This window comes from Diabrotica virgifera, chromosome 1 (genome assembly GCF_917563875.1).
Source record: "Diabrotica virgifera virgifera chromosome 1, PGI_DIABVI_V3a".
Taxonomy (NCBI): Eukaryota; Metazoa; Arthropoda; class Insecta; order Coleoptera; family Chrysomelidae; genus Diabrotica; species Diabrotica virgifera.
In genome coordinates, this window is record NC_065443.1 from 157,002,956 (window position 1) to 157,112,984 (window position 110,029).

A 110,029-nucleotide genomic window follows, 5' to 3' on the forward strand; every position below is an offset into this window, starting at 1 on the left:
CTCAAACTGTTTGATCAAATTATTTTATGGTGAGACGCGGCCTTTACAGTTAAAGAAAACTTTAAATTTAAAGTCCACTTTAACTTTATTAATATAAAATCGTGCGTAAGAAATTTTGTTTGACCCCTCAGTGGCTCAGTGGTAAGAGCGCCTGCCTTTGGATCGAAAAAATCCGAAAGGTTGTGGGTTCGAATCTCACCAGGGTCAGAAATTTTTCATTTATTATAAATTAATGAATGAATATAGTTTCTGTCCTTGTGGGATCGGTACTCACCGGAGGGACCGCAGACGTTCGGATACAATTAGCGTCTCTTTGCAAAGACAATGACGTCGACTTTGCAAAGTAACAAGACACTTACTCAACATACACACTACACATGACACTAATACTCATGTTGTGACTGGCCGAATGACATAAAGTCCATGCCAATATAAACAAAAAAAAAAAAGAACTTTGGAAAATAGCATTTCAAAAAAAGTACTGTAAGTATGCTGTATTTTTTATTTTTTCTCAAAAAATAAAACAATTTTATTTTAAAAAAATATATTTTATATTGACACATAAAAAATAAATTATTTTTGAATCAAAACTTTTGCAGTCATCATATCGGCTTCTTCTGAGGACGGCTTTTGAAATTTTGACCTTTTCTTTCCCTTTTTAATTTTTTTCGTTGGAAAAAATTTCCTCTGAGGGATAATTTTTTTATTGGAGGGTATTCTGGATGTGGATGGAAAACCCAAATTGATATCTTTTTGATTTCTTATAGCATCTATGGTGGGTTTTATCGGGACTACAATTTTTTGTACAGCCTTTAATTCTTCGAAAGAAACTAAACACTTAGTACAACGATTCATTTTCTACTTACAACAAAAGGAACACTGAAAATAAAACAAAAGTTTAACCACACTTAAAAGTTTTAGAACTTCACACCACAGAATCAAGTTACTCAAATTTTCAAACACCTCACCTGACACAGTGTCTCAAGTACGATTGCGCGAAGTCGTGCAATTTACGAGACGCGCCCGGTCTTGAAGTCTTTGTTTGAATTTCGAACGAGACAGTCGATATTAACAGTCTGTTTATCTTTAGTTAAATATAAATACAAAAATAAAAATCTAGTTTTTGTGGTGAAACAAATTAAACGATTGTTAATGGGACCCAAAAAACGAAAATGGATTCCGCTTCGACGGCGATAAATCAGAATATTCTGCAATCTACCGAACCGATGCAATACAACGCAATGGGTTCTATCCAGCAGCCAGTGGCGTACGCTCCAAAATACCAAATGTGCACTGATCAACAATTACAAGGTAATATGCAAATTTCTCAACCATTAAACACACCTTACTCTCAACCCTTACAGCAACCCCAATATACTAACCCACCTTCCACCTCATTAAATCAAACCGAATGGAAAACAGTCGAAAACTCCAACAAAAGGCATCGAACTAGTCCAGACAAAAGAATTGTAAAGCAAACAAAAATAAACGATTACTGGCTGAACTCGCCGACTATTACTTCTAACAGATTCGAGGCACTAAATAGCGAGTCAAAAGATGATGAAATAAATGACAATGAAAGCACAAGTGAAAAAGAGAAAATAACCAAACCGCCTCCAATATTTATTAAGGGGGTTAAACACATACCCCCACTTATCGAATTACTAAACCAAATTGCTGAAAATAATTACGAATTAAAAGTTCTTAGCTCCGATCAAGTTAAACTTCAGCCAAAATCTGCTGACTACTTCTTCTTCAGGTGCCATCTCCGCTACGGAGGTTGGCAATCATCATAGCTATTTTAATTTTTGAGGCAGTAGCTCTAAATAGTTGTTTCGAGCTGCATCCAAACCACTCTCTTAGGTTCTTCAACCATGAAATTCGTCTTCTTCCGATGCTGACTACTATAGTACAATAACAAAAGCCCTATCGGAAAAAAAGACAGAGTTTCATACTTATCAAATAAAAAACGAGCGCAGTTTCAGGGTTGTTCTTAAGAACATGCATTACTCGATGGACAAAAATATTATAAAAAAGGAAATAGAAGAGAAAGGCCACACTGTTAGAAACATTTGGAACATCAAACACCCTAAAACCAAAGATCAGCTATCACTATTTTTTGTCGACCTGGAACCTTCTGATAATAATAGAAATATATATGACATCGAGTTCCTATTAAACCATAACATTAAAATTGAACCACCGTACCAAAAAAGAGAGATACCACAATGCTCTAGATGTCAACGATACGGACATACCAAGTCATACTGCCACCTTAGACCACGATGTGTAAAGTGTACAGGGGATCATGCAACAGAGCAATGTACTAATAAAGAAAGAAGTGCCAACGTCAAGTGTGTACTCTGCGAGGGAGACCACCCCGCAAACTACAAAGGTTGCAGGGTATACAAGGAGCTGCAAACGAAAAGATTCCCAACGATCAGACCCAGGCCTAGCATGCCAATTAATCATGCACAACATGTCCAAGCAGGAGTTACCTACGCCCAAATCGTTAATAACTCACAACAAATTACGAATAGTAATACAAATCAAACAGAAGTAACTACTACCAATACTCCCGCCTCAAATGACATGGCTGAACTAAAGAATATGTTAAAAGTCCTGATGGAACAAATGGGTACACTGTTAAATCTTCTCACCACCGTCGTCACTAAATTAACAAAATTATCAAATTCTTAAAAATAGCTATTTGGAATGCCAACGGGCTAACAAATCATGCTCAAGAGGTTAAAGCTTTTATAGTAATACACAACATTGACATAATGTTAATATCTGAAACACACTTTACAAATAGAAGCTATCTGAGAATTCCCAACTATGCAATATATAACACCAAACATCCAGATGGCACTGCACATGGAGGAACTGCAATCATAATTAAGTCATCGATAAAACACCACGAGTTAAATAAGTTTAAAAGAGACTATATACAAGCAACAAGTATTAGCATAGAAGACTGGAACGGTCCCTTAATAGTAACTGCAATATATAGTCCACCACGACATACTATAGCCAAAAATCAATACCAAGAATTCTTCAACACACTTGGAAACAGGTTTCTAGCAGGCGGCGATTATAACGCAAAACACACTCACTGGGGATCCAGGCTAATAACCCCGAAAGGTAGGCAATTATACATGGCAATGGAAACCAACAACCTTAAATACATATCTACTGGCGAACCCACATATTGGCCCACAGACACAAACAAAATTCCAGATTTGGTTGATTTCTGTGTGACGAAAGGAATACCACTCGAATCCCAGACAGCACAATCTTGTTTCGATCTTTCATCCGACCACTCTCCTGTCTTGCTCATGATATCCACGAATATCATCGAAACAGAACCTCTACCATATCTGAGTAGTAAATATACCAATTGGATTAAATTCCGGGCTATCCTTGATGAGAGACTGGATCTAAACATCCCACTAAAATCGGATGGCGAAATTGACGAAGCAGTAAATCAATTAAATAGGATAATTCAGGAAGCTGGCTGGCAGTCAACACCTACACAACCAAGAACAATCATACACAAAGATTTACCCAACGAAATAAAAGAAAAAATCGCAGAAAAAAGAAGACTAAGGAAAGTATGGCAAAGGACCCGCGCACCCCAGGATAAAAATAGATTAAACCAAGCTACAGCGCGGCTAAAAACTTTGTTAAACAACAATAAAAACAATGACATAAAACGATATCTACAAAATCTATCTGCTACGGAAACCTCCGAATACTCGCTATGGAAGGCAACACGAAAGATTAACAGACCACAACTCTCTAATCCGCCTATCCGGGCCAGTAACGGACGATGGGCTAAAAGTAACAACGAAAAAGCTACAGTCTTTGCCAAATACCTGGAGGAAGTGTTCCAACCACATGCCCAAAACAACAACTCTGATGCAGAAGATAATATTCAATTGTATTTAGAATATCCATACCAACTAGAAGCACCGTTGGAGAAATTCACAGCCAAACAAGTTTTCAACAAAATCCAAACAGATATGAATCCGAAAAAGTCCCCAGGGTTCGACTTAATCACTGCAAGAATTTTAAAAGAACTTCCTAAGAAAGGAGTGCAATATTTGACACAGATTTTTAACGCAATCTTAAGAATTGGTTACTATCCCCTTTTATGGAAAGTGGCACAAATCATCTTAATACCCAAGCCAGGCAAGCCTGTAGAAGAAATTAAGTCCTATAGACCTATCAGTCTACTTTCGATGTCAAAGGTTTTTGAAAAACTCTTACTAGACAGATTACAGCCAATCCTCGTGGAAAAGCAGCTAATACCCAACCACCAGTTTGGATTTAGACAACAACATGCTACCACCGAGAAAATTCATCGAGTTTGCAATTCCATAAACAAAGCCTTAGAAGAGAAGCAATACTGCTCTGCAGCCTTTTTGGATGTCTCGCAGGCTTTTGATAAAGTCTGGCACACTGGTCTGCTATACAAAATAAGAAAAGTCCTTCCTCTCAACTACTTTCTAATCCTCAAGTCATATCTCTCCGACCGCCATTTCCTTGTAAAAGTTAAAGATCAGTGCACTAACTTATATCCAATCAAAGCTGGAGTACCTCAGGGTAGTGTCCTTGGACCAGTTCTCTACCTACTCTACACAGCAGATCTTCCTACAAGCCAAAACATCATCACAGCCACATATGCAGATGACACAGCGATCATTGCAGCTCACTCAAACCCGTACATCGCTTCGCAACTGCTCCAGACAAATCTCGACAGAATAAATATCTGGTTACAAACATGGCGAATTAAAGTAAACGAAAGCAAGTCAGTACATATAACGTTCACTAATCGAAAAGATACGTGCCCAACCGTCTCATTAAATAATCAAGTACTACAACAAAAGGATGATGTAAAATACCTAGGTATGCACTTGGACCGCAGATTAACGTGGAAGAAACACATATTCACTAAAAGAAAACAGTTGGGTCTAAAACTCAATAAAATGTACTGGCTGATAGGAAAAAGGTCACAACTGAGTTTGTACAATAAACTTTTAGTATACAAGGCAGTGATTAAGCCAATATGGAGCTATGATATCCAACTGTGGGGATCTGCGTCGAGATCCAATATCGACATCCTGGAGAGATTCCAATCGAAAACCTTGCGCATTATCACAAATGCACCGTGGTACATGCCCAATGAACATATCAATCGTGATCTCCAAATGAAGACAGTCAAAGAAGAAATTGCCAGTTACGCCCAAAAATACGACATCCGACTACAAAACCACCCCAACAGGCTAGCGAAGAACCTCATGAGACCCCAGGCAAACAGAAGGCTAAAGCGCCACACTCCAAGCGATCTACGAACAAGATTTTAAATTTTCAAAAATATTTTATTTATTAGAGTTTTATTTATAGGGTTTTATTTATTAGTCACAAATAATTTTGTTAAGTACTAAAATTATGATTTCATAGCTTATTGTCACTGGACAGTCTCCTGCAAGTCTCTTTTAATTGTTAAACAATTTACTTATTGTAATCATTATTACAGATTGTAAATAAATGGGATGTTAAAAAAAAAGTCCACTTTAACTTTATTAATATAAAACCGAGCGTAAGAAATTTTATTTGACCCCTCCGTGGCTCAGTGGTAAGAGCGCCTGCCTTTGGATCGAAAAAATCCGAAAGCGTCAGAAATTTTTCATTTATTATAAATTGTTGAATGAATATAGTTTCTGTCCTTGTGGGATCGGTACTCACCGGAGGGACCGCAGACGTTCGGATACAATTAGCGTCTCTTTGCAAAGACAATGACGTCGACTTTGCAAAGTGACAAGACACTTACTCAACATACACACTACACATGACACGAATACTCATGTTGTGACTGGCCGAATGACATAAAGTCCATGCCAATATAAACAAAAAAAAAAAGAAATTTTATAAACTTTGGAAAATAGCATTTCAAAAAAAGTACTGTAAGTATGCTGTATTTTTTATTTTTTCTCAAAAAATAAAACAATTTTATTTTAAAATATATATTTTATATTGACACATAAAAAAATTAATTATTTTTGAATCAAAACTTTTGCAGCCATCATATCGGCTTCTTCTGAGGACGGCTTTTGAAATTTTGACCTTTTCTTTCCCTTTTTAATTTTTTTCGTTGGAAAAAATTTCCTCTGAGGGATAATTTTTTTATTGGAGGGTATTCTGGATGTGGATGGAAAACCCAAATTGATATCTTTTTGATTTCTTATAGCATCTATGGTGGGTTTTATCGGGACTACAATTTTTTGTACAGCCTTTAATTCTTCGAAAGAAACTAAACACTTAGTACAACGATTCATTTTCTACTTACAACAAAAAGAACACTGAAAATAAAACAAAAGTTTAACCACACTTAAAAGTTTTAGAACTTCACACCACAGAATCAAGTTACTCAAATTTTCAAACACCTCACCTGACACAGTTGCCCGATTTCACCAACGATACCTAAATATTTAAGAATTACCTAGTTTAGGTACTTCCTAACTGATTTCACCATACGATAAGAATTGCCTAAACCGCTTAAGCATTACCTTACGTTAGGATACGGATTTCGATCTCCCTAATCTTTAGGTATTACTTATCGTTGACAGTCAGGTTATATTTTTACAATTTTGACTAATGTACTTGTGACGTTTGTCAATAATTTGCTTCTTACCTTAATTGTTCTGTTATTCTGTAATATTAGGTGTATTAGTATATCTGTGGCAAACTGGGTTTATCTAATGCCATCCCCTCTTTGTGAACACACACACAGGTGTATTAGTTGTAATTTTGTATTTTCTTTTATACTATTAGGGCCGGTTGTTCGAACGCTAATCAACAATGATCACTATCAAATATTTAATTACTGTCACAACTGTCAATGTCAACTTTGGTTGGGTTGCTGAAAACGTAATTGCTTATAATTATGAGATTAGTTAATCAATTAACATACCAATTATTAACATAATTGATTAACTAATTTCATAATTTTAATCAATAATTATGTTTTCAGCAACCCAATCAAAGTTGACATTGACAGTTGTGACAGTAATTAAATATTTGATAATGATCATTTTTGATGAGCGTTCGAACAACCGGCCCTTAATATAATATGTGTTGGGAAGTATAGAAAATCCTTTGGAGTTTTTACAGGTCTGTTGACAAAATTATGTAGTCTACCTACTACCTAACAAACTAGTGTTTGTTGTGTTTCAAAAACCCATTCATGATATAACTAAAAGTGTGTCATTAAAAAATTAATAATAGAAAGGAATTTTCAACCTATTATTGATTTTAAAATTATTTCATGATTTGCTAAAAATCACCAGATTGTTATGAGTATGCGCAGTAACGAAAAATATGTTACTGCGCATAATTTTGCGCATGCGCATACGCGTAACCATTCGAGAACGGCTTGAACGGTAATAATATGAAGGGTTGGAACAAACCTAATAAAACAATTAGAATAAAAGTAAAACGATTTTTTTTGTAAAATATAATGTAAAATGTAGGTGTTCATTTTTATGAGAGGTACTGAAAATCCCGACAACAATGTAGATTATTTAAAACTTAACGTTTTATGTCTTAAACTTGGCCTGACAGATCACCCTCGTCGAGCGGGGTGTTATACAAAATTCGTTTGTTGAAAACCTAGTAATTTTGCTCATGCTACCAAAATTTTAATACAAATTAAAATTGAAAAAATAGTTCCTAATAACCTTTAAGATTTTAGATGATCAAACCAACACAAAACGTGACAAAACACAAAATACAAAGAACAGTAATCACTTAAAACTCTACAGCTGACTAGCTGACACAAGAAAGATAAAACTGATAAATTTAAAATTGATATGTTCATATCACGATTGTTAATATTAACAACTGAACTGGTTTGTTATAAAACCAAGACATAAATTATTGGAAGTGCATGAACACCCGCAAGAGTAGTGTAAACTTCGGGAAATCCCCGGTTCGGGTTGAACACCACATGCAGAGGCGGATCATTTTATATTACAAATTAGACTTTTTGTATGATATGAATATTAGGCAATTCTTAATAACGAATAACAAACATATAATCGTACTTTTTAAATAAAAAAAAATTATAATATAGATAAGGTAAAAAAATCACCAGATATTAAGCTTTTTAAAAAAGTTTTCACTATATCACCAAATGGGTTAAAAAATCACCAAATCTGGTGAATTTTCACCAGACCTGGCAACATTGTACGGAGGCCTCCGTGAGGTTAAGGAGGCTCAGGAGGCTGTGCTTTATGCCATAAAATCAAAGAGAAGAAGAACAAAACCTTCTTTTAGCTTAACCTTAACCTAAAATTTTGCTTTTATTTTGACTAAATGAGATTCTAAAAATATTGCTTTTATGAAAAAGCTGCTATATAATTATAATATAGAATATAATTATTAAACGAACATGGATGCCTGGAATTCAAAATTTTTACCATATCCAGCAATTTCTACATTTAAAGCTGTGAATCTTGATCTAGGTATGATACTATATTTATATTTGTTATTAACAATGTATAATAGTTTGCATAAAAATATGGAATATGTTTTTTTATTGTTAAAAATTTATTTATTTATTGACGGGATACTACCCAATTTAAATATATACATAAAATATTACAATATTTATTATCTAGTGATACATTAAACATAAATAATTATAGTGAATATGACAAAAATTGGCGATGCAGCCATATAGAAAAAACAAATATTAAATAAGATAAAGCACATAACAATATAAATCACCTAAATTACAAACATTTTTTACAAATTGTCTACAATTGTGTTCAGAAGCGCACAGCAACAAATCGAAGTCAGAATGATTTCCATTCAGAATGATTCTACTCAGTGGAGAATGCCTACCAAAGTTGCAGTGATGAAATTTATTTGCAAAATTCTTTTTAATGTACCTAGTTATACTTACCAAGTACAGGGTGTTTGGTAAAGAATGGGCCATAACTTAACCTCAGGTTACTGAGGTTAAAATATGCTGATTTAAGCTAACTTACCTTAGTACAAAGTTTATAATAACCGAAATACAGGGTGTCAAAGTTAAACTTTTTTTTTATTATTGAATATTTCCTGACAGGTATGAGATAACAACATGCAATTTGGTATGTGGGGGTTTTTGGGTCGAGAAAACTAAATTCCCTACCAAAAATTATGTATTGCCTAGAGGGTGCCACGTATGCCATTCAGCACTCATTTATTACGTTCAATTTTTTTTATCCCTCACTCTGTATAATTTTGACATTAGAATGTTTATTCTCCTATTAGTTTTACTTAAAAAAGGTATACTTCTTTCATCTCCCTAAAATCAACCGTTTTCGAGATAAACGCATTTTAAATCTGCAATACACCATCATTTTTAGCATAATATCATTGTAGTTACACCCGAAAAATAACTTAAAACCATAAAATTATCCAAAAATGTATCACAAATTTCTTCAAATGGAATTTGCTATGGAATGACATACATTTGAGAACAGGCACAATTATTATGGTTTTAAGTTATCTTCCGGGTGGAACTACAATGATATTATGCTAAAAATGATGGTGTATCGCAGATTTAAAATGCATTTATCTCGAAAACGGTTGAGTTTAGGGAGATGAAAGAAGTATACCTTTTTTAAGTAAAACTAATAGTAGAATAATAATTTAAATGTCAAAATTACACCGAGTGAGGGATAAAAAAAAATTGAATGTAATAAATGAGTGCCGAAAGGCGTATGTGGCGCCCTCTGGGCAATACATAATTTTTGGTAGGCAATTTAGTTTTCTCTTTTCTCGACCCAAAAAACCCCCACATACCAAATTTCATGTTGTTATCTCATACCTGTCAGGAAATATTCAATAATAAATAAAAAAAAGTTTAACTTTGACACCCTGTATCTCGGTTATTACAAACTTTGTACTAAGGTAAGTAAGCTTAAATCGGCCTATTTTAACCTCAGGAACCTGAGGTTAAGCTATGGCCCATTCTTTACCAAACACCCTAGCCTTTTCTACCTTGATTATTTTTTTCCTTTATGTATGCAACTATATTTCTATTATGTTTACATAATCCTTTACATTAATTATTCATTTATGATTCAAGGTGTTATTGATAACACTTTGACTGTGTCACGTATCCCCAAGGGCATGTGTGTAATTGTTCAACTATGCTGCAGCAAAATTTGTCAAAAACGTCACATCGTGCGGTAGTAATAAAAAGGATATTTGTATGACATGAACACATGCCATAAATATGCAGCATGTGACGCATTGACAGAATACACTATAAATTATCTCTGGGGGCATGTGAAGCAAGAACTAGTATATTAATAGGCCTGGATCCTGTGTACCAAAAAAAGTTTATTAACTGTCATCTGTGAACCATCTGTGATATAGATGCCAATCAAGTTCATTTATTTATTTTTTTCATCAGCGAACCCATTTTACAAAATAATTAGGTATAATTTAAAACATACAATTGAAGACCCCGGTGCAAACATCGGCTACGTGCAGTTCTTATAGTTTTGAGAAAAATGAAAAAAAACGTTTCACATAGTTTTATAACATTTAATAATTTTATATTTTCTGTGGAAAACAGAAATCAAAGGCTTTTATATGTAGTACTTTTTAAATTTGAATTTTTGAAAATAAAGTTAAAATTTTTTTTTTAAATTTCCATGTGGACGGTTTTTGCTCCCACAATCTAAAAAAACTGAAAATTTAAGGAAAAGACTAAAATATCAAGTAGGTAAATACAAAAAATAGTAGTACAGTAGAACCCCGAAAATCCGAACTAATTGGGAGGGACAGCCTGTTCGGATTCCGAAAAGTTCGGATTATCCGAAAGTTAGCCTAACTAGTAATTCAAAGCTTTCATTGTCGTTCATTTTAAGTCGCAAAAGGTTCTCGCAAGAGTTTGGACAATATTTTTGGACTCAAGTTGACTACGAGAAGACCGAGGTAAATTTATGTTTAACCTTTATAAGCACTACATATAAAGTACGTACAGTAGAGCGTCGATAATCCGAACTAATTGGTACAGGGGTAGTTCGGATTATCAAATTGTTCGGATTATCGAACATATGTTCAAAATACATACAAAGCTCATAAACATAGTACATAATATGTACATACGTTTTAGTTACAAGGAATAAAACACCTGCATAATAAACAGATATATTGTATGTATTTCTGCATAAACAAAACAAAAATCCGCGGTCATATTTTGCCCATATTATCATATATTAACTCCAAAAATTCGGTCCGTGATCATATTTTTTAATTTTATAATTTTTTTTTGCGTTCGGATTAGCGATCGTTCGGATTACCAGGGTTCGGATTATCGACGCTCTACTGTATTTATTTTTAAGAAATTTTAAATGTCGAAGTCCCACTAATCCTACATTGTTCAATTTTCTGGTTATACTCTGTATAATAAACATGTTCTTAAGTTTTTGTCTTGAATTTTTTAATTTTTTTCACCTTCGTTTGGTTCAGATTAGCGGGGTTTGGATTTTCGGGGTTCTACTGTATATTTTAAAGTAACACATTACAAAAATTATGTGATTTTTACATAAAATACAAAATGGTGGGTAAATATAGTGTATTTTAGTCATAATCACTATCTGCATCAATTTGTTCTCGTGTAATAGCGTCGAAAAAGGGAAGATAAGCAGGAGGTACATATTTTTTTACTATTGGTATAATACTGTTGTATTTCTTTGATTTAAGTGCGAGTTTTTCTTTATATGCCAATGGATTATCCAAGTATTTAGGTCTATGAATGTACCTGGGTTTTTAAATAAAGGGTAACAGGTTACACTAGTAGATGGTGTAAAAGATAAATATAGAACTGTAATAAATAAATTTTAAAAAAAGTCACAACAACAAAGTTACTATTGTTAAGAAGGTTTAATATTACCCAAGGTTGAGAAATACGAAACTATCGAGGGAAATACAAATTTTCCACAAATTGAGTTATCAACACTATGACACTGATATCGAGGGGTTCGAGCGAAAACCCGATAGCTAACAAAACCATTGTTAATCGCGATTAAAGATTTTTGGAAGTTTGAAGAAGATTTAAAATCGTCATAGGAAGTTTTATCAAATATTTGTTATATCCAAATGGTAGAGAATTTAATATTTAGTTAGAATGATTTATTTAAGTTTAATTTATAAAAACGTCTTTACAAAAAAAAAATAAAACGTGATATTTATCGGGTTTTACCTCGTTGGATGAGTATAACATTTGACTTTATTGGTTTTTATTTTTAATTTTTTTAATTATAAAATAAAAGTTAAATATATATTATTCCAACAAAAATAAATAAATCTGCATTCTTTTTAGAAAATTAAAAGGTAAAATGTGTTTTCTTCCGATTCTTCTCACATCATTACGTCTGGAACTCGATCTACGATATAATTACCGGTTATAAAATTTGTTATTCAAGCATGCAACTCTTCCGGAAAATATTTTCTTGACACATCTTTATCAAGTCGGTTTTTTTTTGCTTCACTTATTGGAAAGATACTTTTATACAACTTTGGTAAATTGCCCGGAGTTGGTAAGTGTATGGTTGCTTTTTGGGATGAAATTTGTTTTAGCCTTTTAGGCCGTAGAGTAGGAGTTTTTTTTTTTAATTAAAACCAATATCTTCTGACATTTTTATTAATTGGTTTCCGTTTTCCGCTATTGTCCTCTTTGTAATATCATCCAGTATAGAATCACTGTTAGCTACAGCATTTATTATATCATTTGAGAATATACACAGCGTTTTTTAAAAAACTTTTGTCACACTGAAATTCATTCATGGTAAGTTAGTGGAAAGAAACATTTCTTACTAAATGTTCGTTCCTTTCTTTGGGAAGTTTTAGGGACAAGTCTTGTCCTAATTAGTTTAACAGTTACCTATATTGTACAAAATAAAAAATTTTCTAGACTAAACTACTACTACTAGATTCCAGTAATTTCTACAGAGTTTCAATAGTCTTCAGACAACTTTTCAGTATTTGCTGTGGTACCTTGATTTGCTGTGGTACCTTGGAAGCTCCGAGTTTGTTTTTCATTATAAATATAGCCCCATTCTAACCGCTTTTTTTTTTTGTTTTCGTGATATTCAATTGTCAATTTACGCCATCTTTTACTGGGTTTTCGCAGGAAAAAAGTGTGCTGAAATTTAATAAACTATCATATTCTAAAATTCTTTATCGGATTTTCGCTTGAATATATTTTGTCAAAATGAACAATTTTGTAATCTTCATCTCCGATAAAATTAATTACCAGTTTTTAACTTAAAAAATATTTCTAATAAAGTTGGTAACTTTACACAGGAAAAATAAGATAAATGATTCTAGCGGATTCTCATATTATGAATAAATATGTACAACAAAGTATTTTTATCAGTAAAGGTATACCGGATGGTGAATTGGAACATGGGCCATAGGAAACTCAATGTAAAATTCTAAACTGTTGAATTCCTGCTTCCCTAATTATTTTACATCAAAAGTCATAAGAAACTATTTGTAAAGAATTGAAATCTGTATTGAAAACAACTGTTAATATTGTTCTACGAACAATAATTATTTAAAATTTTGTAAAAATATAATACAATTTTCAGAGAAATACGCCAAAGTAACGCCACACACAGTGCAATAATGTGTATAGGATTGCATTCGGTGACAATGAATTTATTATACAGTGCGTCCATAAAGTAACGCATAAATTCATTATTTCGTAAACCGGCTACTTTAAGGAAAAATCCCAACACAGGTCGATTTTTATTTTTAATTTCCGATTTTTTGGCATATATTTCATACTAGTGATGTCATCCATCTGGGCGCGATGACGTAATCGATAATTTTTTTAATGAGAATAGGGGTCATGTGATAGCTCATTTAAAAGGGTATTCAATTCTCTATTCCATAATATAAACATTAACATAATTATTTATACATGGTGTTCAAAAAAACATTTTTTTAATTAAAATAATTGAGACAAAAAGAAGAATGTATGTAATTTATCTAATTTATAATACGTTTTAATATTGTCAGAAAACAGGAAAAAAGTGTTTATTTGACAAATAATTATTGTTTTTCGCTTAAATTCAATGTTAAAGCTGTCCCGCACTTGCCTCTTGCCAGTTTGAACATTTCGTTTAAGCGAAAATCAATGTTTATTTGTCAAATAATTTTTTTTTCTGTTTTCTGACAGTAGTAAAACGCATTTTGAATTAAATAAATTACATACATTCTTCTTTTTGTCTCAATTATTTTAATTTAAAAAATGTTTTTTGAACACTCTGTATAAATAATTATGTTAATGTTTACATTATTGAATGGAGAATTGAATACACTTTCAAATGAGCTATCACATGACCCCTATTCTTATTTAAAAAAAATCATCGATTACGTCATCACGCCCAGACGGATGGCGTCACTAGTATGATATATATTCCAAAAAAACATAATTTAAAAATAAAAATCGACCTGTTTCGGGATTTTTCATTAAAGTCGTCGGTTTACGAAATAACGAATTTATGCATTACTTTATGGACGCACTGTATTAACAATTTGAACTGTCAATTTCTATATTTATTTTATCATTTATTGTTTAAAACACAATAAAGTTGATCAGATACCCTCAGTTAAGGAGAAAGTATTAATAATAAAGATATTTTCTTCAGCCAATAGTGTGCTCGACTGTCAGTTAAATAGTAACGTGTGGCCTAACATGCCCACACATACCTACTGCGGTAAATACATTATATTTTTCAAAATTTTGGAATGTGTTTAAATCGTAGAACAATTGTAACTTCTGTTTTTAATCCAGATTTCAATCCTCTACAAATAACTTCTCATGACTTTTGATGTAACATAATTAGGAAAGCAGGAATTCAACAGTTTAAACTTTACATTGAGTTTCCTATGGCCCGTTTTCCGATTCACCACCCTGTATTTCGGGTTGGTGTTATTTGAAAATATGAGCTAACGGTTTTTACCATGTTTGGTTTTTATTAGTTATTGTGCTTAAAAATGTTAATATCAAATAATAGCATTTACCAGTGGTAGGAGACGTGTTTTTACTACAGCAGAAATAAAAATACCGGATTTCATAATTTTGGTATTTATGGGGTTTTCGCTCGAACCCCTCGATATATTTGTCTTTGTCTGGGGACCCAAAAGTCAGTATAATAACTGTTCTTTATTTAACTGAAATATTATATATATTTTTAAAATCTTTTTATATACTTGGCTTGGTTGGTGTCACGGACTCCGCAAATTTTGTAATCCATTTTAAAAATAGTTCTAGGCTACCTAGACACCTGAAATTTTCAGGATAGCTTAGAACTAGCTAACAATGCAATATTTAACTGCTATTATACAGGGTGATTAATTATTAGTGGGGTGAAGCTCCGTAGATTCGTTATAGTAATAGATAGCGATAATACTTAATAACAAAAATTGTAGCGAACTTTGAGCTCCACATTACAAAATTAGCTAGAATGTTACAGGGTGTTCGATAAAATAGTGGCAGACCAAACTTATGTTTTTTTTTTTTTAAATAGAACACCCTGTATTTTATTTTATATTCGTAATCCTCATAACTTTTCGATTACAAAAATATAAAGGTTTGGTATGTTATACGGGATATTTATAAAGTTATAACCAATTTTATATGAAAATCGTAACAAGTTTAACTACCTGTATAAATAAAAGCAAGCACAAGGTCAATGGTTTATTGACGTCATATTTTTTTATTTATTGTCAAAATTTTCGTAAATGTTTGTTTTGCTAATTTTGTTTATATTTAATACAGGGTGAGACAAAACGCAAGTACATTATTTTCTCAGTAATTTTAAATATAGGTCTGGATCCCGCGTATGAAAAAAAAGTTGATTAATAGCAAGCTGAAAATTTGTTAATAGCTTAAGGGTGTCTAGTCGGATAAACTTTGATATATGGGAACACTGGAACAGGGGCAGTTTTAATTGTGGAACAGGTTAAAAATTTGGAACGGTCACACCACGAAAACGGCACATTTATTTTGTCCGACAGAACAGACTTAAACTCTCCAAACAGAGATTAAACTCTCATGCAAAAATCAGACTGCTATTTATCACCTGTCATAATTTCTGTCATTTGACATATTCTAAATGTTCCACTCATTAAAACGCCCATTTGGTGATAAATAGCAGTCTGATTTTTACATGAGAGTTTAATCTCTGTTCGGAGAGTTTAAGTCTGTTCTGTCGGACAAAATAAATGTGCCGTTTTTGTGGTGTGACCGTTCCAAATGTTTAACCTGTTCCACAATTAAAACTGCCCCTGTTCCAGTGTTCCCATATATCAAAGTTTATCCATCTAGACGCCCTTAAGCTATTAACAAATTTTCAGCTTGCTATTAATCAACTTTTTTTTCATACGCGGGATCCAGACCTAATAGAATACCCTGTATTTTATATCATTATCGAAAAGTACCATTACCATACTATAATTTTTGCATAATATTCCCTATGTGTAAATTTATTAGTTTTCGAGATATTTTCATTTTTCAGAGCAAAATTATTAATAATTACGGGTCTAAATCTTTCCAAATTTTAAGTAAGCCATGACTGAATAATTGTCTAAAACTTACAATTTACGATTATTGATTATCAATATGTAATCAAAGTTGGCTACAATTTTTGTTATTAACTTTTATTACTATCTATTACTTATAATGGATCTACAAAGCTTTACTGACCAATCACGCTGTATGGATAAATCATTTTTTTTTTAATTTCAAACTATTTTAAAAATGTGACTACTGCAATGATATTTTAAAGTACGTTAATAAATCGATATCTACAAGTTGATGGTGCCTAAGTGGCATTAGACTGCAGATCGAGAGGTCCCCAGTTGGAACCCGGCTGTTGCGTATCTTTTTTTACTTGTTTTAATAAATAATTAAAACTTTATATACTTAAAATTATATATCCCATTTTAAACAACAGTGGTATTTGGTATTTTAAAAAATACTATTTTATACTAGTGTAATTTTTGGAAACATAATTATAAATAACAGTTAATACATCTACTAAAAATTTATATTTTATATGTTAATTATTCTTTTCAAATATGTTGTGCCCTACATAAATATGTACATGTACAATAACAAAACCGTGATATTATAAAAAGTACTTTTTCTACTCTATGTCATATTATGTATAAGTTTTTAGTTTGTGAAAACTGTCATTATAGATAGCAGTGCGTGAAGGATTTAAAGTGTGCGTGAAGTAACAATGTATTTTAAATGGGATTTACTTTTTCGCACTGTTTTTAACTTTCGCGTTGTCATGGTCGCAATCCTTATCTTTCGCGTTGTCATGGTGATGACAGTATGACCAATGAATTACAACAAAAGTTTTGACAGTTTTGTGGTTTGAAAGTAGTTAGAATTTTTAAATGTCAAAGTTCTAAAAATTGTAGAATAGAAATGAATTCCAGTGACGAAGAGTTACAGTTTTTATATTTGTTTATCGTAGATAAAATATTGTATGAAACTGTACGTGAAGTACTTTTTGCGAACTTACGCGATTTATAGCACTCACTCCGTTGTCGCTCGTACTCTAAATATCGCGTGCGTTCGCAAAAAGCATACTTAACGAACTGTTTCATAAAATAACTATTTTTATTAGAGTATAATTTTTGGAATTTTAAGCATTTTATCGTTAAATCGTTTATCGTTAAATAATTTTATATTCTTGTAAATAATAAAAAGGTTTTATTATAAAAAAGTTCTTTTTTATAAAAGTGTAATTATTTATAAATATAAAACCAAATAAACTTTATTGATAGATAAATAAAACTTTATTGATTTATAAAACCAAATAAACAATAAAAGCAAATAAATCAAAAAACTGTTCATTGAAAAAGTTATAAACGTCAAAATTCATAAGCTATCAAAGACATTGTCTTTTACATTCAATATTGTTTATCCTTGTTATTGTGATTTCTATGGAGAAGCGGCTTAATTTTGCGATACGAATTTCTGTGAGTTAAAAAGAGAACCAGTATAAAAAGTAGTTCGTGAATAATTCTGTGCATGGGAAAAGTTAGAGTGAACGTACTATATAAAAGTAGTACCTAGACCTCCCAGTGATTTATTGGCAATTTTTTTTTCAGATTTAGATGGTTTAACCAATATATGCCATGAGTTCAAGGGATTTTTTAAGAAGGATAGACACATGGAAGCAGAATATTTGGTGTTATCAAGAATAGTTTATCGAATGAAACAGAAGTTTCGTACATCCAAGGATTTTAAATATTTAGAAAGAATTTACAAGTGTCTTAAAGTCTATTTTAATATGAATCTTGCACAATACGTAGACAGATTTTCAGAACTTATTCCAAGAAGATATAAACCAGATACTCGTTTACCATCCAGAAATTTGCTAGATTATATACTTATTCGAGTACAGGGTGCTACAAAATTACTAGAAAAAATGGTGGATTTATGTAAGGAGGCTGCAGACCTTTTACTTGTTAGAATTAAAATTGGACAATTTTGGAAACTTGCCTTGATTGTGTATAGTATTGTCTCGAGGATATATATTTTAGCCAAATTTACAGTAAATCAGCTATGTGAATTCTACAAAAAGTTGATAGGGTTCTCCAAAATGCTTTTACCGTCAAAGAAGTGGTTGCCGCAAGGTTATATACTACCAGATGATCTCAAAGAATGGTTGAATATCAGTTGGCTGGATGATGATATTCAGATAATCGAGCATTCCCTACCAACTTCGGAGATCATGAAATTTTTCGATTTGGTAGATGATGATAGCGATATAGAGTTTTGTGATGAATATATTTTAATACAAGAAAAGGACGATAAAGATCTAGAAGTAATAACACCAGTTACTACATTTAAAATAGAGGATGATGATGATGATCCAGGAGTTGTCATAGAAATAGATGATATTGCGCCTCCCGTTAAAAAAAGAAAAAGGATAATGTCCAAAACCAATCGAAACGACAAGAAAGGACGATTTAAAACAAAGAAGCAGAAACGGAAGCGTAAATCAGGATATTTTGATGATAGTACCTAATTAATTATTCAAGATACTTTGATGTTATTAAATGAATTATTAAAATTATGTACGTTTTAAAGCATTGATTAACCATTGACGAATCTGACACAAAATCTCTTTTAGAAAGTAATCCTATACAATAAAGAAGCAGGAATTATCAAATCCATTTAGAACATTTTACAAATAACTCTTGTCAGTGACAGAATCTTCGGTTTAGATTTTCCTCGAAAAATTTACGACGAGTTCTTACATCAAACAATATTAAACTTTTTCAATTAAATTTTTTACAAATTTCAAGAAAACGGCGAATAAAACTTTTGAAATGTTTTTTAGGGTCAAAGAAAAATATGTAAAAATATAAATGTTTAAATAAAAAAAAGAGCGTAGTACTTGCTTGGCAGTGCCGACAGAAGTGAATACTTCTTTGGATTTGATTCGATTTTATTTATTTGATTTAATTTTAGTTAATGTTATATAGTTTTATTTCATTTAATTTTATATAATCCTATTTAATTTTATTGAGTTTTATTTAATTTTACTTATTTCATATAATTTTATTTAATTTAATTAAATTTTTTTAATTTCATTTAATCTTACAGTGGGTGATCATATTATTAGAGCCACCTCAGAAAATTTTACTTTTGTTTAATAATGGTATGTACGTTTTTTCTTTATACAGTCCACGTTGCCTTTGAAACTTTAGAAATGGATGCTATGTTTCTGTTGGAGTGATTAGTATTGAATATTAAAGTTTGTATTTCTGCTATTTTCCTTGGTGAGATGTCTTTGGATTTCCCATGATGTTCTGGTACAACTACTGTAACGAACGCGCAATTTTTACTAAATTCACAAAATATAGTATAGGACTGTCAGAATATCACTAGAGAGCAATGGAAACTCACAAAGTTTATTATAACTCTAAACACCAAGAATACAAAATAATAGACACACGAGTTGCAAGCTAGGCTGGGCAGCACTGACAAGCAATGGCATCTGAGTCATGTTGCCACAGTTTATTAGCTGGCTCTAATAATACAGTGCGGTGGAATAAGTGTTGCCCCCTCCCCCTGTTAACTTGTTTATTTTAAGAATATAAGCAAAACGCTCGGACAAGTCGATTTTTAAACTAATCGTAGTATATCATAGCATCAACGTTTCGAACTTTACGCAATCCCTCTTCAGGTGACAGGCATAACTTTGATTTTTTTAAATGGTAAAGTACATCATGTGACACCTCATTTAACAGCTTTTAAAATACTGATTTCAAAAATGTATAATACTTTAATCCTTTTTGAGATCGCAGGCCCAAAATTTCGGTCGAACTCTTTTTAAACGCATTTATTTTTTTCGAATTCTGAGAAAACTAATAAGTATTTTTGAAAAATTTAAACGCAGAATGAAAGATTAGATTATTACCGAGGGCTGAAAGTCCCTTAGAATAAACAAAAAGGTTCTTTTGAATGATATATTTGAAATTAAAAATCACACTAAATTTTCTCTTTTTTCCACCAGTGCGACTTATTAAAATAAACATTATAGGAGTTCTCAGGGACTTTGGACCATCGAAAATACTGTAATATTTCATTCTGCGTTTAAATTTTTCAAAAATATTTATTAGTTTTTTCAGGATTCGAAAAAAACGATTGCATTTAGAAAGAATTCGACCGAAATTTTGCGCCTACGCTCCAAACAGTATTAAAGTGTTATACATTTTTGAACTCAGTATTTTAAGAGCTTTTAAATGAGGTGTCACATGATGTACTTTCCCATTAAAAAAAATCAAAGTTATGGGTGTCACCTGAAGAGGGATCGCGTAAAGTTCGAAACGTTGATGCTATAATATACTATGGTTAGTTTAAAAATCGACCTGTCCGAGGGTTTTGCTTATATTCTTAAAATAAACAAGTTAACAGGGGGGGGGGGGGCAACACTTATTCCACCGCACTGTATGATCACCCACTGTATATCATTTTATTCAATTTGTTTTATTCTATTTCATACAAATATTTTAAAATCAAAATTAACCAAATCAATCCGGTCGTCTCAAGTTGTTATATAAAAAAATATATTATATAAAATTATAATAAGTCTATATGTATGTATATTAGGAACAGTATACCGCAAGGTTATTGCACGCATCTTGATTTTTCTAATGACGCCAAATAGGATTTCATTCCTGAGCAAAAACATCACAACAAGCGATAAGAAGTATTCACTTCAAAACCACGTGTGTCGCATATTTTTTGAAAAAATAAATCCACACCGAAGGGTTGAAACAGCCCCGAACCCTACCAAGTATACACTTCGCCAAGAAATTATAAAATTCTTTATTATTCTTTAACAATATTCCTGTAATAATATTGTTGCTAGAGAGGTAAATTGTCTCGTATGCCGAGCGTACCAATAAACTGTATTTGACTAATTGCGGGCAAATTCCTGTAGCGCGTTGCATTTCCACCAAACAACATAGTGTAGGAAACAGAGGTTGAACCTTGCAAAATGGACACAAGTCCGGTTTTATTTTTTTTTTCTGTTATATCAAGAGGTGCTTATTATAGGACTAACTTTTTCTGAAAAAATTTCGCCCCGGAACCCCCCTTTTTACCCCTTTATAGGGGGTAATTTGTGGTTTTTGCGAAACGTAGCCCTTCCTGTACCTTTTACAAAAAATTTTTTTTATAGAAATATGAAGAGGACTATATTTGCTACGATTTATTTCCCGACAGTATATGTCTCTCATCCACCGTTTAGCGGGGGTGGCGCCCCAAAGTTGACAAGTTTTTAAAAAAGATGTTTTTTAAAAAAACTATTTTTCCCTAACTGTAACGGAAATTAAGAAGAAATCCTGCGGCAATTATTCACAAATAAGTGACTGATTTTTTGGTATAGGTTTCACTTAAGGGTAATTGCCCTATTTTTAATTACAGGGTGTTACATTTTAAAAAACCCCTTTTTACAGCATCTGAACCGTTTATGCTAGCGTAAAAAGACTTTCAGCGATTACCCATGTACTGGTGCTATTTACAAATTTGTATAATGCACCCCCATTTTTTCCCCGGAAACACCGCAAAAAATAGAAGAATTAACAAATAAAGTGATTTTCTTGGAATCCTTCACACACAATGCCCTTTATTAATATGCTTCATACATCATTTTTTTCACGTTATTATTACCCATGCACGGACACCAAAAGCGATTTCCTAGTGCAACCCCTGTAGCCAAAAAAAAATAAATAAAATGGGGGTTGAATTTTTTTTTTTGCTTTTTGATCCATATGGGTATATGCTTCATCAATAGTGCTTTTCAAAAATATATATGGTTATTGCAACATCCCTGCGGAAACCACCCCTATCCTTGAAAATATACTGCAGAAACTACCCCTATCCCTTGGCGAGGATGTTTTTACGATTTTCTCATTACCTATGCATTATTTTTAAACAAAACTTATACAAGGTTAAAGACCACTATTTGCTCTAAAAATTAGATCCTATTAATTTTTTTCGTATAAGCAACCGTTACGGCACAGTGGCGCCGTAAACCTCATATATGCTTTGGCGGGCTCCAGTTTTTGTTTTTTTTTCGTCATCTGTTCGTTTTATTGATAAAGTACTTATGTAAAATAAAACAACACAGTGTAACCTACAAATTATGACCTATACACATTTTACAATCTTTGCGCCCCAAAGCCACAGTGGTGGCCCAAAATCAATGTTTGCATATTTTCGCCACCTACACGCATTTTATTGCATTAATGCTACCTTAATAGCACAATATTTACCCTTAAGTGGTCGCTAAGCAGTGGCGGATCCAGGGAGGGGTGATGTGGGTGATCCCCTTCGCCCCTCTCAAACAGCATCGCTAAGCATCTCTAAACAGCTCTCCAGCATCGTTAAGAGGGGGGTGCCAATTGGCTAAATTTCTATAAAAATAAAAGAATATTTTTATAATCTTTGAATATAATATCACTTGGTTTGAGAGGGGGGGAGTGATCACCCCTCCCTGGATCCGCCACTGCTTAGCGACCACCTAAGGGTAAATATTGTGCTATTAAGGTAGCATTAATGCAATAAAATGCGTGTAGGTGGCGAAAATATGCAAAAATTGATTTTGGGCCAACACAGCGCTTTAGGGCGCAAAGATTGTAAAATGTGCATAGGTCATAATTTGTACGTTACACTGTGTTGTTTTATTTTACATAAGTACTTTATCAATAAAACGAGCAGATGACGAAAAAAAAAACAAAAACTGGAGCCCGCCAAAGCATATATGAGGTTTACGGCGCCACTGTGCCGTAACGGTTGCATATACGAAAAAAATGAATAGAACCTAATTTTTAGAGTAAATAGTGGTCTCTAACCTTGTATAAGTTTTGTTTAAAAATAATGCATAGGTAATGAGAAAATCGTAAAAACATGCTCGGCAAGGGATAGGGGTAGTTTCTGCAGTATATTTTCAAGGATAGGGGTGGTTTCCGCAGGGATGTTGCAATAACCTTATATATTTTTGAAAAGCACTATTGATGAAGCATATGCCCATATGGATCAAAAAGCAAAAAAAAAATTCAACCCCCATTTTATTTATTTTTTTTTGGCTACAGGGGTTGCACTAGGAAATCGCTTTTGGTGTCCGTGCATGGGTAATAATAACGTGCACAAAATGATATATGAAGCATATTAATAAAGTACATTGTGTGTGAAGGATTTCAAGAAAATCACTTTATTTATTAATTCTTCTATTTTTTGGGGTGGTTCCGGGGAAAAATGGGGGTGCATTATACAAATTTGTAAATACCACCAGTATATGGGTAATCGCTGAAAGTCTTTTTACTCTAGCATAAACGGTTCAGATGGTATAAAAAGGGGTTTTTTAAAATGTAACACCCTGTAATTAAAAATAGGGCAATTACCCTTAAGTAAAACCTATACCAAAAAATCAGTCACTTATTTGTGAATAATTGCCGCAGGATTTCTTCTTAATTTCCGTTACAGTTAGGGAAAAATATATATTTTTTAAAAACTTGTCAACTTTGGGCCGCCACTCCCGCTAAACGGTGGATGATAGACATATGCTGTCGGGAAATAAATCGTAGAAAGTATAGTTCTCTTCATATTTCTATAAAAAAAATTTTGTAAAAGGTACAGGAAGGGCTACGTTCCGCAAAAACCACAAATTACCCCCTTTAAAGGGGTGAAAAGAGGGGTTCCGGGGCGAAATTTTTTCAGAAAAAGTTAGTCTTATAATAAGCACCCCTTGATATAACAGAAAAAAAATAAAACCGGACTTGTGTCCATTTTGCAAGGTTCAACCTCTGTTTCCTACACTAACAACAAAAATTACGAACTTAATTAAAACTTAAAATAATAAATCTACTAATTTTCACACCAAACCAGACACTTTTTGACTGTTGATTCGACATTTATCAAATTGTTAATTTCTCATAGCCTACTTAAGTCAATTAAGCCTAAATTTAGGCTTGTTTATTAAACTAAGCAGAAAAGGAGGATATATTGATGAAAAAAAATGGCTAGTTGTTAAAGTAACTAACATTTTTATTATCCAACAAAAGCGAATGAATCAAAAAACAAAATGTTAAGAAAACCTGAGGCTATAGTTGGGATTTAATTTCAGGATTTTATAAATGCTAGAATATTCCACAGGGTGTTTTAACTTTGAGAGAAACACAGTATGATTGTTACACCCAGTATACAATGCCATTTATCTGTCTAGCAACCACATTATGACAGCTTTATTCTTAAAGAATACGGTTATAACAAAAAAAATCACTCATATCGGACAGCAGGTTTAGGAAATTCGAGACATCAAAAATGCCAAAATTTTAAGATGGTGCGTTAACTTCTTGTATAAGTGTATAAAATTCGAAATCTGTACTTATGCAGTTTTACCATAAAAACATGTGTCGTACCATATATTTTGAAATAATTGAATTGCTTTTGAAAAAATATCACCCTTATAGGGTTGAAACCACCCCGAAGCCAGCCAATCTTAGAAAATTTGGAATCCGTATTTAGTTTTACAATAAAAACATGTGTCAAAACTTAATTTTTTGGAAAAACTGACCAAGTCAACCAATATATTATATATGATTAACCGCCCCGAAAACCAGTCATTAATAGAAAATTCGTAATCTATATTTAGTTTTAGTATAAAAACATGTACCGCACTATATTTTTTGAAAAATTGAACAAATCACCCCTATAGGCTAAAACGACCCAAAACCCAGTCAATAATATAAAATTTGGGATCTATATTATTGAAATCACCTGAAACCAGTCAAACAATAGAATATCAATAATAAAAAAAAATTTAAAAATCATTGAAAACACTCTCGTCAAAGAAAAGCGTGGCGCGTCTTCATCGAATAAACGGTTTTCGCCCCACGCTTTTCTTTAACGAATGTGTTTTCAATGATGTTTTCATTTTTTTTTATTTTTTGCTTTTTAGTTGATTTTTTGATAATATTTTTAATTTTAGTCACTCGTAACTAAAAAAAAGAGCTTAAAAATTTTTTTTCATATTTTTTTATTTTTTACTTTTTAGTCTTATACTTCTCAAACATTAAAATATATCGTCATGTTTATTAAAATATGTATAAAACATATGATGTGCTAACATGAAAAGTGGTCGGAATCGGCAAAAACTTTGAAACTTTATTTTTTATTTATGAAGCATAACGTAAACAATTAATGTAAAAAGTGAAATTATGTATAGTTCATATCATTAGCTACAATCCGTAAAAGTTTCAAGTTTTTACATTGTAAAAAACAAGAGAATTTAAGCATTTTCCATTAAAATCATTTTTTTATTTAAACATTTAATAAACTTAAAAATATTTGTTATTGACTATTCGTGTATTGTTCTCGCGAATACATATATCTGCAAATTTTTATTCATTTGCATTGGAGAAAAGGCAGTCAAATTAACGTCCAAAGTTTTGACGCAAACTATTAAACTAAATAAAAGCGTTTAATAATAAACAATTTGGGATCTGTACTTAGTTTACTAAGAAAGTTAAAGTAAGTGTATACATATGTTTATTAAAGTATACCGCAAGGTTACTTCACGTGTCGAGATTTTTCGAATAACGCTAAATAGCATTTTAGGCCCGTCCAAAACACCATAGCAAGCGATAAGAAGTATTCACGTAAAAAAATGTGTTGTTTAACTGCAAAGGTTATGGAATGGTATCGTCACAAAATTATTTGCAGCAGATAATCCCCATTGGGAAAGTGCAAAAGCCAGTACATACTCTCAAACAATCCCTTTCTGATACAGAATACTAAACTAGCGAATACATGCTTCTCTTATACCACTTATATAGTTATACCTACCTGAATCATGATTTACAACGTTTATACAATGTAAATTATGATTCCGGAGTGCTCCTAGTAACATTCAACGTGTCTTGGTTTGTTTATTTCTAGTGCATCTTTATTGTGATTGTAGTATAGTATTTATGGTTTATAGGGAACAGATGAAGAGAGAATATAGAGAGAAAGATAAAGAAGTTAAAAAAAGTGCGAGAAACGACAAAAGACAATATAACGAAGAACTGTTAATAGAAGCAGAAACAGCAGCAAAAAACAACGACATGGGAACTCTATATAAAACGACGAAAAAACTAAGCTCGCGCGGAAAAATGAACGTTGAGCATGTAAAAGACAAAAACGGGAAAATATTGAAGAATGAAAAGGAAATAGTTGAGAGATGGATCGAACATTTTAGAGAAGTATGTGCCAACAGAATAATAGAACACGAAATGGAAAATGAAGAAATAAAGGAAGAACTAAGCTTCACCGAAAATCGGAATTCATAAAAAAAGAAGTAAGTAAAGCAATACAACAGCTGAAAAGAGGGAAAGCAGCTGGAATAGATAACATTACCACACAACTACTGAAAGCAGATAGAGAAACATCGGAAGAAATCCTGTATGTACTAATAAACAGAATATGGCAGGAGGAGAGAATACCTGATGATTGGAAAAAAAGGTATAATTGTAAAGATACCCAAGAAGGGAGATCAAACGAATTGCAACAATTGGAGGGCAACAACACTACTTTCTACAGTGAGCAAAGTCATGACAAGGATGATACTAGAAAGAATGAAAGAAACTATAGACCAGTTGTTAAGACCACACCAAGCGGGCTTCAGAAGTAATAAAGCATGCACAGATCATATTAACACATTAAGAAACATTGTAGAACAAACAATAGAATGGCAGAGCAAAATCTATATAAATTTCATTGACTTTACGACAAGCCTTTGACCGGATTAACAGAGAAAAAATGTGGGAAATATTAAAGAGATATGGAATTCCATTAAAATACATAAGAATTATCAAAATGTTCTATGAAAACTATACCGCACAAATCATGCACAATGGGAAACTCACAGAACCAATCAACATAGACAGTGGAGTCAGACAGGGGTGTATTCTATCTCCAACCATATTTTTGATCTTAATCGACTGGGTCATGAAGAAGGCAACGAAAAATAAAACAGGAATTAGATGGAATGCTTTCGGTCAGCTTGAAGATCTAGACTTTGCAGATGATATATGTCTGGTGTCCGAAAAAAGACAACATATGCAGAAAAAAAAACAGAAAAGGTGACAAAAGAAGCAAGAAAAATAGGACTAGAGATTAACACAAGAAAAACCAAACTTATGAAGATAAATACGGAAAGAGAAATGGGTATATTCATTGAAGGAGAAGAAGTAGAAAATGTACAGAAGTTTTGCTATCTGGGAAGCATAATTGACGCTAGCGGTGTCATATAAAGCCCAAAAAAGTTATATATTATGCTGAAGAAAACATGGGAGTCCAATAAATTAACAACCAAAATAAAAAACAGGATATTTAATACAATTGTAAAGAGCATTTTGCTATATGCAGCAGAAACTTGGAAAATAGAGAAAAAGATTATACAAAAGGTTCAAACATTTGTAAATAGATGCCTTAGACGAATATTGCAAATATATTGGCCAAATCGGATAAGTAACAAGGAACTTTGAAGAAAAACTAATCAAGAGCCGATAGCCAAAACGATAAATAGACGCAAATGGAAGTTTATTGGACACACATTAAGGAAAAATGAAGATGATATAACCAAACAAGCCCTGGATTACCAACCAACTGGAAAAAGAAAACAAGGCAGACCAATGACATCATCATCAATCATCATCATCAATTGGCTCTACAACTCTATGTGAGTCTTGGCCGCGTTTACTATTTCCCTCCATTGTTGTCGGTCCTGAGCAGCTATTTCCCATTGCTGTACTCCCATTTTGCGTAGATCGCTGGCTACTGCGTCCTTCCATCTCTTTCTTGTGCGACCAACTGACCTTTTTCCATCGGGCCTTTCCCAGAATGTGGCGTTTAGAAGTCTTTCGTCACTTGATCTTAGTACGTGACCCGCCCATCGTATTCTGTTTTATTTAATGTAGCGTACTATGTTTTCATCTCCGTATATTGTCTGGAGTTCATCATTGTGTCTTCTTCTCCATTCTCCTGTTGTCTCTTCTCTGCAAGGCCCATAGATAGTCCGCAGTATGACATCCTGGAAACCAAGACCAATGACATCCTGGAAAAGAAATATTACCAGAGAGCTAGAAGACAATGGGTTAACATGGAAAGAAGTGAAAGCCCTGGCCAGAAACAGAGATGAATGGAGGGGACTGTAGAGGCCCTATGTTCCAAATGGAATCAAGAGGAGTAAAGTAAAGTAAGTAGGTACATATAGTATTTACTGAAAAGAATATTTTATGAAACAGATTCAAGCTGTAGGTACCTACAGCTCTCACTCTTTCTAAGGGGAACAATCATCCCAGATACCTACAGTTTTTAAACGATTGAGCTCTGTTATCGGGCCATTTTCGTGTTATCGAAATTATTATAAATCGATATCGAAATTATTATAAATATTTTATGTATCTCTAAAAAAATGTTTATCACCGTTTGGTGCTTGATTAGTCCTGTCGCCAGGGGGTACAACGGCCTCCTTAATTCAGATGGACTTACCCAAGTTTTTTTTATGTATTTTGACCCGTAGAACACGAATTTTTTGGGTAACAGGTGATCCGAATGTCGATCATCATTCTCTTTGCCTTATCCCTATGCGGGGTCGGCTTCCCTAATTGCATTTCTCCACACAACACTATCTTGGGTCATAGCAATAATAATCCCCTATACCAACAAGTCCTGCCTTATCGTCTCCACCCAGGTCTTCTTTGGTCTTCCTCTCCTACCCATTCCAGGAATCTGCACTTCAGCTATTCTTCGTATTGGGTGATTAACGTCTCGACGTTGAACATGACCAAACCATCTTAACCTATGCTCTCTCATTTTGGCATCAATTGGTGCCACACCTAGACTTTCCCTAATATACTCATTTCTAATTTTATCCTTCTTTGTCACTCCACTCATCCATCTAAGCATTCTCATTTCCGCCACATGCATTCCTTGTTCCTCTTTCTTTTTCACTGCCCAACATTCAGTTCCGTGCATCATAGCCGGTCTTATGGCTATTTTATAGAATTTTCCCTTCAGCTTCATTGGAATTTTTCTGTCACACAACACACCACTCGCTTCTTTCCACTTCATCCATCCAGCCCTAATTCTACTGCATGCATCTCCATCTATTTCTCCATTACTCTGTAATACCGATCCTAGGTACTTAAAACTATTGCTTTTCACAATCATTTTACCATCCAAAGATACCATTTTATTTGTAGTAACTCCATCTTTAAATGAACATTCCAAATACTCTGTTTTTGTCCTACTAAGATTTAAACTTTTTCCTCCAGAGTTTGTCTCCACTGTTCCAGTTTTTGTTCTAAGTCTCTTTCACTATTTCCTATTAACACTACATCATCAGCATACATTAGGCACCATGGAATACTACCCTGTAGTTTCGCTGTTATCTGGTCCAAAACTAACGAGAATAAATAAGGACTAAGCACCGAGCCTTGGTGCAATCCTACTTTCACCTGAAATTTATCAGTCTCTCCCACACCTGTCCTAACACTAGTCGTTACTCCCTCATACATATCTCTCACAATCTTAACATATTAGCCAGGGACTCCTTTCTTATTGAGTGCCCACCACAGAATCTCTCGAGGAACTCTATCATATGCTTTCTCAAGATCAATGAATACCATATGAGCGTTGGTCTCTTTATTCCTGTATTTTTCCATCAGTTGCCTTACAATGAAAATTGCATCTGTTGTTGATCTGCCCTGCATAAATCCAAATTGATTATCGGATATTTCGGTTTCTTCACGTATCCGTCTATCAATTACTCTCTCCCATATTTTCATGGTGTGACTAAGTAGTTTTATAGCCCTGTAGTTTGTGCATTGTTGTATGTCTCCCTTGTTTTTGTAGACAGGTACTAATATACTGCTTCTCCATTCGTCTGGCATTTGTCCAACTTCCATAATTCTATTAAATAGACCTGCTAGCCAACTTATTCCTGTCTCTCCCAATGCTTTCCATACTTCCCCAGGAATATCATCTGGTCCGACTGCTTTTCCTTTCTTTATTTTTTGAAGCGCTTGAGCCACTTCCTCGTTTGTTATTCTGGTAACCATTGCTGTTACTGTCTCCGTTAACTCCACAGGCTGTCTGTCAAATTCTTCATTTAATAAACTGTCAAAATACTTTCTCCATCTCTTTTTGACATCCTTTTCGTGAATTAGTATTTTATTATTTTCATCTCGGATACATCTAATCTGATTAAAATCTCTTGCTTTCTTTGCTCTCTGTTTGGCTATTTTATATATCTTTGCTTCGCCTTCCCTGGTATCAAGTTGATCGTATAGGTTTGAATACGCTTCTGCTTTAGCTTTTGCTACTGCTACATTGCTACTTTCGCTTCTTTTTTGGCGACCATATAGTTTTGAAGATCTATGTCCGATCTGGTTTCGTTGATCCGAATGTCGATAAGATTGTTATAAACAAAAAACTTGAGGAATTACATAGCAGCGATTTTTGGCAAAACAAAACATTTTTTTGTATTTTTTGGGTGATTCTCAGCAAAAAATGGTCTTACAAGTTTTTTCGTAGGATGCATAGTTTTCGAGATAAAGGCGGTTGAACTTTCAAAAAATCGAAAAAGTGCAATTTTTGAACCGGAATAACTTTTGAATAAAAAATAAAATAGCAATTCTGCTTACTGCACTTGAAAGTTCAAGTCAAATTCTATCGGTTTTGATTATTTGCATTGCTAAAAATTAAGTTTTTATTTGTTAAACAAAGCTATAAACACATAGTGTTTCCCTTGCAAAATGCATGCGTTTTAATGTACGTAGTATACGTAGAAATTCTGTATGCGCGCCTACTCGTTCGATTTCAAATTAGAAATGCATTGAAAACATCATTCAATCACTATGTGTTTATAGCTTTGTTTAACAATAAAAAAATTAATTTTTAGCAATGAAAATAATCAAAACCGATAGAATTTGACTTAAACTTTCAAATGCGGTAAGCAAAATTGCTATTTTATTTTTCAATCAAAAGTTATTCGGGTTCAAAAATTGCAATTTTTCGATTTTTTGAAAGTTCAACCGCGTTTATGTCGAAAACTATGCATCCTACGAAAAAAATTGTAAAAACATTTTTTGCTTAGAATGACCCAAGAAATACAAAAAAATGTTTTGTTTTGCGAAAAATCGCTGTTATGTGATTCCTCAAGTTCTTTGTTTATAACAATCTTATCGACATCCGGATCGACTGTTACCCAAAAAATTCATGTTCTACGGGTCAAAATACATAAAGAAAACTTGGGTAAGTCCATCTAAATTAAGGAGGCCGTTGTACCCCTACTGGCGACGGGACTAGATGGAAGGTTCTCTGCAATGACACCGTTAATAGACTATAATAGTCTTCTTATTATTTGTATCTCAAGACCTCTGTACTTGGCGATCTTCTCGTTGTATTTAACACGTAGATTATTGTTGTTCCGTATAATCTCATCGATAAATATCGTTTGTGTAGTTAGTTTGACAACCTGTCTATTATGTGCCACTAATTGGTCTGTGAGCACAGTACGACCCCAGTACATCTTAATTAATATTTAAGACAATTTTTATAGTTTTTAATATCTGAGCTTCAGGTGATAATAATTTCAAATCATCTTTATATTAAGGCATGTATCCACTATGTTCGCGGAAGTCTTGCGCTCCTGCAATTGCTCCAATAGATACAGCATGCGCTTCTCTACATTTGGAGCGCTGAGGCAGAGCGCGAACGTATCCACTACGTGACGCAGTGGCAGGAGCGCGAACATAGTGGATACATGCCTTTATAGGTGGTTAGGCCACCACAAATTTTGTTGCCGAGTCAGTAGGTAGCTGGTGGGTTCATCGCTCGACAAAACGACAATGGACCCATCGGATTTCCTTGGAATAGATCTCAGTTAGTTAGGATATTTTCAGTTTTCATATGTTAAATAATTAAGAAAATTACACAAAAAAAAACAAACAGCTCACAAAAGTTTACTTTTTTTTTTCAATTATAACAGTTATTAAAGTCACTAGATTACATTAATACGAGTTTATAAATATAATATACAAATAAATAAGCTGCAAAATATGTACTAACATTTGTATAAAACTATTTGATATATATTAAAAAATAAAAGTTTAACAATATAATTTGTTTTTAAAATATTTTATTGTACTTATTCTGTACTTTTGGCGAAGTAGAACATTTTTTATTATATTAACAATTTATAATATTCAGCATAATATGTTGGAAGCATAATTCATGTATTCTAAGTAAAAAGTTCAACTGAGTTGTACATATAGTAACACGAATTATTAATTACTCGTACATGTGCTTCATTGTCGTAGATTTTAACCTTTCTGGATTTACTTCGATGTCTGAGAGGCACTTATCTGTATTTCGTTTTTCACAGACTCTCCGTTGAGGAGTCCTCGGCCAGCAGATCGGGAGCATCCAATAAGCTTTCCGATGGAAAGAAGGAAATGAAAGATGATTGCTTGGTTGCTCAGCTTTAGGCTATATTCTGAAACTATTTTCTTGTGGCATTTTATATATTATTTTATTTATTTATTGTACGGTGTCCACAAACGCTCTTACAAAAGACTACTACAAATTCTGGAACTCATTTTATGTCGGTGTAAATCACCTTTTCGAAAAATGATTCCTAAGGGAGCTAGAGATCTTTAATGATGGCGCTCTAACATCAGTTTAGTTCAAATATATTCAAAACGTATTGTTTTTTAAGTGCTAACATTCTGTATATTTAGTGTAAGCTGAGCAATCGTTTGAAGTGAATATTTTTTAATTGAAGCCATAAACGGTTCTTTTAGTAGGAGTGGTATTTGACATTTTTACTCATAACTTTTTTGTCTTTACAAATTTTATCCATTTGACATGACATTTTTTAAGTTCCTACGGCGCACCATTTTTGAGAAAAATTGATTTGTACTTTCATGTATCGTATCCATTTTCAGAGCAGAAGTAAATCAACTTAACAAGACTTGTCAGATTATAGTCTTTAATAATACCACACTATGAATGTGAATACTTAACTCTATGTGAAGACTTCAATCATAAATATAAATCATCCTAAATGTATCGAAGAAAAACCAACATAATAAACTAGAATAAAATTGAAAATATGACAAGGAAAACGAGTACACCACTTTCACAGTTAAAAGAAACAAGCAAGATGGTGTGGCAGATGTGAAATGTCGTCGTATTATTCCTTTGAAAACAATATTACTATAGTTTTGTGTTGGTACATAAGCGACGAACGCCACAAATATAATGTGTGTGCGGTTGGAATATTGACTGCGAAAAATACGGCTTCATAATAATAGTAGACTTTGTTAGGAAGAAAAATGAAGATTATTTCTAAAACACACGCGACAAAGGGGACATAACAGCACCAGATAGATCATAGCGCTTGATGTCCTGGCATACAAGTCAGTCTGCCAAATTGTTATATTGATTCCAATCGCGTCAATAAAGGTTTCACATCAAAGAGGTACATTACAACCAGTGAAATAAAAACTATGTTGAGGAAGTTGTAAAAACACAATGGAATTTAAAATTAATAGTAACTTAAAAGAATATGGAACTGTCAATGGTATGCATAAAGTAAAAAGAAAAAAATAAATTGGGATTAAAAAAAAAAGAAAATAGGGACAAACATGATAAAAAACCTTTAAACTACCACACATATGTTACGTTAGTTTTAGAGTTAGTAAAAAAGTGTAAGAGTTGTCAAAAGAAGCTCTAATTAATCTTAGTATTCAATATGATTTAAAAGCGTGGTCTGTGGTGTGGTAAATAAACAGATTTTATGCACAAATCAGAACTTTACTCATATCAACTTCGATCTTACCACAAAAGGTAAACTGGTATGTTATATTCATATCATCAAACTTTTTGAAAAGCTCCTCATCTGTTGGTGTTGGTATATCAGTTAAGGTACCGATTTTGACAAGTTTTAAACTAGGAAAAGCACGCAAATCCAAAGTTTTGTATACATTATTTTCAAAAAGTATGGTTTCCAGCAAAGGCATAGTTTGAAACCTTTCGTAGTCTATAACAGATATAGTTTCATTGTTAAATATTGCAATGTCTTTTAATTTCTGTAGATTAAATATGCCATCACAGTTTAGCTCTCCAATTTTGTTATGCATGAGAATAAGCATTTCCAAATTTTTGAAATCTTGGTACACATCACCGAAAATTGGCAATTCACACCGTTCGATTATCAAATATTGCAAAGAAAATAACTCTCTAAAAATATTACTATTACTGTTTTCGAACTGACACTCTTCTATTGTCAACATATTTAACTTTTTTAGAGGTGAAAAACAATCTTGATCTGGTAATTTCAAATCTTTTAAATGCATGGACTCCAATGTTTCGCAGTCTTCAAAAATCTCCTTTGAAATAGAAACTTTACTTTCTCTTATATCTATGGCTCGTATATTCTTTATAGCTGCAAATGATTTTGCAGAAAATTCCAAAGTACATCCTTTGAAATTAACATAATCTAGAGCCGGGAACAGGTTGAACGTTTCTGAAGTAATTATTCCTACAACAAAAAATATAAATATTATAAAGTAGCATATATGTACTAGGGCGGTCAGATAAGTTCTTCGTCCGATAAAGCCTCCAAAAGAAAAACAAAAATTTTGGAAAAATGGTGATTTATTTCCGAAGGATTTACTTCCTTTTAGCTCTTTTGACAATTGACTCAACGATGCTCCGACTTCTTTAACCCGTCTGAAAAATACATTTTCTCGAGGTCTGCAAAATAGGCTTTCATGGCGGCGATGAACTCCTCATTCGACTTTCTCAAGTTTGGAAACAAAAAGAAGCCATACAGGGCCAAATCTGTAGAATAAGTCGGATGAGATAGAAGTCGTAGCCAATTCGACAAGTTTGGCCATGGTTATGGTGGAGGTGTGAGTCGATGCGTTGTCATGGTAGAAGAGCATTTTACCCTTTTCCAAGAAGTTGATATAGATCACACCTTGTTAATCCCAGAAAACGGTGGCCGTCACCTTTCCGGTCGACAGGACAGTCTTCGCCTTCTTCGAACACGTTCGCGGGATGACGTTCACTGCATTTACTGTTCCTTAGTCTCTGGTGAGTACCGTTGGATCCATGTTTCGTCGAAGGTTATGAAGCAACGTAGAAACTCCTTCGGATTACGTTTTAACAGACTCAGACACTGCTCTGAAGTGGTCTCATGGTTGCGCTTGTTGGCCTGAGAAAGAAAACGCGGCACCCATCGAGCCGATAGCTTTCTCATGCCCAAAATTTCATGCAGGATATGGCCCACGTGACCTTTTACTATCTCAGATATCTCGCGAATCATCAGTCGGTGGTCTATCAATAAGAGATCGTGCATTTCTTTCACGTTATCCTCCTTGGTAGCCGTTTTCGGGTCACCTGGGCGTGATTTGTCAAAAACTGACGTGCAACCACGCTGAAACTCGTTAAACTTATTTTTATCGGTCGTCATCAAAAGAGAAGAGTCACTGTACATGGCTTTCAAGCCTTCTTTGATGTTTTTGAGAGAGATTGCTCAAAGATTGAGAGAGAGAGAGATATTGCTCTTTTTCATATCTCTAAAATCCTCAGACACACCATCATCCACACGCGGTCAAAACAAAATACAAATCCGATTTGGCTGGGATTTTTACATAGGCCGTCTACAAGAATGTATTACACCATAACATATTTCTCTTGCTATAGTGTCGCCATAGGGCGGAGAGGCTAAGCTCTTATCGGACCACCCACATGTATACAAGATCTATGATTTTAAGATAGGTGTATAAATTCTACGAGTCCAGACGCATATTAATTGGACCAAAACCAACATAATTTTAATACAGGGTTTACCCTTTTTAAAGTTTTAACATTTTATTTTCCTGAATTAGACACGGATACGATTAAGCTTATTCGATATTATGTGGTTTTGCCAATTAATCAGCAATATAAATACACTAATCAACTAATCAGTGATAAATATTTATTTGTCCAATACAATTTTTTATATAATTTTTCTGGCAATTATAATTATAGATTCAGGTTTTAAAATGGCATGTATAGAGGAAAACTACTTTTCAATAATTGCTCGTTTGATTAAGAACACAATTAAACAATCTTATAAAAAACCTGAATCACTTTCCATGTGCGTAACAATGAGACATCTTACTTTGCCCAAAAATGCTTTTAAGCTGGTTCAAAGTTCCTTATTAAAGACCTGTTGTGAACTTGCTATACCTTTAATTTTGTGTGACCCTCATTCAACCTTTCGTCCAGAAAATATTTTGCCAAAACGTCTAAAATCACGATTTTTCTGTAAATAATTTCGATTTATTATTTAGATATATATATATATATATATATATATATATATATATATATATATATATATATATATATATATATTTACTCCCAGCGTATGAAGTGAGCCACATATCAAAATAAACTGCGGTTGAAGTGAGGTCCTGTACAAAGTGAGGTCCAGTATACGGACCTCACTTAGTCAATCAATGTAAGACTTTTTCGTAGACATGTACTGATAGCAAACACTGTTTTTTTACAAAAAAAAGTGGGACCTCACTTTGTATGGTCCACATCAATTTTTAGTTCAGAGATTTTCCGCATAGAGGCGCTGACTTTGGCGTATATTTTCTAACCATGTATATTCTATGCCCTGTTGAATAACTTACGATACACATAGTGAGGACCATACAACTGGCAACATCTGTTCAACCAATCTTTAAAACAGTGGATCGTCAATCGTCGCATAAATTCAAACAGTACAAAAATGTTTAATACTTTAATCCTTTTTGAGAGCGTAGGCGCAAAATTTCGGTCGAGTTCTTTTTAAACGCATTTATTTTTTTCGAATCCTGAGATAACTAATAGGTATTTTTAAAAAATTTAAACGCAAAATAGAAGACTACATTATTCCCGAGGGCAGAAAGTCCCTTATAATGAACACAAAGTGTCTTTTGTAATATATATTTAAAATTAAAAATCAGACTATTTTTTTTCACTCCAGTGACTTATTAAAATAAATATTATAGAAGTTCTCAAGGACTTTCGACCATGGATAATACAGTAATATTTCTTTCTGCGTTTAAATGTTTTAAAAATACTTAAGGTTTTCTCAGTATTCGAAAAATATGAACGCATTTAAAAATAATTCGAGCGAAATTTTTGCGCATATGCTCTCAGAAAGGCTTAAAATACTATAAATTTTTGTAATCAGTATTTCAATAGTTACTTATGATATAAGTGTTAAAAGTACACGTTTAAGGCACGCATGTGAAAGTTTGCAGAATGAGCGACAGCGAGTTCTGCAATTCACATGAGTGCCTTAAAAATGCACTTTTTAACACGCATATCATGCAATATTTTTTCTACAAACGTAATTACAGGACAATATCTACAAAAACTTTTACTTGAACTTGACTGACATTCCATTTTTATATTTTTTTGATATTACATCAAAATTGCCTATACGATCAATACGAATTGCAGTGCCATAAAAATTTTAAAGCACTAGTGCCTTAAAGCAGCGCCGGATAAAGGGGCGGGCGAGCCGGGCGACCGCCCGGGGCGCCAGAATTTGGGGGCGCCAAATTTTGAGAGACGCTGATATATAAATATAATATTTGCCCCTATCCGTGGCTCAGTGGTAAGAGCGCCTGCCTTTCGATCGAAAAAATCCGAAAGGTTGTGGGTTCGAATCTCACCAGGGTCGGAAATTTTTCATTTATTATAAATTAATAAATGAATAGTTTCTGTCCTCGTGGGATCGGTTCTCACCGGAGGGACCGCAGACGTTCGGATACAATTAGCGTCTCTTTGCAAAGACAATGACGTCGACATTGCAAAGTAACAAGCCACTTACTCAACACACACACTACTTACACATGAAACTAGGTACCTAACTGTTCAAAATTACCGTACCTACCATGCTAATGGCCATTAGTTGCCGAGGCATTAGCTAAACAAAAAAAAATATAATATTTTTTACATTCACTATTTTTTTGGACTTTATAGATTATCTTTGGGCTAATATTACTCCTAAGACAATTAATATTAAATAATTGTAACAATAAGAAAACTATTTCTAGCTCACAAAAATTCTCTAATAAAAATAATGCAACCTAAAAATTGTTATGGCTTTTAAAGGTCATTTGTCAGGTAATACCTATCACTTTTATGGTATTACAATGTTATACATACATACTTAAAATACACGAAGATCAGATTTACGAAGTATCAACAAATTTATGAATAGTCAGTGATATTATTATACTGCTGCTTGTCATTATAGCCTCAATGGTTAAATAGTTTTGTCTTCCTGTTCTGTAAACTTTGCTTTATCAACATTGTCGTGTGTCCGTGGGTGTGTAATTTGAAATAAAAAAAAACAAACCAGGTATATCTATATGAATTAGAATTGACAAGTTCTTTTTCATAATATGAATATATAGAAATTTATTTCGAATACTTTGTACGCGTTAAGATGTTTCACTTTTTGCATAAAAACGGCACGAACGACGTATGAAAAAAAGGAATAATAGATTTTTGTATATATCATAAATTGAACGAGTAATTCCAAAATGATTTGTTATTTGAAATATCTCAGTGGCATACTATGTTTTTGTTTAAAAAAATTCACACCATTTCAACAGTAGATATAAAATTATTAATTTTATGTCAAAAAATGCGCAATAATTACCTCTTAAAACACATCAAATTTCATTTGCATATCTGAACCGGTTTTAGAACAATAAAGAAATCGTCAGTGTAAGAAAAATGTCAACACCCCATATCTCGGAAACGAAGTATTTGCTGACATACGCTTATAGAGCAAACTGTCATTATTTTTTCATATAGAATTAACTGTTAAAGTTTGTCGCATTTATTTAGAAACATCCTGTTTTTTCTTGACCACCCTGGATTTCCATAGTTTTTCCTGTATTATTTCACTTGACCGTTATTTTCAGTTCTTTCTGTTTTTCCAGTCCTGCAGGTTTCTTTTCTAATATTGCTTCGTCCATTTTATCTCTAAAAGATTTTCGGGGTCTGTCTCTCTTCCTTCTTCCTATCGGGCTCCAATCTGTTATTCTGTTTATCAACGATTTTGGTCTGCTCTTCTGCCATATCCGTACCAGGTTAATCTCTTTTGTCCTATGTTGTCTATTATCCCTTGAATTCATTACCATTATTTTCTTAATCTCTATGTTATTTATTCTATCCCTTCTACAGCTTCTACTTAGGTATTCGATCTCTGTTGCTCTTATTTTGCATTTGGTTTTCGTATTTTTTATTCAATTTTCACACCCATTATTCAGAATACTTTTTGTCATGGTGTTATATTATATTCTTCTTTTTGTTTTTATACTGATGTTCTTATCCCACAGTACCGGGTTTAATTTTAGTATGCAGCATATTGTTTGTCCTAGTAACTCGATACCTAAAACCATAGCTTGGTTCTATAGGTATCGAGTCATAGAGATAATAAAAAGCTCATGAGATAATAAAAAAAAAGAATGAATGATTTTATTTGAATTTGCATAGATGATTGTAAGGCCAAGGATATCACAACGGCTCTAAAAGGAAGAGAAAAAATAAAGATGTACAAGCTCGCGTTTGCAAAGAATATCCGCATGCTATTTTATGCTAAGTGGATGCCACTCCCTCAATTTAGTTACTGGGGATGCAGCTATATCTTGCGCACAATCAACATGTTTTTTGGTCTTGTAGAAGATTTATACACACTAAATGATATAAATGAGTCAGATTAAATAAATTATTAGACGAATTTTTTACTAAGCCAGAACATTTTTGTTTAATTTAGTAGTATTTTATATTTTGACAACGACACCCGATTTGGGCGTCGAAACGATAATAAAATTATTTTTTTCAATTTAATTGTGGCTTATTTTCCATCTAAATAGTTATTTATACACATTTTTTACTGGTTGTTGATAATGTGCATTTATCTTTTACCTCGCTTCTTCGTCGCTTGAACTTAAAATGTGCTCGCTATGCTATGCCCTATGTTGGATAAGTTATAAGTAATAACTATCCTACTATTTTTTAAATAAATATATTTTTACATAGTTCTTTATGGTAAAATTTTGATTTTTTCCTATTTTTTTATATTTGCAGTAAATTTGTATATTCTTATATGAAGGGGCGCCAAATTTTATTTTGCCAGGGGCGCTCAGAACCCTTAAACCGGCCCTGCCTTAAAGTAGCATTTTTAACGCACGTATGGAGTTCTAAAAATTGCATTTTTAACACGGTTGTAGAAAAAAGCTTCTAAATGAGGTGTCACATGATGTACTTACTTTCCTATTTAAAAAAATAAAAGTTGTGCCTGTCACCTGAAGAAGAGGGATCGCGTAAAGTTCGAAACATTGACGCTATAATATACTATGATTATTTTAAAAATCGACCTATCCGAGCGTTTTTCTTATGTGCTAAAAATAAATAAGTTAATAAGGGGGGTAAAACTTATTCCAGCGAACTGTATTTGTAACAACCAAGGTAGGGATGGCGGTTGTTGAACAAAAAACCGGTTTTCGGTTATACCGGTTTTTTACTTACGGTTTAACCTGACGGTTATAACTGGTCAAAAAAAGCGGTTGTTCCAAAAACCATTTTTCGGTTTTTTTAATCAGAAGCAAATACTCGATAGGTTATAATGTTAATATAATGTTATATGTTACATACATTTATATTGCAATTCAGTTTGCTCAATTTTCCTCCCGAAAAATTCCCCAACCAATTCAACCTATAAAAATTTTCCCATGTGCTTTCAAATTACCCTAAAAATGGGCGAAAGTACCCCAATCTGGCATCTCTGATTCGTCGCTCGTTGTAGACGGCGTCGGTGTATATTGCGTTGTCAATTGGGATATTCCCAAAACTCCCAAAAGTGATGATCCTACCGATCTACCGACATGTCCCTAGGATCTATCGAGTTTAAAAAAATATCCAAATGACATATTTTACTTAAGAGGAAACAGTAGCGATCAACAGGTAGCGAAAACGCGTTCCAAGATTGCGGCTGTAATTTTGAATATTTTTTCGAGATATGTGGCACACCTATTCGTAATATAATAAAGAATGGCGGTACAGAGCCCAATTTAAAAAATATATTAATATGTGGAAATTACTCTGTAATTAAATACAATATTAAAAAAACGAGCCTGTACCGCCACTAAGAAGAACAAAAAAATACATTTTCTTCAAATACTTTTTTATCCGATGCCTAGATTTTGTGTCATTTTGGAACTACTAAAATTTTTTATTTCATTAGTAGTTCCAAAATGACACAAAATCTAGGCATCTGATAAAAAAGTTTATTTGAAGAAAGTGTATTTTTTTGTTCTTTTAATGGCGGTACAGACTCGTTTTTTTAATATTGTATTTATTTACAGAGTAATGTCCACATATTAATATATTTTTCAAATTGGGCTCTGTACCGCCATTCTTTATTATATTACAAATACGTGTGCCAAATATCTCGAAAAAATATTCAAAATTACAGCCTCAATCTTGGAACGCGTTTTGGCTACCTGTTGATCGCTACTGTATCACCTTAAAAATAAATTCGATAAACCAATTCATCATTTATTGCCATCAAAAAATTTCAATTGGTAGTATTTTTTAACACGTTTGTATAATACCTTTCATTTCCTAAGAATTATGTATTATTTAAAAATTACATAATGGAGATTCCTAATCGTATTTCGGTATTCACATTTCATACAAGTCTCAAAGTACTCAAGTATAAACAATTTTTAGATGATTTTGGGAATATCGATTTCAAGCAGATCACTTACCTTTTTATGGAAATATTCATGTGTTTCATAAAAGCTGATGTGACACTTTCGTCCAGTTCTTTATTAGTAAATAAAAGTTGAATTATGGTTGTTTGGGTTAATAATTACTTCGCATATTATTTATAATACATATATAGTAGGGGAGCAAAGTATGCTAAATGTGCAGTCACTCGAGCGCTTTGAGGACCTATTGGGTTGTGATTATTAGGTTCTAAAACCAAAAAAGTTAAGTAAAATTTTCCATTTTAGTGGGGACTTTCCATATTTTAATTTAATTTTCCATTTCCAACACCCGTTTTCTCCGATTATAGCGCCACCTATCCGTAATTAGAAAAAACGTTTCGAATAAAAGTTGCTTATTTTTACGCAAAGAATCCAAATCTGAAATAAAAAAAGGAGTTCCTATTTAAGATTTTAAAGTAACCCCCCCCCCCCCCCCACCTCTGTGGGGGTCGTGTTTGGTACCATTCGATAGATTTCAGAAAAAATATTCAGAAATTGTAGTGTATTACCTATAAGAAGTTACCGTTAAGCCGGGTCCAAACTATGTAACAAAACATGTTAAATAACAAAGTTTTGTAACTTGTTACAAAATTTTAAATAAACAAGTTTTAAAACACAGTGTTGTATAACATTTTTCTGGTTATATAGCATGTTTTATGTTATCCAACAGATGTCGGTAAACATCAAAGAAAGTTATAAAACCGCAGCGCGACTGATCTACACCTAAAAACATGTTATTGAAACATTTCTCTGGCATAGTACCTACGCGAGCAGCAACCGTTGGAGTCATATCGCCTTGTTCATTCTGGACTGATTGTGCTAGATTGTTTCTTTGCTCTGTTCACGTAGGGTTATTTACGCGATGAAATTGTCGAAAGAACTGACTACTCATTTAATTGAGCTATTTCGTAAGTAACGAGTATTATGGGACTGCTATGGGATGAGCTACATTTATTGATTTAAAAAACAAATAAAAAACACGATGAATAGACTGAAATAGAAGTGAAAATAGATACAGAAACTGTAGTTAAAACTAATGCACGTACGCCTATAACTCAAGCCAACAAAAGAAAAGCAGTACGCGGAACCTTAACAGCAAATCGGTGCAAATCAAAAATCAACTCTAAATTTGACATAAATACTATTCTCTACAGAGCAGAGTGTTCAGACATAAAACCTGTAACATTCACTTCATTCGCTACACAGATGCAGACTGCTTCATCAGCTACTCAAACAGGCACTCAATCATACAATATATCTGAGCCTTTCTATTCCGTCTACTACACCTACATCCGCTACTTCTCCAGCTACACCAATTCAAACAGACAGTGACACTCAATCATGAACAGGTGAAGACGATAATACTGAGGAATTAAATTTTACAGAAATGTTATACTTCCTCTCTGAAACAATGAGTAAAAAGGTTAAAAAATATATATATACATATATACGAAGCAAGTTTTCAATCCTAATAGCAAATAATTAATATTGAAAAATATCAAAAATTACTAAAAGATTTTTAAATTGAAAACTTACTTAAAAAATATACTTTGCTAATAATATAACTGTTAATCTTTCTCTTACTGGAATTGCATCTCGAAATGTCTTTCCTGCCTATTTTATGGCCGATTTCATTTATAAGAAATTCAAAATCAGAACTTTCTATTCTTAAGAAGTTTTTAAAACTGCCATCACATTTAATGTCTCCTGTCGATGGGTCTATGTTATCTCTTTCCAGATCAGCTAAAAGAGCTGTACCACTACCTATATTTTGCTCGAGCTGCTAATGAAGGACACATCCAAAATATTAATTTAACACGCCGGTGTCGCCTCCACAATATTACACAAGCTGCTGTTGCTATGAAGAGATCCTCCATACTTATATGACGCAATTTTATATACTACCTAACCTACCAGCTATCCATCTAAAATGCTGCAAAATTTATGCGCATGTTGTTGTTTTGTTTTTTGTTATATAGTCTGGATACTCATGCTATATTATAACAAGTTAAATAACAAAGTTGTACAACAAATTTGTTGTACAACTTTGTTATTAGCATGTTTTGTTACCTACATAGTCTAGACCCGGCTTTAAAAGTTCCCCGTTTCAGGAAAAAATATTGTCTAAGAGCGATAGCCTAGTGACCTAGTGGGTAGACCTCGGATCTCGGATTCGTAAAGCAGAGGTTTCGATTTCAAATCCGGGGTGTGGATCTCCGATTTTTTTATTTATTGTTACTGCATTCATGTCTGTAGACAATGTTGCAATCTATTATGAGCACAATAAAAAAATATAGTAATAAAATAATAAATAAATATTTAAAAAAAAAACAAGAAAAAAAAATACAATCACTGGAAGCGAAACTAAACAATACGGAAGAAATATAACCACTGGATTCGGAACTGGATATGGAACTGGATAATATTAGAAAACTGATATTATAATATGTAAGCACTACGAGCCTAGTAGGCCCATGGCTTGATGTACTATTCTTTTCCACTCCCTTTTGTCAGTCGCTTTTGTTTCCCAGTTCCTTAAGTTATTTCTTCTCATATCTTCTCTAACTCCATTACTCCATCGTGACCTCGGTCTTCCTCTTCGTCTTTTCCCTGCCAATGCACTAGATAGTACCATTCTGGGAATTCTAGATGGAATCATCCTCTGCACATGGCCCAACCATCTAAGTCTTTGCGCCTTAATTACTGCTAGTATGTTAGGATCTTGATAGAGCTCAGTTAGTTCCTTATTTGTTCTTCTTACCCATTGTCCATTTAAGTTTTTCCCACCGAAGATTTTGCGCAGTATTTTCCTCTCCCAAACTAATAACAACTCTTGATGTTTTTTTGTTGTGACCCATGTTTCAGAAGCATACGTTACTATCGGCCTTATTACGGTCTTGTAAGTTCTTAGTTTTGCTCTTCGTGATATATGTTTACTTCTTAACAACCCATTAAAAGCAAATATAGCGCGGTTGCCCGACATAATTCTCTTTTGTATTTTTTCTTCACAGTTAGGATCTCTTGTGAAGACAGTTCCTAAGTACTCAAATCTCTCAACTTCTTCGAATTTATACTGTGTTCCCTTCGCTGTTGTCATTGTTATGTATTGCCCCCGAACGAATTGCTTATTTGTCCATTCCATATACTTTGTTTTTGCTTCATTTATATACAATCCTTTGGTTGCTGCCCTCTCCTCGAGTTTCATGAGTGTTTCTATAAGTTCTATTTTGCTCCTAGCCAAGATTACCAAATCGTCTGCGAATGCCAAGCACTGATGTTTTTTGTGGTAGTTCAGACCTGTTCTATTAATGTTTGCTTCCTGTATAACCTTTTCTAGTAATATGCTAAACATTATAGACGATAATGGATCACCCTGTCGCAGTCCTTGTTTGACCTCAAAGCTTTCTGTTATAGTATTGTTTATCTTGACTTTATCATACTGATAGATCATACTGATATTGTTTAAAAACACTAATAATATTGATCTAAAATGTTAATCAATTTTATTTATTGTTATAAGAATCAAAGGTAAATATGATTAGGCGAATGAAGCCTTAGGTTTCGCAGTCAATATCCCAACCACACACACATGTTGCAATCTATTTCAATACGGTTTATAGTACAAACTATACATTTAATATCAAAATAGTGGGATATATTTTTTTAGTTGAGGACACTTGGTCACATTGCATTGTTTCACTTTAAGGTGAAATATCTTCAATAAATGGAAAAAAGCATGTATGTCATATATTATAATACTTTCTATACTCTTAATATGCAGTCTCGTATAAATTTGTAGTGACATGATTTTAAGTATAAGAACAAGAAGCTTGCAACAATTTTCAGAGAAAATAGAAAACTAAAACTATTTTAAAATGATTATTCGAAATAAAACATATGCACATATTCACTGTATTTGCCATCTAGTGGAATAACTGTAAAATTAAGTCAGTAAAAAAGGTACATTAAGTTTAATTAAATTAAGTAAATCATCTTGTATACTAAAATTAAGGTTGGAAAATTGTCATTTCAAAATGAAAATCGACAGGGGCAACAGTACCTATACTAAAATACACTCTGTATAGATAATTATGTCAATGTTAATAATACTGGATAGAGAATTGAATATCCTTTCAAATGAGCTAGCACACGCCCCTCTTCCCTATTTAAAAATAAGGGGTGGGGGAAATGGAAGGGAGGGGGTTGACAAATGACAGATATGTATGTACCGTAAAAACTGTGTTCCCCTTAGATCAAAAGTCGGGCTTTTATATTTATATATTAAGTTCAATATAAATTTCACATAACTGAACTATCACTGTATCCTCCATTTTGATTATTATTGTTCTCAACTAACGCTATTTTCAAAATTCTTGCTTTCCTATCCATCTTTAACGTAAATTATTAAAAAATATAAAACTATTTCTTTATTAACGCTAGTCTCCGATAAGGCTACCGTGATTTAATGCTGAGGTACTAAAATGTTATAAAATTAACAAACAGTACGAGCAAGAACAAAGAGTCCACATCCTTCTTATAACTACAAGTGACTGAAACATCGAAACAATAATAATTCTTACTGTGTTATACAGAAAAAGGCAGTAGAAACGATTAATCTCATATTTATCGACAACACTGTATGGTCCTCACTTGATGAGCTGTAAGGAAATATACACGTAAAGTTGTCCTCATTTTGTGCGCATAACGAAAAAGTATATACAGTCTCACTTTAATAGCTGCGTATAATGGCCTCACTTGGGTGGCAATATACTTGAACCATACGGGGCACACATACGTAATTTTTTTTGTGTATACTCGTCATTTTTTAATTGCTATTTACTTGTCAAGGTCACTATGAAGAGTTGAAACGATTATGTCTACGTTTTCTACCGGTCCTCACTAAGTGCGCGTAATGTCAGGACCTCACTTTGATATCTGTGCATAATATATATATATATATATATATATATATATATATATATATATATATATATATATATATATATATATATATATATATATATATATGGCTCACAAATGATAGGAAGCCCGCTACAACCTGCCGATGAATGGAAGCCCGCGGTTTACGGGGTAAGGGGATTGTAGCACTGTCTTATTCCTACAGTCTTACGAAGCCCACTCGTATAAACGCGTTCACAGTGTATATGGATTACGCATTATACGAAGCCCGACGATGTTGCCATGTTTTAATTTACGTTTAAATAATACGACTGTTCTACGAGATCCTTATATGTGTATATAAGTCGTCATATTGCCTGTTATAAGAAGCCCAATTCTATTCAGCAATCTATACGAAGCATTTTAGAAGAGTCAAGATAGAACGAAAAGATGCATTGTTTCGGAGCAATTCAAACAAGATTATCTTTTTCTAAAACTTTTTTTGTTAGTTTATATACATGTTAAAGTAAAAAAGTTCTACTCACAGATTTTGCCGCTAATTGATTATTATTTGTTTAAACAATAACAATAATTGTTTTGTACAGTGTGTCCAATTAACACGTTGTCGGACACTGCGTCAAATGTGTAAGCAAGTGTTGTGACACTATATGTATTTTGCAAAGTAGAATAGGGAAAAATTCAACGTATATAGACGTTGTGTCACATTACATCAATGGAAATTAGACGACTATAGACGTTCTGTTCGTCAACGAGAAAAGTTGTGCATGGTCTAAATTAAAAATAGAACCATCAGTTCATTTTTTTTAAGCCGTATACGTGATATTATGTCAAAAAATATGAATTTTACTCAAGAGTAAAGTAGCTTTATTATTCAAAATATTAAAAATTGTTGTAATGAAAAGTTGTTTGGAATTAAGAACTATATTCTAATATTCCACTTCACCTTTCTAATTAAAAAAAAGTTGATTTTTTTTTAATTATGGATATACAACATTATTTTCAGTTATTTCAATTATGATAACTATTTTATTATAGACCAGTAAGGATCTGTGAAAAAACGTCTATTTTTGGATGTGAAAGGTGGCATTCGAATTTTTGCAGATAAAGTAAGGTGATAACTTCGTTAATAATAATTTACTTATGCTCCTTCTCAAATATGGCCGGAACATTAATAAAAAAAATAAAATATTTAAAAATTCGAAAAACGTCGATTTTTTTCTGTTTCTTTGCTTATAACTTTAAAACGATTCGTTTTGGAACAAAGTCGTAGAGAAATAAAATAAAGATAATTGAATTTTGTATGATATCCGACTGGTCAAAAATGTCTTAACTTATTACCTTTTCTGCAATATAGCAATAAATACAAAATAAGGGGGCAAAATATGCCTGTTGTTATTCAATGTTTTTAACCACTTCGGTGGTACTTAGAACCTTAGTAATTCGCTTAGGAAATTCTTTGTAACATACTTAAACTGTGTACCAAATTTCATTAAAATCGACCTAATAGATTTTGCATAATAAATTTGCAATTTAAATGTTTTTAAAAAAGTTCAAATTTTTTAAAATCTTTCTGAACAAAAAGTAGACCATTTAGAAGTTGTCTAATTTTTTTACATATAAAGAGGTGCTTTACCTATCTAATACAATTTACAGAATTAAAATCGGATTATTTAAGGGGCATCAGCAATGTTTTAAACTTATAAATAATTTTTTGGCTTATAAACAAATAGCTTTGTTTAATAATAAAAAATTAATTTTTAGCAATGCAAATAATTAAAACCGGTATAATTTGATTTATACTTTCAAATTCTGTCAGCAGAATTGCTATTTTATTTTTTAATCAAAAGTTATTCGCGTTCAAAAATTGCACTTTTTCGATTTTTTGAAAGTGCCACTGCGTTTATCTCGAAAACTATGCATCCTACGAAAAAACTTGTAAGAACATTTTTTGCTTAGACTTACCCAAGAAATATAAAAAAGTGTTTTATTTTGCGAAAAATCGATGTTATGTAATTCCTCAAGTTGTTTGTTTATAACAATTTTATTGATATCCGGATCAACTCTTACCCAAAAAAATCGTGTTCCACGGGTCAAAAAATACATAAAAATCTTGGGTAAGTGCATCTAAATAAAGGAGCCCGCAGCACCCCCTCCTGGCCACAGGACTAATTTGTTTATAAGCCAAAAAATTGTTTATAACTTTAAAACATTGCTGAGGCTGCTTAAACAATCCGATTTTAATTCTGTAAAGTGCATTAGATAGGTGGAGTGCTTCTTTATATGTAAAAAAATTGACAAATCTTTGTATACACTAGTTTTTGTTGTGCAAGATTTTAAAAAATTTTAATTTTTTAAAAAAAGTTTAGATTGCAAAATTATTATTCAAAATCTAGTAAGTCAATTTTAATGAAATTTGGTGTACGGTTTTAGCATATTACAAAAATTTTCTAAGCGAATTAGGAAGGTTCCAAGTGTAACCTAAGTGATGGAAAATAATTGAATAATAACAGGCTTGTTTTGCCCCCTTATTATATATTTATTGCTATTTTGCAGCAAGGGTGATTAATTAAGAGACTTTTAGCCAATCGCATCTGATAGAAAATTTAATTACCTTTGTTTTATTCCTTTACGACTTTGTTCCAGAATGAATCGTTTTAAAGTTATAAGCAAAAAAATTAGAAAAATAAAACGAAATTTTTTGAAATTTTTAAATATTTAATTTTTTTTATTAATGTTCCGGGCATATTTGAGACGGAGCATTAATCAATTATTAATAACGAAGTTATCACCTAACTTTATCCGCAAAAATCTGAATGCCACCTCTCACATCCATCTAAAAACAGATCCTTACTGGTCTATTATTAATTATACGAAAAAAAAGTTATCCTTTGTAAAAAGTTCTGCATGGCCAAAGACCTTAAATAAAACCATCTTATATCAATTTTGATTAATTTTATACGAGGTATGTCAAAAAAGATAAATTTCGATAAAGAATAAAGTACCTATAGTTCAGAATATTTCAATGAGAAGGATGGAATATTGGAAGATGGTTTTTAGTGTTGTTCTGAAGCTATTTTCTTGTGGCATTTTTATAATTATTTTGATTGGGAAATAAGCCACAATTAAATTGAAAAAATAATTTTATTAACGTTTCGACGCCCAAATCGGATGTCATTGTCAAAATACAAAATATTACCGAGTAAATATTAGTAATATTTTATATTTTGACAACGACATCCGATTTGGGCGTCCAAACGCGAATAAAATTATTTTTTCAATTTAATTGTGGCTTATTTCCCAACCAAAGATAGATTCCCAACCTAGCGACCCGGCATTGGTCGCTAGGTAGATTGTTACGCGAGTGGTCGCGCGTGAGATTTTCTCTCACATATCCAAATTTTACCTTTTTTTACAAAATAAAGTTTTTAAAACAGTTTTTAAACTTTTTTTATTAACTAATAATAAGAAAAAAAAAATGTATAATAATATAGATAATAATATAATAAAATAAAAAGAAATAATCGGAATTAAACCAATATTAATCAATCTCCGTATCTTGATAATTTACGGCACAGCACACAAATATAACAAGAATGCTCTGGAAAAATTGATTGATGACAATTACAATTTTTTTTACATTATTTTAGGTTTTAAGTGCCAAAATAAAATTAATTTTTATGTACAGTTCGTAACGCGGGTGGTCGCTTGATGAGAGAATGTCTCACTTGAAGCGCGCTGACTCAACAATTGGGTGATATTAGGTCAACTGAGTCACTATCTAAGCGGACGATTCTATTAGATTGTCGAGGGAGGATAGTTAGGAGACTAGAAGGAACTACAGATCTTATAATTTCCCAGAAAAAAAATTCTGTGCACTTTTCTGAAATCGTGAGAGAAAATCTCATATAGCGACCACTGGCGGGTTAATTATGGTTTTTAGTTCTAAACAACTTTACATAAGCACAATTTTCAATATTGTGAAAAATAAGGGTATATTATTTAAGTACTCTTGGGAAAATTCATATTTTTTTTATATACCTCGTATAAAATTGACAAAATTTGATATTAGACGGTTGTATTTTAGGTTTTAGACCCTGTAGAACATTTTATAAAGAATAACTGTTTTTCGTAAAATGAATAATAAAAGAGTTTTCCACCTACCTCTACCGAAAGTATACTTTTCCGGACCTGATTGTAGGGAGCAAAGTTGTACTTTTCCTCCCTAGGGAAGAAAAGTAAAAGTGACATCATGGTATTTCATTCATAAAAATATAACTTATTGACGCCCTGTACAATATCTCTTTTCTATTACGTAAGTTTGTATACATTTTAACGTTTATTTATAAAACACTCTGTATTTCACAGAATGGTAAAAAACTGTAAATTGTTATTTTGATTTAACAATGTTTACATTTTTATTTTGACTTATATTTGACAGTTGACAGTTATATTGTACGTACTTATTAGTTTTAGTTCTAATAAATTTTGTTGGTTAGTTACACAAATAAATTAAGTAAAAATGAAAAAATGACTTGTTATTTGAGGAAGGTGGAAAAACCATATGTATAACATGGGAGTAAAGTGCCTTTTCCTCCCTTGAATGATTACTGCCCTCCGCTACGCGTCGGGCAGTAAACTTCATTCTCGGGAGGAAAAGAAGCACTTTCCTCCCTTGTTATACAAATATCTATATGTATCATAATTGAAATAAACAACTAAAAATAATGTTGATTAGAAAAATTTTCAAAATTTTTTTTTCCATTAGAAGGATGAAATTGCATATCAGAATATAGTTCTTAATTCCAAACAATCATGTTAAATTATATAATTTAAAATAATTTTAAAAATATCGTTGAATTTTGTTTCTATTTTGTTTTTGATTATGCTGAATCCGAATATGGCATTACAATTTGAAAATGCTTATAAAGAAGCTCTTCTACACTATGTCTGCGTAGCAAGGAACCATATTTGAAACATTTTTATTACAAATTTTACGAAAAAAAGTTTATTCTTCATAAATTGCTCTGCATAGTCTAAAATCTAAAACCCAATCATCAGATATCAAGTTTTATCAATTTTATACGAGGTATGTCAAAAATACGAATTTTGTTAAAGAGTAAAGTACCTTTATATTCCAGAATATCAAAATATGGGTATTATAAAAAGTTGTTGGGAATTAAAAACTATGTTTTATTATAATTACATCATTATAATTGAAAAAAAAAATCAATGTTTTCTCAAATTACGGATACCCATCATCATTATTTTATTTCAATTATTTCAACTATTTTATTATTAATTTTACGAAAAAAAGTTATTCTTCATAAAATACTCTATTCTGGTCTAAAGTCCAAAAAACAACCATCAGATATCAAACAAATATGACTTTTGCTTAACAGTTCAGTATGGTTTGTTCAACAGTAAATGGTTGAGTTCAATTAGTGCGGTCGTAAATATTATTAAATTTATCTGACCTGGCCCATTGTTAAGACCCACCCGGAGCGATAAGCAACCGAGGTAGACAGAGTTGTTTTTTTGACAATTAACACTGACTAGACGGTAATCCCATAATAAAGCAAAGAAATTGTACCAGAAAACATATTTAAATTTTACCTGAAACCGGACCTTTCCGGACCTTTTATACTATTATCGGTTATTCCAGGATGTTTATAGTGGTAACTAATTGAACTCGACCATTTAATGTTAAACATACCATACCTTTATAGTTCACAATATCTCATTTAGAAGAATGTAATTAAACAGTGAAACATATTTTGTAATTCCAACCAACTTTTTTTAATAACAATTTTCGATATTGTGAAATCTAAAGGTACTTTTCTCTTGAGTAAAATTCATATTTTTTTACATACCTCGTATGTCAAAATGTAAAATCGTATGTAAAACCTCGTATGTAAAATTAATAAAATTTGATATTTGATGGTTGCATCTGAGATCATATACGATGCAGAGTATTTTATAAAGAATAACTTTTTTCGTAAAACTGGTAATAAAAAAGTTATTAATAGGTTCGAAGTAACGCAGACATAATGTTTAAGAGCTAGAAATATTTTTTTGTTGAAAATTTATTATTGTTCAAGCTTATTATTAAATTTATTTTAGGTAAGTTTTAGAGAAAACATTTTTGATCACTTTTTATAAACAATTTTTTAGTTGGTAATTTTCGGTTTTTGTATTAGGTACATTTTTGTTATCTTTCTTAATTTTTGTCAAAAAGTAATAGTTTCATTCATAGTTTCATAGTTTCATTTCTAAAATAAAATTATTGAGTAAATTTTAAAAATACATCAAATGCTTTAAAAAATCACCTATAAAATTGTAAAAAATCTTTTCAAACTTGAGTAATACCGTTTTAAAGTGCTGGTAATTCTGTAAACTACGTTTTTCCTTAAAACTTACGTAAAAGTTTTCAAAAATTGCATTTTTGCGTCATAACATTTGAATTAAATTTTTGGCATTTTTTTGAATGAAACATTGTTTAGTAAGATGTTTGAAAGGTAAGTTGTGCAAATTTGAGAGCTTTATAAGAAAAATTTTATTAGTTACACATTTTTAAATAATGTTTAAACAAAATTCAGCCCACACCGTACTTATGCCCATACATTTTATTTCTTTTTATTATAACCATAAGATAGCTTAATTGGTCTTCTTTCCAATTAAGCTATTCTTTCTTGTTCCTTCTCTTAATTTCCTTCTTTCTTGTCCAATTTGTAAAATTTTATTTGATCCATTAATTAGAGAAATACACTGAAATAACTCAGCCATGCAGTTCGCTAGTTTACAGTGCGCCAATGTTTGTGAGAAGGGTGACTTTAGCGTTATAAATAAAAAATTATAGAAGCTACAGATTTAATTTTATAAAAATTTTAATCTTATATTTAGGTTTTTTCAATAGTCTGAATTTTTCAAGTCAAGTCAGTTTTTTTCTAAAATTTATATTTTCAGGGTTATTTAAAGAAACATCTAATTTCGCAGTTCATTTGTTTAATAAAAAATTAAGTGCCCACTTCTAGAGTAGAACTTTTTAATATGTTGTTTATTAAACATTTCTTAGGGCCATCGGTACATAATTCGCAAATATTTTAAGGCTATCCCCACTCTTTCTGTCTTTACACGGCAAATTACGTGTAGTAAAATTGTCACTGGTATGGATATGTAAACTTTACTTGACAACTTCATCATTAACTGTAAAGATGGCTTTTGAATGTTCTTGGATAACTTTTACTAGTATAATTAATTGCCTTAATTGTTAATTCAGTTAATTAATATGATTATTTCATATTTCCGACCAATAGAAAGCTACAGAAATACAAATTAAATTGATCATTTTTGATAATATCCCATCGTCAAGTATATTACGTCAGATGCCCTTCGTTGCTGTGAAAAAATACATTCAGTGACATTAATGACAATTACTGTTTTAAAACTTATAAAAGTGATGACTTTCAATCGTCAAATATTTATAACAACTGTGTGTTTAATTGTACTAATTTGTACTTACATAAATAAATTACAATAAAATTTTGGTTTTAAACAGTTTTATTCATGAAATAATCGCAGCAAATTGCAGCTCGATCTCTGAAATTATTATCGAATTGTTTCCCTCGTGCCACTTGACGTAATTTCACTCCCCTTCGGGTCGTGAAATTAATACTGTCAAAGTGTCACTCGGGAAAAATTCGATAATTTCAGAGCTCTTGTGCAATTACTACTGATAATTTTTTCACTACCTATGTATTCAGTAATAATTTATCTACTGTACAACAAAAGCTAATAATCAATCGAGAAAAGAGGAAAAGTGATAAAGTGATTTTTTAATAATATATTGTTACTATGAAACGCTTACAATTTTGAACATCTGTAACAACACAATACTTGGATCACTGAATATATCCTGGTGTATTCTCTGCTTTGGATCTTCCATAAATAATAAACAATAAATAACTTTTTATTAAGTTCACGTCTTAAATCAATTATTTATTAAACACATTATCAATATTATTTAATCAACAACTGAAAATATTCCCAATGCCAGGTCAAATATTTAAAATTGTCACTGTCTGACTGACAATATGCTGGCAATATTCTATTTACTACTGACAAAGATTTGGAAAATATTACCACGGACATTGTGTTCATTTTTTTTCAAATCCTGAAAAAAAAACAATAAATATTTTTGAAAAATTTAAACGCAAAATGAAAGACTAAATTATTACCGAGGGCCGAAAGTCTCTTACAATAAATAAAAAGTTTATTTTGAATGAGATATTTTGAAATTAAAAGTCACACTAAATTTTCTTTTAGTTTTTAGCCCTGTAACTTATTAAAATAAACATTATAGAAGTTCTCAGGGACTTTCGGCCCTCGCTAATAACGTAATCTCTTATTCTGAGTTTAAAATTTTCAAAAATAATTATTAGTTTTCTCAGAATTCGAAAAAAAAAAAGAATTCCATTTGAGTAGCATTTCAGCAGAAACTACGTGCCCATTCCCTTAATGAAATTAAAAAACATCTATATTGTTTGATTTTTTCCGAAGGGAAAATCTATATGCATTATTGTATTAAATATTTTGTATTTGTATTAAATGAGGCGCTCAGAGCAACAGTGGCACAGTCCACAAATTGAGCATTTTTAGATTAATACATCAATAAAAGCAGAAAAATTGGATATATGGTTCAACAGTGGTCTACACAATCTAGCTCTATATTTGGCAATATGGCACTACATAATGTATTGTTGCCTTGACAAATACTAAAAATACGAATGAAACAGTGGCCTAACCCTCAATTGTGTGGCTCAGACCCATCAAACAAGTGTTCATCGTATCAGAATCAGAATAATACGCATAATTCATAAGAATGACTATTTTTAATTTTATAAAGTAATATTTAATAATAATAACTTTAACTCCGTCCTTGACTGAGTGGTAAGAGCGCCTACCTTTGGATCGAAAAATCCGAATGGTTGTGAGTTCGAATCTCACCAGGGTCAGAAATGTTTCATTTATTATAAATTAATAAATGAAAATAGTTTCTGTCCTTGTGGGATCGGTACTCACCGGAGGAACCGCAGACGTTCGGATACAGTTAGCGTCTCTTTGCAAAGACAATGACGTCAACTTTGCAAAGTAACAAGACACTTACTCAACACACACACACACTACACATTACACTAGGTACCTAACTGTTAAAAATTACCGTACCTACCATGCCAATGGCCATTAGCTGTCGAGGCATTAACCTTTTTTAAATAAAAAAAAAACAATAATTTAATTTGTCATATTAATTTCCTATTTGGTAGCAAATTTTGTGGCTTATTACAAACTAAAATAGTAAATTAGTAATACAAAGTATTAATTTGTATTAATTGTATCAATTAAAATAAATAATTCTTTTGCGATTCAATTTTTAAATCTTTTTTCTGTCGGTATCTTACTGTGTACAGGTAATGCTAAGAATTACCATAATCTGTTCTCGGGAGTCTTAGTACACAAGATTAATGACGATGAACGACCCAAAAATACAAAAAATGTGCATTGCCAGGTAATAATAAAAATGTTTACAAGCTAATAGTACTTTGAGGAATATGCAAAAACGTTGCCAAACTTCAGGGCTTCTTATAATCGGTAGCTCAATGTGGGCTTCCTAACGCTGCTCAACTTCTACAGAGTATATACTTCTTTTCGCAGCGCAAACTGGTGGTAGATGCCATGAACTACGAGTGTATGTTTTGATAATAATTCCAGGCATAAGCAGCCCGGGCTTCGTATTGTTAATCATGATTTCAGAGCTACCTATGGTACATTTCTAAAATTTGTCCGAATATATATGAAGCCCAAGCGTATTCACATGTTCTGAGCTTGGTTAAAATATCGAGAGATGGTGTAAAGTACGTTTTTTGGGGAAATAACATTAAAGAATTACGAAGCCCGAATCCGGGCTTCGTAAGGAGGTGTCGGGCTTCGTATGACCGGTGCGATATAGCGTTTTTGGCTTCCTAAAGTCGGAATCCATATATATATATATATATATATATATATATATACACCGTTTTTAGGCGTCAACGCCCTTCCGGTAGGGATCTATGGAGGAGTGTCACCGAGCCGCAAGCCCTTATCCCTTGCCGTACCGCTCCTCCATAGGCCGATCAGACACCAGCTTATTCCAGACCAAGTCGTAGATTCTTTTTTTTACAATTTTAGACTACGACGTCAGCCTTTTTATTTTTCTATTCACCGGGCTGGGGCATGAACCTCGATCGCCTCGACCGCATATCCACTATAGATTTGTCAATCGTGCGCCTCAGTCCGCTTGGCTAATCTGATCGACACCATCAGATACCACCAAAAATTCAATTAGGTAATGCATTTGAGATGCGGCTGTATCGGAGAAAACTTAAGATCTCGTGGACTGATCGAATTAGAAGAATGAAGAAAAGCCAAAAGATACCATCAAATTTCGAAGGCTACTGTACTTCGAACACATTATGCGATATACCTTCCTACAAGCTATTTTGCAGGAAAAAATATTTGGAAGACGAACACGAACATCCTGGTTAAAGAACGTCAGGACCTGATTGAACACATCTGTGTAGCTTTTCCGCGTTGCTGCAGACAAGATAGAGATAGTCATGATGATCGCCAACATTCATCATGGATAGGCAGATCAAGAAGAAGAATGTTCTGTAAACACCCTAATATACCTGCGGCTTTTTCCTGCCCCTAAAATTGAAATTGATCGCCTGGTTTAAAATCAAGTCGTTTATTACCAACGCTTAAGGGGGGTATGGTTTGAAATCAACATATCAAGCACGTTTTTGTGAATTTTTTCGAAGCTATGGTACGATTATTTTATTTTTAAATTAAATAAACATATTAAGTACAATTCAAAGAATATTTAGAAAAAAATTCAATCCAAAATATTGAAAAGTAAGCCATTGGTGACAAATTTTGACAGGCAGCTCACAAAAAAATGGATTGCGCGGTGGACATCAGAACTCGTGACTAGATCGTACGAAACAAAAAATTCAAAAATATTTAATTAGCTTATGAGTTTCACGAGGTCACAACGTCGAGTTTTTTTATTTTTAATGATTTTCGAATTTTTGGTATCACTCAGAAATCAAAAAAATGAAATTTTTGGTAAAGTTTTTGTGAAAATCAACAGAGTTATTATTGTTGAACAAAAAATAAGCAAAAAAGAAAAATATCTCGACGTTGTTACCTCATGAAATGTCTCAAGAAAATCTGTGCAAAATACCAGCTAGATCGGCCGCGTAGTTTTTCAGTTACAATGTCCACCGCATTTGAAAAAGCAGTTTTGAGAAAAATGCGTTTTAAGTTTTGACAACTGCATCTTCATCTTCTTATTTGTCTGCCAAATCATAAAGTGATGCACATTGGAATATGTTTTTTGAATCGAGGAGTAATCTACAAAAGAGAAGGCGAACAGTTGTTTAACGTTTCTCACTACGCTCAAGCGTGCTGGCGCGAAGTCGCGGCAAAGCGAGTCGAAGGTAGAGATATTCAACACGCTGCACAGTGGTTCCAAATGCCGAAAACGTGGTCATGAACCTTTAAAAGCGTATATTGTTTATACATTTTGGAATTACTTTCGTTCTTAAGGGTTTTTGGCATCGCTGATTACGAATCTGACATTTTTTTTTCTGAAAAACAAAATGGCGGATCCAACATGGCGGAAAGAAATTGAAAATAGCAATTAAAAAGGAAAATTTTTTTTGTCATATTTGGTAGGTTAAGGTCGCTAATTACAAATCTAACATTACATTTTTTTAAAACAAAATGGTGGATCCAATATGGACGAAAGAAATTCGAAAATTTTATTTTAACCACATTTTTGTTTAAAAAATTTTATTATACGGGAGTTTTGAAACTGCTGATTACCAATAGATCTTCTTTATGAAGTACAATATTCAGAACCTATTACTTAATGTACAACTGCCCATACATACTCAACAATCGCCAGAATCATGTATGCGTCATTTCCCACTTTTGTATTCAAACAACTGCCAGCAATGCATAGGCAGCTAAACCAAAGAAATTCTGTATCTCCTTACTAAATATTTTCAGATTAATAAACATCAGTCGCAGAATTTTGTACTTTTTGAATGCATCTTTACAAAATTTTAATTATTTCAAGTATGTTTTCACTATTTATACATTAACAAATTTAAGGCATTTATTGTTAATAAATATTGATTTATCTTACATCTTAGGTACATTACTACATACTTAAAAAAGAAGAATCTGCTTTACAGCGATAAAATTGACAAACTACAAAACGTTTTACAGCGTTTTAAATATACGCGTTCTTTTTCACTTTCCCTGCCGGCCAAAATAACCTCAGACATGGCTCACTTGTTACTGAGCTGTGAACCAGAATACATCCGGTCTGATCCTCATACCTACGTATTAGTACTCTACAAAGTATCAGAACACAACTGTAAACATGAAAATCCCTAAATAGGGACTTTTTTTCGTGCCATGACCACGTTTTCAGCATTTGGAACCACTGTGCGCTGTATCTCTGGTAATTTTACTTTTATTTAAAATAATAAAAAAAAATAAAATATTTCAAGCCATAACCCCCCCCCTCTTAATCATTTACGCAATAATCGTTTATTACCAACTTGCATCATATAGATCTGACCTTTGGATATTATCAGTAGTAATTGCACAAGAGCTCTGAAATTATTGAATTTTTCCCGAGTGACACTTTGACAGTTTTAATTTCACGAGCCGAAGGCGAGTGAAATTATGTCAAAATGTCACGAGAGCAAAAATTCTATATTAATTTCAGAGGTCGAGTGCAATTTGTTGCGATTATTTTATGAATAAAACTGTTTAAAACCAAAATTTTATTGTAATTTATTTATGTAAGTACCATTAAACACACAGTTTTTATAAATATTTGACGATTGGAAGTCATCACTTTTATAATTTTTAAAACATTAATTGTCATTAATGTCACTGAATGTATTTTTTCGTAGCAACGAAGGGCATCTTAAGTAATATACTTAACGACGGGAGATTATCAAAAATTATCGATTTAATTCAGATTTCTGTAGCTTTCTATTGGTCAGAATCTCCTATGAATGAAATAATCATTATATTGTGTTTTTTGGCACAAAATTTGCATACTGAGTCTTTTTGCCACTAGGTTAAACCCGTAAGGCAGACATTGTGAGTCATCTTCATTTTTAGCTATCGGGATAGCATAACCTTCATAGCAGAGTATTCTTTAGTCAGCAGTTGTTCATCTTAAATCTTGCATTAACCTTTATCTCTAAGGTTATCTCCCTGCCTGATGCTGGATATGACTTTAATGTTGTCTTATTAAACGCCATTCTGTTCTTATTCTTGTTTTATTGTTAATATTAAGTTGTCTTACTAATTTTATATCATAATAGTTGACATCTTGTTGGTTTTACCAAATCCACCATGATACCAATTCCAGGATTCAAGAACCCTATTCCATCTTATACACGTCTACAGGAAGGGTACCATATGTTTTTGTAGTCACTCGAAAGTGTCCGAAAACTGTTCGCTGTCTGTGATTTCATAGATACTAGTCTGTGTACCAGGTATAACCCTGGAGTCTTAGTTGCCCTATTCCTCTAGTGTACAGGTGTCAGTGTGGAAAGGTACTTTAGACTTACATCTGGATACCATATGGTCAGAAATCATCATCCATTCAGTACCCTAATGTCAATTGATGTTACTGTTACAGTTAATTCATCGAAAGTTAAATACTAAAACCTCATAAGTAAGTAAAAATTTACAACTTTTTAGGAGAGCGAAAAAACTTTGTTGCTTAGTACCTACTATATATTTTTTCTAAGAACCTGCAGAGGATCAGAACTCCTATGATTATATGGTGGGCATCAAAATGAACCAACTGATACCATATCTTTTGTATATCAACTTTCTTTTGATACAAAAAAGAAAACAAAAACAAAATATGAGAAAAGGAGTATACAGTCAGCGCTACCATACTAGAAACATGAGTAGGTACCCAATTGCTATACTTATGGGCTAATCTGGTCTGTTCTCAGATGTGATTTTCATCCCTGTCATGTTACTGTCAAGAAACTATTTTTTTTGCTCTGATTCTGGCCTCGGTTTAGAACTAGAACCTTTAGCCACGTAATTGTATAACTTATCACTAACTCAGGTGTAATGTGTAGTGTGTGTGTTGAGTAAGTGTCTTGTTACTTTGCAAAGTCGACGTCATTGTCTTTGCAAAGAGACAAGAAACTATTTAAAATAATTGTTTTTCCATACAAAAAATACATTAATTAATAGTATTATTACTCTGCTTTAAAATAACTTTATTGAAACATCACAAGAATATTAAGTACAATACTTTTACAAAACTTTTACAACTTTAACAAAATGACAACTATAAATGTCAAAATTAGAGCAGCTGTACTTAATACAGCTGATCTATTGTTTGTCAACTTTCTATGTTAATGTTCAGTTTGTATACATTTTCTGACGTTCTAAACATCACTAGACATAAAAATAAACATTACAACAAGTGAAGGATCCAGGACTATATTAGTATGGTATATCTAGACCTAAACCCAGACATCCAAAGTGAAAGTTATCCTTTCAACACCAAATTGTTCTATATGGTTCACATAATGTTCAGAAAAAAGTCACACCATTTTAAGCGTCGGGTTGGGGGGGGGGGGGGGAGTTACGTTTTTCGTCAATATTTCTAAAACTATGCGGTTTAGCATGAACAACCTTCTATACAAAAATGTTCTACATTAAATTTGAAATAAAAAGGTCATATGCATAATCCTTCTAAAATAAACGGTTCAAAAGTTACGGAGGTAGTATAGTATAATTGGTCCAAAAACAGGCCTAACCCAGACATCCAAAGTAAAAGTTTTCCTTCGACACCAAATTGTTCTATATGGTCCACATATTGTTCAGTAAAAAGTTGCACCATTTTGAGCGTCCGGTTCGGGGGGGAAATGGGGGAAAAGTCGGTAAATTAGTAGTTTTTTACGTTTTTCATCAATATTTCTAAAACTATGCTTTAGCGTAAACAATGTTCTATACAAAAATGTTCTACGTGAAATTTAAAACAAAAAAGGTCCTATACATAATTTTTATAAAATCAACGGTTCCAGAGTTACGGAGGGTAAAAAGTGGAGGTTTTCGATCCTTTTTATATTCTTTGGGCAATTTATAGAAATTTTCTGTAACAGGATTGTGTTTTGTAAATAAAATTTACTATTTTAGTGGCCGATGATATGCTAGTGATAAGCCCTTGAAGAAACGTCAACCTCACCACCCAAAATCATCATCAATTGCCCAGATAATATAAATGGTATCAAAAACCTCCACTTTTCACCCTCCGTAACTCTGGAACCGTTGATTTTATAACAATTATGTATAGGACCTTTTTTGTTTTAAATTTTATGTAGAACATTTTTGTATATACCATTGTTTACGCTAAAGCATAGTTTTAGAAATATTGACGAAAAACTTAAAAAAAACCACTAATTTACCGACTTCTCTCACATCTCCCCCCCAAACCGGACGCTCAAAATGGTGTAACTTTTTACTGAACAATAGGTGGACCATATATAACAATTTGGCGTTGGAGGAAAACTTTTACTTTAGATGTCTGGGTTAGGCCTTTTTTGGACCAATTATACTATACTACCTCCGTAACTTTGGAACCGTTCATTTTAGAACGATTATGCATAGAACCTTTTTTATTGCAAATTTAATGTAGAACATTTTTGTATAGAAGCTTGTTCATGCTAAACGCCATAGTTTAAGAAATATTGACGAAAAACGTAAAAAACTACGAATTCACTGATTTCTCCCCCCTCTCCCCCCCAAACCTGACGCTCAAAATGGTGTGACTTTTTTCTGAACATTATGTGGACCATATAGAACAATTTGGTGTTGGAGGATAACTTTCACTTTGGATGTCTGGGTTATGGTATTATTTGGATCAATTATATCATACTAAATAGCTGAATGTTCCTATGTATCTAGTATGGTGGCGCTTACTGTATGTACATAAACCAATCTGATTAGAACATACAGAGAAATGATGGAAAGATAATTAAAGTTACAAATAGAACAAACAGACGAAAAGGAAAACCATAAAGTAGGTAATAAATCAGCAATACAAAGTAACAAACATATGAATATAAAAGGGAAGGGTGGTATGACAGAGTATCAAAAAGAAATAATAAAAAGAGGTAAGGATGGAAATGACCACAAATTGAACAACAGAGGCAAACAATAGATATATAAAGACAATGAAAAATGTAAAAATGGTGTTAAGAGAAAGCTCATAGAAAATAAATGAAACGAAATAGAACTACAGAAATAAAGCAGTAAAGAATCATTACAAACACACCAGAAACAATGAGGATATCAATAAAACCTATCATCATTATGGCATTTACACTCCTGGCGGAGTGATTGCTGCCTTCTTTGGTCTCTTCCGATTCATTTGTAGAGGGGAATCAGTCCTCATTAACATTTTGATTTTACAATTGGTTGTGTGACTCGGCATCTACAATTTTTCTCCAGTCATTCCTGTTCTTGTTTATGGTTACCCATTCTCTAACTCCCATCTTCCCTTAAGGTCCTCAAATATCTGGTTCTCTCATCTGGTTTTGGGTCTTCCTCGTGGTCTGCCTGATCATCATCATTCAAGCCTGATCTATCCACTGCTGGATATAGGTCTCCCTCAGTCTTTGCCATGTATTTCTGACTATGCTGACGACCTCTACTTTGATATGCTTCGTGTCTTGGTCTTCAGTGTATTTATTCGCTGTGTCCATCTGTTATCTGACATTCTAGCTATGTGCTCTGCTCAGTTCCACTTAAGGGTGATAATTCTTTCTGTGGGATCCGTCACTCCTGTCACAATCCGATAACTACACGAAATGCCTAACAAGCGTTCCATAGCACTTTGGTTAACACAAATTTTATTTCTATTTTCTTGGTTGCTGCTAAAGTTTCTGTACTATATGTAAGTACTGGCAACACCCACTGACCAAAGACTTCGAGGTCTGCCTGATACTGGTCCCCACTGGTGATTTTTACTGAAAACAGTCGAAACAAATCAAACATCAGAAAGGTATACTAAACAAAGAAGTAAGACCCTTTGTCATCATTACCATTACTATTCAACTTGTGCTAGAAGCGAAAACCAATAGAGAATGGCTCCTGTACCAAAGGAGACACCAAGTTTTGGCATTCGATGGTATAAAAAATATTAGCCATGTAGAAACCTTCTACAAATAACAAATATTTTCTACCTAAAGATTGAAAAGTAGATATTTACAAATGCACTTAGACCACCACAGATAAAGTTGTTTTCAGTCAGTCATTTGTTTAATGATAGAGGTTGAATCAATGAACTGTCAATGGTTGAATACATTTTTAATTAAACCAAAAATAAGCTTATAATGTATTGTTTGGCTTTAAACCAGAAATGATAAGTTTAAAAAAAATAGATACCTGTGCAATTATTCAAATCTAACCAAGTGGTGGTATTATCAACTTCATCTCTTCCAAAAAAGAGTAGCTTTTCACCACTTTTAAATTCAAAATTTTCACAATGAATATGATGACTAGATGCACCACAATACATAGATGGTTTAAGCACAGTATAGGAGGAATCAGTAAGCTCACTCCCCGAAAAATGCATTGTTTTCAATGTTCCAATTTGGCGAATCTGCGCAAAATCGTCCAAAATTCGTTTCACCGTGCGCATCCGATGAGAGCGGATACGTTTGCCGATTGGTCGTGACCGCCATCTGATTTTCATGAATTTTGTGAGGTTGTGTTTGGGAATGGTTTGTTGTTTTGGTTAATTTACCAATTTATTTTCATACATTTTTCATATTAATAATAGGTAGTTATGTATATTATGTACTGTGAATGTGATATTATTTTCTTAAATCAATCAAATGGAGATGAAGCAAGCAGAAAACAATTTTTACAAGGAACAATGTAAAATTAAAATCGAAAGTTCTGGACAACCTGTGTGATGCTGTAATAATTATGTTCCTATTCTGTTAAAACTGAGATAGAGAGTCTTTAAAACTGATAAAAATAGTTATTTCTATGATGGAAATTCTTTGGACCAAATAAATAGAGAAGTTATTATTGAAGACATCAAATAAAAGGAGGAAAATTTATGTGAAAAATGGTAAGTTGTTCTGATTATATTTCCATAGGTATCTGTAGTAAAATTAAATTAATTAAACATTAACACATTAATTAACTCATGCAAAGGCCAATTGTAGTGAACTACGGTCGGGGTTTGCATTATTAACATGGAGTTTTTACATGTAAATATGTACTTCACTCCTTGTATGTACATACTTTCATATTTCAAAAGATAAGTACACACTTTCCACAAAGATCCGATGTCTATGGATCTGATACCTACTGGCATTTTTGGATCATTAGACTTCTAATCACTAAATTTGTTTTAAATTATATACTTGTGTTAGTGAAAGTACATTTTATCTGTATTATTGTACATCACTGTAGCCTAAAATGTACTTTAATTCAACATATTGATGGCTTAGTGTGAAAACCAAAAAACAAAAAACTGATTTTCTGCATAATATAACCTAAAAACAAAAATTACGTTACATATTTTTAATTCGAGCACATTGAAACAAATATCTGATATTGGCCCAGAGCTAAAAGTGTTAAATGTCGCCATTAAATTTTAAATACAAATATTAACTATGATAAACACATAAATATCCTTGCAGTATATAGAGCCTTTGCCCAAGTAACTATGATAACCTCGTATATCTTGATATACATGTAAATCATGGGAATATGTAACATACTTATTTGGGAATAATGTGTATGCAGACCTTACAATTCTCAACGAAGAATTGAAAGCCATAAAAAACTATTAATAGGAAGTTTTTGCAAATGTTTATATATGTATTTTTTAAATATACCTTAAAATATAACGTGGTATGGTTTTTCCTTTCAAAAATAATTAAGATAGATTAAAATCAGTGTGATGGACTATTTTTGGTTGTACAGTGGAACCTCGATTAACTGTCTCTCCATTAACTGTCACCTCTGTTAACCGTCAGGGTATATACAAAAGTTGTATTGACTACATTAGCAATAATTTTAATGCAAAAAAATAAAGAAAGCTAATTTGATTTGGGGTGAGGACACAAACGGCTATCCATTGCTGACAGATAAAGAAATAATTGAAATGGCAACAAAGGCGGACCAAACAGATTCAGAAGCTGACACAGGCCTGGAATTTGACTGTAGCTATATTGATGGACCTATTGTAACTAACAAAGATTTGCATAAATAATCTAGAGAAGCTGCATCGCATATGCAATACTTCATCGAGTGGTATTCTCAACAAGAAGAAGCCAATAAAGTAGATTGCATGATATTATGCAGATTAAGAAATTCAGCCGTCGCAAGATGTGAAGCAACAGTAAAACAAACACCTATTTCAGAATATTTTAAATTGATTTGATTGTACGAACACAAATCCCTCTTATATTGTCAAACAAACCATACAAATGAAATTTGAGAGTTGTACTATGAATTTTTAATTTTTTTTTAATGTTCTGTTAACCGTCTTTTCGATTATCCGTCATACCCTTGGTCCGGTGCCCTGACGGATAATTGAGGTTCTACTGTAATTATGATTTTGTACACATAAATATATAATTATATTTTTTAAACTTGCCTAATTTTTATTTTAGATTTTCATAATAAAAGAAGAACTGACGTTATTATGAAACCAGTGTATGGACGGTGTGTTTTACTGACTTAAAGCAAGAGTACCTTTTATACTTGAATTTGTCACATTTTTTAATTTCATAATTTTATTTATGTAAGTTGTGATTGTAAAAATATTGTTAAGTTGTATTCATAGTTCTCTACTTGTTCTTTTGAAGTACTGTTTTTATTATAATTGGTATTGTAAAGTTGAAATCCTCAAATCAAAATATAATTTATAATTCGAATGTATTATTATTTTACTACATTCGAATTGAGTTTGGCTCAACTTATGTGTGCGAAGCCGCTTTATCAAAAATGAACTTTGTTAAAAATTGGTAGATATCTCACTTAACAGATGAATATCTCAACTCTCCAATGAGACTCAGTTGCACTAAACTCACTCCAAGCTTCAGACGGGTTGTACATAAAAAAATTCATTTCTCTCTCTGATTTTTGAAATTAAGTAAGCTGTGATATAAAATTGTCATGTGCATTTTTTATATTCATTTTTTCTCTACTAAATGTTAAAAAGTAGGAGTACTTTTCAGAAGTGCATTTAATTAAAATAATTTTCAGACTTAATAAGTTTGCAACAAACACCTTGCATTGAAACTAATGTAGAAAAGATAACATGTTAATTAACATTTTGTACTATGATTATTTATTTTAAATTCCTCAGTTTCCTTTCTACAAAATTGAAGATGTCTAAAAACTTCATTAGCATTCAAAATATAAATTCCTAATTTTTAAAATATTCTCAGTAACAATTTACAATACTGCTGTTTTCAAAATATACTGATAATAACATCAAAACAATACACAATGAATTTATATTTTATTTATTGTAATAGGAAAACTTACATAAAAGTATACAGTAACCAAAAACAATCAGATATTATTAGTTTTCCTTTTCATATTAGTCCATGTAATGTGTGAGGCCACTTTCGTATGAAAAATGTTTCTGACTCAATTTCTTTGCGGATTCCTGTTTAAAAATGTCCCCTTTAAACCAATCAGAAAAGTGTCAATTTTTTAAGCAAATTCAAAATTACTTTTTTGCCTCGAAAAATGTATTTTTAGGGTAATTATAAACAATAAAGGTATGTTGTCATATTTCTGAAAAGTTGATAGTTTTTGAGTTATAAGCGATTTAAAATCTGAAAACTAAATGTTTGAAAACTGTTTTAATAAAATGACAGATCTTTTTTATTTAAGATGACCCAAAAATGCTAAAAACATATTTTCACTGCAAAAAAGTGATGCTTTGAATTTGTTAAAAAAACAATTTCAGCCCAAAAATTTCGCCCGTCGCACTTCTGATTTGTTTATAGGGGATATTTTTTAACAAGAATCCACAAAGAAACCGAATCAGAACAGTCAGACACAGGCAGCATAAATCCGGACCTCAGAAGTGTCATAGGTTGTCGAAACGGACCCTCAGGGAAACTATTTGGTGACCCCTGATATAGGATATCACTAATTTTGAGTCATTTTTGTCAAACTTCCGGTCACAACTTTTTAACAGGAAAAAACATCAAAACAAGACATAACATTCGGAAGTGTATTCTGCCCAACATTCAGTACCATACATCATAGTTCACATAGTGGGTCTTAAGCCAGTCTTATAGAACTTACCTTTTAGTTTTATTAGTAGCTTTCTATCACACACTCCGCGTACCACTTTCCACTTCATCTAATTCTCTACTTCTATTAACTTCATGTCCATGTACTTCCCCATGTCCAGTAATGTCGATCCCAGATACATAAAACTATTATCTTGTGTGATTTCTTGTCTATTTAAGCTAACTAATCTATGCAGATTTGGAATACTATCTTTAAAAAAATATACTGTTTTGTCCTACTTAAGTTTAAACCTTTTTCTTCAAGCGCCTATCTTAACTGCTTTACTTTTCCTACAGTTCTCTCTAATTTTTCTACCAACAAAATATCTTCTTACATTAACAACCAAGGATCTCCCATTAAAGTTCAGCTATTATCTGATCCAGGATGAATGAGAATAAATTTAGCAGGGAACCCTAATTTCACTCAAAATTTACCAATTTCACATGCATTTGCTATAATGCTAATTGTTACCATCTCATATTATATATCTTGCACCACATATTCAGCTGGCACTCCTTTCCTACTTAGTACCAGTACGTCTCTGGTAGCTTTACCACATGCCTTCTCAATATTAATAAAAACTATGTGCAAGTCTTTCTCTTTCACTCAAGTTTTCCATTAGCTGTCTTAAAATAAAAATTGCTGTTGTGGACCTGCCATGCATATATCCAAAACGACTTTTATCCATTTTTATTTCTAGAACCTTATACTAAATTTTGTTAGATTTTACCATAAATGTACAATAAAAACATATTTTAATTGGCTGCTATGGAAAATGTCTGAACAAAATTAAGCAAAATTTTACTGGAAATAACTATTGCAAACTAAATAAAACACTAAATTAATAGATGTTTATAATTTTTTTATTCTTTATTAAAAATCTGGGAAATCTAAGCAAGAACTTTCATGTCACTATCTTTAAATTTTACAGCACATTTCTTCCACGCACATTCATATGGTTTTCCTTCAGTGTGTTCTTAAACGGTTTTAAGACCACTTCAAACCATACTAGTAAGAATATTCAATCAAATTCACATTATTTTTTCAAAGTAATTTCAAATGAGTTGCAGTAGTATACTGCTTAGAAAAAATCACATTTGTGAGGTTTTTCCCCACTAAGAATTTTCATGTGAGGATGTGAGAACACGTGAACTGCCCTATTCTCAAAAGCAGCAACGAATATCTACTACTTTTGACGAGATGAGTAACCTCCAAAATACCAACATCTGGAGAAACTTCTTCAGGAGAAATCTGTTTTATTATTTTCTAGTATTAATAGTACCTTTACACCTTAAAAAAAAATTGTAAATACTTTCTCTTGTTTACTTTGACCTGTTCACTAAAAAAATCAATATTAGATAACGTTTTATTAAAATGTTGTTCTCAAGCCATTTCCTTGTGGCATTTTTGTAATTAACTATTCTAAATTGGAAATAAGCCCCAATTTTAATAAAAAAAAATGATTTTATTATCGTTACAACATCCGCATCGGACGTCGTTATCAAAATACAAAATATTAATGGTATTACAAAATATTAATTAAACATTAATATTTTGTTTTTGACATCGACATCCGATGTGGACGTCAAAACGTTATTAAAACCATTTTTTAGTTAAATTGTGGCTTATTTCCCATTTGAAATAGTTAATTCTATTGAAATAAAAATTATTCCAGTTACCATAATTCCCAAATATGTCAAAATAAATCCAATTGGTATGTAGTAAGTCAATGTTCAAGATATTTTTAGAAAATTTATATTAATTAGTTGTAAGTAATGAAATATTTAGCTTCTGTTGTTATCTAATCTTAATAAATTTACAGATTTCTCCTCAATTTATTTATAATTATTAAATTTATTATTGTTACTAAACCATTATTCAATGTTACGCACCTACAGAAGATGAGAAAGAAAATTTCTACCAACAATTAACAGATACTATCGGAAAGCTGACCAAAGGAGATATAGTCATGGGAGATCTGAACGCGAAAGTTGGCAAAGACAGTAAGGGAGTGGCAAAATGCATGGGAACATATGGACTAGGGAAAAGAAACAACAATGGAGAGAAATTTATAGAACTTAGCCTAGAAATCAATCTTGTCATTGGAGGAACGTTTTTCTCACACAAAGACTGCCACAAAATAACCTGGATCTCACCAAATAATAAAACGCAAAATCACATAGACCACATCTTAATTAATAAAAAATGGAGAAGTATCCTTCTAGGTGTACGAAATAAAAGATCAGCAGATGTAGGAAGTCATCATTACCTACTAATAGCGGAAATAAAAGTAAAAATCAAGGCCAAAAGAGGGATTAAACAATATAACAAACGAAGATAATATACAACGACTGAAAGACAGTGAAACCCGAAAAATGTGGAGTAACAAAATAAAGTTGAACACAGAAACTGTAAACAACACACAGACAAATATATCAAACAAATGGGAGATAATCAAAGAGGCTGTACACCAAACTGCACAAGAAGTGTTGGGCTACAACTGAGAAAAGAAAACAGAGTGGCTAGGTGATAACACATGGCAACTGATAAAAAAGAGAAAGGATTTAAAGGCCGAACTAAATAGAATACAAAAATTAGAAGATAAAATCAGAATAACCCAAGAGTATGCAGATATAAATAAACAAGTAAAAGGAATTATGAGAATTAGGACAAGTAAAAGGAATTAGGAGAATTACGACAAGTAAAAGAGTGCTGGGAATTACAAAAGAGAATGGACAGAGATGGCACGCTTAGCAGAAGAGGTAGCCGAAACAAATATTCAGAGAGAGCTATATAAAACCACTAAACATCTTGCAAATAAGAATGTCAACAGTGACACACCACTAAAAGACAAACAAGGACAACTGCTTACAACAACAGAAGAGCAAACACAAAGATGGCATGAGTACTATAGCGAACTTACGGCAGAAGAAGAAAATGAGCCGCCATTCCAAGTTGGTAAAAGGGGACAAGCCATTGTAGCTAAAAATTGTATGTTAGGTTGATTGTTCCAAAAGAGGTACTTACAAAATAGTATAGAAAGTTTAGTGTACAAAGGGATATGTCAACATATTCCTTTTGGTACAGCCTATATCAGTATATCTATTAGTGAATAATGAGACAACTTGATTTGTACTCTTATTAATGGTTAGATTTTAATGTAATGAGCAACCAACTTAAACCAAATAACATTATTTTATTATAATAAGTGAAAATTGAAGAATGTGTAAAAAAACAAATTTTGAATATGAATAAATATGAAAAGAAGGCAGTCATCAAGGAAATATCTACCTTCACTCTACACTCTCACTGTTACATATTTATGAAACTTAGAAGATGTATCCAGATAATTTTATTAATTGTAAAATATATGAAAACATGTTTTACAGCCTGATTATCAGTATGAAGAAACATAAAGAAAGATACATGCGGTACATGTGACAAATTAAAAATGAAAATATGCAAAAATGAGGATGAACTAAAGTACATTTAAAAGAATACTATTTATAAGCTGATTGAGGGTATAAAAACTAAGAAGACAATAAATTTCTGTCACATCTTTGTCACTTTTTTATTTAAATTTGTTTTTGCAGTCAACAATTGCTTACTACAAATGTTGCATTCATAAGGTTTTTTACCACTGTGTGTTCTAAAATGTGCTTTCATATGACACACAGTGGTAAACGATTTCACATTTGTGAGATTTTTCCCGAGTATGAACTATCATATATTTATGTCGATTTAGACGAGAATTTAGAGAAAATTGCTTAACGCAGATTTCACATTGATAAGGTTTTTCTCCAGTGTGTGCTCTTAAATGTTTTTTCAAATAATCTACACAGGTAAATAACCTAAAACAAATTTCACAATTTCATTGTTTCTTTTGCACACTTGCTAATGGGTTGTTCTTCTTGACAGGAGAATGTCCAGCCACTGGTTTTACAATAACTTCAGTTCTTCATTTATTATGAAGAAAATCTAAAACAAAAATTAAGTTTAAAGAATATAATTATTTATTTTCACTTATGTGAACAAACTACAAAATCATAATCATAACCGAATGATAGTCCACCATACTGATTTTGATCCACCTTCATTATTTTTGAAAAAAAAAACCATATTATCACTTATTATCTTTTAATAGTTTTTTATGAACTTCATAAATAACATCATTATCATAATTAGCTTGACAATTCTGTGTCAACCTGGGCCTGCTACCAGAGAAGTTGTCAATTCCTAGTAACTTCCCTCTATCTTTGAACCCTTAAGCCAGGATCACACGAGGCTAGTTATTCAAGTTAGGATAGTAAGCTAGATATCCTGATATCCTAGCTTGAGTTACTGTCCTGGCTTGGCGCATGCTAGAACGGTTTACATGTGGCTGGAAAATTTTCAGCCAGTCACTGTACTATTGCGAGATCAACAACTGTCAACGACAGCATACTAACCCCCTCTGTGGCTCAGTGGTCAGGGTGCGTACCTTTGGATCGAAAGGTCGAATGGTCGTGAGTTAGAATCTCACCAGGGTTTTTCGTTTATTTTAAATTAATAAATGAAAGTAATTTCTGTCCTTGTGGGATCGGTACTCACCAGAGAGACTGCAGATGTTTGGATACAATTAGCGTCTCTTTGGAAAGACAATGACGTCTACTTTGCAAAGTAACAAGACACTTACTCAACATACACACTACATATTACTCCCCTGAGTTAGTGATAAGTTATAGTCTAAAAAATCAATATGAAATTGACTGGCCAGTTGGTTGTGAAAACCAGTGCCAATACACAAAACACACACAAAAACGCTTTACCAGCAAGAGTTTTAGAAGTATGTGGTTATCTCTTTAAAAAAATAAAACAGGTCGACATTATGCGCTTGCCGTTTAAAAACACTAGCTTTGTGGGCCAGACGAGGGTGGTACACATGCCAAGATAATAAAACCAATAGCTTAACAAAATAGAACTCCATGCTATTAGCCGATCCTAGCTTAAGACACTGACTTACTGTCTTTCTCATTAGCATACTAGCCTACATGCGAAGCTAATTCTGTATACATGGAGCTAGTAATACTAACCTGCTTGTTTAAAAGCGCTAGCTTGAAAATCTAGCCTCGTGTAATGCGGGCATTAGAATCATAAGGTCTGCTTATACATCATTCATAGATCAGGTCAAAATAAGAATAGTTGTAAATAATAAATAAGTTATTATCAATGAATATAGATGCTCTGTATTTATTGTTATTATTTAGAAAAAACTGACATCTTTAACATACTACATTTTAAGTAATCCTGATTGTTTTATTGATATAGTTGGTTCGCTAAACTCAGACACAACTGGCTACTGATTTTAGTAAGTAATTTTGCCAATTTAGTAAAATTGGCAAAAAAAAATAATTACTAAATAGTTAGTAATTTTGCCAATTTTCTCAAAATTGGCCAAAAAGAAATACCGACTAATATCACTAGCCAGTTGTGTCTGAGTTTAGCAAACCGACTAGGTATATGGTTATTTCCAAATATATTAATATTTTACACGAATTTTTTAGTGTGAACTATCATAATGTTGATTAAAATTAAATATCTTAAAATAACTTATACAAATATATGAGGTATTTTCTACAGTGAATTGGATCTTGATCTTTTTGGAAAGTGTGTACCTAGCTTTTGAAATATGTAAGTACATACAAGGAGTGAAGGAGTACATACTACATGTGTAAACTCCATGTTAATAATGGAAACTCCGATCGTAGTTCACTACAATTGGCCTTTGCATGAGTTAATTAATGTGTTAATGTTTAATTAATTTAATTTTACTACAGAGACCTATGGAAACATAATCAGAAAAACTTACCATTTTGAACATGAATTATCTATCCTCCTTTTATTTGATGTCTTCACTATTTATTTGGTCCAAAAAATTTCCACCATAGAAATAACTACTTTTATCAGTTTTAAAGACTCTCTACAGTCTCTACTCTATCTCAGTTTTAAAGTTTTAACAGAATAGGAACTATTACAGCATCACACAGGTTGTCCAGAATTTTCGATTTTAATTTTACATTCTTCTTTGTAAAAATTATTTTCTGCTTGCTTTATTTCCATTTTATTGATTTAAGAAAATAATATCACATTCACAGCACATAATATTTTACACGTACATAATATATATTATTAATATGAGAACAAAGTAGTAAATTAACCAAAACAATCCAATTCCCAAACACAACCTCAAAAAATTCTCAAAAGAAAATCAGATGATGAATGACACGATCCCGACTCCCGACCAATCGTAGCAAACATATCCGATCCGCTTTATCGGATGCGCACGGTGAAACGAATTTTGGTCAACTTCGCGCATGGAACAAATTTTTTGACGAGTGAGCTTACTGATTCTCCTATACTGTGGTTTAAGGTTTTCCATGATCTACACTACACCACACCTACAAGCTATATCTCTAATCTTCACTAAAAAAAAGAAATAAATATTTGAATTGAATTGAACTTATTTATTTTGAACTTGTTTTTAATTCATTCTTCTTCTTCTTACACTTTTATATTATACTTCCTCTTCCTAAACGTCATTTGTCAACCTTTGACTCGACCACACAAACCATACATACTCATAGACGTTTCACGACCATGTTAATCTTTCGGATCGAATTAACGCCATCTCTTGATTGGAATGGGAACTAAATTGACAAATTTTAGTTACGTGAGAATTTCCAATTATAAATTTTGCGGGATTTTTGATGAAATTTCGCAGGAAATTAAAACAACAGAAAGACAATTCAATGTTTTATTCCATATTTTACTGAAAACTTCAAATATTCAATTTTTTTTCTCAAAATGCTAAACACTACTTCCATGTGTCACGTGAAAGCACTGATGTGTAATATTGAGTTGAATGAAAATTTTTGAAAGAATCTTGTTGGATGATTGTTTAAAGTTTAGATAAATATTACCTTATAATCTTTTACAAACTTCCAAAAATATATAGGTCCGAAATGTTGATGACACACTTGTCTATTGGAATACACTGTTTCAGGATCTATTATATTGTTTTTTTTTTTAATGTGGAGAAACACAACACGGGATGATCAATGTAAACTAAAAATTCTACTCATAAAAACGGAGAGGAGGTTAATACAATTGATTAAAATTGTGATTAAATCTAATTAAAAACTTAACACCACTATAATAAAATCATTAAGCCACAAACTGTAAAATAAAAAGTAAATAACAAATTAATTTAATTGTCAACTGTCAGTTGTTACATATGACAAGAGAATTAACTGACAGCGACATCTCTGGATTGGAATGGTAACTAATTTGCTGTCTTGACCTTGACAATTTACGTGAAACGTCTATGAGTATGTATGGTTTGTGCTCGACCACTTATCAAGGATCTACAGTTCGAGCGAGTCTCGTAAATTGCACGACTTCGAGCCACGCTTCACGCAACCGTATTTACGTACTTGTATTTCGAGTTGCGTGGTCGTGCGGAGTTTAATTTACCAAATTTAAATATACAGTAGGCTCCATAGAGGTATATATTAACATAGAGGGAGCCTACCTTCCGCGCTTGCTGACGACAAGATCTCATGGACTGGTTTGCTGCATCTCTTTCTAACACATTGTATCGAAAATCTATGATGACATTCAGTGTGAATATAGGCACGGAAGAGGAGGACAACTGTAGCAGCTTTACTATGCGTAAGAGTGAAACAGCACTAATCCAAATATAAAAGATGGTGTCGTCACTTCGCTCTGAATGACCTCTATGCTAATATATAACTCTATGGTAGGCTCCCGTAAGTTCGGCCTCCTCGGGACCGGACCCTAGGCCGAACTTAAAAGTGGCCGAACTAACCGATGCTTATCTAAAAAATGTCCATTTATTGTTTGTATGGATCTAGCAAAAACAAAAAAATTGTACATTAAGTTGAAGACAATACAGAGGAATACTCTGACATATATTTAACACATATGAAAAGATAGACCGTTACAAAAATACTATTAAACAATAGCTACAGAACTCTAGGCCTAATAAAATTTAAAAATAGTATTGTACATGGGTTTTTTGGCTTCTTAAACACTTAAAAAAGTCAGTCATTTTTTTTCTGAATTTTTTTCTAATGATTTTTGATGTGCAAAGTCACGCCACTTTTTAATAACCATTCCATCGATGGCAGTTGCTTATTTATGCTGTTTGACGTAGGTAGCTGCCAGTTGCAAAGCTGTTTTGCCTTCATTTTATTTTCTCATTTTATTTTCTTTATCTTCATCCTCATTATCAGCAGCATCTGTATCGTTATCCTTCTCATTTTCTTGGCGAATGACACACTCGGCGATTTCGTCGTCGTTCAAAACCTCGTTGTGTAGCTCCTTTTCAAAGTCGATCCACTCCAAAACATCTTTTTCAACAATGGGCCACAGTTCGGTAGTTTCTGAATGTCGTGCAATAGAGCTACATTGTCATCAGGTTCGTTAACAAGAATGTTGTTTGGCTCATCTGCAAGATTTGGCCAAAGTTTTTCAAGACCTTACAAACGTCGATGGTGGTATTTCGACGTATGCCTCGGCCGACATGTACACAACATCCTTCATATTAACTGACTTCAGCACTTTTAAGAGGTCTAAGTTGTCATCAGCCTCCAGTTTGGAAAGAACTTCAGAAAGCAGTTTTCGGCGATACTTTCTCTTGAAGCACTCAATGACCCCTTGGTCCATTGGCTGTTGAGGACTGGTTACATTGGGTGGCAGGAACAGCAATTTAATTTCTTTTTCATCGTCACACTGAAGACCTTCCTGGTGAGTAGGCGCGTTGTCAAGCAGTAGAAGTTCTTTGATGGGCAGATTTAATTTTGTCAAATGGTTTTTCACTTTCGGAACAAATTCGCACACAAACCATTCCCTGAACAAATATGTGTCCATCCGTGCTGATTTATGCGACCGGTAATACACTGGTAGAGTGTCCATGTTTATGTTCTTAAACGCTCTCGGTGTTTCTACTGTGCCAATGACAAATAGGGGTGTCTTGTGGGTCCCCGAGGCATTTAAACACAAGGCGACCGTTGTCCTCTCTTTGCTAACTTTAAATCCTGCCGCAGATGTTTCTTGTGAGGTGGCAAAGGTTTTTCTGGCAGAAGTCTAAAACTTAACCCAGTTTCGATTATGTTGTAGATTTGCTTTGGACTCAAGTTTTGGTCACCAATGATTTTTAAAAATTTTGCAGAACAATTTTGCAGACCCCGTGTCTCTTTTTCCATCGGGAGAGCCATTCCTCACTAGCCAAGAACGCCTCTTCTAGTTGAAGCTTTGAATGCAAGATCATAGCCTTCTCTTTTACGATTGGTCCAGTTAACGGGGTTCCTCGTCTTCGTTCTTGAACGAACCACAACCACAAAGCATCTTCCACCAATTCGTGTTTTGCTTTTCTCAGTGTGCAACGCTTCTGTAGAACTTTTTCCGTTTAAATCTGTGTACAAAAGCCTTCAATAGTTTTTCTATTACGCCGCCAGTCGTTGATTGTACGTTTGCCACGTTTTTGTTTCTTTTGTATCACATTTAAATCTCTGCAAATACTTTGCACGAATTCTCCTTTGTCCAATCTTTCCAGAGCTTCTAGTCTCTGTTCCATTGACTTGTACTTACGTTTACGCGTTTCACTCATTTTTAAGCAGTTTAATGCACGACGCGAAACAGTTATTGTCCACACACACAACAAGTATACTGTCTATATAAACAGTAAATGCTCAGAGAGCCGGCCGGACTTAAGCGGAGACCGAACTAACCGAGGCCGAACTTACGGGAGTCTACTGTAATCGTTTCTACTGATTCATAATACATATCTATACAATAATATATTATATTAAAGTTTTTAAATATTGTTAAAGTTTTTAACATTGTATTTTAATACGTTTTGAGTTGTGTGGTCGTGCTCTGGTCGAGTGGAGTTATAATGTACCAAATTTAAATATACCTAATCGTTTCTATACCTACTGATTCATAAAATGTATACTATAATATAAATATATTAAAGTTTTTAAATATTATTAAAGTTTTTAACATTGTATTTTAATATACTTTGTTTTATTAATAATAATATTACCTATATATATATATATATATATATATATATATATATATATATATATATATATATATATATATATATATATATGAAAATTACTAAGTTCTCGGGAAGAACCGCGTTGAGAATTTATAACTCAGTTATAAATTCTCAACGCGGTTCTTCCCGAGAACTTAGTAATTTTCATTTACCTGACCGCGGAAATCTTTCCGAACATATATATATATATATATATATATATATATATATATATATATATATATATATATATATATATATATATATATATATATATATATATATATATATAATAAGCAAAATCATTGGCTAATACTCGTAAAGTGAATGTGAATTTAGTTGGAAATATATAAAATGATGAAGGGTCATCATTCCATACATTTCTGTGCAACTATATACACCGGTGTTTCGGCCTATTTGGGCTGAAATACCAGGCAAATATTTGACGAAGCCCAAATAGGCCGAAACACCGGTGTATATAGTTGCACAGAAATGTATGGAATGATGACCCTTCATCATTTTATATATTTCCAACTAAATTCACATTCACTTTACGAGTATTAGCCAATGATTTTGCTTATTTATTTTTATATTTGTACTCGATTATCCAACATCATTTTATATATATATATATATATATATATATATAGGTATATATATATATATATATATATATATATATATATATATATATATATATATATATATATATATATATATATCTATCTATAAAAAAATTGTATTTTAAGAATTAGTTGATTTTTCGTTTTTAAGTTATAGTTATTTAAATATATGTAAATGTTTATTTGTAATGTAATAGCTAAAAAGCTAAATAAATCCTATTACTACTAATACTAACCTAAGTATTGCACCTTGTTCAAAAAAGTTCAAGATAAATACCGCGGTTTTTCCATATGAAAATGCACAGCAAAATAATACAATTTGCAGAGTGTGTAAATGCTTGTTTTTTTGATAAAATAATACAAATTGTATGTAGGTAGGTAGAGTAGCAAAGCGTTGAGTAGTTATAGCAAAAGTAGCTATACGCGATCTGAGACACGATAAGGATGAAATTAGTTTTATATTTTCTTTTCTCATGGAGCATATGCATGATGGAGAGTTTTTTAAATACGTAACAAAGCATGTTGTTTTGTTATCTATGTTGCAAATATGTTTTTTTTTTAATTACAAAATATGTTGTTTTCAATACAAGTACCTAATTGTTGTTATTATTTACTGAGCATTTAGAATTTTCACTAACGCTCGATTTCATAATAAAGTTAAAGTTTGTGTTACCTTAAAAAAATGCAATTGTTACAGTTAAAGAAAACTTTAAATTTAAAGTCACTTTAACTTTATCAATATAAAATTGAGCGTAAGAAATTTTATTTGACCCCTCCGTGGCTCAGTGGTAAGAGCGCCTGCCTTTGGATCGAAAAAATCCGAAAGGTTGTGGGTTCGAATCTCACCAGGGTCAGAAATTTTTCATTTATTATAAATTAATGAATGAATATAGTTTCTGTCCTTGTGGGATCGGTACTCACCGGAGGGACCGCAGACGTTCGGATACAATTAGCGTCTCTTTGCAAAGACAATGACGTCGACTTTGCAAAGTAACCCAGATAGCACAAGTACGTTTTATGGACATCCAATGGACGTACATCTGTGTACATTGGAACGTCCAATGGACGTCCCGCTAAGGTGCAATGGACATCCGATGGACGTCCAACGAATGTCCAGAGTTCACAAAATTGGACGTCCATAGAACGTCCGCTACAAACGTACATTGTACGTTGTATTGGAGCTTTCAGTGTACACCTTATGTACATTCAACGTACGTCTTATGGAAATTTGTAGGGCACTTTTCAGAAAGCAATCTAGTATCCATAATTTTGTGAATACATAGCAAAAAGCCTTTATAGGAAATAGTTCCTTAACTTATACTTAAAAATATTACACAAAAGACCTTTTTTATTTCTCTTCAATATAACTTCATTATAATATATACTTTATTATAGGAACTAGGAACTTCATTAATGCACGACTGCACTTGAACGATAAACAGAAAACACAAATATATCACAGGATGTATTTTCATAAAGACGAGATTCAGATAATGACGCCCTAGGAAGCATGCACATTAAAAGAGGTTTAATCTCTGTTCTGTTTCTGTTCCAAACTATTTTTAGAGTCAGTACGGTTGTTGTATATTACAAGCTGGTTTGCCATTCTGTGAATTATCATAAATAAACCCTCCTTCAGTATTCCACAACAATTAACAGCGATAATCCCCTAAAAGTACCTGCCTAATTCTACCTTTCACGACCGATAGCGCGAAGAGCGACAACATTGTCAAGAAGATTCTCATTTTGTTTGTATTGGGACTTAATATAATAGTCGCGTTTTGTGTAAAATATCCATGGACCACAAATGGATGTCCAATGTACGTTGAAATCAAACGGACGTCCCGTAATGTACGTACATAGTACGTACAGTTTTGGTCCATGGACGTTTGGACTTTAAATGTACGTTATATGGACGTACATCGGACGTTGTGTGCTATATGGGAACAAGACACTTACTCAACATACACACTACACATGACACTAATACTCATGTTGTGACAGGCCGAATGACATAAAGTCCATGCCAATATAAACAAAAAAAAAAAGAACTTTGGAAAATAGCATTTCAAAAAAAGTACTGTAAAGGCCCCGTCTCACCATCAAATAATTGACAGTTATTTGATCAAACTTGACAGTTAGTGACACAAAGTGACAGTTAGTATGTATAGTTTGTGTCACTAGTCAAGTTTGACTGTCAAGTTTGATCAAATAACTGTCAATTATTTGATGGTGAGACGGGGCCTTCAGTATATATATGCTGTATTTTTTATTTTTTCTCAAAAAATAAAACAATTTTATTTTAAAATATATATTTTATATTGACACATAAAAAATAAATTATTTTTGAATCAAAACTTTTGCAGCCATCATATCGGCTTCTTCTGAGGACGGCTTTTGAAATTTTGACCTTTTCTTTCCCTTTTTAATTTTTTTCGTTGGAAAAAATTTCCTCTGAGGGATAATTTTTTTTATTGGAGGGTATTCTGGATGTGGATGGAAAACCCAAATTGATATTTTTGATTTCTTATAGCATCTATGGTTTTTTTTTTTTTTTTTTTTTTTTTTTGTGTGAGAGTGGGAATCTTCTAAAGACCGTACCAGGCGAATCGTACCTGGCGTGTGTTGGATTCAGAGTAAACGGAGTACATCCGAACGCAGTTCCCCCTCTGGGGGCCTTGCCTCCGGATGCATCCGTGTTACAATGCCTACCAACTAAACCCACTCTCGGCTTACGCGCGTGGCACGTCTTTCCAGACCGTTCTCTCGCGCGCGCAGCCTCTCCTTCTCTACTATTTTCTTTTTCTCTCTGTTGCTTTATTGCTTTTGTTTACCCCTGTTGTCTCTCTCTTTCTATAATCTCTTTTCTTTTAATGATTTTTGTCACAGCCTCTATCACTTCTTTAAACTCCCTTTCCCCCCTTGTCACTATGGCCATAAAATTGTTTGCTCCTAAGATGCCTACTTTTGCATGTAGCTCCGCTCTTTCGTCATTAAATTTTCTGCATTCAAACACGCAATGTTCTGCTGTGTCGCTTACTCCGCAGTCTACGCAACTATCATCTATTATCTTGCCTATCCTCTCAAGGTATGCTCTAAATGATCCGTGTCCCGTAAGGAATTGCGTGAAGAAGTAGTTCGTACTTTTATATTTGCACTTCACCCACTCCTCCACGTCAGGGATCAGAGTCCTTGTCCATGCAGCCCTCCGCTCGCTTTCCCACTCTTCTTGCCACTTTGTAATGGTTTCTCTCCTTTCTTCTGTCTTTTCCTCGTTAGTCTTTCCGTATGTTTGGGCTCTCTCTTTTACCTGCAGGTGTATTGGTGGTACCCCAGCTATAACTTGTAGGGCCACCGTCGAGGTCGTTCTGTAGGCGCACACAACCCTTAATAGGGCTTTTCTTTGGGCTTTCTCTAAGATGTTTTTGTACTTTTTCTTGTTTGTTACTTGATGCCACACCGGTGCCGCGTATAGGATTGTGGAGTGTATTACTTCCATTAGGATCCTTCTTTTCCCCGTACCTGGGCCTCCTATATTAGGCATGATTATTGCCAGGGCTGTTGCTCTTTGTTCTGCCTTATGTGCAGCATATTTGACGTGTTCGCCAAATATCTGCTTACTGTCCAGCATCACTCCCAAGTATCTAACCTTTTCGGCCGGCGTTATTCTTTCTCCTTCGAGGGTGAAGGAGATGTGCTCTCTGTCTCTAGGTCCTTTTAATATCAAGGCTTCCGTTTTATGCGTAGCGAGTGTCAACTCTCGATCATTCAGCCACGTTTTCACCCTTTCCAGTGCAGCATTCGCCGTGTTCACTATGAGCCTGTTTTCGTTTTGCTCTACTAGAACGACCAGGTCATCCGCGTATGCTATAGCCTGCGTCCCCTCTCCTAGATCTTCTTCTAGTATGTCATTGTAGAGGATGTTCCAGAGCAACGGTCCTAAGACCGAGCCCTGTGGCACCCCCGCCGATGTCTGCATAACATCTCCCCTCGCTATGTTAATTTTTCTACTTGTGAAGTATTCCTTCACTATATTTTGTAGGTATGGGGATATTTCCAAATTCTCCAGTATTTCGGTTATTACTCTCCAGCTTGCACAGTTGAAGGCATTTTTTATGTCCAGAAAGAAGGCCACCAACCACCTGCTCCTACATGTGGCAGTTAATTGCGTGATCTTACTGACTGCATCGATTGCGGACTTCCCTTTCCTAAATCCATATTGGCGTTCAGACAAGCCCCCTTTCTCCATTACTTCTTTTTCTAATCTCGTCTTTATGGCCCGGTTGTACAATCGAAGTTCAACTCCGGCTCAGCGCCATTACCGAGTTCAGGGCAAGAAGTGCGTTGTACATACAAAGTTTAATTCTTGATCTCGGTTTAAGCCCGGGTTCAGCTGAGCGGCCGATGTTCGACGGTTCAACGCTGGTTCAAGGATTTTTAACCTCAGATTTTTGTCATTGTCAACGGAAATCATAATATTTACACCTTAAAAATGAACTTCATTGAAAATTTAACTAATAATGAAGGATTTCTGGAAATGATAAATATTGTAGAAGGAAGGAGAACACAGAAACAGTGTAAGGCTAGAGAAAATCATTTTGAAAAATGGAATGATAATGAATTTTTGCAAAGATTTTGGAATGCTGGAAATGCTTGGCAAAGAAAGTGCTGTTCAGTTCACTATTTGCATGAAACTAATGCTCATAGAATAAAAAATCGAACAGATAGGTAAGAACGAAAACAAGTGGCAAATTTGTTATTGACATTTCAAGAACCATAGGCTGTATCTTCTAAGAACATGGTTTTTATTGCCTTAAATTAAGGTTTTGTGCAGTGAAGTGGACCCATATCACTGGTTTTAAGCAACAGGCTTCTTTTTGCAACTTATGGATGATTTTGAAGCAAATGTAGAAAATGATTTTGTTAATTTATTAAATTAAATGTACCTACCTACATAATTTATTAATAAATCTAAAATTAATTATATTTGTACCATGCTTATTTAGGTACATATCACTTTATTTAATAATGATTACAAACTAATTTACATTCTAAAATTATTTAAATACCCTACCTACTTCCCTAGAATAAGGCAAATATTAACATTTTTGAGTGAATTTGAAATCATAGCTGTAAACAGTTAAAAATATTTATGAGAAGGGAATGTGAAGATTGAATTAGTATCTTCGTTGGTGATAGTGGTTACGGAGTCAAGAAAAACCTAATATCACCCTTACGCAATCCTTCATCACAAGCTGAAATTTTATTTAATGAGGCAAAATGAGAATGCATAGACACAATTGAATGGGTCTACCGAATAACAATTGTTAAGTGCCATGTGATTCGTTTTTACGAAATCGAACAAAAACTAGTATAATGATAAATTTATACATTTAAGGGTTAGTTATTAATACAGTTTGTAACTAACTGTACTGTAAACTGTATTACTAATCCTTTTTTAATGGCATTGACTGTATGTCAATCAGCCAGTCAAAACATGACTAATTAAGAAGAATATACATTCAAAGACCGTAAAGTTTATAAAATATCAATAACGAAGAAAAGTTAGTTCAGTTGAGATGTAATTTAAGTACTGAAATTAAACAGATGGTACTAAGCTGAAGTAATTAATTACTAATCCTTAAAATGTATAAATTTACCATTATTATAATTTTAACAGTTCTTGTTAGATTTCTTAAAAACGAATCACATGGCACTTGTTATTCGGCAGACACATTGAATTATAATTGGGACATCAATGTTACACAATATTACAATGCATTTTAATAACCTTTTGCCCATACTACATGAAGAAGAGGAAGTAGCAATGGCTTTAGCCAAAAATTTAGAAAATCTAACTGTCTAGAGAATCATGAGAAGTACAATTTATCAAACATAGGAAGAGGTTGAAAATCTTGTGCATGAATACTTTGTTAATTTAAAATTTAGATATTTAAACTAATACTTATAACAACTATTAGATAGGTATTTATAAAAATATCTTACTATCTGCTACAATCAATGGCTTTGATAAACTTCTCTAAAATTTTGGGGGCTGGACATGTATTTCATTTTATTTTGTACAATTTTGCTGTATTGTTTGGCCACAGATACCAATATTTCTTCTTGAGAGGTGAAATTGGAAGGTATTTTTGCGTCCATTGTAGAAAAAAATACTAACAAACAATTTTTTACAAAAAGAAAATAAACACATTGCAATAATATCCTAATACTTATAATACCTATTCAAATGATCTGTTCACAAATTTAACGTAGGAAATTGATTAAACTAATAAACTAAACGATAAAAAATACCAATTAAACTAATAATACAGTAATAAAATAATTATATTGACAAAAACCAAATAGGTAATAATACATAAATGGCGGGAAAATTTATGTCGAAAATTGATGGGAATTGCTTTGAATACGCATGCCTTACATTGCCAACCTTACCAAAATTTGTATAAACCTCGGCTTAACTGAACTCGGCATTGAACAACCCGAATGAAGTTAAACCGACGCTCAAAATTGAACCCGGTTCAACTAAGCGATGGCTTAAGCCACCAATGTACAATCGGGCCTATAAGTATCTCAAAGACTTTGCCTATCGTGTTTAATAGGCATATCGGTCTGAAAGCTCCCGGTTCCCCAAGTTCCTTCCCAGGTTTGGGAATAACTTATAGCATCTATGGTGGGTTTTATCGGGACTACAATTTTTTGTACAGCCTTTAATTCTTCGAAAGAAACTAAACACTTAGTACAATGATTCATTTTCTACTTACAACAAAAAGAACACTGAAAATAAAACAAAAGTTTAACCACACTTAAAAGTTTTAGAACTTCACACCACAGCAAGGTTCATAAATAGACAGGTTGCATGGTAACTTTCCACCAATCAGCGTCGAGAATCTAATGGCGGGAGTGACGTCACCCAGAATGCTGCATTCAAATTCATTCACTTCACTCATTGAAATGAACTCGGAAAATAGGAATGTTTTTAATGATTGAAAATATATGTATATTTAAAAAAATACGTTTGGATTTTTAATGACTATTTATTTAATATATTCTTTAAAAAATGTGGTAGATACCTGTAGAGTTACAAAAATCATAGAATATAATTTCAATTAAATATATGCAGTAGAATAGCATTACTACTTAATTAAAGCAGAAGTAGATTGTTTCTTGTGTTTATATATGGGACTAAATCATTCAAATATCCTAGGTATATTAATAATGGGTTGAATACAATTTACTTTTTTAAATGATTTTGAGTAGGTATATAATCATTTTGAATTGGGGATAATGCATGTAGTACATTATTATAAATTCCTTCTAACGTGTAAACCATGGTGAAAAAGAGATTTAACTAAAGATTTATGTACCTATCAAAATTAGTAGTTTTCCCCTTAAGTTTAACATAAGAGCGTCTGATTATGTTAGGTACTATGGATTATAATATCTAAAACTATTAAAACATTATGATTCCATTCAATAGGTACCTGTGAAGTTTTACATTAACATTAAATTATAAAAAAAATACAATTTCAGTGCAACAAAGGGAATTTTCCCTATTTTATATATTCATTTGCTTTATAATTGTTTATTCAAACGATCTTCAGATGACTGCAATATTAGGTTATAATTTTATGAAACAATTAGGTACATATAATAGATCTATTATCTATAGACTTAATTAGATATATTGTTCAATAAGTCTAAAGCAGATTGTAACGTACACAAATGATGTAAACTTGATGTGAAGAACCGCAAGAGATATTACAGAACTGTATGTGGAGCTTAAAGAAAATGCGAAAGAAATAGGGCTAGGCGTCAACGTATATATAGTATTTTTACTACAAAAACGTTATTACGTAGGTCAAAATTTTTGACGTAAGAGAACTGTCAAAACATTAGAATGTGACTTTTCATTATTGCCGTGTTTATAATAAACATAGCAATAATGAAAAGTCACATTCTAATGTTTTGACAGTTCTCTTACGTCAAAAATTTTGACCTACGTAATAACGTTTTTGTAGTAAAAATACTATAACACTTCTTGTAAAAGAGTTTTGGGTTTAAGTTATTATACTAAAAACACTTAATGATATCTATAGATACATTATATCTCAAGATATAAACACAAATTAAAACACTAACGATATGTAATAACAAAATATAGCCTCCAAACCACGTATCCTATTATGTTTACAAACAATTCGTAAAATTGATCGTCTGGGTGACGTCACGATGACAATATTTCATTTGTCAATGTCAAAGTTACCATACAACCTATGGTATAGGGACCTTGACACCACAGAATCAAGGCCCTGATTCTAATTCATTTCGACAGTCGCAATTTCATTTCGACACCGCCATGACAGCCGGAGAGTATAGCGATTCTTGGGGATATTAACCTTATCATGTTGAGACTGCTCAGAATTTGGGTTGGCGCTTCGGTTTCTTGGATTTTGTTGATAGTCTGGGAAAATTATCGAAAAAATACCATTTTTGGGAAAAATTATTTACCAGCTATTTTATTGCTAAAATCGAATCTTAAGATTGCATATATTAGTAATATGGGGTATGACAAGTCCGCAGAAAGTGTGTTATTTTATTTATAAACAAATTAGCACTCCTAAATCTTCTTTTTTTTTTCAATTAGTGGTCTGTAACTCCTATAATTTTTCCTTTGAGCCAAAAACACTCAAATAAAAATTCACCGTAATTTAGTTCTGCACAAAGTTATTTTTTTTCCGATTTCCTTCAACAAAAATTTTACTCAGAAAATCCGAGTTTTCCCAAAAAATCTGCCATTTTCAATTAAAATTTTAGGGAAGTACCTAATTATTTATCAATAATTAAATAATTGAAGACATGAAAGATTTATTATAGTAGATTATACAGAGGGGCTAAATTATGGAATAAATTCATTTCTTTAAAACGGACGATTTTGGAGCAAAATCCCGAAAGAGGTCGATTTTTATTTTTAAATTACAATTTTTTGGCATATATTTCATACTAGTGACGTCATCCATCTGAGCGTGATGACGTAATCGATAATTTTGTTAATGGGAATAGGGGTCGTGTGGTAGGTCATTTGAAAGGGCGTTTAATTCTCTATTCAGTAATATAAACATTCATATTATTAGGTATTTATACAGGGTTGCCAAAAAAAATTTTGAATTAAATTAATTGGCGCAAAAAGAAGAATGTATGTAATTTATTTAACTCAAAATACATTGTACTGCTGTCAGAAAATAGAAAAAAAGGTTTATTTCACAAATAAACATTTCTTTTCGCTTAAATTAAATCACAAACAGCCTCCCTTCTACCTATTGGCAGTTTGAACTTTTAATTTAAGCTAAAAGCAATGTTTATTTGCAAAATAAACATTTTTTTTATATTTTCTGACAGCAATAGAATGTATTTTGAGTTAAATAAATTACATGCATTCTTCTTCTTGCGTCAATTAATTTAATTCAAAAATTTTTTTGGCCTCCCTGTATAAATAATGATATTAATGTTTATAATACTGAATAGAGCATTGAACGCCTTTGTAAATGAGCTACAACACGAACCCATATTCCTATTTAAAAAAATAATTACGTCATCACGCTCGGATGGATGACGTCACTAGTTTGAAATATATGCCAAGAAATTTAATTTAAAAATAAAAATCGACCTGTTTCGGGATTTTTCTCTAAAATCGTCCATTTTAGAGAAAATGAATTTATTCCATAATTTAGCCCCTCTCTGTATATCAGGAGACCGGCGACAATCTAACCAATAGTTTAACAATAATTAAAATGTTAATTAAAAAATTTCGGTCGAAATAATAACCAGAAAGATTATGATACACCAGAATAACTATGATTTTCATATAAAAAAGCACTATACCTATTCAACGTACCTTACAGGATTGAAATTGGACCATTTGAGCGGTCTCAGGAATGTTATAAAGAAACAATTTTTTGGCTTATAAACAAATAGAACCCCTCAGAAAATATTAGATTAAATTAAATTAAGTTAACGCTGTTGAAAAGAGCACGGCTTCTGTGTCCTTTTCGAAGAAAAACAAATTGAATTGCGAGGAGTGATTCCAGGTATAACCGGTCAAATTTGACCGGCATTTGCGACAGAGTTATAAACAACAGGATTTTAATCTTTGAACCATTAGATACCTTTTAATTCCGGTCCTCTTTGTACATACAAATTTTCATATCTTCAAGACACTCATAACAAAAAAGATTTATGTCACTGTCACCAAATTATTTAATTATTGATAAATAATTACTTCCCTCAAATTTTAGTTGAAAATTAAAGATTTTGTTTGGAAAACCCGAATTTTCCGAAGAAAATTTCCGTCGAAGGAAATTGGAATAAATTATCAATGTGCAGAATTAAATTACTGTCAATTTTTATGTGAGTGTTTTGGTTTAAAGTTAAAATTTTCGGAGTTATAGAGCAATAATAAAAAAAAGATTTCGGAGTGCTAATTTGTTTATAAACAAAATAGCACACTTTCTGTGGACTTTGCACAGCTATATTACTAATATAGGAAATCTTAAGATTTGATTTCAGCATGTCCAGCAATAAAATAGCTGGTAATTAATTTTCCTTGTTTTTTACTAATTTTCCCAGATTATTACCTCACATCTTTCATTGAGTTGATGATTCATGTTGTGGACATTCTCAATTATTATATTTCTAATTTAATACTATTCTATCTAATTCCTCAAAACAAGCAAATTTCAATTAAACCCAGCTATATTATAATACCTTTTGATTTAGTTTTCCTTGCAAGAAATAAACAAAACACATCTAAACTAAACCTAACCTCGCTTTTGGCCATTCATTCATCTCCGTGTCAAATAATTTCGACAGTCGCCATATTGAAAGCGACTTGTTTTTGGTCGAAATTTGGGCCCTGATTCTAAATCAAATTTCGACCAAAAACAAGTCGCTTTCAATATGGCGACTGTCGAAATTATTTGACACGGAGATGAATGAATGGCCAAAAGAAAGGTTAGGTTTAGTTTAGATGTGTTTTGTTTATTTCTTGCAAGGAAAACTAAATCAAAAGGTATTATAATATAGCTGGGTTTAATTGAAATTTGCTTGTTTTGAGGAATTAGATAGAATAGTATTAAATTAGAAATATAATAATTGAGAATGTCCACAACATGAATCATCAACTCAATGAAAGATGTGAGGTAATAATCTGGGAAAATTAGTAAAAAACAAGGAAAATTAATTACCAGCTATTTTATTGCTGGACATGCTGAAATCAAATCTTAAGATTTCCTATATTAGTAATATAGCTGTGCAAAGTCCACAGAAAGTGTGCTATTTTGTTTATAAACAAATTAGCACTCCGAAATCTTTTTTTTTATTATTGCTCTATAACTCCGAAAATTTTAACTTTAAACCAAAACACTCACATAAAAATTGACAGTAATTTAATTCTGCACATTGATAATTTATTCCAATTTCCTTCGACGGAAATTTTCTTCGGAAAATTCGGGTTTTCCAAACAAAATCTTTAATTTTCAACTAAAATTTGAGGGAAGTAATTATTTATCAATAATTAAATAATTTGGTGACAGTGACATAAATCTTTTTTGTTATGAGTGTCTTGAAGATATGAAAATTTGTATGTACAAAGAGGACCGGAATTAAAAGGTATCTAATGGTTCAAAGATTAAAATCCTGTTGTTTATAACTCTGTCGCAAATGCCGGTCAAATTTGACCGGTTATACCTGGAATCACTCCTCGCAATTCAATTTGTTTTTCTTCGAAAAGGACACAGAAGCCGTGCTCTTTTCAACAGCGTTAACTTAATTTAATTTAATCTAATATTTTCTGAGGGGTTCTATTTGTTTATAAGCCAAAAAATTGTTTCTTTATAACATTCCTGAGACCGCTCAAATGGTCCAATTTCAATCCTGTAAGGTACGTTGAATAGGTATAGTGCTTTTTTATATGAAAATCATAGTTATTCTGGTGTATCATAATCTTTCTGGTTATTATTTCGACCGAAATTTTTTAATTAACATTTTAATTATTGCTAAACTATTGGTTAGATTGTCGCCGGTCTCCTGATATACAGAGAGGGGCTAAATTATGGAATAAATTCATTTTCTCTAAAATGGACGATTTTAGAGAAAAATCCCGAAACAGGTCGATTTTTATTTTTAAATTAAATTTCTTGGCATATATTTCAAACTAGTGACGTCATCCATCCGAGCGTGATGTAATTATTTTTTTAAATAGGAATATGGGTTCGTGTTGTAGCTCATTTACAAAGGCGTTCAATGCTCTATTCAGTATTATAAACATTAATATCATTATTTATACAGGGAGGCCAAAAAAAAATTTGAATTAAATTAATTGACGCAAGAAGAAGAATGCATGTAATTTATTTAACTCAAAATACATTCTATTGCTGTCAGAAAATAGAAAAAAATGTTTATTTTGCAAATAAACATTGCTTTTAGCTTAAATTAAAAGTTCAAACTGCCAATAGGTAGGAGGGAGGCTGTTTGTGATTTAATTTAAGCGAAAAGAAATGTTTATTTGTGAAATAAACCTTTTTTTCTATTTTCTGACAGCAGTACAATGTATTTTGAGTTAAATAAATTACATACATTCTTCTTGTTGCGCCAATTAATTTAATTCAAAATTTTTTTTGGCAACCCTGTATAAATACCTAATGATATTAATGTTTATATTACTGAATAGAGAATTAAACGCCCTTTCAAATGACCTACCACACGACCCCTATTCCCATTAACAAAATTATCGATTACGTCATCACGCTCAGATGGATGACGTCACTAGTATGAAATATATGCCAAAAAATTGTAATTTAAAAATAAAAATCGACCTCTTTCGGGATTTTGCTCCAAAATCGTCCGTTTTAAAGAAATGAATTTATTCCATAATTTAGCCCCTCTGTATAATCTACTATTCTCCTTTTCATGAACATTTTTCAGTGCGTCACAAATTATAGAAAAAAAGGTAAGTCCGTGATAACACACATTTATGACATTTATTTTAACGTGACATTTTAGTTAAATCTGACAGTTGTCAAATTTTATTTTCAATTTGGAATAAAACCAAATCAATTGTGTCTATTGCATTTATAAAATGGTATTTTCTTTCATTTGTATAGTCTTGTAAATTGTACAGATTATATTGATAATATTATTATTTTATTTAATAAATACCACCGAACTAAAATAATTACCAAATTATTCACAGACGTGCCTTTTTTTCTGTCACATACAATTTAATGCGTTAGAGAGAAATCGAAAAACTGTGACGCACTGAAAAATGATCATGAGAAAAAGAATATAATAAATCTTTCATGTCTTCAATTATTTAATTATTGATAAATAATTAGGTACTTCCCTAAAATTTTAATTGAAAATGGCAGATTTTTTGGGAAAACTCGGATTTTCTGAGTAAAATTTTTGTTGAAGGAAATCGGAAAAAAAATAACTTTGTGCAAAACTAAATTACGGTGAATTTTTATTTGAGTGTTTTTGGCTCAAAGGAAAAATTATAGGAGTTACAGACCACTAATTGAAAAAAAAAGAAGATTTAGGAGTGCTAATTTGTTTATAAATAAAATAACACACTTTCTGCGGACTTGTCATACCCCATATTACTAATATATGCAATCTTAAGATTCGATTTTAGCAATAAAATAGCTGGTAAATAATTTTTCCCAAAAATGGTATTTTTTCGATAATTTTCCCAAACTATCAACAAAATCCAAGAAACCGAAGCGCCAACCCAAATTCTGAGCAGTCTCAACATGATAAGGTTAATATCCCCAAGAACTCTCCGGCTGTCATGGCGGTGTCGAAATAAAATTGCGACTGTCGAAATGAATTAGAATCAGGGCCTTGATTTAGAATCAGGGCCCTGATTCTAATTCATTTCGACAGTCGCAATTTCATTTCGACACCGCCATGACAGCCGCAGAATATAGCGATTCTTATTCATTTCGATATTAGTTACAACTGGGGATATTAACCGTATCATGTTGAGACCGCTCAGAATTTGGGTTGGCGCTCCCGTTTATTGGAACTTGTTGATAGTCTGGGAAAATTATCGAAAAAATGCCATTTTTGGGAAAAATTATTTACCAGCTATTTTATTGCTAAAATCGAATCTTAAGATTGCATATACAGTGCGTCCATAAAGTAACGCATAAATTCATTATTTCGTAAACCAGCGACATTAATGAAAAATCCTGAAACGGGTCGATTTTTATTTTTAGATTCAGATTTTTTGGCATATATATCATACTAGTGACGTCATCCATCTGGGCGCGATGACGTAATCGATGATTTTTTTAAATGAGAATGGTCATGTGATAGCTCATTTGAAAGGGTATTCAATTCTCTATTCACTAATATAAACATTTACATAATTATTTATACAAGGTGTTCAAAAAACATTTTTTTAATTAAAATAATTGAAACAAAAAGAAGAATGTACGTAATTTATTTAATTCAAAATACGTTTTACTGTTGTCAGAAAACAGGAAAAAAATGTTTATTTGAGAAATAAATATTGTTTTTTGCTTAAATTCAATGTTAAAGCTGCCACCCACCTGTCGCTTGGCAGTTTGAACATTTCGTTTAAGCGAAAATCAATGTTTATTTGTCAAATAAAATTTTTTTCTGTTTACTGACAGTAGTAAAATGTATTTTGAATTAAATAATTACATTATATTCTTCTTTTTGTCTCACTTATTTTAATTAAAAAATGTTTTTTGAACACACTGTATAAATAATTATGTTAATGTTTATATTCTTGGATAGAGAATTGAATACCCTTTTAAATGAGCTATCATATGACCCCTATTCTCATTAAAAAAAATCATCGATTACGTCATCACGCCCAGATGGATGACTTCACTAGTATGATAAATATGCCAAAAAACCGTAATTTAAAAATAAAAATCGACGTGTTTCGGGAATTTTCCTTAAAGTAACCAGTTTACGAAATAACGAATTTATGCGTTACTTTATTAGTAATATGGGGTATGACAAGTCCGCAGAAAGTGTGTTATTTTATTTATAAACAAATTAGCACTTCTAAATCTTCTTTATTTTTCAATTAGTGGTCTGTAACTCCTAAAATTTTTCCTTTGAGCCAAAAACACTCAAATAAAAATTCACCGTAATTTAGTTCTGCACAAAGTTATTTTTTTTCCGATTTCCTTCAACAAAAATTTTACTCAGAAAATCCGAGTTTTCCCAAAAAATCTGCAATTTTCAATTAAAATTTTAGGGAAGTACCTAATTATTTATCAATAATTAAATAATTGATGACATGAAAGATTTATTATAGTAGATTATACAGAGGGGCTAAATTATGGAATAAATTCATTTCTTTAAAACGGACGATTTTGGAGCAAAATCCCGAAAGAGGTCGATTTTTATTTTTAAATTACAATTTTTTGGCATATATTTCTTACTAGTGACGTCATCCATCTGAGCGTGATGACGTAATCGATAATTTTGTTAATGGGAATAGGGGTCGTGTGGTAGGTCATTTGAAAGGGCGTTCAATTCTCTATTCAGTAATATAAACATTATTATCATTAGGTATTTATACAGGGTTGCCAAAAAAAATTTTTGAATTAAATTAATTGGCGCAAAAAGAAGAATGTATGTAATTTATTTAACTCAAAATACATTGTACTGCTGTCAGAAAATAGAAGAAAAGGTTTATTTCACAAATAAGCATTTCTTTTCGCTTAAATTAAATCACAAACAGCCTCCCTCCTACCTATTGGCAGTTTGAACATTTAATTTAAGCTAAAAGCAATGTTTATTTGCAAAATAAACATTTTTTTCTATTTTCTGACAGCAATAGAATGTATTTTGAGTTAAATAAATTACATGCATTCTTCTTCTTGCGTCAATTAATTTAATTCAAAAAATTTTTTGGCCTCCCTGTATAAATAATGATATTAATGTTTATAATACTGAATAGAGAATTGAACGCCTTTGTAAATGAGCTACAACACGAACCCCTATTCCTATTTAAAAAAATAATCGATTACGTCATCACGCTCGGATGGATGACGTCACTAGTTTGAAATATATGCCAAGAAATTTAATTTAAAAATAAAAATCGACCTGTTTCGGGATTTTTCTCTAAAATCGTCCATTTTAGAGAAAATGAATTTATTCCATAATTTAGCCCCTCTCTGTATATCAGGAAACCGGCGACAATCTAACCAATAGTTTAGCAATAATTAAAATGTTAGGTAATTAAAAAATTTCGGTCGAAATAATAACCAGAAAGATTATGATACACCAGAATAACTATGATTTTCGTATAAAAAAGCACTATACCTATTCAACGTACCTCACAGGATTGAAATTGGACCAATTGAGCGGTCTCAGGAATGTTATAAAGAAACATTTTTTTGGCTTATAAACAAATAGAACCCCTCAGAAAATATTAGATTTAATTAAATTAAGTTAACGCTGTTGAAAAGGGCACGGCTTCTGTGTCCTTTTCGAAGAAAAACAAATTGAATTGCGAGGAGTGATTCCAGGTATAACCGGTCAAATTTGACCGGCATTTGCGACAGAGTTATAAACAACAGGATTTTAATCTTTGAACCATTAGATACCTTTTAATTCCGGTCCTCTTTGTACATACAAATTTTCATATCTTCAAGACACTTATAACAAAAAAGATTTATGTCAGTGTCACCAAATAATTTAATTATTGATAAATAATTACTTCCCTCAAATTTTAGTTGAAAATTAAAGATTTTGTTTGGAAAACCCGAATTTTCCGAGGAAAATTTCCATCGAAGGAAATTGGAATAAATTATCAATGTGCAGAATTACTGTCAATTTTTATGTGAGTGTTTTGGTTTAAAGTTAAAATTTTCGGAGTTATAGAGCAATAATAAAAAAATATTTCGGAGCGCTAATTTGTTTATAAACAAAATAGCACACTTTCTGTGGACTTTGCACAGCTATATTACTAATATAGGAAATCTTAAGATTTGATTTCAGCATGTCCAGCAATAAAATAGCTGGTAATTAATTTTTCTTGTTTTTTACTAATTTTCCCAGATTATTACCTTACATCTTTCATTGAGTTGATGATTCATGTTGTGGACATTCTCAATTATTATATTTCTAATTTAATACTATTCTATCTAATTCCTCAAAACAAGCAAATTTCAATTAAACCCAGCTATATTATAATACCTTTTGCTTTAGTTTTCCTTGCAAGAAATAAACAAAACACATCTAAACTAAACCTAACCTCGCTTTTGGCCATTCATTCATCTCCGTGTCAAATAATTTCGACAGTCGAAATTATAATATCAACACCCTTTTTAAAGTCGCTATTAATTTCGATAGTCGCTATTTCATGACGTCACTTCGTTAGTTTAACTAAAATCCACAAGGCTCGCACAATCGCATTTCAACCGTCGCCATATTGAAAGCGACTTGTTTAGTGTCGAAATTTGATTTAGAATCAGGGCCCAGGGCCCTGATTCTAATTCATTTCGACAGTCGCAATTTCATTTCGACACCGCCATGACAGCCGCAGAATATAGCGATTCTTATTCATTTCGATATTAGTTACAACTGGGGATATTAATCTTATCATGTTGAGACTGCTCAGAATTTGGGTTGGCGCTCCCGTTTATTGGAACTTGTTGATAGTCTGGGAAAATTATCGAAAAAATGCCATTGTTGGGAAAAATTATTTTCCACCTACCTCTACCGAAAGTATACTTTTCCGGACCTGATTGTAGGGAGCAAAGTTGTACTTTTCCTCCCTAGGGAGGAAAATATTTTTCCTCCCTAGGGAGGAAAAGTAAAAGTGACGTCATGGTATTTCATTCATGAAATATAACTTATTGACGCCCTGTATAATATCTATTTTCTATTACGAAGTATCTATACATTTTAACGTTTATTTATAAAACATCCTGTATTTTGCAGAATGGTAAAAAACAGTAAATTGTTAGTTTGATTTAACAATGTTTACATTAATAATTTGACTTATATTTGACAGTTGACAGTTATATTGTACCTACTTGTTGTTTTAGTTCTAATACATTTTGTTGGTTAGTTACATAAATAAATTAAGTAAAAATTAAAAAATGACTTGTTATTTGAGGAAGGTGGAAAACCCATATGTATAACATGGGAGTAAAGTGCCTTTTCCTCCCTTGAATGATTACTGCCCTCCGCTGCGCGTCGGGCAGTAAACTTCATTCTCGGGAGGAAAAGTTACACTTTCCTCCCTTGTTATACAAATAGCTATTACCAGCTATTTTATTGCTAAAATCGAATCTTAAGATTGCATATACAGTGCGTCCATAAAGTAACGCATAAATTCATTATTTCGTAAACCAGCGACATTAATGAAAAATCCTGAAACGGGTCGATTTTTATTTTTAGATTCAGATTTTTTGGCATATATATCATACTAGTGACGTCATCCATCTGGGCGCGATGACGTAATCGATGATTTTTTTAAATGAGAATGGTCATGTGATAGCTCATTTGAAAGGGTATTCAATTCTCTATTCACTAATATAAACATTTACCTAATTATTTATACAAGGTGTTCAAAAAACATTTTTTTAATTAAAATAATTGAAACAAAAAGAAGAATGTACGTAATTTATTTAATTCAAAATACGTTTTACTGTTGTCAGAAAACAGGAAAAAAATGTTTATTTGAGAAATAAATATTGTTTTTTGCTTAAATTCAATGTTAAAGCTGCCACCCACCTGTCGCTTGGCAGTTTGAACATTTCGTTTAAGCGAAAATCAATGTTTATTTGTCAAATAAAATTTTTTTCTGTTTACTGACAGTAGTAAAATGTATTTTGAATTAAATAATTACATTATATTCTTCTTTTTGTCTCACTTATTTTAATTAAAAAATGTTTTTTGAACACACTGTATAAATAATTATGTTAATGTTTATATTCTTGGATAGAGAATTGGATACCCTTTTAAATGAGTTATCATATGACCCCTATTCTCATTTAAAAAAATCATCGATTAAGTCATCACGCCCAGATGGATGACTTCACTAGTATGATATATATGCCAAAAAACCGTAATTTAAAAATAAAAATCGACGTGTTTCGGGAATTTTCCTTAAAGTAACCACTTTACGAAATAACGAATTTATGCGTTACTTTATTAGTAATATGGGGTATGACAAGTCCGCAGAAAGTGTGTTATTTTATTTATAAACAAATTAGCACTTCTAAATCTTCTTTATTTTTCAATTAGTGGTCTGTAACTCCTAAAATTTTTCCTTTGAGCCAAAAACACTCAAATAAAAATTCACCGTAATTTAGTTCTGCACAAAGTTATTTTTTTTCCGATTTCCTTCAACAAAAATTTTACTCAGAAAATCCGAGTTTTCCCAAAAAATCTGCAATTTTCAATTAAAATTTTAGGGAAGTACCTAATTATTTATCAATAATTAAATAATTGATGACATGAAAGATTTATTATAGTAGATTATACAGAGGGGCTAAATTATGGAATAAATTCATTTCTTTAAAACGGACGATTTTGGAGCAAAATCCCGAAAGAGGTCGATTTTTATTTTTAAATTACAATTTTTTGGCATATATTTCTTACTAGTGACGTCATCCATCTGAGCGTGATGACGTAATCGATAATTTTGTTAATGGGAATAGGGGTCGTGTGGTAGGTCATTTGAAAGGGCGTTCAATTCTCTATTCAGTAATATAAACATTATTATCATTAGGTATTTATACAGGGTTGCCAAAAAAAATTTTTGAATTAAATTAATTGGCGCAAAAAGAATGTATGTAATTTATTTAACTCAAAATACATTGTACTGCTGTCAGAAAATAGAAGAAAAGGTTTATTTCACAAATAAGCATTTCTTTTCGCTTAAATTAAATCACAAACAGCCTCCCTCCTACCTATTGGCAGTTTGAACATTTAATTTAAGCTAAAAGCAATGTTTATTTGCAAAATAAACATTTTTTTCTATTTTCTGACAGCAATAGAATGTATTTTGAGTTAAATAAATTACATGCATTCTTCTTCTTGCGTCAATTAATTTAATTCAAAAATTTTTTTGGCCTCCCTGTATAAATAATGATATTAATGTTTATAATACTGAATAGATAATTGAACGCCTTTGTAAATGAGCTACAACACGAACCCCTATTCCTATTTAAAAAAAATAATCGATTACGTCATCACGCTCGGATGGATGACGTCACTAGTTTGAAATATATGCCAAGAAATTTAATTTAAAAATAAAAATCGACCTGTTTCGGGATTTTTCTCTAAAATCGTCCATTTTAGAGAAAATGAATTTATTCCATAATTTAGCCCCTCTCTGTATATCAGGAGACCGGCGACAATCTAACCAATAGTTTAGCAATAATTAAAATGTTAATTAAAAAATTTCGGTCGAAATAATAACCAGAAAGATTATGATACACCAGAATAACTATGATTTTCGTATAAAAAAGCACTATACCTATTCAACGTTCCTTACAGGATTGAAATTGGACCATTTGAGCGGTCTCAGGAATGTTATAAAGAAACAATTTTTTGGCTTATAAACAAATAGAACCCCTCAGAAAATATTAGATTTAATTAAATTAAGTTAACGCTGTTGAAAAGGGCACGGCTTCTGTGTCCTTTACGAAGAAAAACAAATTGAATTGCGAGGAGTGATTCCAGGTATAACCGGTCAAATTTGACCGGCATTTGCGACAGAGTTATAAACAACAGGATTTTAATCTTTGAACCATTAGATACCTTTTAATTCCGGTCCTCTTTGTACATACAAATTTTCATATCTTCAAGACACTTATAACAAAAAAGATTTATGACACTGTCACCAAATTATTTAATTATTGATAAATAATTACTTCCCTCAAATTTTAGTTGAAAATTAAAGATTTTGTTTGGAAAACCCGAATTTTCCGAGGAAAATTTCCGTCGAAGGAAATTGGAATAAATTATCAATGTGCAGAATTACTGTCAATTTTTATGTGAGTGTTTTGGTTTAAAGTTAAAATTTTCGGAGTTATAGAGCAATAATAAAAAAAGATTTCGGAGCACTAATTTGTTTATAAACAAAATAGCACACTTTCTGTGGACTTTGCACAGCTATATTACTAATATAGGAAGTCTTAAGATTTGATTTCAGCATGTCCAGCAATAAAATAGCTGGTAATTAATTTTTCTTGTTTTTTACTAATTTTCCCAGATTATTACCTTACATCTTTCATTGAGTTGATGATTCATGTTGTGGACATTCTCAATTATTATATTTCTAATTTAATACTATTCTATCTAATTCCTCAAAACAAGCAAATTTCAATTAAACCCAGCTATATTATAATACCTTTTGCTTTAGTTTTCCTTGCAAGAAATAAACAAAACACATCTAAACTAAACCTAACCTCGCTTTTGGCCAATCATTCATCTCCGTGTCAAATAATTTCGACAGTCGAAATTATAATATCAACACCCTTTTTAAAGTCGCTATTAATTTCGATAGTCGCTATTTCATGACGTCACTTCGTTAGTTCAACTAAAATCCACAAGGCTCGCACAATCGCATTTCAACCGTCGCCATATTGAAAGCGACTTGTTTAGTGTCGAAATTTGATTTAGAATCAGACCCTGGGGCCTGATTCTAATTCATTTCGACAGTCGCAATTTCATTTCAACACCGCCATGACAGCCGCAGAATATAGCGATTCTTATTCATTTCGATATTAGTTACAACTGGGGATATTAACCTTATCATGTTGAGACTGCTCAGAATTTGGGTTGGCGCTCCCGTTTATTGGAACTTGTTGATAGTCTGGGAAAATTATCGAAAAAAATGCAATTTTTGGGAAAAATTATTTACCAGCTATTTTATTGCTAAAATCGAATCTTAAGATTGCATATACAGTGCGTCCATAAAGTAACGCATAAATTCATTATTTCGTAAACCAGCGACATTAATGAAAAATCCTGAAACGGGTCGATTTTTATTTTTAGATTCAGATTTTTTGGCATATATATTATACTAGTGACGTCATCCATCTGGGCGCGATGACGTAATCGATGATTTTTTTAAATGAGAATGGTCATGTGATAGGTCATTTGAAAGGGTATTCAATTCTCTATTCACTAATATAAACATTTACCTAATTATTTATACAAGGTGTTCAAAAAACATTTTTTTAATTAAAATAATTGAAACAAAAAGAAGAATGTACGTAATTTATTTAATTCAAAATACGTTTTACTGTTGTCAGAAAACAGGAAAAAAATGTTTATTTGAGAAATAAATATTGTTTTTTGCTTAAATTCAATGTTAAAGCTGCCACCCACCTGTCGCTTGGCAGTTTGAACATTTCGTTTAAGCGAAAATCAATGTTTATTTGTCAAATAAAATTTTTTTCTGTTTACTGACAGTAGTAAAATGTATTTTGAATTAAATAATTACATTATATTCTTCTTTTTGTCTCACTTATTTTAATTAAAAAATGTTTTTTGAACACACTGTATAAATAATTATGTTAATGTTTATATTCTTGGATAGAGAATTGAATACCCTTTTAAATGAGCTATCATATGACCCCTATTCTCATTTAAAAAAATCATCGATTACGTCATCACGCCCAGATGGATGACTTCACTAGTATGATATATATGCCAAAAAACCGTAATTTAAAAATAAAAATCGACGTGTTTCGGGAATTTTCCTAAAGTAACCAGTTTACGAAATAACGGATTTATGCGTTACTTTATTAGTAATATGGGGTATGACAAGTCCGCAGAAAGTGTGTTATTTTATTTATAAACAAATTAGCCCTTCTAAATCTTCTTTATTTTTCAATTAGTGGTCTGTAACTCCTAAAATTTTTCCTTTGAGCCAAAAACACTCAAATAAAAATTCACCGTAATTTAGTTCTGCACAAAGTTATTTTTTTTTCCGATTTCCTTCAACAAAAATTTTACTCAGAAAGTCCGAGTTTTCCCAAAAAATCTGCAATTTTCAATTAAAATTTTAGGGAAGTACCTAATTATTTATCAATAATTAAATAATTGATGACATGAAAGATTTATTATAATAGATTATACAGAGGGGCTAAATTATGGAATAAATTCATTTCTTTAAAACGGGCGATTTTGGAGCAAAATCCCGAAAGAGGTCGATTTTTATTTTTAAATTAGAATTTTTAGGCATATATTTCTTACTAGTGACGTCATCCATCTGAGCGTGATGACGTAATCGATAATTTTGTTAATGGGAATAGGGGTCGTGTGGTAGGTCATTTGAAAGGGCGTTCAATTCTCTATTCAGTAATATAAACATTATTCTCATTAGGTATTTATACAGGGTTGCCAAAAAAAATTTTTGAATTAAATTAATTGGCGCAAAAAGAAGAATGTATGTAATTTATTTAACTCAAAATACATTGTACTGCTGTCAGAAAATAGAAGAAAAGGTTTATTTCACAAATCAGCATTTCTTTTCGCTTAAATTAAATCACAAACAGCCTCCCTCCTACGTACTTATTAATCAATGCTCCTACCTATTGGCAGTTTGAACATTTAATTTAAGCTAAAAGCAATGTTTATTTGCAAAATAAACATTTTTTTCTATTTTCTGACAGCAATAGAATATATTTTGAGTTAAATAAATTACATGCATTCTTCTTCTTGCGTCAATTAATTTAATTTAAAAATTTTTTTGGCCTCCCTGTATAAATAATGATATTAATGTTTATAATACTGAATAGAGAATTGAACGCCTTTGTAAATGAGCTACAACACGAACCCCTATTCCTATTTAAAAAAATAATCGATTACGTCATCACGCTCGGATGGATGACGTCACTAGTTTGAAATATATGCCAAGAAATTTAATTTAAAAATAAAAATCGACCTGTTTCGGGATTTTTCTCTAAAATCGTCCATTTTAGAGAAAATGAATTTATTCCATAATTTAGCCCCTCTCTGTATATCAGGAAACAGGCGACAATCTAACCAATAGTTTAGCAATAATTAAAATGTTAATTAAAAAATTTCGGTCGAAATAATAACCAGAAAGATTATGATACACCAGAATAACTATGATTTTCGTATAAAAAAGCACTATCTATTCAACGTACCTTACAGGATTGAAATTGGACCATTTGAGCGGTCTTAGGAATGTTATAAAGAAACAATTTTTTGGCTTATAAACAAATAGAACCCCTCAGAAAATATTAGATTTAATTAAATTAAGTTAACGCTGTTGAAAAGGGCACGGCTTCTGTGTCCTTTTCCAAGAAAAACAAATTTAATTGCGAGGAGTGATTCCAGGTATAACCGGTCAAATTTGACCGGCATTTGCGACAGAGTTATAAACAACAGGATTTTAATCTTTGAACCATTAGATACCTTTTAATTCCGGTCTTCTTTGTACATACAAATTTTCATATCTTCAAGACACTTATAACAAAAAAGATTTATGTCACTGTTACCAAATTATTTAATTATTGATAAATAATTACTTCCCTCAAATTTTAGTTGAAAATTAAAGATTTTGTTTGGAAAACCCGAATTTTCCGAGGAAAATTTCCGTCGAAGGAAATTGGAATAAATTATCAATGTGCAGAATTAAATTACTGTCAATTTTTATGTGAGTGTTTTGGTTTAAAGTTAAAATTTTCGGAGTTATAGAGCAATAATAAAAAAAAGATTTCGGAGCGCTAATTTGTTTATAAACAAAATAGCACACTTTCTGTGGACTTTGCACAGCTATATTACTAATATAGGAAATCTTAAGATTTGATTTCAGCATGTCCAGCAATAAAATAGCTGGTAATTAATTTTTCTTGTTTTTTACTAATTTTCCCAGATTATTACCTTACATCTTTCATTGAGTTGATGATTCATGTTGTGGACATTCTCAATTATTATATTTCTAATTTAATACTATTCTATCTAATTCCTCAAAACAAGCAAATTTCAATTCAACCCAGCTATATTATAATACCTTTTGCTTTAGTTTTCCTTGCAAGAAATAAACAAAACACATCTAAACTAAACCTAACCTCGCTTTTGGCCATTCATTCATCTCCGTGTCAAATAATTTCGACAGTCGAAATTATAATATCAACACCCTTTTTAAAGTCGCTATTAATTTCGATAGTCGCTATTTCATGACGTCACTTCGTTAGTTCAACTAAAATCCACAAGGCTCGCACAATCGCATTTCAACCGTCGCCATATTGAAAGCGACTTGTTTAGTGTCGAAATTTGATTTAGAATCAGGGCCCAGGGCCCAAGTTACTCAAATTTTCAAACACCTCACACCTCACCTGACACAAGTAGGATTACGCGAAGTCGTGCAATTTACGAGAGGCGCCCGGTCTGTAGATTGTAGATCTAAGTTGGACCCTATGGACACAACAATCTACAGGTCGAGCAAGTCTCGTAAATTTCACGATTGCGAGCCACGCTTCACGCAACCGTGTTTGCGTACTTGTGTTTCAAGTTGCGTGGTCGTACGGAGTTATATTTACCAAATTTAAATATAATCGTTTTCAAAATTAAATCAATATGTCAATATGGCTACTGGGTGTAAAAGATAAATCTTATTCTATCTGTTCTTAATGAGTTTTAGATAATTTTAGTTGTATTTCTTTGTAATTTTGTGTTGTACAAAGATTAATTTAACATTTTCTCTGGAAGTATTCATTTAGAAAGATAATATGCTTCATTGGTGTTGTGTTTTGAAGTGTGAAATGTGATAAAGTCAAGATAAAGTTCACTTTTAAACTGAACTAAATAAGGTATCTGAGAGACAACAATGGTTAAATGCAATACAATGTACAGGTTTTACTAGCGAAATGAAAATTTTCCTGTCCTGTCTGCTGTAATCATTTTATATCTGGTAAGTTACAATTACAACAGTAACGATTTTTGAAGATGTTAACATTTTAATCTTATAGGAAAACCAGCCGACTTAATAGATAATAACAATCTCCAGATTGGGTTCCTTCAATAAATATGGTCTATAAACACAATGAAATAAGTTCCCCAAAATCTAAAATGGAGTGGTATCAAAGGAGAATTAAAGGGAAAAATATTCATATTGAAATTATTTATAAGGCACTGGACTGTCTTAAATTCTACAATAATACTAGGTGGGTAAATGATTTTAGACATTTTTCATTAAGAGTAGATTAAGATTAAGTAGATTTTCATTCAGTAGATTTAAGACTTGTTTACACGGGTAGAGTAATGATGCAAGTACTTGATAGAGTAGAGTAACTCTACCTGTAAAAATGCTCAGCACAGTAGAATAGCTGGTAGAGTGTATAGTTGGAGTTAAAGTAGAGTGACTAGCAACCTATGGCAAAGTAACTACTCTATGACCACCACTACTGCCAAAATGTCTACTCGGCTGCACACTCTACCCATGGAACACGCTCAATTATGGCAGAATAGAGTAGGTAGGAGAGTACATGGGGGCGCTGTCATTCTGGCTGGAATTGTGTTTTGTGTAAATAGTGAAAATGAAGTTCACCGAAGATGAAACTTTAAAACTTGTAGAGCTATAATACGGCGAATACCAGTGTTTATGGAATTTAGGTAGTGTATACTACAGAAATAAAAGTTTGCAGCAAGCTGCGGAGGATGAAATCGTCGAAAGAATGGCAAAGGGGGCTTTGGAGTAAACAAGCTTAAGCAAAAAATTAAGAATTTAAGGTGCACTTATAATCAAGAGTGTTTAAAAATACAAAAATCGGTTTCACTATACTAGCATCAGTACTATACTTGTACTCTCCTCACGTGAATGGTATCAAGCCATTTTTGGTAGAGTACTACCACTACTCTACTCTCCTCAAAACTCTACCCATGTAAACAAGTCTTTAGAAACAGTGGAAAATGAGGTAGCTAGTAGAGTAGCAGTAGAGTAAAATATACTGGTTTAGCAAATTGCAATGTTTTAAGGTAATACAGTAGCGATAAACAGGTAGCCAAAACGTGTTCTAAGATTGTCACTGTAATTTTGAATATTTTTTCGAGGCATTTGGCACACGTATTCGTAAAATAATAAAGAATGGCGGTACAGAGCCCAATTTGAAAAATATATTAATATGTGGAAATTACTCTGTAATTATACAATATTTAAAAAATGAGCCTGTACCGCCATTAAGAAGAACAAAAAAATACACTTTCTTCAAATAAACTTTTTTATCCGATGCCTAGATTTTGTGTAATTTTGGAACTACTAATGAAATAAAAAATTTTAGTAGTTCCAAAATAACACAAAATCGGATAAAAAAAGTTGTATTTGAAAAAAGTGTATTTTTTTGTTCTTCTTAATGGCGGTACAAGCTCGTTTTTTTTTATATTGTATTTAATTACAGAGTAATTTCCACATATTAATATATTTTTCAAATTGGGCTCTGTACCGCCATTCTTTATTATATTACGAATATGTGTGCCAAATATCTTGAAAAAATATTCAAAATTACAGCCGCAATCTTGGAACACATTTTCGCTACCTGTTGATCTATACTGTTTCCTCTTAAGATAGTTTTAATAGTTATTTATGATATAAGTATTAAATTTTAAGACGCGCATGTGAAAGTTAACTTGAAAAAATAATTTTATTAATGTTTTGACTTCCACATCAGATGTCATTGTCAAAATACAAAATATTCATTATTATTAGGTTTGTTCTAGCAAACGGTCAAACTAGTCAAAAACCATCAGCAAACAGTTGGTCAGTAAAAGAACATAATACAGTCACCAGTGCGATCCCCTCTACTCGCGCTGGTCCACTATTCGCTGATGGTTTCAAACTGATGCTAGAACAAACCTATTATTATTATACATATCATTATCTGTAAATAATATTTCTTCTGATTGTTAATTGTAAAGGATAGAAAAATTACCATTTATTTTATTTTTTTTAGAATCAGCTGAGAGAAGTGGTCTACAAAAAAACCAGGAAGGAAACGGAATATGTGGCTACGAAAGGCAAAAGAAAGGTTTACAAAGCAAATGTGACACATTTTTTTGAAATATTTAGGAATATCAGTAAATTGCATTAAAAAAATGTATGAAAAGATTTTGTTCAATAAAAATGTTTATATTTATCAAGGATGTATTATTTGGTATGGCCACATATCGTCAGTGATGTAATAATACATCCTATCTGTTTTTTCATGAGTTTTGTAAGAGAGACTAAAAACTTGTCTTAGGGTCACCTCCTGTTTTCATATGATATTTTTTGACTTGTTTTGTAGTAAATTAAACTATCTATGAACTACAAAACAAGTCAAAACTTACATATGAACACAGGAGGTGACCTTAAAACATGTTTTTCCATCTCTCATACAAAACTCATGAAAAAACAGATAGGAGGTATTGTCACATCAGCAAGGATGTACAGTGATGAGTGCCCTAATAACCGGCAAAATATTTAGTTGTGAGATAAAAAGAAATGAAACTAGTCGAGCTGGGAAATTTAGCGAAATTAACCTTTAAATTTACGTTATATTGATCCCACCTTTACACATATCGGAGGAGTATGTCAACTAAAACTGTCACTGTGACAGTGGTAGTTTCCAAACTCGTCTGATACGTCTGAAGGTGGTACACAATCAATACAATCTAAATGTATAAGTTAATATCGCTAAATTTCCCAGCTCGACTAGTTTCATGTCTTTTTATCTCACTACTTAATACATCTTTTGTGCTATTTTGCCGGTTATTAGAGCGCTCATCACTGTATTTCTGGTATATCCAGGGAATGTCTACAAAATATATTTTGAATGTCCAGAGAACATTCGTGGACATTCATGGAATGTTCCAATAAGACATTCAGGTAATGTTTAAAATGCTGACACATGATTTTCCTGGGATGTTCTCAGGGAACATGTTTTCGGGGATATTCCAGGAATTTTTCAATGTCTGTGTACCTTCTATGGACCTATATGGAATATTTTGGTGTTATTACCGCCGCACTCCACTTGCGATTTGTAATCAGGAAGATTGAACACATTGTTTCAAATACAAGTCAATCCATTTGTGACTAAATAATCATGGATTGACTTCTATTTGAAAGAATGTGTTCAATCTTCACAACTACAAATCGCAAGTGGAGTCCGGCGCTTAGGGCTACTTCCTCTTCGGTATTATGTATTATACTACAGAAATCAGGAACTTTCCTTCTAAATATATGTATGCATCTTGGCCATCAAACATATTCTTCCAAACATTTTTTTAAGGGGTCTTGTGGGTAAAAAAAGTGACTTTTTAAAAAAATTATATCTCGAAAACTAAAATTTATTTTTATTTATAATTGGAACATGTAAAAGTATAGTACTTAAGGTAGTCTCAAAAAAAGTTTCAGCCAAAAATATTCATTTTTGTAGAGTTTAAGTTTTTTTGCGTTGGCAGCATAACTAAGTCCAGTCTCATCTGAAATCAAAAAGTTTCTTGTAGTTTATACCTCTGGCTAGAATATGAACGAAGGAATTAAAAAAAAATGAAATTTGAAGATTTTACATAAGTTTAAACACATTTTTGACCCCAATTTTTCTCATTTTTAAAGTAGTTTTTTTTATAAAACAAAAATGACCTCATCTAATAAAAAATCCTTTGTTGATTCACTAGCCAGAGGTATAAACTACAAGAAACTTTGATTTCAGATGAGACTGGACTTGTTATGCTGCTCACGGCAAAAAAGGGCTGTTGTCGAAAAATTGCAGTCAACTCTACAAAAATGAATATTTTTGGCTGAAATTTTTTTGAGAGTACTATACTTTTACATGTTTCAATTATAAATAAAAATAATTTTTAGTTTCCAAGATATAATTTTTTAAAAAGTCACTTTTTTTACCTGCAAGCATTGATTATAAATATTCCTCTGCAAGACAACAACTTAACAAATTGTTGATTTCAAATTGTAACAGTTGTTTTGCAAAGTATGCTGCCCTCTTGTATTTTCTGTGTTATCTTCATCATACAATTACTTCATCTAAAAACTTTCTGCGATATATTCGCAACAACAAAAACAAACAAAACAAAAAAAAATAAAACAAAAGTTTAACCACCTTCACACCACAGAATCAAGCAATCAAGTTACACAAATTTTCAAACATCTCACCTGACACAGCGGGTGCATTCAGCAGACGCAATCGCTAACTAATCGATTAGTAATCGATTTGTGATTTACATGCTGAATGTCACAATTTATGTGGCATTCAGCAGAAAATCACTAATCGATTAGTTAGCGATTGTGTCTGCTGAATGCACCCAGCGTCTCAAGTACGATTGCGCGAATTGGTAAATATAACTCTGCACGACCACGCAACTCGAAACACAAGTACGCAAA

At 32.2% G+C, this 110,029-nt stretch overlaps 2 protein-coding genes and 2 long non-coding RNA genes across 4 annotated transcripts; 2 read left to right on the top strand and 2 right to left on the bottom strand.

The window, feature by feature from the left end:
• Positions 1-8,304: 8,304 nt before the first annotated feature.
• LOC126878786 (nucleolus and neural progenitor protein-like) lies at positions 8,305-19,191 on the top strand. Its single transcript, XM_050641681.1, has 2 exons — positions 8,305-8,528; positions 18,208-19,191. Exons 1-2 carry the CDS (start codon positions 8,456-8,458, stop codon positions 19,128-19,130), a joined length of 996 nt encoding a protein of 331 aa, XP_050497638.1. The 5' UTR covers positions 8,305-8,455; the 3' UTR covers positions 19,131-19,191.
• Positions 19,192-32,609: 13,418 nt separating this feature from the next.
• Positions 32,610-65,281, bottom strand: LOC126878785 (uncharacterized). The gene is made up of 2 exons (XM_050641680.1): positions 64,972-65,281; positions 32,610-35,207 (listed from the first exon to the last, which is right to left on the bottom strand). Exons 1-2 carry the CDS (start codon positions 65,279-65,281, stop codon positions 34,462-34,464), a joined length of 1,056 nt encoding a protein of 351 aa, XP_050497637.1. The 3' UTR covers positions 32,610-34,461.
• A 108-nt stretch (positions 65,282-65,389) lies between these two features.
• On the top strand, positions 65,390-67,484 carry LOC126878788 (uncharacterized). Its single transcript, XR_007695781.1, has 2 exons — positions 65,390-65,665; positions 67,221-67,484. It is a non-coding gene; the product is annotated as an uncharacterized LOC126878788 (long non-coding RNA).
• Positions 67,485-69,703: 2,219 nt separating this feature from the next.
• On the bottom strand, positions 69,704-75,408 carry LOC126878789 (uncharacterized). Its single transcript, XR_007695782.1, has 2 exons — positions 74,711-75,408; positions 69,704-72,840 (listed from the first exon to the last, which is right to left on the bottom strand). It is a non-coding gene; the product is annotated as an uncharacterized LOC126878789 (long non-coding RNA).
• Between the last annotated feature and the right edge of the window lie 34,621 nt (positions 75,409-110,029).

Coding starts and splice junctions, on each gene's coding strand:
- LOC126878786 (XM_050641681.1), top strand. CDS start 8,456: ATGGATGCCTGGAATTCAAAATTTTTACCATATCCAGCAATTTCTACA. Junction 8,529..18,207: donor AGCTGTGAATCTTGATCTAG/GTATGATACTAT, acceptor TTTTTTTTTCAG/ATTTAGATGGTTTAACCAAT.
- LOC126878785 (XM_050641680.1), bottom strand. CDS start 65,281: ATGAAAATCAGATGGCGGTCACGACCAATCGGCAAACGTATCCGCTCT. Junction 35,208..64,971: donor AGATTTGAATAATTGCACAG/GTATCTATTTTT, acceptor TTTTTGTTGTAG/GAATAATTACTTCAGAAACG.